The sequence below is a fragment of the Porcisia hertigi genome, chromosome 26 (genome assembly GCF_017918235.1).
Source record: "Porcisia hertigi strain C119 chromosome 26, whole genome shotgun sequence".
In the NCBI taxonomy this organism is placed as follows: Eukaryota; Euglenozoa; class Kinetoplastea; order Trypanosomatida; family Trypanosomatidae; genus Porcisia; species Porcisia hertigi.
Genome location: NC_090585.1, coordinates 792,034 through 906,626, shown reverse-complemented (window position 1 = coordinate 906,626; position 114,593 = coordinate 792,034). Strand labels below are relative to the sequence as shown.

Here is a 114,593-nt window from a genome sequence, read left to right as displayed (position 1 = left end):
CCTGATGCTCTTTGCTTCTCGCTGTTTCTGTACGAGGGCAGGCGCTCAAAAACCAAAAGATGATGGTGGCAACACGACAAGGATCATGAACATGGAAAAAAAACGTTCGAGTGGGCGTGTACGTGTGTGCGTTAAAGGGGAAGGGGGAGATCAGATAGAGAGAGCGAAAGAGGACGGCAGCGAAGTGGGGAAGGAGCGGAGGGTGCGAGCATTGTCCCAGTGAACCGCGTGCGAGGACGCGAGAAGAAGTATACATTTTGGGGTCCAGCAGAAGAGAGCGACTACAGGCTCCAGTAACATCAGTGGTGTAGACGTGGCGGTTGCTGTTTGAGATACTACTTCTGAAAGCATTAGAACGCCGAGATGACCGCATGCGTTCTCCATCGTAGGAGATCAATCTCTCTTTTTTTTTTGTAAGCCATGACTTGATGTTTTGGGCTTCATTCTTTTTCACATGTTGCTCGGCCGCAGCCCTTCTTCTTCAGACTTGTTACATAACTTTACCGAAAAAGAGCAAACAGCAATGCGAAAAAAAAAACGTAGTTGAGGCGATGCTTTGATCTGCGTGTTTGTAGGGGAGAGGCGCAGTTCTCTGGGGTGGTTGGCTGTACTGCCTTCTGATTTACTCCCTGAACCCTCTCATTTTATGGCACATCCAGAGGAGGAGGAAGAGGAGGAGGAGGAGGACAACGGTTGGGAGGAGGTCTCACTGTACATGCTTCAGCAGATTGAAAAAAAACGTTTGGACACACACGTCAAGGAATTTACCACGACCATCACCGTGAAGGTGATGAGGAAGCGAAACGGGTGAAAAGGGTGGGCGGAGGCAAAAGAATGCTTGTGCGCCCTCCCCCCCCCATCATAACATTATACATACACAGAGACTTCTCGGGGAAGCCCCCACCCCTCCACACACACACACACTCCGTTTCCACCAGCGGCGTGTGGCACACGAGCGACGGCAGCACAGGGCCTACCAAAAAAAAAAAAAAACGATCGGTGCAAAAAAATTACGGGGGAGAAAGTGTGTGTGTGTGTTGTGTTGGGGGGGGGGGGCCGACCCACTCATCCACCATCAATGTGTCTGTGTATGCAAACATATATATATATATATATGTACTAAAAAAAACGAGTACGCGCAAGGGATGGGGTGGGGAGAGCAAGTCGACACGATTTATGAAAACAGCACACACACACACACACACACAGACACACACACACTAGCTGGCACACCACAGCCACATAGCGGGCACTGGTGCAATAATTAGCGGGGAAGGAAGAAAAGAAGGAAGAAAGAGAAGGGGGAGAGAGGAGGGAAGCAGTGTAAAGTGCGAGCATATACATGTGTGTGTGTGTGCGTGCGTGTGAACCCTACAGCTGTAGAGCCACAACTGTAATGCAGGGCTGAAAAAAAAAAGTGAAGCAAATAAACAGAAGCATCGGAATATAAACGGGTTGAAAGGAAGAGGGGGACGAGTACCTCCGACCGGAAGACCTCCCCCCCCCCGCACACACACACACACACACACACACACATGCATGGATGCAGAGAGCTCGAGCGGGGTAGAGGGGACTATAAAAAGAGAAGAGCACAACACTGACAAACAAACAAAAAACACTGCTACTCCATCCATAGGAATTTGGAAGCGAGAATGGCGGGCGCGCAGACCGGCCAGCCAGGACTAAGCCAAAACTTTGCTCCGAGAGCAAGCGATTACGCACATTCCGCCCAGCGATCGGTCGTCCAGCTGCGCCTTTACCCCCCCCCTCCCCCAGGGGTATAGCGCTGCTGCGTCCAATGCCAAATCGGGAAACAGCGCATGCACACGCCGCACTCTTCCATCCGAACCAGCAACCACCTGCGGCATACCACATCGATAGTCCATAGTCAAATTTGTCGCCGCGGCAGAGCCCTCGGCCGTCCGAAACTGCACTGTCCGTTGACTGTGACGCAACGCTACCAGTATTGCACCCGGCATACCCACACTGCTCCTCACAGAGCACATCCGGTGGTGCTTCCGTCGTGCTGGCTGCACTTTACTCGTGTTCCTCACAAAACACCTTCCGCGGTCGGGCAGTGGTGCTGGGGGCATTCTCCTCAAACTGATTGCACGTAATGATCGTGTCGGAACCATGGATCTGCCGCCCATCGAAGAGCATGCGGAGACACGCACGTTGAGGGTAGACATCAGCGAGTCGCAGCTGCTTGTCGTGTGCCGCTTCCGACGCTGCGGCCGCGGCTTGCTGGCGTTTCCAGAGTTCGAGGTATTTACAGTAGCTGTTGTGTAGAGCGTGTATTGTCCCCAAAGCACGCTGAGCGTCGATGGTGATGTGTGCTCGCTGGTGCTCCTCGTGTTCAAGAAGGCTGTGGAGGCGTCTCTCTATGATGTGAGCACAGTGGCGCTGCAACCGCTTCTCACGCATGTAGGGAAGAGTACCGGTGGATCCCCCGTGAGTGCTGCTAAAGGGGCCGAGGAGGAAGCGGTGACTGCCTGAGGTGGGCGGATGGTTTTGGGGTTGCGGCTGTGAACGTGCCGTAATAGAGGGGTAGAGAATATCGTGCATGGTGGTCAGAGGTGAGTTGGCCTCACCAGACGTAGAGCGGGTTAGATTGGTGAAGGAAGACGGCCTGCATACTTGCGCAAGCGATAAGTGCGTCGGCCACGATACATGCGGCAGGGACAAACGATTAGGCAGCACATCGTGTGTGAGAGAGGACCGTCGCGATAGCTGAGCGGGCCGCTGGTGCACCAAGCCATCGGCCTTGATCATGGGAGGCGATTGCGTGGGGAAGGTCGTTGTGGCCTTCTTATACGGAAAGGCGGCGGTTGCCTCGTCAGACATTACGCTAGACGTGAGGGAGAGGTGACGGTCTGGAGTCGAGTATCCCTTCAGCAAACGGTGAAGTCGTGCATAGAGTCCAGGGATGTTGCGTCGGCGATCATCCGAGGCAGACACGCTAGGGATCACCGGTAACGACGATATGTGTTCTGGGGCTCCATGCGTCGGGGACGGTGCGTGGACGTCCACCACCGACGCGTCGAGCTCTCTTTCCCCGATGTCTGTACACGCATCGGGGCTGCAACCCCAGGTAATGGCGGATGCAGCTGAGAGACGAGAGCTGCTTTGACATTGTCTAGATCGGGGCGCATCAATGGTCACCTGTCGTGGCTGTGACTCCGTGGCGTCGAAGGACATCCGACCGACGATCCCAGCACAGGAAAGATACTTTTGGCTGGGTGTCACCCCGTCGTTGACCTGCCGTGCCTTGGCAGATAACGACAACTGAGGCAGCCCTCCTTTGCGTGGCGAGCCTCCTTCAGAGCCGGCGTGTAGAGGCGGCAGATCGCTGAGTCCAGGGGCGCACTCTTCGCCACAGCTATCCCATTCCGGTTGGATGGTCGCGAGCACAAGCCGCGCTCGCTGAGCAGCCTCGGCTTCTACAGCAGCGATGGTGAATGGGGTGTATGCTTCTGCTGCAGTCTGCCGCTGCCGCTCCAGAGAACATAAGGGGTTCAGCCAGTCATTGTTAGTGACAGAGCGCGCGGTCTGAACACAAACGGCTGCAGACACAGCGGCTAGATCACAGCGAGGCTGCAGGCTTCGGGAAGCTGTCGGCACCTGTCGTTGCTCCCTTGAAAGTTGCGGAGAGACCACCAACGCCTGGCATGTAGAGGGCGCGGCCATTTTCGGCGTCCCGGGCGCTCGCTTTTCACGTAGGAATGAGGTGCTTGGGCGTCCTGCAACCATAGTCGCAGCAGCATCACTACTGTTAGTGACGAGCGCATTCCTCTCCGGTGCCGATAACATAGGAGGTTGCATGCTTACCGGGGGAGGGGGGAGGGGAGGGGAGGGAGAGGGAGAGGGGAGGGAGAGGGGAACAGGTTTGCTGGCACTGCGGTACCCAAGACGTACGTGGTGATGTTGGTGGCAAATTACGTTTTTTTTTAATCGGAAGAGGGGGGGGGGCGGGGGATTATTGAAAGACGGGTTGAGAAATATCGATGGGCGAAGTTGGAGAACATCTGTTGGAGTAGTGTGGTATATGACAAGTACACATACATGAATACGTGTTTGTGTGTGTGTGTGCGAGGGGGGGGACTCCAAAGAGCGAAGTCCGCAGGTGAATCACTTTCCCCCTTCTCCCCCCACCTTTAGCGGCCACGCAATATGCAGGCAACCTGCAGTTAACGACACCTCCTTGTAGGCATTACAGAGCTTGAGATGAGTTGCGAGGTGTGGTGAGGCTCTCCTTCCGCAGAGACGAAGTGTGCGAATGGCACGCTGTTGTCAAGCGCTTCTCTCCTAGACTGGCACCCAATACACACACACACACACACACAGTTGCGCCGCTTTCCCGAGCCCTTTTCTTCTCCCCTCCCCCCTCCTGTGGGGCTACACAGAGAGAGCATGAAAAAAAAAATGGATGAACATCCCGAAAGACGTGAGGATGGTGAAGTTTTTTTTTTTGGGGGGGGAGGAGCGTGAAGTGAGGGAGGGAAGCAGCAGCAGCAGCTGCTGCAGCCCGCCCCCTGCCTTGGTGACATGATGCTGTGTGGCTGCTGACATCGTCGCTCAGGATGGGGGCGAGGAGTAAAGCGAGGTAAATGCAATAAGAAAAAGCAGGAAGGTGACGCAACAGCCTAGACCGCCGCAGTCCGTCTGAGAGAGTCTCACTGTATCTTCACCTTGTGCTTTACTCGTCCTTGATTACCCTCTCTTTTTTTTTGCCTGATCCCCACTCCCCCAGCCGATCCCCCTCCTCCTCCTCCTTTTCTTCCTCTCCACACTGCAGAAATAGTGGGGGTGGTGGTGGGAGGATGGCGGAGGGATGTGAAATGTGGCAGGGGAGACTCAGCCACTGAGGGCGGGGGTTTTGTCGGGTTGCATGCAAGTTCTTCTGCACCACTTCTCCATGCATGGATATCTTGCAGCGTATGATGTCACGTAGATGCGTTCTAACCACCACCACCACCCTCCCTCTTCCCATCATCACCAGCACCTTTGTATTGTGCGCACACATATTTAGATCACCACACAAAAAAAAACAAACAAACAAAAAAAGAAACACCTTGAGCATACATGATTAACATGGGGAGGGGGTGCGTGTGTGTGGGACGGAGCGGAGAGGACAGAAGTAACACCTTTGCCCAACACAAGATATACACGAGCATGGAACGAGCAGGGAGGAGGAGACGCCTGCGCGCCTCGGTCGCAGTCAAATACACTCACATGCAGAGAGTCACAAAGCCAACGAAAACATCTCTTGGCGCGCAAAGACACGCATAAAAAAAAAGATAACAACGCAAAAGATGAGACATCTCAAATGGGCTCCCCCCTCGTTGCTACCACAGTTATCATCAAGGGTTGCAATCAAGTAGTAGTAGACCCGAAACAAAGGTATACGCACCGTCATACACACACCCGCTCACATGCGTGCGTGCATCTGTGTATTCATACATATTAGTGTGGCACCTACTAACAAAGATACACCCGTATTCGCATGATACATGTGCGAGCAAGACAACACGACAACAGTTTCTACTGGGCGCCACACCTCAACACACCAGAAACAACGGCATCGTCAACGAATCCCCTCCTTCCCCCCCCCCCCTCCGGAGGCCGCATGAAAAACAATGGCACAATGACACAGGCCCAAAAGCAGGGGGAGGAGGGAGAAAAGCTTACACAGCAACAGACCCAAGACCTCCACAGGCTATGAGCCTGTCCAGCCCACCTCTTCCTGTGGCGAGAGCGCCAGCGTTGAGGGGTGTGGCTGACTCCTCCCCGACGTCTCACTCACTACACTCGTCCCTCGACTGCGCAGGAGTTGCTTCCGCTCGCGCTTCTTGGCCTCGTAGAGGGCCCAGAGGGTCGGATACGAGTAGCTGGACATCAGCTCTCGAACGGAGGCTTCGCTCAGACTCACCGGGTGGAGCACGTACAGGTCAACCATGAGACCACCCTTGCTGTAGCGAACGTCCTGAATCGCCGAGACAGGTACATTGGCTGCCACTGCGGAGTCGCTCGTGAAGGCTTCGTGCATGTGCTCATAGTAGTGGGTCATAATGAATTCCCAAGCGGAACCGGGGAAGCCGAGAAGCACCATTGTTCTCCTCATGGCTACGTCGTTGCGCGGCTGGTGGGGCGGCAACAGTGGAACATGTGGCTGCGAAGTCGGCAGTGGCGGGGCATCAGGGGCACCACACTGTGAAATCACAGTGATCAACGGTGCGTCAAGCACGGCGGCGCTGTTGTCACCACCGACGTCAGACACGTCGAGTAGTGGAGGTACGGGGTCACCCATCTCAGCTACGGCGCTGCTGGGCGGCTTGGCGTGTGGCTTTTTTTCGGCAGTGTCAATGTACCTCCCTGCTCCTACCGTTATCTTCCAGAGCGAATCGCAATCACCACCTGTACCTGCGTCGATTGGTGGTGAAGGGGCTTCCGGCAGCGCGACGGGCAGCGACGATGCCACAGACAAGCAAGTGGAGACAACCTCTGCTGCCGATGTATCGATGCAAACGCCGCCCTTATCAGTGGTGTCGGCTTCGCCTTCGGCAGCTGCAGTGATAGCCGCAGGTGACACTTCTTCGTGGTAAGTATACGAAATTACATCTGCATCGTCCGCACCGGCGTCCCCGTTAGCGGCAGGCATCCCGCGCCGCGGCGTCGGCAGCAGGCGCCTCCCAGGGTCGGTGATATCGCTGAGTACGCCGGCTCGGCCCCCTGAACCTAATGTCGCTGCAACTGAGACGTCTTCCTCCATCCTACTGCCCTTGCGGATCAACGTTGGTGTGTCCATGAGAGGGGAGGAGTTGCACGAAGTCTGCCTAGTCGTGGCGCTAGTCGCGGGCTCGGGTGCGGCACTGCGAAACTTCTCATCTCTTCCCTCTCCAGACTCGACCTCCGCGGTCGCATTGACGTGGCCGGCGCCGTCACCTGTGCCCTTCCCCCCCGTTGCGAATCTTTCCCGTTGCCTGTGAAGGGTCCTGTCCTCGACAGCGGCTGCCGCGGCCAAGTCGCGTAGCACCTGTGGCGGCGCCTCCGAAGTCACGGGTTTGGAAATGAGCTCGGCTGCCGCCGCCATCGAATGAAGAGCCGGCCCACCGCCTCCGAGACCCGCCTGCGGTGCGAGTGTGTCTGCGCCCACCCCCGCGCTTGCATTTAGCGCCATTTCCATCGTGGCGGCATTGGTCAACGTGTTCTTCTTCCCGCGGTGCAGAGAAAGCGGTGAGACCGACACATCAGTAGTCTCCGTCTGCTGCGTGGCTGCGGTTGCCGTGTCCCGAAAAGCGGTCCTCGCTTCATTTTCAGTAGCGTCTTTCAACCTCGCATAGTGACAGGGCTGTTGCGACGAAGCGGCCTCTCCTCTACCGCCACCAGAGAGAACGCGGAGTCCCCCGCCACACCCGTCCAATACCACATCGGTTTCTGGTTCCACCGCATTGAGCAGCTTCGCCTCATCACCTCCCTCTCGCTCGTCCTCTTGCGTAGCTGCCAGCTCCTCGTCGTCCCTCGCCTCCGTGACCGCATCCGTGACGAGAAAATCTACTGTAGCTCGCGCTTCCATGCCGTGATGCCCCACGCCACCTATGCTATCATCCACGGCGGCGCCGTTCGTCTCGGCAGTGTTATTTACGCCGCTGGAGCCTCCACTCGGGACGCGGGGCACTCCTCTAGGAGACTCCACATGTGGCATTGGGGCGATCCTCTCTGGCGGCACTTGCGAGTGCATCCCCGGCTCAGGCGCATTGCTCGCTTCCTTGCACGTGTAGTCAACTTTCACAAGAGCCTCGGTCTTGACGAAGGACATCTTGTTCCGGTCCTCGACCTGGGCTGAGCGCGCATCGGCAGAGGGGAAATGTTCCTGAGAATGACGGCAAGAGCGGCCGTTGCTCGCATCGTGTGTGGCAACCGACGCGCTTGCGTGTGGGACGTCGCACTCCTCCGTCTCAGCGTGTCCAGCAGCAGTCGACAGCCCTGTGCGCATGTTTGCTGGAGGCCTCCGTGCCGAATACGTCTGTCGCTGCGCACCCGCGGCAGGAACCGCATCACTCCCATCGGCTGCAGGTCCCCAGAAGGGTTCGTCGGCCCCGGAGGTCGTCGTTGCCCCTGCATCGGTCAAGTACCCAGGAATCTCACAGTCACTGCCTTTGCTACCCCTGGTCTTAAAGAAAGCTGAAAGAGCGTCCGTGACATCTCGGGGTGCTGCATCCTCTGGCATAGACGACGGCGGAGTCGTCGAGACCGAGCTGCAGAATGACGCACCGAGCGGAGGGACCGTGGAACCGACTGCAGCCATCGTTGCTGCTGGAGCAGAGTTGACATCGGCACCTGAGGTCGCATGGGACACCTCGGACCTTGTGCACATCGCCACTCCCGCAGGTGTAGCGGAGGCACCCACCCCACTGCAGTGTGCTCGCTGCCGTGCCTGGGCGGATCTCTGCAGTAGCGCAGTGAGGACGTCGTGCTGCGCTCCATGAATTCTCTTAACGAATGCCTCCGTGAAGCTCGCGCTGGATAGCGAGAGCGAGGCGCGGTCACGCGGCACCGATGTCGTCGTCGTCGCGGTGAGAGGAGGGTCGAAGTATGGATGCAACGCAGGCTCGTAGGCTCCATGCGCCAGCGATTGAGACACTGGAACCATGGGCGGTGGGGATGGCGCGTAGATGGGGTAGGGGCCGCCACCGCCACTCTCTGAGCTCCATGCAGCGCAGGGAAGAGACGATGTCGTCTGCCCGAGTGGAGTTTCAACCCGGCGCTGTAGGACAGGGTCGTCTAAGAATCGCTGTTGTTGCGGTAGAGCGGAAGCGGGGGGAGGCGGTGAGGGAGGTGTCCGCACTTCCTCAGCAACAACGCCGCGGCTATACCCTTGCGTGTGGACCGCTGATGGGGGCCTTGGTGGTGCCCTGCAACTGGTTCCCATCTGGGTGGGTAAGTCATGCGTAGATGAGCGGCTTGGCAGCTGGTTCGCCGACGGCTTCAATGGTGGGGGCGCGCTGTGAAAGAACTCGACACCGTTGGTGCTGTCGGTGTTGCTGCTACTGCCGCGGTTCGAGCGATGCCTCCGGCCTACCGCCCTGGCAGCGCGCAGAGCAGCTTTTTGGGTGACCACCTTCGCCTCCATGTGTTGGGCTATTTCGTTGTCACCAGTGCGCTTCACGCTGTCCATGTCGCCTTGGTCAGCCGTGATGTCTTGCGTTTCCATCCGTGCAGAGGAGTTATACCGAGCGTGATGATGACAGCCCGCGCGCCCTTTGCATGATGTTGACGGCGCATGTTGAGACACAACACTACGGGCAGTGTCACCGACATTGGTCCAGTTCACTGGGAAATCACTTTTCTCGTCTGCGTGAGCGCCCATCGCTCGGGGGCACGTCAAATGCTGCAACTTCTCTGCCTCCACATCCTCTCGCTGCGAGAAGCAGCCCTGATGCCTCAGAGCCACGTCGGTGGGGTCGAAGTTTGTCCACGTTTCCAGTGGCCTCGCTTCTGCTTCAAAGCCGCTACGCGAGTGCGGTCGGTAAGACAGCGTTTCTCCGACTGGATTGAAGTGGTGGCGACTGCCGGTGGTCTCGTCGAGCGCAGACGGGTGCGATGAATGGCGAGGTGCCGAGGCAGAGCAGCCGCCAGGTGAGCGGGGGGGAGCGACAGTCACACCCGGCTTCGTGCGGCCATTCCCGAGGTGCTGTGCAGTCGTGTCATCATGGCCAAGCGACTGAGAGGTGCGCGTGGACAGGCGGTGAGAGCACGCACTAGGGCCTTGACTCAAGATCAAGTTTTCGTGCGCATGATCTGCCGTCGCGTCGAACGCATCTGCGGACCACGGACAAACCTCTTTTACCTCAGCAAAGCCAACCGCTGTCGTCACCATGACGATGCGGATGAGCGTACTCGCCAGCGACAGCGTGTCTGCAGTCAGCTGCACGTACTGGTTGAAGTCCGTGTCGAAATAGAAGTAGCCCTGGGGCGCACACGGCGGTGAGTGGGTGCTGACAGATGTGAGCGCAATACTGCGCAGAAAAGACTGCGTCAGCTCCCATGCCTCAGCTGGTGAGACGTCGGCCGGCAGCACCGGTGCCCGGCACTGAGTCGACCGGAGTGCGCGCATGTCGGCTGGCAACCGCAACAGCGCCGCAGTCTCTATCGCTGAGGCCTCCCCGTAGGCAGAGCCGCTGCTGCTTGGAAGGGAGGCGATGACGATGTCTACAGTCCACCACACCGGTGCCGCTTGGTCGCTGTCTTCTGCGGGTGCGTCCGCCTCGCCGCTGAGAGGGTACGGTTCTGCGACAGTGGACAAGAGACTCTTCGACGGCATCGTTCTCGGCGACCTCACAATGCCAGTTTCCTCCCCTCTGCCCATCAGTAGACTCGCATCTGGGGACCAGCGAGGTGAGCGCGCGGGTGTGGTAGAGGTGGTCGTGTACTCTCCATTGTTTAGCTCTAAGGATGCGGCTGGGGTGCGACTGTGTGCCGCTGATGGGGACTTCGGCAAGCACAACCGTGCCCATTGCACCGCTTTTGATAATGCTGCGCCACCGGTGCTGCTTGTGGCTGGACTTCGTGCGACCACCGCTACGTCCTCCAGTGAGTCGCGAGCGGAAACATGATTTGAGGCGGCGGTGGGGGCCGAAACTCGAAACCGGCGCTTGGTTCGCCTCTGCGAAAGGGAGTCTAACATGAAAGGAGAAAGCGACACCGGGGCCGGTAGATGCAGCCCCCACCCATCACTTCTAGTGCCGTGTGTATTCGCTGTATTATACACTGCTGAAGACGCGCGATCGCGCAGGCCACTTTTCGCAGCCGACATTGCCGGGTGGGTAGAGGGCGTGGCGCTGGAAGGCCCCTGAGATAAGGCTGTGCCGGAGGCGGCTTCGACAGATTGTGGCATCGAAAGCGTTGCTGTGGCTGTCGATCCGTATCCACGAGAGCCATCAGAATTGTTGGCGTAGTAGATACCTACACTTTTGGGAGTGACGTTCCCACCGGCGCCGCGGGTGGGCGTGTGCGCAGTAGGTCTGTAGGCATTATGGATGTGTGTTACGGATGCAGCCGATGTCGCTAGAGAAGTGCGCGGGAGATAGTCGGCGCGCTCCCATGCACCGCTACCGATCCCGGACAGCGACGGATTGAGACGACGGGTTGTAGCCGGCAGGTGCAGAGCACTTCCTGCTAGAGAGGCGGGAGATGGGCTTACTGTCGTCGCCGCGTAGTGAGGGTAAGAACTGGCGGAATAGGACGACGCCACTTCTGGAACCGTGGCACCGTCTCGGTGCGTAGAGACCTGCGAAGAGGCGCGCTGCATCTGGAGCGGCTGCGACATCACCTGGTTACCGCACGAGGTGCGGCTAACCGTGTCATTGGTCACATGGGCGTAGGAGCTGTTGGGTCTATCAAGTGCATCACGGGGGTGCTGCAGGGAGCCTTGGCAGGAGGAGGTAGGGCTGTGTATATCCGAGGGGACGTCAAGGCGGGGAGGTTTGCTGTGGCGCGGGTAGCATGCGTCCGCCGCACCGGTGTTGAGGATCATGGACTCGAGTGGCGTGGCTTTTTTTTTTGCTTAGCCACACCTTGTCAAAAGGGGGAGGGGGGGGCGGTAAAAATTAAAAAAAAATAAAGAGGGGGGGAGAGAGAGAGAGAGGTCTGAGAACAGACGTAATTACCAGCGCGCGAGTGGTTGTGGTGTGGTCGATCATATGGGAAAAACGGGTTCGAGGGGGGGAGGGGAGGGGAGAGGGGGGAGGGAGGGAGCGGGGAGCGGGGGCAAAGATGGAAATATTAAGAAACAACTATTTATATACACACATACACAAATGTATATCTCTCTCTATATATAAATATCAAACCACACAAGCAGACTGTGAGCAAGGAATGTGTATGCCGGGAGCTGTAACACGCGTATGAGGAGAAAAGGAGAAAGAGGCTAAACACACTCATGTGTGTAGGTGTGTGTATGTATATATATATACTACGGACATACACGCACACACACACACATATAAGGAAGGGGGGATGAGAGGGTGGTGTGTGAAGGGGAACAGGTTGTCCGATGGCGCGGAGATCGATTCAGGGAGGCGAATCCCGAGAGAGAAAAACGGAGAACAGCCCTGAGGCCAGATTAAAACCACAAAGGAAAAATAGACAAGGCTTTCAGAAAAACAGAAAAAAAAAGAGCGTACAAACAAAAAAGGAGGGGAAAGACCGCCACGTCCTCCTCCCCAGTCGCCCGCACGTCGGTGGGGGGTGGTGGTGGTGGAAAACAAAAGGAAGAAGGACGGAATGGGGAGGGGAGGGGGGGGGGTACACTCTCCTACAGCACCACCGACTGACCTTTTTGTTACTTGAAAGTTTTGCCGTGCGCGCCGGGTACCCCTCATCCACCCACCCCAGACGTTAGAACGGCTCCACCTCTTCTCCTCCCCAGGGGGGGGGAAGCAAACAAATAGTGTCAAATGTCACACTCACGCACGTGAAGTCGCTGAGGTGGTGAAAAAAAAGGGGAGTGTTGCAACGGTGTGTGTCGTTTTTTTTTCTTTTTGCGCTCAAATGGCAGTGCTACCGTCTGACGCGTTTGGTTAAGCGTGGATCACGTGCACGGGGCTGAAACAAAAGAAGAGGATAAGCCACAACTCAGAGAGACACACACACACACACACACGATATCGATTGAACGTGAGGGGAGCCGATGGCGTATGAGAGAGTGAGGGGCTATTACACGAGAAGCTCGAACCCCCAAAATGCACACCACTATCGTCGACCAGGAAGCAGATAAGGAGTGAACTGCCACAGCAAGTAATGCAAGTACACTGTGTGAACAAAAAGAAATGAGACTGAGCTAAATGCCTAGTCCTTCTTTCCCCCTTCCCCAAGTCTATATATATATGTATATACCCCCGCCCCCTTCGCAGGACTTTCGCTTGTCAGCTCTCCCACACTCGAGCACCCACTCCTGCTTTTGGGCTGAATGTCCTCACACCAGTCACAAAGAATAGACCCTCCACCCTCCACACAACACACAACACAGCGGAAACCCGACAGGACTGAAATGACTGGCAAGACGACGGAGTGCAGTGACGGTCTTTTTGGAGTATATGGGAAGGGGTGGAGACGGGGGAGGGAGGGAGGGAGGGGAGGGGAGGAGGGAGGGAGGGAGGGAGGGAGGGAGGGATAAGGGGTAGGACGTTGATCGAGAACTGCACTGTGTGCGCCACTAAAATCGCCTTTTTTCCCTGTAGGACTGCACAAGTGTTGCGATGTGCTCCTGACTGCTATGCTGGCCGCTACTTTTCTTGTAGGTGGGGCACACACCTCGGCTGTGACAAAGGGGAAGTCACAGCGAGAGAGCGATAGTGCACGAAGAAGAACAGAGAGAGGACACAGGTGTCAGGATGGGGGGGGGGGAGAGAGAGAGCTGAGCAAAAGAAGACGGCTAGTACAAGGCGATTTTTTTTTGGGGGGGAGGAAGGGGATCGGAAGAGGGTTGCTTCCTCAAACACGTTCACGCACGCCCCCCTGTGTCGATGTCTGTGTGGGTGTCAGGATGGTGGTGTGTGTAGGTGTGTAGAGAGGTCACATGTGAAACGGGGGCCGTTGTGGCGACACTTCCTTTGCTCCTCTTGGTTTGCCGTTCCTCCCCCGTTCCAAAGACGCGGGCAAAATATACACACGCACACACAAGCACAGACACGGAGAGAAAGATGTAAGAATAATCTGAACAACCAAAATATGAGCGTAACTGAAGTAACGAAACACACACACACACAAGGGGTAGCACTTATACAGACACCTTTAACGAGGCGAGTGAGAGGTGGAAGCCACTGGGTTCGGGGAAGAGAGGGGTGAAGAAAAGGAGAGTAGGGGAGGGGGGGGGGGTGGAGAGCCACAGATGCATCAGCTCATCAAGGCAAGCACGCACGTCGTGCCCCCTGTGCGTGTGCGTATACACGTACGCAAGCGTTTTGCCTCTGTAGCGAGGTTTATACGTGAATGCGACAGGTCCCGCGCGGACAAGAGCACCCAAATCTTTGCGTGCGACCAAAAAAAATCATTTGTTAGCAAGAGAGAAGTCGAACGGTGCTCCTCTCTCTCTCTCTGCACAATTTAGAATAAAAAAAATGTGTGTGGAGAGGGGAAAAGAAAAAGGGGATTCGGTTAGCCCCGTAAAAAAAGTCTACCGGTGGTGATGCGAAGCCGCGATCAGTCTTTGAGCACGGGAGGGGTTGGTTCGCCACGAGGGAGAAAAGCGGTGAGCGGTGTGTGTGTGTGTGTGCCTTTGGTTGAGTGCAGATGCTTGTGTACCCCCCCCCCCATCCCTGCACAACTTCATCCAACTACATGGGGTACCGTGGGATGCGCTGCGGCAGAGCTGAGGCTTTCTCTGAGGTGTCCTACCGGCACAGACCGAGACAAACATGCACCACTCCCATGGGCTGTGTTGGCGTCTTCGCGGTGATAGCCACGAAGGGTCCCCCGACGACACCTCTCAACCCTCCCTCCGCACGCGCTTCGGGTTCTTTGCGGTCCCCGCACCCCAGGTACGGCGAGGACTGTTGTCACCCCGGCACACCTTGCTTTCTGCCAGCTCACGGCGCTGCCGAAGAAACGCTTCCGCACGCTCCCAGACCGCCTCGACAAGATGACCATACCGCTGGAAGCCATCCACAGACAGCTGAAACCCCTCATCGGACTCACCTAGCCACAGGCGCTGCTTCTCCAAGAGCAGTGCTTGGCTGTCACTGGTGGAAGTCCCGGCGGGCGGCGATGGCGTATTGCCACACAGCGGAGAGATGCGCGGTGAGGTTGTGCTCAGCGCCTCGAGTAAGCACTTCTGAGCATTCTCCATCGCCTGATCGTCCACCACATGAGACTCATAATTTCGCGGCAGTCGAACCCCTGTCCAAAGCACGTATACTGGGGTCTTTGTGAGGTGCATCGTTTCCAGCACGTGCACATTGCCGCGGGCCGCCGAAGTGGGTGGAGCTCCTGCCACACCCACGACCTCCTCCATACACCGCATCAATATGAAGAGGCTTGCGCAGTACGGAAAACCGTGCACCATCATCAGCGCACCACCGGCAGCAACACATGCCAATGCTGTTCTGAGCTGCGGCACGAGGAGACTAAACCATGGAAGAATGAACGCCTCGACCTGTACACGGGTTGAAAGCGAAGATCCGGAATGTGGCACGTCGTTGCAGTCAGCACCACATCGCCCGCCGACCTCCGGCGTCACACCACCGCTTGATGGCGAAGTGATTGCCACAGTTGCCTCTTCTGTTCTATCCCATCGCTGCCGCTGCCCATGATCGAGCACAGCGCCGCCGTTAACAAAGTGGAAGCGTGGCTCCCCTGCGGAGACCAACTTGAAGAGTGACGTGGAAGGTGACGAGACGCCAGTTGAAGAGGCCGTTGAAGGTGGGGCTGATAGTGCCGTCTCCTGAATGCGGGTCGCAGAGGTCTCACACTCCACAAGCGCGCACGACGCTGAACGCTTCCATGTGCTTGGCGGCTGTGTGACGTCGCCGTCGAGGAGTAAAAACGAGGCGTCACCTCGTGTGCACTCCTCCAGGAGCGCCGGATCCATATCGATGCCGCCGTCAACGCGTGCCAGCGTTACACCGACACCACGCCACCCCAAATCTTTCACCAAGTACTTGGACACGCCGCCTGGCGCGCAGCCGAGATCCAAAAAGAGCGGCGCAGACAACTCAGAGTGTCCGTCAGGACTGTTGTTGCCAGACGAGGTTCTTCTTGGTACAGCTGTGAAGAAGGAGCTTGCCGCTCTCTGGGTGATGCGCCGCGCATGCTGGCGATAGCGCTCAGCCAGAACGGAGACGTCCGCCCTCCCAAATACACTTGTGCCCTTGCCCTGTGGGGCTTCCTGCTGGGCTGTCCGATGAGATGAGGGTCGAGGGGGATCGGTGACGACGGCATCGGTTGAAGAAGTCGGTGTATTCGACTTCCGTTCTGCGTACCACTGATCCAAAGCTACCGATCTCCACCCCCGCTCACGCTCTTTCTGCAGTCGCCTGAACGCTACTGAGTGCTCAAGGAGGTATGAGCGCCACCGCTGGGCTGTCAGGTACGGGTTAGAACTCACATCTCTCTCCGCTGTCGTCGCCGCCAGGGAAAGCAATGCTTCGCGCGACTCGCTTGTCGAGGTCTCCATGATGTTTCGGCTTCACATGCAGGTTTCGAAAAGGTAGTACAGGTCAAAAAAAAAACAGGTGTTCACGTGAGGGTATTTATGTACACGCAAATCATGGCGGATCCAGATCGTGCACATTAAGGGCGGGAGGTGGTGCGGGGGAGAGGAGTGGAGGAAAAGAGGAATAGGGAATGGTGATAGTGGTGTCCCCATCTGTACAAAAGGGTGGTTTCATAAACCACTTTGTACAGTGGATGAGCCATCACCCCCCCAAAAAAAAGGATAAGAGCGATGGTGCTCACCTACAGTCAAGTCGATCACGGGGGGGGGGGGGAAGGGGCCGGCAAGGCTAGTCAAATGCAGCCGATGGCTGCATCCTTCCCCTGCGCCACATACACAGCGATAGAAAGAGTCCTATCGTCCACCCTCATCGACCTGAACAACAAAAAACACATTCAAATACGTGTTTCTGCTCCGCACGCTGCGTCGAAGTCGTTTCTTCATATCGTTGTTGTCACGTTTATTGTCGTCTCTCCGCTGTGGTACCGTCTTGGTTCTCCCTTTACGTGCGGGCAGGTAAATGAAGGTGAGAAGCTCGACGGGGAAGGGCAGCTTCGACGTTGATCGCACGTAACGCGCGAGACACTTTATGCACCCAAGTTCAAGAGGGGGGGGGGGACGATGCCCCCCTCGCGCCTGTGTCTGTGATGAATGAGCGCCACCCGAACCACAGTGCGGCGCGCCTCTACAGGCCCTCACGCACCCGGGCAGCTCAGATTTCCAAAAGAGTTTGGAAGGTGTGTGTGTGTGTGGGGGGAGGGGGGCGTCGCCAGAATCAAACTCGCTGTACACGCACACACACACACACACACACACTCTGGCTCAGCAGCCTATATCGCTCCTCTCTTTAATGTACAGCAACCCACTAGGAGTTGATACACACCTATAAAATAAAAACTTCCCTGAGGAGAGCGCATTACCAGAGAGGCGCCATGGAAAGACCCCCTCACCCCACCCCTCCCCTCCTCCTCCTCCCCCCCTCCCTCCAGGTGAAGAGGGAACAAACGCACGAGGAGGAGGGGGTGGGGTGGGAGCTGGACAAAGCGCGAAGAGCCAAAGGGTAGCCACGCTACCTTCATCTGCCCCTTCTTCGTGGCAAAAACACCACAATCAGTTCGCGTTCGGGTTTTTGTTGTTGTGCTCCAAGTTGTACACGTACATTTGTTTAAGAACGCGGTCGGTGCACTGACCGAACGCGACGTTCTCTTTAAAACAGTCCGAGGCCCATCTGTCGCCCGCAGCTCGCTGGCACGCCACACCGGCGTCATACTCGCGCTTGCAAAAAATGTGGGCTATGCCCTCGAGGTAGGCAGACTTTTGTCGCTGGCACACAAAGTTGATGTCGTCGTTGATGCGGGACTGCAGGCACTGTTCCAAGGCGATGCGCTGCTCTTTGTACTCATTCGCAAAACGGTCTGCCTGCTTGTTGAACTCCTTCGTGTTGCGCGACATGTTCAAGCAATAAGTGGACCCCCTCCCTCCCTTCCTCCCTTATGCAAGGCGCGTAGGCTTTGCGGGTACGTGCTTATGAAGGGTAGCTGTGGGACCCTGCGTGCGACATGAAGGAAGGTACTGAGTCGGGGCGGCGACGAGGAAGGACGAGGTGGTGGTGGTGGTGCTTGAGTGGAAGGGGCAGGGGCGGAGGGAGAAGGAAAGATAGGGAGGGAGGCGGCTTTGAACAAAAAAAAGACGTGTCAGAAGAGACGAGCTGGGCCGATGCAGTGAACGAAAATACACGGCGTACGAGGGAGTGAGAGAGAGGCGGGGCGGGGGGGGGCAGGTTGACACAAGAGAGGTCCCGCTAGCGTACATACGTCGCGCATCGGTATACAGGGAGCCTCCGTCGGGCGAGAGTGGCACCCAGCCAGTGCTTTGACCTTCCCAAGGTGCGGGTAAGAGAGCATTGAAGCACATACAAAGAGTGCGCCTTGTTAGTCCTACAAAGAGAAGGTGGAGGACACGTCAGCGTCATCACGACCCTCTCAGTACGGCGAGAGACTTAGCAGTTGTCTCCGCCCTCACCCGTGCACACACACATATATGCACGTACACGCATGCATGTGCACGCGGGGATGCAGCAACACGACTACAGTGAGTGCGATAGATGGGATGGACCTGCGTAGCACCCCCCCCCCACCAGTAGGGATGGTCACACATCCCCGTTTAAAACAGATGTAGAGTAGGTGCAGATTTGGCGAGACATCTGCTTCATCGATCCCCGCTCGTCTCGCAAGTGTCACACATGGACAACACAGCACATGTTCGCAGACGCACTCCGCTCAATCTCACGTATCCCTCCTCGCCCCCCACCCCCCACCCTCCAAAAAAAAACTCTCCAATGGGGGAGGACGAGGAGGGGGGACGCGATCTCACAACAGCAGTGAAGTGAGAAAAAAAAACAGAGAGTGGAGAGGAGGGGGGGGGAGAGAAAGACAGTTAAATGGGCTGCAACGATTATACGCTTTACTCATTTTCTTTATGCGATCTGACACACCACACCACACCACAAAACACAAAACAACACACCACCTCATCCAAACGACACCTGCGCTTCATTTCCCTACACGAAAGATGAGGGGGGGGGGGGAAGAGAAGCAGCGCCGTAGTACCGCGGAGTGGAGAAGATGTAAATACCCCCTCCCCCCCCCCCCCAAAAAAAAAAAAACGGCAAAGAGGAGGGTGGATGAGGAAAAGTCTGTCTGGTGCCTGCGCCTCCTGCACGCCACGTGCATTCCCATTCCAAAATCTTGACAGCGTCCCCCCCTCCCCTCTGGCCGTCTTTCTTCTCGATCTCACCGCAACGGCCGCTGCAATACCACAAAGAAACGAGCTCCCCCGCCACCACTACTACCCTCTCTTCCATCGTACTCAAACTGACTAGTGAGCTGCACCACCGCCGCGATGGCACTCAAGGAACATGCGCACGCCAGAAGTCCCTACCAGGCGCCCGGACAGCACTGCGCGCGCATGCAGTGCGCTGCCCTCGTCTGCAAACGAGACGAGAAGCTTGTGGCGCCGCTGGCCGTGGCAGTGTTCCGCCTCGCCGTCCTCACCGACATCGGCGTCGCTGTCGTTGTCGGCGTCTTGAATAGGTGACGCCTCCGACGCGACGGCCGTGGCAGTCGCCGGAAGCGGCTCATCCGGTGTGTCGATGAGTGAAAGAAATCCAGGGATGCCGCTCAGCGCGCGCTCTGCCAGAGTTTTCGATGCCGACGGCACTAGGAAGCAGTCGACGAGGCACGCTTCAGAGCTGCACTCCGTCGCCGATGTGGGGACGTACTGTAACTTCCAACGCCGACCATAGACCTTACGGTTCTGTAGCTGGCGAAAGAAGAGTTGTGCGGTGGCCTTGCTGTCCACTTCTACGCACAACGTCGCATTGCCGATCTCCTCGATCAGCCGCACGTCCTTCGCAATGTGCTGCTGCTGCGCCGATGAGAAGAAGCGTCGAAGCGTGTGGTTATACACTTTCTCGTAGTTCACTGGAAGGTTATTCAAGAGGACAGATCCGTGGTAAATAACGGGGTCTTTGCCCGACGTCGACTTCGGGGTCGATTTGGGCTGCGCTGTCACAGGCGCACTGCGCTTCACCGCTGCTGTATTTTTCTTTTGCGGCTTCTGAGGTGGCAGCGAAGCCTTCGAGAGGGGGATGGAGGGGGGCATGACTGAGACAAATGACAAGAAGGTCCGCTGTACTATGCGCAGGCGGTATCGACAGATTGTGAAGAGTCGCGAGTTTTTGTGTGCCCGCGTATTCAAGTGGAAGGCGCAGTGAGGAGAACGAGAGAGAAGGAAAGCGAAGATGAGCGGGGGGGGGGGGGGGGGAGCGGGACAACGCCCGCGCGCTGTTTCTACATGGGAAGTAATAAGAAAACCGACATGATTTCTAGACTCGGATCCGTGGCTGTCTGTCTGCAAAGCTGACGCAGCCATATATAACTGTATGTTGTTGATCTTTTTTTTTTGTGTGTGTGTGTGTGTGGCTATGCTCGTGTGCGTTATTCAGGTCGGCAGCCTCTGTCGATGCGCCCCGCTCCCCCCCCCTCTTCGGCAGGAGGGTCTGCAACCATGCGCAGAAGCTGAAGAATAAAGAAGAAACCGACATGATTTGAAAAAGGCTGGAAAAAGAAAAGATACAAGACAGGGAGGAGGGGGGAGCGGAGGCGCACTGACGTCTCCATACGACCACGCGTCTCCCCCCCCCCCAACGAGCTACGTGCATCGTGGGAGCGCCTGATGCAACGCGTAGATCCACTTCGCTACCTCGTAGTTTTGGAAGCTGCTGGGGCTCGCGTCCAGTTCCGCTGGAAGCAGGAAGGCACCAGATGCAGGGTACGACCCATTTGTGAGACCCACCGCTGCCGGAGAGAAGCTGCCGTCGCTTGCTTTGACTGCTGCTCCCTGGCCGCATTGCGCACCGCCTGCACCCAAGGCATCCGAGACGGTCGAGAGCGGTTCAAGTGAGAGCGAGGAGTCCGGTTGCTTAAGCCAGCCAGCATTTTTTTTCCGCTCGGCTGGCAGAATGCCCTCAATTTGCTGCAGGATGCGGGCCGCACTTGCAGTGGTGCGGGGGTGCCGCATCGCCTGTTGCAGCATACGGACACACCAAAAACTCACTGCTGCCGGACAGCTTCGCTGTATCGCCGATGTGCAGCGCAGCAGCTCGTCGCAGAGCACTTCAGCGCCGATGGACTGCATCTCCTCGTCCTCGCGTGGCTCCTTGCAGCCGATAGCATCACCACCCTCGGGGCAGTTTTGCTGACCAGGCGCCATGTCATAAGACCCGTGCGCCGCTGACGGATACGCTGGGACCCCACACACTGGAGACCCGGTGGCAGAGTCTGATTCGTCGCTGAAGCTGGTACTGCCATCATTGCTGCTGCTGCTGCTGGTCCCACCCCAGTGATCCTCCGAGTCGGATGGCAGGTACGCCATTCTTGACAGGCGTGCCAAAGCCGTGGCGATGGTGCCATTCAGTAAACGCCGCGTAGGAGGCGAAGAAGAAAACGGTGGCGGTGTCGCATTGTGGTCATCAACACCGTCTCCGCCAGCGCCGCTGTGAATTCGTTCGCGCCAACGACAGCGCCTCTCACTGCCCCGCGCGAGAGGCGCCGGTACGGCTGTGGAGGACGAAGCGGAGTACACGCCCTCCTTGAGGACCACGGCGCCGCCGAAGCCTGTGGTGGGATCAGAGAACATGATGTTCCCATTACCACCACCTCGCCGCCTCGCTGCACCGGCCTTGGCGACACCGCGGTCAGTTGTATCGTCGGCGGGAGGTGAGAGGGCAAAGCTGTCGCTGTCGCTGTCGCTCTGTGTCATACTGGAGGTACTGCTTCGTCCCGAGGAGCTGCCAGACACCACTTGCTCCCGGCGACCGCGCTGTGGCGTGCTGTCATCATAATGCCACTCACTTCCGCTACTAGCGCCGCCCACGTTGCCGTCGTTCCCGAGGCCACTGCGGTCCCCGTATTTCGCCGAACAACCGCCTTCACCGCGCGCGTTCAGCTGAGAGCACGGAGAGCAGGCGTTGTGCGCTGTGGAAGACGGTGTCTGCTGCGAGGGGGGCTGAGATGGCATGCCTTCCATGCCGTCCCACTGCCCCCTCACCCTCGCTGTCCAACGAGGAACCAAATCATTCGCTGCCGCCACCATCAGGTCAGCCGATGCCACACGCGGCGGGGCATACATTAGCTGAGAAGGGTTGGGCAGCACCCTCACAACTCCTCCTCCTCCTCCTCCGAAAAAATCCCGCGGTGTCAACAGCAACGGCGACGGAGAGCCGCTCGATGACGTGACAGGGATCACTGCCACTGGATCCACACGCGTGACGTGGTTACCGAGAGTCGTGCCGTGACCTCTCCACATTGGCACAAGCCTCTCTCCATGGTTGGTCTGAGAGAACAGCAGCACCGGTTGCTGCTGCTGCTGCTGTCGCCTCCGTGACATGGCACCTTGCACAGTTGACGGCTGCGCCAAATGTGGTGGTAGTACGCTGTAGGCCGCTGTCGCCTCACCAGTGCTGGTAGTGGACCGAGTGGGTATAGCGGGAAGATAGAGCTGGTTGACACCGTCTAGAGGTGCCGCCGCGGATGCGGGAGTGAAGTAGTTGTGTGTCAACAGTGACATGGCATGTCGCCCTTTCGCAACGCCACTGTAGGTGCCAGCCCCTGTGACCAAAGAAGAGACACGCTGCTGCTGTTGCAGCACCCACTGTTGCGCGATGAGCTCTGCAAAGCTCTGAGCGAGATCGACTGTGCACATTGCCGACATCATCTCACCGTCAGCAGAGGCCTTAGAAGGGGTGATGACGGAGGCAGCAGTTGGTGGTAGCGCGACGGCGGTGCGGCCACCACCGCTGGGAAGAGTTAGCGCAGAGGAATGCGCCGACACCGTGGCTGCGGCAGCGGTCTGCGACAGTAGCGTGTCGATGCTACGCTTAACCTGCCTCCCCAAAGTCGACGATGCTCCAGGTATGCTCATGACGTTCGTGGTGTCCGTTGTGTGACTATCGTGCACCACCGTGGCAGCCTCTGGCGATGATGATGTGTCTTCTAGTGCTTTATGCGTTGGCAAACCCTCTCCTCGCACGCTGGGATTGTCGCCCTGATGGTGGTGCTCTTCAACGTCGGCTACCGCGGCAGAGGCTGCTGCGGTGGCTGTCGCCAGCGGGTGGTTCAACTGTGCACGAGATGCATAGAGCAACGTGTAGTCATAGCCCTCCCACTCAGCCTTTTCCTCCGGGGTCAAGCACTCGACGCCCATGACGCCTGGCGCACACGCTGCGAGCGACGTAGAGCGCATTGGTGCAGTTCCTTCCACCATGCCACCCTGACGACTTGCCGCAAACTTAGTAGCCTCAACGGGCTCGTCGACGGTACCCCAGCCAGCGCCGCTGGTCTGGATAGTCGTTGGCAGCAAAGTTGAGGAGGCCTGCGGCAACAGGGCCACACTAAACCAGGGGTGCTGGAGTAACTCTGCTACTGTGCCACGCTTCTCCGGCGCGCGCTGCAGGCACAGTGACACAAACGAGTGGAAGTAAGAAGACCATGGATAGACACGCAAAGCCGGAACGGGTTCGCGCGTCGTCAGCGATGGGCCATCCGCAAGCTCCAGCGCCATCATGCCCAGCTGCCAAACATCGACGGCTGCGCTGACAGACGGAGAGGGGTCGAGGATGTTGCGCAACGTAGTCGCTGGAGACTCGGTCGCTTCTGCCCAAGCCAAAATCTTGCGCAACCGCGCCCCATCCTCCGTCTCTGCATCAACGGGGGACATCGTGGAACTGTGCAACATCCCAAAACATTCCCCCGATTCTCGCTCGTTCTTCACCCCAACCGCCGCCGCCGCCGCCGCCGATGCTGCATCACCACACCGCCGGTACCACAGTCGCCGTAGAGAGCGTGCTTCATCGGCAGAGAGGCGAATCAACTCGGGCGCCGGGACGTATTCGGAGTCTTCGATCGCAAAAAGGGTCGGTGGCAGAGGCGGGGGGCTGTGCACCACATCGGGTACGTACCCATACGATGCCCGCGCAGCGGACCTCGTAGAGTCGGCAGGGCGAAGGCTGCGTGCTTGAGCGGACCTGGTGTCAGTAACCGCAACAGCGTCTGGTACGCGACGGACTTTGCCTGAGCGCGACACTTTTGCCTTTGGCGCCGAATTAAGAAATGCCGCAGAAAACGACAGATGTGAACGGTGTGGGTTCGATTGACGCTGCAAAAGCACGCAGGTCATGGCCGTACGCAATGCGGTCGCGACAACGGAGGCGATGTTATCGACCAGGAGTACCTGACGCGACCACTGAAGCGGATCCGGCGCGTCCTGGCCAGCGCTGTCGTTGACGCCATGCAGCGCAGCCGGCGAACCCGTGGAAGGGTCTGTGGAACTTCTCCGACGCCTCGCCCGGTTAGCGGATGCGGTCGCATGAGCGCTCGCAGCCTCCTTGCCAGCATCGCCGAGCTGCGGATGCGGCACAGCCCCAGTCGGGCCTCGGGTTAGTACTAATTCTGCCGCGGCACCGGATGTGCGCTCCGAAGCCACACCGGTGTCCGCTGACGGCTCCGCGTGATGGATGCCGTACGGCTTTCCGCCCTTGACCCCAAATTTGTTCAAGAGGGGTGAGGGACACCACACCGCTGCCGGAGGCCCCATCTCCACCCCACGCACAAAGCGTCGCGGCACCGCGGACGCGAGCCACGCGTGAGGGTCTTCCAGCGCCGCAGACCACGAACCACTTCTCCGGCAACTTTGAAGGGGACTGTGACCTTCGCTGCGGTGCCGCGGAGGAGCTGCGGGGGAGGAATAACACGGCGTCGCACCCAGGCTGTTCTGGAACTCTGTCTGGGAACCAGTAGTGCCGACCCCAGCAGCAGCAGCAGCGGCGGCCTTCGTTGTCGTTGTGCCACGCAGCACAGCACATGGTGGTGTCAGCACCTCAGCGACTAGTGGTACAAGCATCCTGTCATCCTCGACCACGTCGTCACCGTTGGGATCATCCGCGTCGTCGTCGCCGCCGTCGCCGGTGGCAAGGCTGCCGCGTCTCAGCCGCGCTGCGGCACTGCCGCCACCGCACAGACGTGTATTACTCGAGGTCATACTCACCAGAGGCGAGAACGCCGTCGAGGTGCTGATGTTGTCCACAGAGAAGAGCGGGGTGGCGCCTGGACGCCAGGAGTCTGCCGAGGCACCGCCTCTTGATTGCAACCCTGGATGCGGCGCGGATGCCGTCGACAAGACGGCAGAAGGCGACGACGGCGTAGTAGACGGTTGTGATTGGCTGACAGTCGTGTGCAGTTTGGTGCCCGCACCGCTACCAGCACTGAGGCTGTCACTACGACACGGGTTGGCACCCATGGCGGTCGCGAGCCCGTTAGACAGAGCGTCTATAGGAGTAGCTAGAGACGTCATCTCACACAGCGTTGCTGAGGCAGGGCCATTCGTCTTATTCGGTACACCAGCAACTCCACCCGTTTCGCGAATCGCCATGTTTAGTCTTCGTGCTTGGTGATGTCTCGGTCGCATTTGTTGGTGGGGTCGAAGATGCCCTGCCCCCGCGTGCCGAGCTCGCCGCGGTTGACTTTCAGAGTCCAGGCGAGGTTTTGGAGACGAGGTGGCACCTGTCTCGACAGCCGCAGCAGCCAGTGTTCTAGAGGCAAGTCCTTTGGAGGCATACTCCTGTGGCGTACGTCCGGCTTGGCTTTGCACAGACAGTGGTGCAGCCGGCGTGCTCGCCGCCTCACCAGCGTCCTTGCCCTCAATGTCACAGTTACTTGGCCGCCGCCCATTGTCATCCACATTTGGCGTTTTTGCCTCTGCCTGCTGCCCGCGCCCGAGCCTCGTCGCACTTTCTTTACGTGCCCCAATACTCGGGGCTCGGGACTTTGCACGCCGGCGTGCGGGCGGTGGCATCACGAGCCCCGACTCTCGCGTGCTCTCCATGGCGTGCCACAGCGGAAACGCATTCGTCGACTTGACACTCCCATGCGCACGGCCAGTGGCGTGTAGATCCAACAACTGAACGAGAACGGAGTAGATGATGTTGCGGATAACGGCCTCCACCAACGCGGGGTGCGGCTGGCAGGTGTCCTTCCACTCCGCAAGAAGCTCCCGCACGTTGCCGCGCGGTAGCCGCGGGTATGCGAGATCGATCTCGAGCACAAGGCTTGAGTCTCGATAGACGCCTAGGTCGACCCCAAGTGGCGTGGGCACGCGGCTGGGCGGCGATAGCAGATCGGCATTGTGCTGGGCTTGCTCTTGCGTGTAAGAAAGGACATGGCGGCGGCGGCGGTGGCGCCTCACGTGCATACCAGACCCCAGCGCGCTGACTGGTGCGTCGGCTTTAGCTGCACCGCCACTGGGCCTTTCCACCACACTAGTCAGCCCCTGGTGGTCAGCAGGCGCCGCTGCCGCCGAAGACGCCGGGCCCTCGCCGTTGCGTTTGTCAGAGAGAGATGAGCCACACTCCCCGTCGCCGGTGCGAGAGGCTGCTGCTGTAGTCACCGCTGCTTCAGCAGGAACGCTGGTGGTGGTGTTGGTGGTGCGGCCGTCGCTGCTGCTGAGCCAATTTTGGTGAAAGATTCGCTCGATGATCCGTTTTTTGCTCACGGCATCCAGCGGTGTGCGTGGGTTCACTTGGATGCGGTGTTTCTCGCTGCTGAACGTGCCCTTGATGATGGGCGCCATCGTCGTCGCTGTCGCCGCCGCATTGGGGGACACTTGTTCATCGAGAGAACTCGCTACGGAGACGCTCGGCCTTTCCGCAGCCGTGTCCACAATGTTGTGGCGCCGACGCGGGCACCTTGATGTCTCGCGCATGTTGTGCGGCCTCCTCTGTGACTCTTTTTTGTCGTCACGCTTGTCATGGCGGTGAGAGGAAGCAGCGCTGCTCGTAAGCATCGCGGACGGCGTTAACCCGCGCGTCGCCGCGTCTTCGCGCATGCGCGGGATCGGTGGTCGGGGACGCCACCCAGATGTGCTAGAACGTTGCCGTTGCGAGCGCACACCGACGACGTGTTTGTGGCTTGCATTACCTGTGCGAGTCAATGGTCTCCCTGTTAGCCCTCGCCGCTCGCTGCCGCCAGCCGATCCCGATGGCATTGCAGTGGGCAATAGAGACTCCTCGTGCGGTAGCACACTCACCGTCAACCCACAACACGGGAGCGAGAGGCGTATCCGTGAAAGGGCGGCCGAGGAACCGTTTCCTGCCCCATCTGCACCCATGACGGCATCACTGCCCAGTGCCTCTGACAACCTTTGAGGAGACACCGGGGTCGACAGCGTGGATAGCGACGCTGGTGCTGCAGAGTTGGACAGAGGTGACGTGAGGATCTCACGCTGCTGCTCAGTGATTCCGTCTTGGTTGTCGCCAATGTTGCCGCCACCAATGCCCTCTGAACCGACCACGCCGCCACTTCTCCTCACCGCAGGACCTTTAGGATGCGGCACCGCAGACGACGACGACGACGACGACGGGGCTTTCATAGGTGACGTGGGGTTTCTGGGCGCCTTAGCTGGAGCCTCCGCTGCCTCCATCGATATAGACACCGGTGATAACTGCGAAGGGACATCGGTTGGGTGTGGAGGTTCCACCAAGGAGGCCAACGGCAAGGGGTCAGTCATATTCGTCCGTACGGATGACGTCGTTGCAAACCTTTTCTGAGTGGTGTCTGGCGGCGACGTGGGAAAGAGTGGTGGTGGCTCTCGCGTCGATGGCATCATGAGCGACTCGCATAAAGAGGTGTGCAGCGCATGCACCAGAGCGTCATCCTGGAGGAGGTCCTCAAACGCCATTACACCAGCGTCAGCGCTCAAATTATCATCGGCCTCATCGTCATCCAGGTAGGCCTCGCCGACGTCGCTGCTGGTGTCACTGCTGGTGTCGGGGATGCTCCTTGCCGGTGCTTGAGGGGGGGTATTCTGTGAAGGGCGGCAGGATGAAGGATTGCCGCCGGCTGACGTCAGCAACGAACGCTTAGGGATCACATCGTGGTGGCAACTGTGGCACACATACCATACGCCATCACCGCCATCTTGCGCCGCTACCTGGGCGTCCGTGTCACGCAAGCGCTTCCTCACCACTACATCATCCTCATCGTTCGCGCTTTCCCGAACGCTCAGCGGCGTCGGTGCCGACTTTGCCATCGTGCCGAGAAGAGTGGTGGCCCCGCTCACACTTCTAGCGTTGGGGTTACCCCTCAAGCCGCCGCGCGTGGCCTTCATGTTCGCCTTTAGAGCCGCCATGAAAGCGTTCGTGGGGGTTGTCGCCCCATTTGGCGCAGCGGTAGGCGCATCCTTCAAGAATGGAGAGTCCGTAGACGATACCTGCGTGAATTGCGCTGCAGATGTGCTGCACGTTACTCTCAGGTCGTGTGCGCCGGTGGCCATCCGAATGGGCTGCTCTGGATAGCTGGAGGCATGGGGTGGCACCAAGGCGGCGTGATCGCTTCGCCTGTCGTCGACATCACTGCTCATGTCACCAACGTAGAGGCTGTAGCGGGGGCTGGTGCTGTCCACAAGTTCTACCCGTGAAGAGAGCCCTCGCTCAGCGGCATCCTCACCCGTAGCTCCGCCGCATTCCTCCACATTTTCGAGTGTCGACACAGCTGCGACTGCCTCGTTGGTCAGCCGCGTGTCGTCTGCGCCGCGTGCCAAAGCGGTGGTGGCCGGCTGCTGCTGCCGTGATGCACGCAAGTCGTTGCTGGAAGGCGCGGTGTAACGGTCCGCTACACCCACGCTTAGATCGCGCAATGGTGAGCGCAGGCGAAAAGACTGTGACAGGTCGCCACTCACTACAGAAGAATCCAGAAGTGTCTCTGCGCGACTGCCGCTACTGTTGTTTGTTGCCGCCAGCGCCGTCCATTGCGTGCTAGAGACACGTGAGGGGGGGTGCAGCCTGGCAAGTGACAGCGATGCCACACTGGCGGTGGTGCTCGTAAGAAGTGGTTGCTGCTGCGACAGCGACGTAGGGGATAACTGCGCCAGCGCCGCCCCGCTCGTGCTCAGCTGGTGGAAACCAGACGATGAGTGGCCGGTCTGCAGCTGCGATGGGAGAACGGACTGAGCCAACGGCGGTAGTGCGCTGAACGATCCGGATGCGCTGCCGCCAGTGGCCGCCATCGGTCGGCGCGACGCCCTTAAAGCCGGTGCGGAGGCTGATGAGTGCGGCAATGCAGACACCGGCGGAGCCACTGGGACAGTGTCCACCTCGTTAACTAGCAAAGCGCGCACCGAGCTTTGACGCTCGGGCGTCTTGTCACAGATGTCTTCCACCGCAACACCGAGAGAGGAGGACGAGGTCTGCGCAAGTGGAGGCACGGCTACCCTGTCACACAACCGAAAAGAAGAAAACGACTTTGGGCCTCTGTCGGTGGCGAGACCCACAGTGCGCAGATCGTCTTGGGGCCACGAGCTTGCGAGCCGGGTTTTCTCCTTTCTGCGCAACGTCAGGGTGGCTGCTGCGTGGCCACCACTGCCTCGAGTAGGAACGCATTCCATTCCCAAATGTGAGCTCTGCTGGCGCTGCTGTAGAAGTAGGGTGCGCAACCGTTGTGGTGGATCTTCCACAGGTGGCGGTGTCGTAGTGGTAGCGGTAGCGGTGTTCGACATGAGCGAGGAAGTACGAGACGTACGGGAGTGGTCGGGGTAACGGTGACGGTGATGTCTCTCACCGTGCGGTAGATGCGGCGACTGTGCCTGGGTTTCAAATAGCGCGCTTGACTCCACCGTCGGACTGTCGCGTTTCAAGGGTGCATACCGCACCACCTGCCCAACTATACTGCAATGGGGGCAGCGCAGGCACCGCTGGGGAGCGCTCGTTAGCCCACTGGCGGCCAACTCCTTCCTGAGACGCTTTTCGTGTGTTCTGCGCCGCTGCTGGAGTTCTGCATGGCGCTTCGCTACGCACATGTACGCGACGTATTCGTAGACGCTACGCAGCATCTCTCTCGAGACAGTAAACACGTGTACCACGCATGAAGTATTCGAGGTCGCCGACACCCCCTCCGCAGTCCACGCATTATAGCGTATGTTATGTTGAAGATGGTGTGACGCCGGGTAGGACGCGAGAGAGGGGGAGTAAGATGAAACCGGCAGCGGCACATGGAGCTGCTGCGACGGCGAGGACGGCGTGGCGGTGAAGAGGCTGCTCGATACTCCAGGTGTAGAAAGCCTAATGGTGTGCTTACCAGGAGCACCAGGTCCGTGGAAGACGGGGGGCCATACACCGTACCAACCGCACGCCGCCTCATCCCTCTTCAGTGGAGCCGCGACCTCGACTCCGGCTTGGAACCCTCGGCTCCCCGAGCCAGACTCCAATACACCGTAGCGCCCACGCCACGAGAAAGAGTCAGCGCCGCCCCCAATGTCTACCTCCGCTGCAGGAGCCGCGGTCGTGATGTGGCTTTCGATTCCAGGGGTCAGACCGCTTTGTAGTCCACTCTGGGGACGTGTGCTGTCGCCAAAATTGAGCGACATTCTGCAACCGCCTCCGCTGCTTGCGGCCGTGGGCAACGTGTCGGCGGCAGCGTGCCTGTCACACGCGGCAAGGCCAGGATACACCATGTCAAAGGCAGCCGTATTGGTGCGCGTGTGGCGTACCATTGGCGAGAGGTCCGTCACCACTGTGACTTCTTTTTCCGCTGACACCACGGCGTCGCGACCTCGCAGGCCGCGCACTATTGGTGACACGGCAGAGAGAGGCCCGCCCATCCCCCGTGAACGCGGAGTGCGCGAATCAAACGTCACCTCGTCAACAGTGTCACAGCAGGGACACTGGATGGGACGGAGTTGAGAGGTAGCGTTCCATGTGGGGGAGATGGCCGGGGGCTGGGGGAATGAAGGCCTACAGTGTGCCGCAGATGCGAAGCTTGCTGCGTGGGTCGTGGGTTGCGTGAGCCGCTCTGGCAGGCATGCATATAATGGGGTTTCCTCGGGGACGGGGGAGGTGGCGGCGTGGTTAGGAGCAAACGGAGCATCAATATCACCGAGCATGTAGGCGGTGGGCAAGAGTTGGGAGGTGCTCCCTGGCAAAGCCGACGAGGCTTGTGTCAGGAGCTGTATCGCAGACGACCGAGGCGCTGTCGGGTCTCGAAAGAACTGGATTCCAGCAGCGCACGTATGCACGGCTGCGGCCGGCCCCACCGACTTTGTCACCGGCACGTACGCCGAGGCGATGGGGAGGCCCGTGTACAGATCGTGCAGCGTCACCATGCCTTGCTCAAAATGGATCGCCTTCACAGGTGCAGATTTTGTGTCACGCATCGTGCCGGGTGCACCGTTGGTGCCCGCGACCCCATTTCCATGGCTAGGGGTCGCTTCTGCAGCAACGGCAGAGGCTGGGCCTTCCCGCACATACACGGCTTCTTCCGCCGTCGCCACTGCGTGTAGTTGATGGGGAGTGCCCTTGGCGGGGGAACGAGCAGAGCGTGCTGTCGCCAGTGCAAATCCCGTCCCCGCGCCCGCTTTCCCTGCGTTCAAACCCATGATCCGATCACAGGTTTCCAGAGACACCCGCAGCAGACTAGACGGCCGGGAGAAGCGAGTCAAGTGCGAGGTGAGCGCATCGCTATTACTTGCGGCGAAGCCAGCGCCGTCGCCTGCGCGAGAATAAGCTTCTGCGTGCGAAGTGCCTGACACTGCCGGCTTCTGTGCGTCACTGTCACCCTTGGTCGCCACGCCAGTGCTTGCGGACCTTGCATCCCTGCGACGAAGCGCCGCATAACGCCTCTTCACCTCCCCCTCGCGCGCGAGGAAGTACTCGCGTGCCCGCGCGGCTTTCTTCAAACTGGAGGGTCCGACGTTGACCAGTGTACTGGCAGAAAGAATTGCGCTGAAACCGCTGGGAATGCCGGAAGCCGCAGCAGCGCTCGCGCTCGCCGCCGCCGCCGCAGCAGCAGCAGCACTCGCTCCGCCAAGGGTGTTCAGAAACGTCTTTGAGCCGAGCAGGAAGGAGTCACTGCCGGACAGACGGCTTGGCAACCCCCCAGGGCCGCGCACCTCTCTAGAGTCTCCGCGGCGTCCGCTGGATGTGTGGGGGCTGGCTGTTGAGAGGGTGCTCCTTAGCCCAAGCCGTCCGCCACTGCCAGAGCCGCCTCCTTGTGTAGGCTTGCCCCTCTTTCGCCTGGCCCCGGGGCGCTTTGCACGTGACCTTGCGTGCACGTTGGAGCCAACCCCGACGAGGCGCCGACGCCGTGACGCGACGTAGTGGTGTCTCAGAAGCGCCGCGTCGATGGGCACCGGTGCGCCATCGTCGTCGTACGCTGCCACAATGCCCGAACCACCACGGTACTGCAGCCCAGCCGGCTGCTGGTGCTCGTACCCGGCCGCCAGATCAGCTTCAATGCCGTACGGATGCCCATAGCCATACAGTTGACTACGGTGCTGCTTGGATGGGTGGTAGTACTCCTCGTGCGAGGACAAAGAGCTGGTGTACCTGTCAGACGTCAAAGTGCCATTGGAGAACGATTCGCTGTCGACATTGTGGTTGGTGCGGTACGTATTTCTGCGAGCCGGGCCGCCACGTCGACCGCCTCTCACGGAGAAATCATTCTCCTCAACAGCATCGTATCCAAAGACAAATGGGTCGTGTTGACGGTGCCCAGAGATTTTCATGACGCCGTCCTCATCCACGTAGAGTGGAAAGCCGTCGACACTGTCACCGAAGCTGACCTCCCGCACCGAGTCTGTGAAGCCATTCAAGGCTCCGAAGCTCTGGGAAGGCGGCACCACCACCCGCACCGGCTGGCGGACACCCGATATTTGATGCCGGCTTCTCAAGGAACGGCTCTTGTTGGGCTGACCATGGGGATTGCTCATGGAGCCGATTGGCACCGCTGCTTCACCATGGATCAAACCTCCTGCAGAGATGACACTTCTGCGGGCTGGTGTAGACAGATACCTTTCTGTACCCACACGCTTGATACTCTCTTCAAGGATGTTGCTGTCCCTAGTGCTCTCCACGCCATCATAGAGGTGAACCAATGTACGGTCTTGGCCCTTCGAAGACGCTGTCCACTTCGCCATGTCACCCACAGTCTCTCTTTGTGTGTATCCCTATGTAATAGTTGTATATATACGTAGATATGTGGGCTATATAAAACTTATTCAGGAAGACAAACAGAGAGAGAGAAGGTGGGGGAGGGGGAAGGGGGAGGGGAGGGGAGGGGGTTGCAAGCCTCATGTGCAGTACGCCGCCTACAAAGAGGAGGAGGAGGAGGAGGGGGGGCCCCCCAATAATGGTAGATCTGCAGCCACTTGCAGGCCCAAAGATACACACACAGACAGACACACACACAAACTAAAGATGGGGGGAGCGAGGGGAAGAGGAAGAGCACAGCACACGTTAGGATGAGGTACTCTACCACTTGCGTCTCTTCTTCCCAAGAAAGCAAAATATAGGAGCAATAGACAAAGGGAAGTAGGGCAGGGCGGGATGATGGCCTACGGTAAATATGAACAGTTTTTTTTTCTTCTGCCGCTACTGCTGCTCATGACAAATCATGTGGACTATGCGCTTTGTTTTAACGGTTTGAGGAGTACCCATCCCCGTGCGCTTGATGTTGAGATGCAAAAATTGCACATAAAAAGGTCAGTGGTGGAGTGGCAAGTAAATAGGCGATCATGTCATGTCACGTCGTGTGTGTGTGGAGGAGGAGGAGAATCACTGTTGTGGCATTTGGGGGGACCATAGGTCAGTGCATACATCACTGTTTCAAAAGACAGAGAGGAAGCGGATGCAGGGTGAGGGCGGCGCAGACGCACCACCACGCACGCAGAAAGGAGGCGGGGGTCCAGCCCCCCCCCCCCTCCCCCTCCCCCTCCCCCTCCCCCTCCCTCCTTCGCATGTTTTGTGCAGCATTCCCCCAATCTTCCAGGAGTGGAGAAAGCTCATGTAGTGAGGGGAAGGAACAGAAGCCTCATTCATTCTATTGTACAACCGTGAATATCCGTAAAGTCTGGAGGGAGGGGGGGGGGAGTGCTCGTGTGCACAAGTCGAGGAAGCCCTCTACATGACAAACAAAAAAAAGGTTGGAGGAGTCAATGGCGAATGCGTTCGTTTGCTTTTCTGACATACTTGGGTGTATGATATCCAACATTACGGACTGAGTGAACTGCCTCGGATGGGGTAATTACGGCATTCTTCGCTCGTCTTCGTGATTACGAAGAATGCGCAGTCCGTGACGAAGGAGGAGGGGGGGGGGGCGTTCCTCCACGCCTTAAAAAAAAAACTCTTCCCTACGTACATGACAATGACCCGGGGTCGATGTGGTGTAATGCAGATAAAAAAAAAAGAGTGCACAGCATTCCTCCTCCCCCTCTCTCTGCCCCCCCCCCCCTGCGACGGCTTCTGTCTGACGGATATCCATGCAGGGCTAATTATTGAGATTTGAAGGCAGCACGGCCATCAATCCCACTCCATCCCTGCATTGTGACACACGCAAGAGGGGTACACGCGGGGGTGTACAGGAGTGCCTGGCCTAGACGAGGGGGTGAAAGAGGGGGGGGGGGGGGCGGAGAAGGCTCAAAGAAGCACCGATCCAGACAAAGAAATATAGAGAGACTGTAGGTTAACTGGCGCCCGTATATATCGTGCATCGATGTCAGTCATGCTTAGGGTATGGACATGTCACCGTCACTCTTTGTACGCGCATTGCCGCATGCGGAAGAAACTCAATGGGAAACACGCACGTGCATACACATAAACAGATGCGGCACAACAGAGGAAGCGCGTTAGAAACAACCAGCAAAGTAACGAGGTGAAGCACACTCAAAAATAGTCGCGTAAACACACACACACACACACAAATGTGCACGCCTCTATACATCTCTGTATATATATATGTGTGTGTGTGTGTGGAGTTGGAGAGGTGCGTGGGGGGGGGGGGGGGGGGGGAGGTAAGTAGCAATAGCGTGGCACGCGAGAGGCCAGAAACCGAGCAGAAAAAAAAGTTGACACAAGAGTGGCAAGATGGAAAAAAAAAACAACACACACATCTAAGCCTAAAAATATAAAAAAAAGAATGCAGAGCGTACGAATACTAATCCCTGACGCAGTCTCCAGCCCCTGGCCCCTGCCCCCCCTCCGCGGCACGTACCAAACAATTCAAAGATAATACATCATAAAAACAACCCACGTGAAGGATTTCAAGAGAGCCCACACAACAAGAGCCATCAACACCCCCACCCCCCACACAAACCACATGGCAAGACAGGTGAAGAGGAGGAGGAGGAGGAAAGGCCACCCCACAGGAATGTACCAATCGTGAGAGACGAGGAGACAGCAGCAGTAGTAGTAGTAGTAGTAGCGGTGCGAGAGAGGCGTGTGGAAACGTGGAGTATGGAGATTCCATGTTCCATAGCGCACCTCTGCCTGATGCGGACATGCGAGCTTTCACCAAGAGCAGGCTAGGCCTCCGCGGTGAGTACAGACACTTAGCTCAAAAGCACGCATCACTGAAGCGACAACGCGTCCACGAAAGCACGCAAGCACACACACACACACAGTAAAGCCTCACATCAACGCGACTCGGATCAGGTAGTCAGATGATTGCCCAGCACCCTAGCGCAGTGACTCTACCAAAAGGCAAATCACAAACGCAAAGAAAAACAGGCAAAAATATAGGTGTGCCGCAGATGAAAAGAAAATATCTCCTCCCCCCCCCTCCCCTCCCCCGCCTCAATCGTTGAGCATTATATTGTTGTAGAGAGACTCGAATAAGTCGTCTCCAACACCCTCAGTAGCCTTTGCGGTGGTCGTCGGCGTTGCGGTCAAAGCGGCGACCACCTGATTCGCGGTTGCCGCATCATCACGATCAGGCAGCAACGCTGATGCTGAGTCTGTTGCAGCGGCAGCGGCTCGCTTTGGTAGCGTTGCCCTCTTCTCCCAGGCACAGTCGACGGGCGTTGAGGCGGCTTTCCGGATGGAGTGTGGCACAGAAAGTAGTGATGGCTTGATAGCTGTTGTGATTGCCGGTATTGCCACGCATTGTGCGGTCGGTGTCGGCTTGACGGCCGCCGGTGTTATCAGACGCGATTTCTCTTCGCAAGTCCGCAGTTGTGGGTGTACTCCGCCAAACACATCTCGCGCGATAGAGGAGAACATGTCTTTCTCCTCGTTCTCGTCACTGCCACGGCGCGCGAGAGTTGCATCGGACGGAGAGCATCCGCCGTTAGCATCACTTGCACTTGGAGCGGCACTGTGCAAGGCAGCGGTGTTGCGGTCGCTGTTGCTCAGCGGCGACAACTCATTGGCTGTCGCAGGCCGGTGCAAACCAGCTGCACGGCGAAGGTGATCGTCATGGGTAGCTAAATTCGAAGTAGTACTCGGGTGCGTGGGCCCCCTATCGTCTGCAGCTTCTGCGATTGTGCAGTGGGTGAGTGCTGGCGGTGGCACCGAGCGCAGAACGTTAGCCGTTGCCGTTGCCGACGTTGCATTGATGCCGGTGACCCGGGGTGACCGAGCATGCACGTTAGCTTCGTCATCCATGTGGCGACTGACACTGCAGCTGCCGTGGTGGTGGTGGTGGTGGTCAGTACAGCTGCAGTCCCGAGGATCCGCTGGATGTGGCAACTCCTCTCCTTCTCCATGCGGTACGAGCGACAGCTTCTCGGCGATCAGGCGGGCTTCTTGCAGGAACGGGTGCTCGAGAGCCTCCCTTGCAGTCATGCGCTTCAGTGGGTTCGGCTCCAGCAACCGCTGGACAAACGAGATGGCTGCGCTGCTGACGCCAGCCCAGCGAGGGCTGTTGCAGCGCGGAACCCGTTGCTGCTGCTTAAGCAACGTTGCCCGCGAAGACGCGTTGAAGGGAAAACAACCACTGAGAAGCACGTACGCGACGATGCCAATAGGGTACAGGTCCATCGCACGGGCGAGGCCCACCGTCGTTGAGCGGCGCACCCAGCCGTGCTCTAGGATCCACGAGAGCATCTCAGGCGGGAGGTACTTCTCTGTGCCGCAGGGGGTGAGCAGCAGTGTGGCGTCGGTGTCATCGGGCGCTGTGTGCCCACCAACCGCGACGATGGGAGGTGCCGTTAGCGGCTGGTGGTGGGAAGTGTTGCTGTTCATGATGGATGGGTTGCGCAGCCCTGAACCGCCCGCAGGAAGAGCGCTGGTGTTGCCGTGGCCGCCGCTGTTTGCTGCGTTGACGTGATCAGGGGTTACCGCGGTGCTATGGGACAAATGCACCAGTGTCGGAGGCGGCGGTGGCACAGAAATTGTCGCTGCTTCCGGCGCGACCTGTCGCTGCACTGTCAGTACGCTTGGAGACAGGAGTGCAGGGCGCACACCCCGCTCGTTTTCTGGTGCCGATTTGCAGTATTCCTTTTCACTCGCAGTACTTGCTTCCTCTAACTCCGCCGTGCTGTTGTCGCCCGACTCGGGGTCCGTCTCGGACGCACTCACATCCGTACTAAAGGCACCATCCCCGTCATCGCGGCACGCGGTCATGTCCTGTCGGCTTCCTCGACCGAGGCCGGCAACGTTGGCGTCCGTGTTGACGGTCGCCATGGACTCTACGGCGGGGCCAACGCCACCATTCTCATCCTCGTCCATCTCCTCCTCCCGGTCGAGGAAGCAGGTGAACATGTTCGTTGTGGACGGCATCGGCGACGGCATCCCAAGGTGCGACACACTGGAGTCGATGCCGCCGATACTTGCAGCACCCGGCCCAAGATGTGCTGCGCCAGCGCCGACAACCGCGCTGGCTGGCTGCCGAAGCAGTGGCGGTCTCGGCAGAGCCACTTTGGCAGACGTGTAGCCGTGGCTGGAGATGCTTCCGCCGTTGGTAGGTGCCACTCCACCAGCCGCACTGCCAGCGCCGGGTGACGCCAACGTCCACGAACTACCGCTGTGGGCATTGTCCGTTGGGTTCTTGTGTACGTGGTGGCTGCCGGCGACTGGTGAAGCACTGGAAGGCAGGAAAGCAGCCAAGTTCACTGGTGACGTCGTGGATGTGTTTAGGCTGCCCTGACGCACCCCTGCGCCACGGCCACGCACCACAGCAGCAGCGGCAGGCAACAGAGCACCTGTGCGGGTGCGCCGAGCGAGCCCGAAATCAATAAGGGTCACTCGCAGCAGGCGTTGCACGTTGTGGGGAAGTTTGGGGTAGCCAAGCTGCGCCGCGGTGCGAGTGCCCGCCGCGACCGCAGTTGGAGGGCGGCCTTGTCGGCCACCTCCCTCCCCGGTTTCTGCCGTCGACGCGTCGACCTTGTGCACGGCCGTGCCAAGTACGTCACGAATGCACGCGTCTGAGACGGTGCCATCGACCTCGGAGAGGATCATGTTTTCCAATTTGATGTCGCGGTGAATGAGCCCAAAGTTGGTGTGCAAGTACTGGACCGTGGAGAGAAGCTGGAAGAGCATCAGTGCCGCCCGCGCCTCCGACGGCGGTCCGTAGCGGGAAAGGTAGTGCTGTGCATCCATGCTCCCAGGGAACATGCCCATCGCGATGACAAAGGAGTCGGGGGTGCGGATCGCCTCGAAAAACTGCGAGCAACCGGTGTGGTGTAGACGGCGCAGGATCGAGACTTCGCGCTCAATCTCGACGAGTTCTCGACGCACGCTGTTGTCGTTGTGCTGCGCTCCTTGTTGCGCCTTGACAGTGACTCTTCCGGCCACGGCAGCAACAGCAGAGGGTGTGGTGGCCTGTGGGCCAGGTGTCACCCTCGAATTATCACGCGCTTTGCGCGATATGACCTTGAGCGCAACAACGGGAATAGAGCGCAGAGACGTCGCTGTTGATCGGGTGTGCAGGCTGCCCGTAGCCGCCTCATCGTCCGCCAGTGACCCTGCCGTGTCGTTGACACCGGCGCCACAGGCCGGGTTCGCATGCCCAGCTGGTGAATAAGAGCGCCGGGGGACTAGAGTCGCCCTCCTGGAAATAGGCACGGGGCTGCCCCGCCCTCGTAAGACACCGCTGCCGAGCGCCTCGCCTCCACACGCAGCCGCGTGCCCACCCAACAGAGGTGATGCAAAGCGTTGCAGTCCTTCTTTGCCTCGAAGGATGGGAACCGCCGCATACACCTTGGAGAAGGCCCCCCTTCCGATCATATCCACCATTGGATTGAACACGTAGACGTCCTGTAAGTCATCGACGCGGCAGCACATATGGCCGCCATCCTCAGGCACCATACTGGAGCGCAGCCCCGCCGGGATAATCGAACTAGTGGGATTTGAGTCCCGCGGCTGTTTCTGCGGCGGCGCTTGACAACTGCGGTGGAGGCGCGACGCGTCGGTGACCTCCTGCGGATACCCACCCTTGTACACAAGCGGCAGGATCGGCACGGAGACAGCGCGCAGCGTCGATCGCCTTCCCCCGCTCTTGTGTTTTTGACCGCCACCTAGACAACGACCACGACGCGGTGTGGCTCGCCAGGCCGCAGCAAACGGTGGTGACACACTGGTCGACGGCGAGCGCGCGGGGGCCGCCATCAGGGGCGAACCGAAGAAGAGCGCGCCGTCCCCGTCCACGAGGCAATTGCCGTCACCTGCAGTGATGTTTGTCGCTGCAGCAGGTCCTGCTTCGGCGGAGGCCCTGTCTCTTGGGGAGACGCCCGCGCCACCCACATCTGTGTCTGCTGCTGCTGCTGCTGCCGGTGACGATGATGACCGCATTCCCGGCGTGTGGCCCCGACCTCTCTCCTCCGGCCTACGGAGCTGCTGCTGATAAAAGAAGCGCTCGAACGAGCTCAGCGGCAGGTTTGTCATCGAGAACACCTCTGCGGAGCTCTCCGCTGCGGCATCGCTGAGATACTCAAGGGCATCCGACGAGATCCGGGCGGCACGCAGTGCCGCCCTCGGGCTCAACCCCTTTTCGTACACAATGAGCCGTGGCGCGTGGTGCAGGACGATGGCGGTTTTCGCTGCAGCGTGGGCATGGCGAACATCTGCCATGTCGTCAGAGGTGGACGCACAGGTTATGCTCTTGTAGGGCAGCACAGAGACGCGCGCACAGCCCTGATCACGCGGAAGAAAGGGCTCGTCACCGACTCCATCCTCGGCGACGTAAGGATCATCTGCCGTGTACCGGTGCCGACGTGATCGCAGGGGTGCCGAGGCGGCGCGTGGGCGGAACAGTGAGAGCAGTCGCTCAGCAGCACGCGCCTCTTGCTCTGACGGGGCACGCAGCGACGACGAAGGCGCGTCGGCGGCTTGCGGGAATCTCAAAGACGCTTTGCCAGGAGGGGAAACAGTTGTGTTGGAACCCGTCACCGGGACGTCGGCGCACACAGAGTGCATTGTCGCTGGGTGCCGCTGCTCCGCCGGCCGTCCAATGCACGCGGTGGCACCCCCATTGAGTGTTGGCGGAGACCGCGGGGGAGACATAATAACAGCGGACCTGCGTTTGTTGTCGACCTTCTCTGTATCCCCATCGCTCATCTCACAGAGAAGGTGGGGCTGGCGCTCTTCCTCATCTGCAACACAACCTGTGGCGCGACTCATCTCCCTTGTACTGTTCTCCAGTCGCTCACTGGAAGAGTTGTACACGGGTGCCCTGGTGGTAGAGGCCATCAGCAGACGAGAATCTTGTTGGCGTCGCAGATAAGCCTCCTGCTGCTGCCGCTGCTGCTCGCGGCGGTACTGCTGCAGTAGCGTGCGAGCCTTTTGGAGCAGTCGCGTCACGCCCGGAGCAATAGGGCGCGTGCCAAAACAAGAGTAATTGGTGTAGCTTCCACGAAGAACGACGTGATCGACCGGAATGGGATTTTGTCGAACGCGGCTGATCCGCCACCAGCGCAACCGATCCACAACTTGCACGGCAGTGGTCAACTCAACGGCGGCAGCGGCGTGACCGCCGAGCTTGGAGGGCTTGTGCTGCTTATCAGACAGGGGTTCATTACTCCCATCACAGTATGCAATGTTGTCGTTCTCCTGTATGGCGGTGCGCCCGCCATACAGGGACCTTGCAGACATGGCCGCCGCGTGATGTGAGCACGCGCACACCGACGGCGACGACCGCTGAGACGTCCGCTGAGACGTCCGAGACGCAAAAAAAAAAGCGGTTGTTGCGGCTCTGTCTCTTTATTACCTCCAATACGTACCACAGCGGAGGAGGTGAACAAGACAACACGCCGCAAGCAAATAACAGTAATAAAAGGTAACTAAGGAAAAGAGTGCGATGGAAAAGACGAGGACAAAGACGACAAATACAACAAATACAACAAAAAGGAGCGGAAGAAGTACGTCAAACTTTGTGTGTGTGTGTGTGCTATGAGCTCTGGTGTGTATTCTGGGACGACAATGATGCCAAACAAAGCGAAAAAAAAACTATACACGAGATGAGGAAAACAAAAGGGGAGGGGGAAGGGGAGGGGGAGGGCAGCAAAACAGAATTATGTGCGCGTTTGGATGTCTGTTAAAGTTTGTAAGTGCAATGGGACTTTTTTTTGTAAAGGCAGAGACATACACACACATGCACACAACGATTAGCTCAAGACTCCTAGATGAACCCCTCCCCCGCGAAAAAATCAAAAATAGATACAAGAGCGGCGGCGAAGAGGAACAAAGGGTCGAAAATACGAGACGCGGGCCAAGACAAAACACCCAATTTAAAGTAAACCTCTATCGCACGCAGACACACGCGGACAGACGTAACCAAAGTGCGATGGACGGAGGGAGAGGGGGGGGCGTGCGCGAGAGCCGCACGAAGAAAACAGCCAATTGTCTCGAACCCTCAAACCGAAAACGGACCAGCACACTAGAGGGAAATCGCAGCACCACACACGGACTCAGACACACGCACACACAACGTGCAGAGAGAGGAGGGATGTACGCTGCGACGAAAGTATGGACGACAAAGGGAAAGGAGAAAAAATTACACGCACCGTGGGGAATCAGAAAAAGAAAAAATCTGCGAAGAAATTTATAAAAAAAGAGCAGAGGGAAGAAACAACAGCTGTAAAAGCGGAAGGGAGAAGGGGGGAGAGAGGAGGGAAGGGGAAGGAGAATCAAGATCAACAGGCCAGAGATCTTCTCTGAGAAACGCAAAGCGGAGAAAACTGACAAAATAAAGAGAAGACCCTCCCCCCCCCCCCCTTGCACAGCACCCCGTCTATATCACAAGAGCAACAACGAAAGAGAAAGGAGAGAGAAAATGAGAAATGCGCACACCAGTGAGGCACCAAAATAAAAAAAAGGAGAGAGCCGTCAGAGACGCATGAAAAAAAAAATTACGATGGATGCACGCACACACACATACACCTTTTCTTCTCCCTCCTCGTACGTGGTCTAGTAGTTATAGGTGACCCAGGTGTGTGTGTGTGTGTGTGTGTGTGTGTGTGTGTGTGCGTCACTGTGCAGGGATATGTCTGGGTCCGACGCAGACGTGGGTGCTCTCCTCCAATGTCGCTGCTGGTGGCTTCCTCTCCACCTGCCACGCCAGACGTTTTTTTTTTCCTCCGTCAGTGGTATACGTGCGAGGGCGCCGCCACACCCGATGCGGCTTGCGACTTGTAAAAACGGAGCGAGAAGCCTCGAGGCAATCTTTAGCAGCGGCGTATGTAATGTAGGAAGACCAACAGAGAAAGGCCACACCTACGAGTATACCAATAAAATAGAAAAAGGGGGGAGGGAAAAAGGAGGGGGGCTTTACTGACACAACAATGCAGAGGATAAGTGCCCAGCGCTGCGTGGAGATGGTGGATGAAGAGCGACTGTGATGTGGTGCGTGTATATTCACGGGCGAAAGGAGGGGTAATAAAAAAATGTGTGTGTTGAAGGGTGGGGGAGGGGAGGGGAGGGGAGGGGAGGGGAGGGAAATACGGGTAAAAAGGTCGAGTACAGCGACGACGATGAGGGCGGTCACAATCGTTGGAAATCAGCGGATGTATGACGATGTGCTACCAAATGGGTATATATATATATATATGCGTGTGTGTGTGTGTGTGTGTGTGATTTTGCCTCAGCGCCTACACAGGCGGCAGGGGCGCGCGCACTCGATGGCTTAACGAGCAAAAAAAGATGGAAGGAGAGGAGGGGAGAGGAGGGGAGGGGGGTCGAAAGATTAGACCGCTTCCACCGTAGGAACAGCAACGGGAAAAAAGGAAAAACGCACACACGTGAATAGGCGGATCAAATGACAAAGGTTGAAAGAGATTGTAGCGTAGAAAATCAGAACAAAAAGAGGGGAGGGAGGAGGGGAGGAAGGGGGCTCAGATGCTGATTTGTAGGTACACTCACACGATGAAGCAAACAACAATCTTGTGCTCGCGTGTATGCGGAAAGGGGGGGGGACAAAACGCTGTGGAAACCGTGAGAAAACGCCCGCGGCAGGTGAGCACACACACACACACACACGTGGAGGGGGGGGGCAGGATGAAGTAACGCGCTGCCGTCCGCGTAAAGTAAAAGGAATACAAAATCGTCCCCCCTGAAAACTTGTCTGTCGAGAAAGTAAGCAGTTATGTTGAAAGGGTTGGCGAGACGCGGAGTTCGGGAAAGGAGAGAACGAACAAGTGTGTTTTGAGTGGCTGCCAGTGTGTGTGTGTGTGTCGTCTGAGTGTGAGGGGGGGGGGACTGTCAGCGTATTTTTCTGCTCGGAGATAATACTCCCCCCTTTCCTCCGTGGGATACGATGTCGAGACAATTGGTATACTTGTATGTCAAGCGATGGTTCGCTTCAGCAGCAGCAAGGTTCGAACAACACACACGAACACACATACACACACTATACATATACAGCAGTAGGCATGCAAGTGAGAAACTAAGAAAATAGAGAGGCGAAAGACGAACAATAAAAAAAAAGAAAAACGCTCGCGAATTTTCTTCGCTGCGTCTCGTCGGTTATTACAAAAAAATAAAGGCGAGTGATTTCGTTTGTATATTTTTTGTGTGCCTACGTGGCAGTACTGTGCGTGTGTGTTTGTGTTTGTGTGCGAGTGTGTATGTGTTGGGGGGTGGGAGGGGGGCTGAGGTTACCAGCGAGAAAGAGAAAAAAAAAGAGGGCGACAGAGGAGAGGGGTGAAGGTCGTGAACGCAAGGAAAAAAAGGGGGGGCAGAAACACATATTATTATATATATACATACATATATATACATACATATATATACATAATATATACATAATATATATATATATATATATATATACGTTTGTATGTATATTTCTTCGCGGTCGTTGCCCTTTTTTCACTCCTGGCGAATAGGGTATGAGCAAAGTGGGGAAAACACACGGGATACACACGTCGAGCTACTCCCACTTCTTTTTCCCTCTCGTCTTCTCGAGTGGCGCTTCCTTTCCAGGTTTTGTGTGTTTATTTGTTTGTGGATCAGTGGTGTGGCCCAGACTGTAAATCAACGCTGCAGTAGACCAGATGGTGCAAGCGAGCGAGCGAGACGAGCAAGGGAGAGGAAAGGAGGGGGAGGGGATGCGCTGTACGTGTGTGTGTGTGTGTGTGTGCATTGCACAAAAACATCGAAGAGTGGTGGTGGTTGGTGAGACGAAGAACACCCGGGGACAAAGCCTACAAAAACAGAGAAACAGATGAAGACTAGCTAAAGCAGACTTTGGGATCCATCAGCTACAGCGAGATCTCTACACCTTGAAGCATGTTGGCAGAGAGCCTGGACACAAGGGTTGAGCCAGCGGGTGTGTCCATGCAGTTGGGTGTGTAGAGGTGGGATTCACTGCAGAAAAAGATTCGCACGGGATGCGCGCCTCGTGGTCTCCGTCGCTCTTCCCTTGGTCTCTCCGAAACCACAGACACGATGACAACAGAGACAGAGCATGTTGCTCGGTGGAGGTGAGGCAGTACTTCACGGCCCTGGGAGCAGCACACAACAAAGCAGCACCCTTGCCTGCAACACATACGCACGCAAAAATCTTGCAGACTAAGCACATACTTTTCCAGCGCGCCCCTGACCGGTAATCGCCGCTTCGTTATATATTTATACAGTCCTGCCGTGTTGATCCTCATGGGTTACACAATAAAAGTTACTCGAGGCTACTTACGTGTTGCTCCAGACAAAACCCACAAACATGGATACGCCATAGATGGCTGCGCAGTGCAGAGGGCGATGTGTGCAAAGGGAGAATACGCGCTCCATTGGGGAGATGAGCGGGGAGGGGAGGAGGGGGGGGAAGGGGGAGGTGGGCGTCCTCAAAGCGAACGGAATCGAGCAGCAACACGGACAGAGGGGATAGAGCGACAACCACACTACCACTCGGGGGGTGGGGGAATACAAACAAGTCGGGCAGCACTCACTGCTATAAAAACACTCCCCCCTTCATGAGCATGCGCGTATGTATATATATATATATACATATATGTCAAGAAAAATGAAGCAAGGGAGTCTCTCGTCCCGAGAATGTTCTGCACTCCCTTTGTTCCCCCCTCGCTCTGCGCACTGCCTCAAGTGCGTAAGCACCAACGATATTTGCCATCACGATCCCCCCCTCCCCCCTCCAAAAAAAAAACCTCAAAAGGAAAATACCCCGGCATACCCTTTGTCATCAGTGCTAAAAAAAAATTTTTTTTGGAGGGGAGTGAGGCAGTAAATCAAAATATAAATATATCAAATGCGACATCCACGCAACGATAGAGATGGAGGGATGAAAGGGGAATAGGCAAAGAAAAAAAAAAGGGTGGGTCATATCACTCGGACATGAAGCGACTGGGAGTACAAAAAAGGAAACGCTAATCTCTTATTCCCCAAAACATGCTCTCCTCCATCCCTGCAGCCACCCACCTTCGCCCTTCCCCCTTCGTGCCTGTCTCCAGGCGAACTAGGACGACGGACATCAGACAGCGCCGTACACACACACACAAAAAAAAAAAAACGCAGGTGTGTATACCCTCATCGGCGTCAGCCGCACCGGAAGCCCGGATGATGGCGAGGCACTGCTCGTGTTTGACGGAAAAAGGGGGTCAGCGAAGAGTACACCGTCAGGCGGCGGCTTCTACGAAAGATGAGCAAAGAAGAAATGGGGAGGCAGAAAAAAACGGGCTACAGATAAACAACTGAACATCTATGATGCGTGGGGCACCTCAGCAAGTGCAGCCGTGCCCACATTCACCCGGAATCCAAGGAAGAGGCGCAGGTCAAGTGGAAAGGAGATGTGGAGTCCAGCTTCGCAGCAGAAGATAAAGGGGGGGGGGAGGGTGCGAGTAGTGATAATGAGCACAGCCTCCAATAGCTGTGTACACTCTACTGTCTACTATAGCACGGCAACCCCTTCTAGCGTCAAAAGAGAGAGAGCCGCACGATTCTCTGGATTAGCATGTCGCTGGATCACAAGGGGGGAACACACAATGAGATCGCTTGAAGAGGGTGATCAGCGCGCGCGGGTCTGCCAGAAAAGGGTTCTCTCCTCTAATTACATACTGTCAGACTACACCACAAGTCACATGCTCACCACTTTTTCAATCAGCTGCACCTCTCCGTTCGCGGCGACGACAACACAGCCAGCGCCATTTCGGTGGCCCATGTAATTGCTGCTGCTGAAGATGGTAAGCACCTTGTTGCTCTTACTCCACCGCAGCCCGTGAGCCTTCTCCTGATGGGCACGAAAAAGCATAGAGTAGTGGTATGCCGTGAGAAACGTGTCCACCGCCTTGGCAGAGAACGAGACAACGTTGCTGCCACGGGTGTTCACAGAGAACCCCCACTTGTTAATACGACCGTGTGGTGTCGCCAGTCGAGCGACAGCGACTGGAGAGGACGAACACGAGCGTGAATGTGCATCTCGTGGGCCGCCGGCGACGCTACAAGTCCCCTGGGCTGAGCGTGCCAGCTCCTCCTCCTCTTCATCCAGCTCCGTTGATGTTGGGTCCGACCAAAGCAAGTCAAACATGGTGTACCACCCCTTTCGCACGTCGTCCTCGGTTAGCTGAGGGACGTAGTCGCTGCTGCGGCGCAGCCCCTGAGGCGATGTTTGACGCTGCTGCTGCTGCTGCTGCTGCTCGTGCTGCCCACTCTGCAGAGCGCACCCCAACCTCACCGCAGGGGACGAAGAGGAAGCCGCCGAGCAGGACGAGGAGCGAGACAACGCCACAGGCTCTGGACGCACCACCGCCTCGGCGGCCTCCTGACCGCTCGCAGTTTTGGGGCTTGCATTCCTAGACAGCTTTGGACAGGACGAAGCATCTGAAGACGGCGATACCCCTCGGGTGCTGGTGGCGCCGTTTGTCGTTGACCCAGGCGCCGCGGCTGCTTCTGCGGCCTCTCGTCGGCAGGCTGCCGTGAAACCGGGTGGTGCCGAGGACGGGTAGCGGCGCCATAGTGCCTCCAGCTCGTGCTTCACAAAGTAGTCTGGCATGCACTCAACGTCATCCTTGACGACCGGGTTGTTTGGGAACAGTGTGAGCATGCGCGGGAAGGAAAGGCTGCGCAGGAAGGCAAGTGAATTCTCTTCCAGGGGCGGGCGGTCAAAGCGGGGTATCCCGCCGTGGACACACAAAATCCGCTCTTCGTGTGCCTCATGCCGGGATGGCTGCCCGCGTTCCAAAGAGGCGTCGGCGATGGTGTGAAGGCCGGTCAGCAGCGGGGACATCGCCGAACTGGCAGATTTGGGGGGCGGGATATCATCGACATCCTTGTCGTCGTCGGCCGCGTCAAAGCCGCGATGCGGCATATGGGCGCTCGGAGAATCGACTGCAGACATCCTCGCTGCCGTGCCGGACGCTAGCGAGGACGTCGATGCGGTCCGCTTGACCCGATTACTATCGTGAAGTAGAACCGCTGGCTGGCTCACGTACAGGTTTGGGTGCATGAAAGTCTGTTGTGACCGCAGAAACGACAAGTTCGGTGTGCTAGGAATCACCAGCTCCGCCGCCAGCGGGAGGTACTTGAAAAGTGCCGTCACCTCGTGAAACAGTTTTGTTCCCTCTGTGTAGCCAAACACCGTGTGGCACTGCGCCAGGAAGCAGCCAGCGCCGTAGGTACGCAGGTCACCACAGACGACGCGGTCCTCGTGATTACCTCGCAGCATTACAATCTTTGATGCGTTCATGATCTTCAGCGAGAAGAGGAGCATGACGCACTCCAGTGAGAAGGGCCCACGATCGACGTAGTCCCCGAGACACAAGATGTTTGCTGGGGTGAGGTTGAAGTCGTGAAATATCAGCAGCCGCCTCAAGAAAAAAGACAAGTCCTCGAAGTTGCCGTGGATGTCGCCGAAGACGAAAGCCGGGGCATTGATGCGGGGGAACAGGCCGTAATGAGGCGAGAGTGTCTCCTGCTCCAGCAGCGGCCGCACCTGAGCAACAACGCGGTGGCATAACCGCAAGAAGTAATCCTTGCTCTCCTGTGCGCTGTAGTAGAGAAAAGTGCCACCAATGTAGTTGCGCATTATGTAGTGGTACGGGCTCTCCTCTAGTCTCGCTACCGGGGCGGGGTACATCGTGCGCGGTGGTACGACGGAAGGCTGTGGCTGCTGCTGCTGCTGCTGCTGCTGGCGCACATGGAGATGGTGATGGTGTGATGAGACGTCGCTGGCATCGGCGTGCTTGTCAGGAGTGCGTTGGTCTTGCTGTCTCTCAGGAAATGTGGAGCCTCTGGAGGTGGCACAGAATACACCAGTCGATGAGTGGGGGGAAACGATGCGCTCATTCAAGTGCGACACCTGCAGTGGGGATAAATGTGAAGTCGCTGCTGAACGGGAAATCCTCGCGGACATTTGTGGTGTCTGCGCATCTTCAACGCCGTCGACAGCGCCCGCCCGCACGGCCTCCTCCGCTTTTTCACGGGTAGAGCAGGGCAGAAGTTGTGGGCCGGGTTCCTTCTGCTTCTGGATAAAGTCCACTGCGTGAGATGCGACAGCGCAGGGGCGGCTTGTGTGCAGAACACCACCCATATCCAAGCCACTGACCTCCGTCCCATCCTCGGCGTCGTCCTCGTCCTCGTCGACCTCGGCCAGGACCATCTCTATCGGCTCGCCAAATGGCATATCCTGATGCCGCCCCGAGCACCGCAAGCGCTTTGTGAGGTGAGACAAGATACGTCTTTCGTGTGTCTTGACCGTGGCAAACGTGTTTGGCGTTGCGACGCTGTCAGCTGTGAAGGTGATTTCTGGTGACGGATTCCTCGTCATCGGGGTGCCGGACAGTGCGGCGTCTGCGTAAGGCTCAAATGCCGACGACTGCCCACACGATGGCGCCCACGCCGCTGAAGGTCCGTGACTCGGTTGAAGGCATGGCGTATCGGGCTCTGCGATGTCCAGCTGGCTCTTCTGTGCAAGAAGCTCCTGGAGGGAACGTATCTTCGGCACCCCGCTGTCGCAGACGCAGCGCACGTATGGGTTCATGCGGATGGTGCTTGTGTGAGGGCCGTAGAGACAATTGTCGGCTGTCGCCCCAGCCGCGCCACGAGGGCGAGGTGGCCGTTGGTGCGGAGAGAAAAACTGCAGCCCGGCATCCTCAACGCGTACGACGTCGTCGTCGTCGTCTTTGATTTCACTGACTGACATCCGAAACGCATCCGAAGCGCGCATCGGTGCTGCTTTTCTACTGCAGCAGCAGGAGATGCAATGGACGGAGGAGGAAATCGTGAAGGCTACGGTGTGTTCACACTCCTGGGGAGGAGGGGGGGAAGTGATTAAAAACAAACGAAAAATACACCAACTGTAAAAAAATATATATTTTTTAAGCAACAAAATTAAAAACGCCTTTTTTCTTCCCTTGTTTGTTTTTTAATCGCTTTTAGAAGGTAGGGGTACCACAAAATTGAAGTGCATACAATAAAATCAAAAAAAAAAAAGATCGTTGGAGAGAGACAGAGAGAGTGTGTGTGTGGGGGGGGGGGGGGGGGGCGGGGGGAGAGTTACGCGCAAAGCACAGCACAGAAAGAGACACAAAGCTTTAGCACACTGATGCCCTGCATAAAACAATTGAGAAGAAAAAATGTCAGGGCACCCTGTCTTTCTCCTCAGCTTCTCAATCCCTGGCGTCCCTTCCCTTGTCCGACAGATACAGAGACGAAGCGTGGATACGAATGCGCACACACCTACACACCAAATTATACATAAATGTGTGTGCAGGTATACAAGGGGGCTCGGGAGATGATATTCTACGTATACCTCCAGCTGTCGAGTGAGAAAATAGAAAGACTAGTTGAAGAACCGCGTTTAACAAGAGACAAAGAGAAATAGAAACACCAACCCAAGGTAACGGAGGCGGACACCGACAGGGTTAACACTCGGAGGAGGGGGGGGGCAAAGGAAAGTGAGCAGGCTTTTCTACGTGAGTATCAACTCACAAAATGAGCACACGGACAGGGAGACAAGAGCGGGGAAAGGGCAATAAAAGAAGTGCTGAGGGATCGCTAGAAATCTTGCGCGGCCACACAAGACCGGCTAAAGCCAAGGGTTTTTTTTTGTGTAAATGAACTATATATATATATATATGAGTGTGTGCGTGTTGCGCGTATCTGCTCTTCTCCCTCGATCTTGTTAAATCGTTTCGGTAATTTCTTTTTTAGATAGAAAAAAAAGCAAGGGAGGTGGGGAGAGCTACAGAATGGTCTTACACGCTTACAATCGCCTTGAATGTCTGTGTTTTCGTGTGTGTATATATATATATTAGATTGACACTTCCCCTTCTTCTCTCTTTCCTCCCTCCCTTTGTTGCTGTTTTAAACTTCTCTGTGTGTGTGTGTGTGTATGAAAGGGGGTGGGGAGGGAGGAGGAGGTGGAGAGAGGTGGTCTTTTCAAGAATCGTTTACGTTAACAGCCCACAACAACAAAAGTCTTCGTTTCGTTTATAATTTATGAACACACAGAGAAAATCCTCTCTTTGTCCCTCCCACTTCCCCCCTTCAAATACAGCAATAAATGTAAAAGTATATAATATATAATATATATATTTGAAAAAAATAATTTGACTAACGCCCACGGCTGGAAGGGGAATGGGGGAAGAAAGGGGTGTTGTCGCGTGTGCTGCGTCTGAAGGGTTGACCCCACGTTCCACTCAGCTACTACACAATTCCTTGGGTGGTGGGGGTAGTAGGGAGGGAAGTGAGGAGAAGGGAACGGAAGGTCTCTCTCCTCCGTAGGTATGGGTCAGGAACGCTATATAGGTTGAGTGCAGGGAGGAAAGAGGCAGCAAAGAATGGAAAAAAGTTTTACACTCACTTTGTGTCTCCCTCCCTCCCTCCTCCTCCTCCCTCCTCCTCCGTCTGTTACGTTTGAATGTATATAATATATATTATATATATTATATATTCCCCTTTGCAGATGTGGTGCCTTACTAATGGATTTGGGGGAGGAGGAGGAGGGATGAAGCAGACAGGAGGGGAAAGGAAAGCAGAGACGGGGAAGAGAACTTTCTTTGTCCAGTGCTTTTGAGGTATGTCGCACACGGGCCACCTCAGTTTTTTTGTGTGTGTAGAATGTGTACGTGACACGTATAGGTGTGGGGAAAAGAGAGGGAGGGGGAGGAAGGGTTGCATCGACACTGTATACAAGCGAGGAGGCAGCAGCGTGAGAGCCTTGCCAGCCACGCCACTAAAAACTTTTCAAGATTCAAAGACAACCAGAGTAACGCGTTGTACCACTGTGTGAACGTTGCTATTGGGATGGCCTCGCCGCAACCCCAAATTCTTGCCCTTTGTCTATCCCCTCTGCTTATACTATCGGCCCGGCGCCCCCTTCCATGTTCTTACTCGCCAGCTTTTTTGGGGGGGGGAGAAAGGGGGTGCAGACATACAAGGACGCACCGGTACATAGAGATATCTTGTCTAACAATGTTCGCCTACACACACACACACACGCACGCACAGACCCTTAGTGGCTCCTTCTGCGCCCCCTCCCTTCATCCACTTTTCTTGGGGTTCTCATATTATTTTTTTTTCTGCGCCGGTGTGTTGCCATCGATGAAGAGGAGACCATGCCGCCATTACGCAAGAACCAAGTGTGCACACGCTGGGGATACACACACCATCCATTTCAAAAAAAAAACGTTCAGCCGCGGTCTACAGTAATAATAAATCAGTTTTAGAGGGAAAAAAGAAACACAAACACGTAGCGCGGGCTTTACTCCTCCTTCCCCCGCCGCCACGCGCATCTGTCTCCCGTACATCACGCTCCGCTTCCCTATCTTCCTCCTCCTCCCCACTTTTTCATCTTGTATGTGCTTCCTCCTTTTCAATACGCCCTCTCCCACCCCTCCACACACACACACACGCGCATGCACAGACAGCGAAAGATCCCCGACGCTGATAAAGTCAAGAGGGAGTAGGAGGATAGGAAAAAAAAATTGAAGAGGGGGGGAGTAAGACGGGGGGGGGGAGGGGGATCGAGAGCGAGCAAAGAGAAGTTAAAGAGTAGCGGTCGATATAGAGACACGCTAAAAAAAACCACAGCTGCACCTTTCTCAACACGAGTGGCCACATCTACAATGTGACTGCAAACCAGCAAACACACGCACATACACATGCGTATATATATGCATGCATATATATATATATATGTATATGTCGCGAAACATACATGCACACACACACACACACACAAACCCGGTGGAAGGGGATGGAAAGGGGGCGAGGGAGCAAGGGAGCAAGGATTGGGGTGGGGGAACACCCCCAGACAAAGAATTAGGCGTGCAGTTCTAGGTGAAGAAACAGCAACGGGCACAAGAGCGGCCGCATATGCACATGCGCGAGGACACACCCCACACCTCTCTCTCCTCTCTCTCCACACAGAGACCCAACGACGCTCACTTCCCCCCAGGAGGAGGTATACCTGAGAGCCTTAATTACCTCCTGGAGGGTTATCTGGTCTTGCAGGCACTGCACCCCCTTCGCGCCGCTGAACGGCATCGTACAGCCCGCTATCACGCCAGTCCATCGCAAAGTAGCTAATCATCAGCCCAAGAGGTACAGGTGGTGATAACTCCTCGTAGTCGGAGGAGCCCGAGAGCACGTCGTCAATATCACTGAGGTTCACCTCCGATTCTGAGGCGAGCGGAGGCAAACTTGGAGGCTGCTTCGGCGTCCGGGACCACGCTTTCTGCAAAGCGGTATAATAGTCGATTCCCACAGGCACGGTGCTCATCGCGCCGAGCCCCTGCTCGCTGTGATCCGACAGCGTTGTCGCGGTGCCACGCCCGTTGCCACCACTCGGCGGCAGCGCAAAGACAAGACCGCTGCTCCGGTGAAAAGGGAAGGGTGTGTGATCGCAGTGGAGGGGAACCAGCCCATTCGCACGACGGTCGTCATCTGGATCGCATTCGGATGACGAAGAGGGGCACGACGAGGTGACGCTGGTGCGATGCAGTCCAACAACTGCGACCTCTGCCAAGATTTCATCCACCGTCGTCGCCGGCCGCTTTCGCTGCGACGGCGGCGGCGGCGGCGGCTGAGCCTGGTGTACCTGCCCAGCATTTGCCCACTCCAGAACAAGGGCAGACTCAGCTTGCGCAAGCCACGAGATCGTTACGTCGCGTGCCACGCTGACATCGATGGGGGTGGGTGTGCACCCCCACGGGTCATCGGGCACGCGAACCGCCGAGGACTGAATGCCCGTCGTTGTTACTTGTCGGAATGTGAAGGGGGTGTATAGTGGGGCAAGGATACCACCAGACGAGTGTGTGTGTGTGTCTGTGGTGGCAACGCGGTGCCCAGGAGACTAGAGGAGGAGGAGATACACTCACACAGACATACACAGACAGACAAGCGCGTCTTCAATTCAGTAAGGTTTGGGGAAAGGCGTACAAACGCGGGGAGGGAGAAGGGAGGTACTTCGCTCTCGAAGGCCGGAGGGAAAGTATCGTGGTGGTCGAAGAAGACCACAACCAACTTGCCGGTGTTAGCACGAAAAGGAATATATATATATATATATAGAAATAAATATGCCGGTTACAATGCACACCAGCCGTACACGCACACGTACAAAATGAGAAAGAGAGGAGGAGGAGGATAGCGGTGGTGGTGGTGGTGGTGCTGGTGAAAGATGGAAGCATCGCAGCACCGACGCAGTGAACGCACGCAAAAGAGAAACAACCAGGAGAGACATTCCTACGATGCTGCACAAGACAAAGCGTGTGCGCGTGGCAATGATCACAGTACGTGACATTGTGTGTGCGTGTATAAAGAGGGGGGGGGAGAGGGGCGAGTTGCTCCAGACAAAACCCACAAACATGGATACGCCATAGATGGCTGCGCAGTGCAGAGGGCGATGTGTGCAAAGGGAGAATACGCGCTCCATTGGGGAAATGAGCGAGGGGGGGAGGGGGGAGGGCATGTGGACGAGCAGCACTCACTGCTATAAAAACACCCCTCCTTCGCCGCGCCTCTTTTTTTCAAAGGCGTTACTCTGGCACCCAATATAACAGATCAACGCCACACCGTGCCTGGCATGTCCACAGAGCCACCCGCTTTCCGCGGTGCGGCAGTACACACACGTTGCAGCAATGCCGACTCCATCTTCGGAGCACAGCTCCTGCATTACACTCCACCAGCTTCCGTTTCGCACGTCGCCTCACAACAGCTCCCCACTACGCCCGTCCTCACACCCCGTGCCTTTCTCGGAGCGCGTCAGCACCCCCCCCCGTCTCCGCCCCCGCGCCGAGTAGCAAGTGCAAGTCGCGTGTAACCCACCCCACCCCCTTTTCCAGCCAGGCCGACACCTCGACCTTCACACATCGCACCGACCAAACGCCATCCCGGGCCCGACCGCCAACACCCGTACCGATACATCGCTTACACCTCTCCTACAACGGGTGTGGCGATACAAGGGCGGCGGCAAGAGCAGCAGCAGTAGTTCAGCACTGGCTGCAGAGAGGGGGGGGGGAGAGGGAGAGAGGAGCGAGGAGGAATACAGAAACACACTGATGTATATATACATGTACATATATGTATATATGTGTGTCTATATTCATCTGTGACGATAAGGCTTCAAACACTGGAGAGAGAAATGGGAGTATGCAGCAGAGACGGGCTTCCGGGGTGTGGGGCAAGTGTTCTTGAATAGGGAGAACGAAATTGAGGGGAGTGCGTCAACGCGTCTCGCCAGCCTGCGCCGCGTCAAAGAGCCCTTCGGAGATCCAATGCGTTACGAAGAGATGAATCATGTGCGTTAGAGGTACCGGAGGGTTAAAGACAACCCCATCTGCCTCGGAAACCGCACTGAGGGCTACCGTGTCGTTGAGATCCTTCTCATCCGTCGCCGGGGGCAGCGACGGTGAGTGGCCTGTCGGAGCTAGCCAGCGTGATTGCAATGCATGGAAGTAGTCGATGCCAACGGGTAGAACCGATACAACCACGGAAGATGCCCCATCCGCCGTGTCGAGCTTCGTTGGTGGAGTTCCTTTATGCGATGGCTCCGAGTGGGACCACGTTGTTGGGACACGAAAGGTCACGCCGGTGCTGCGACCGGTCGTAACCGACACATACTCGCAGGTCGGGGACAATCCAGCGGAGGTCTGCGGATGCACTAGTGACGACGAATCCGAGAAGGGCGGGAATACGGAGGGCGACATCAACCCTGGCGCGATAGAGACGACTGTGCTGGCGCCGCTTTCTGTAGTTTTTACGGATGGACTTGAATTTGTCGCTGCCGCCACCGCACGTCCTCGCGGCACCGCGCGTGGGCTGAGACTAGCAGCGACAACTCCCTGCATATCACGGTTCCACTCTGTAATGATGGCCGCCTCCGTGTCGATTATCCACGTCAATGACGAGTCCGGCGCCTTTCTCGGAGAAATCGAAGACGCGACGCAGTGAACCGGCGATGGCGGGATGAAGTCCGGGATTTCTCCATGCGGAGGCCCAAACCCGGCCGTGCGCACCGTGTCAGAGCTGTGACCGGGACCCATCAGTGCATCAGACTGGGCATTACGCTTGCCCTCTCGGTTGTGGAGGTGCGCCGAGGAGTTGCAGTATTTGCTGGACTCGCCTCCCATTCCTTCAAGGGTCGAAACTCTACAGCCGCTTTTATTTGTGTGTGTGTGTGTGTGTGTGTGTGTTTACGTTTGTATAAAACCGCCTCGGCTTAGTCGAGAAGAGTCGGTTTGGTTTCAAGTCCACGCAGCCCCCCACCCCACCTCTGAACGGAACGAATTGGGGAAGAAGAAGGGGGGTTGGCAGAAAACAACGATACACAATTTCGATGGAGGAGGGGGGGGGAGTGGGGAGTGGGGCAGATGATAAATGAAGGAGTGGTTCACTTGGGCCCCACACCCCTATAAAATACACACACACACGCGCGCGCGCGCAGGCACAAGCGCACTGCAGGGACCTAGCAAGGGAAAAAAAAAACGAAGAGATGTAGAGCTATGGTCTTGTGAACCCCTCCCAGTCCCTGCTAAGCAGATACACGTGATGCGGATGCGCCGTGGTGGTGGCCACCCCTCAGCAAGGCAACGAAAGCTGCAAAGTAGACCAAAAGAGAGGTGAAAAAGTGTGGTGAGAGGGGGTTGAAGTCGGAGAAAGAAAAGATGTAAGCAGAGCTTTGTATGTTGCCGAGGGCCAAAAGAAAAAAAATGAGAGGGGAACGTGTGAACTCGAAGTCCAGAAAAGACCTGAGAAGAGCCTGTAGAATAAATGATGTAGACGCAGCTATCACGCCTGTGTCACTGAAAGACTTAATCTGGTGACTCTCTCCTCCGCTTTGCCCAAACGTATAACGGTGCCTCCTCTGACTTTGGGGCGTTCTTCCTCTCTCGTATGCTCTACCGCTGTACACTTGAGATGCCCGTTCACGCATGCACTTGAAAAAGAATGATGAATAAGCGTGAGAAGCGAGGGGGGGGGAGGGGGAGGGGCCTATCTAAACTGGAGTTCCTGCAGCCACTCCGTCGTAGTACCTCGGGGGGTAGGAGAAAAAAAAATTCAGCTGCCGCTACTCAAGATGACGTACCCGCTGGTTTGTTCTGAAATAACACCGACAAAAAAAAAAGATACTTGATATACAACAGTGTCTGGAGAGCAGAGCAGCGCAGCGCCGCTATGAAAAGTGAAACGACGCAAATGAGCGAGAAAAAGAGGAGGTGAGGGGTGAGGGATGGAGGGGGGGGGGTATTGCGAATGTATATAATAACATATATGTCCAAGTGTGTGTGTGTGTGTCATGCAATTACTTGCACGTGTCTCGATATGAGCATATAGAGAGAGTATTCCAGAAGACGAAGCAAAAAAACACAGAAGGGGGTGGCGGAGGTGTAAAAAGTGATACGCAAGAACAAAAATTGTCAGCAGAGCAAATCCCTGCAAAGAGGAGAGGGAGAGGGGCAGCAAAAGACCGCAAGAAAGAGACGCTGCTCGTCGTCAACCGTACCTCTTCCCTTCCCCCCTCCCCCCCCCCCACACACACACGCTTTTATGACCCGTTGTCTCGCATACAAGTTCGCAGGAAAGGGAAAGCTGGGAGTGTATATACATACATATATGTATTTGTGTGTATATATGGTTGCTGTTGGTGTGGCTGTAGTGCAGAACAAACTGAAAAGCTCGTCAAAGAAGGGAGTGGGCGTGAGGGAACAGAGGAGGAGGAGGGGGGGGGGGTCACGGATGAAGGCCTCTCTCGTCTGCCACTCAGGGTTTATACGTCACAATTCTCTCGTTTTCTTTTGCCTCTGGATGCCAACAACTCTTGCACACAATTCCACCGATTCAGCTTAAGCCTTGTCATTGATTCCACCACACGGTGAGTAGTGGCAGGAGGGGGGGGGGTCGCATCAACCTTGACTCGTTCATCACGCATATGTCTCCCCATCTTAGCAGGCCATTGAAGATCGACAACCCACTACTCCACGCGAGCACAAGGAGCACGCACCCCATGTCGACCACATCTTCGCGCAGTAGCCAAGAAAGAGGGGGGAGAGGGGGGGAAGAGAAAAACATGCTCCCTCCTTCACTACATCATTCTGTTGCACCGTACCTGGCATGTCCACAGAGCCACCCGCTTTCCGCGGTGCGGCAGTACACACGCGTTGCAGCAATGCCGACTCCATCTTCGGAGCACAGCTCCTGCATTACACTCCACCAGCTTCCGTTTCGCACGTCGCCTCACAACAGCTCCCCACTACGCCCGTCCTCACACCCCGTGCTTTTCTCGGAGCGCGTCAGCACCCCCCCCCCCGTCTCCGCCCCCGCGCCGAGTAGCAAGTGCAAGTCGCGTGTAACGTCCCCCCCCCTTTTCCAGCCACGCCGACACCTCGACCTTCACACATCGCACCGACCAAACGCCATCCCGGGCCCGACCGCCAACACCCGTACCGATACATCGCTTACACCTCTCCTGCAACGGGTTTGGCGATACAAGGGCGGCGGCAAGAGCAGCAGCAGTGGTTCAGCACTGGCTGCAGAGAGGGGGGGGGGAAGAGGGAGAGAGGAGCGAGGCGGAATACGGGGACTGCATGGCCTCCCCCTCCCCCTTAGGTGGTTGGGTAGTGGGTCCCTGATACGCCCACGCTGTGGCATTTCTTCATCGTCAGCGTGGATGGGGAACGAGGGAAAGGAGGTACTCGTAATCCAGAATGCGCTTCAATAAACCGCGCAGTGATTTTTCTCCTCTTCTCTGGACAGGTACGCCCCACCCACCCACCCGCCACGCTCACCACCACAACCACCCGCTGCATCGAGTGGGGCCGAACGTTCTTGTGGCTTTCTTTCTCCCCCTCTCACATCCCGTGGGACGTTGGTCAAACGCCGGCAGATGACGACGTGTTCGCCGTCGGGTATCGCCGTAGAAGCTTTTTGTTGAACAGCTCCAGTAGAATGACAGTGCGTAGCCTGGTGATGTCAGACTGACCAAAGCTTACTGCAACACCCTGGGCGATACACCACGCCACCTGACACACAAAAACACCGCAGTCGTTGCCGTTTGCCTGTTGCGGAATTCGATCGAACCCGCCAGTGAACCACTCGACCTCAGCGTCGCTCAGCTGCCCGACAGGAAGCGTTGTCGCTTGTGTCATCTGTGGAGCCATTAGTGCAGTGCCGGCACTGCACATGGAGCCAGCACCGCCGCCATCCCTGCGAGTACCGCTGACTACCTGGGGCGTCCTCTGTGAGGCTTGCTCCACAAATAACTCTTCGTGATGCCGCAGGCGCTTTGCTGCGCGGTGCAGCTCGTCAAGTGAGTTATACGGCTGCAGGGAGTCGAGAGGTGACACAACAGCATGGCCACCACCCTTTACCGTATCGGTGAAGGGCACATACGGCGAGGCTACCACACGAGCCGAGACCCACAGCGACGGTTGTGGTGCTGCAGCGGTCTGTGAATGTTGGGCAGTCATGATAGTCTGAGACGCCGCCGCCCCCGCTGCCGTGCTATCAGGGTTCAAAAGGCCAAAGTGTCGCTGGCACTCTCGCCATGCGTGCGAGAGCTGTGCCAGTATCATAGCGCCGCGCTGGCGCGCCAGGTCTGACCTGCTCATGGAGTCATACATCACCCAGCGGTTGTCTGCGCAATACAAGACAGCCAAGGCCCAGTGCTGCGCCTCAATGTTCACTGGCACCAGAACCACACGAACACTTCGCGGATCTGAAGGGATGTAAGGTTGCAGCAGATGCTTGCGGTGGCGGAGCCAGCGAAGAATGGCGCTGCTAGAGCTGAGCGGTGGTAGTTGCAGCTGGGAGGCGTTGTAACTTTTTGATTTGGTTCCAAAATCCGACTCCACCTTTGTGAAGAAGTGCGTGCCTAGCGACGCGATACGGTGACGGCGCTGAGAGATGGATAAAGGTGCAGCAGCGGACTCCTCGGCCTCCACGCACAGCAGCTGCAGGTAGTTGTTGATCACCTGGTCGTTCAACCAAGACCGAGAGCGCAAGGAGGCAAGTTGCCTGTAGCTGATGGTGTAGCCGTCAGTATCAAATTTGACAGCGATGGCATCGCTCGCGCCACGCGCATCGACGCTCTCTAATATTTGACGGTCTAAGTCGTCGAGACGCAGGTGATCGAGCGACACCGGCGTGCCACTGCGGATGTGCTGCGTCACACCTGTGTACACACGCGGCTGCCGGGCCGAGGCGGAGGGCGTGGCTGAATCACGCTCGTCCGCTCTCGTTTGCTTGAATTCTGCGCACGACTGCGTCATTTCCATCACGAGCTGCCGCTCGACCCACTGCGTGAGCGCGCGATCTGTGGCGCTGCTGCTCACATCGATGGCACCCTCAACATCGCGCTGCACAAGGGGGGTGCATACCTCATTCATGATGACCTCATAGACAGCCCGCACTTCAGCGTCGTGAAGTGTGTGTGTGGTGTCAGTCAGCAGACTGCGAAACGCACCCAGGGCACTACTGTCCTCAGTGGTGGGCACAGAGCGCCGCCTCCCGCCAGGCCCGCGCGGCCCTCTGTGGAGCGGATCCGGTGCGTCGCTGTGGAACGATCGACCGTGCCCCCCGGCTGCAATTATCGAGAAGGCGTGTGCGTGGGATGACGGCTGCGCGGGCAGAGCGCAGTCCATCGCCTTCTCGCTTGTTGAAACAAGTGACGGGACGGCTGCCGAGTTCGGCTCCTGCTCGACATTCGCCCGAGGTGCCTGCTGCGCGTCTTCCGGGCTGTTGGCTCCGTGGACATGGGTGCCACGGCCAGCGTCCGCAGATATCACTCTGTCGAATTGCGTGAGCATCGTCAGACTTTCAGTCAGGCGCGCAAGGTCGTCAGCGTGCTCACGAATTCGCTGATCATCCAGAGAAAGCTCCGGGGCCTCACAAGCCGGTGGCCGCACCGCCGAGACCGCCTCTGTCTCTACCAGCCTCCTTTTCTGTGCGTGCGACGCCGCAGTCCCTGCCGCGATGGCCGCCTTCAGCTGCTCCAGAAGTTGTGCACGTGTGATTCGTTTGGCCGACGCCGTAGTTCCATGTGACACCGCCACATCACCGAGTGCGTTATCAGTCGCATTTTCGTCTGTCCACAGCGGTGGCAGCGCCAATTCCCACGGCGACGGTGCGGCCTGAGCAGCACACCGATGCAGCTTGGAAATTGTGAAGGGCGGTAGAGAAGTGGGGGTCGCGTATTGTGCAGGCAAGGGCGCCTCAGGGTGCACGGCATCCACCCCCGCTGTTGACTTTGACCAAGCACGCAAACCGCGCAGTGAGCGCTTCGCTGACATGAGACGTCTCTGTCGACGCAGCCACCGCATGAACCCTGCACGAGACCACGCGAGCAGGCGCGATGCGCTTCGGTTTGAGTGTACAGTGTCGTCCAAAGACATCGTCTCGGCATCCTCCGACTGGTGCCTGGACTGGCTGCGAACTGCTGGGTGCGGAAAGCTGCCGTGACCCCTGTGCTGGGCTGTCCCATCCGAGGGTTGCCCTCGATTAAGATCACCTGTGTCCTTAGTGTCCTGAATCGCCTCTCTGGCCACACCACCACCCACGTGGCCATCCAGGCTCGAGTACGTTGAGGAGACGGCGGGAGTGCGCGGGTCTCCCTTATCGTCGACCGGCCCCTCACCGCCAGTCTGTGGCCAATGAGAAGCTCCGCCCCTGCCGCAAGCGGGGAACTCATGAAGTGCATTTGTGTGAGGAAGCGCCAGAGAAGCGTCGTCCTTTGCGCGGGACACCGTCGAGAGAGGTGAAACCACCCCTGCCGACACCGCCTCGGCCGTCATCTGGGCAAATTCGGTGGTCGGCCCTTGCTGGTCCTCCGCCACACTGCCATGGGCTGTCTCGCGGTGCTCATCCCTGCGCCCACCACCAACTTGAGCAGCGTCTGCTGACCGGAGCAACTCCAGCCTAATCGACACTCCCCGCTCACTTGACAGGGGTAGCGAGTGGGAGAGACGACCGAATATGGCGCGGCCAGTTCGACTCACCCCCAACAGCGACGACACAAAAGAAACAGCAGGCTCTGATGGCGGCGGCAAAATCGCCCCCCCACCGTGGTGCTGTGTCTCCGGGGCTGCAGTTGCGGCTGAAGAAACGTGAAGAGTCGATGGATGCAGTCGCCTGCTCGTCTTGTTGGTCATTCGCCGCAGCTCATTTCTGCTCCGCCACCATGCCTGCACACTCCGCAGAAGGGGGGCATCCTGTGCAGCGCTCACCAGCCCTCCTCGAAAACGTCCCTCCCCACCCCTGCGATTGGGTCTCCTCGAAACACCGTGCCTAATGTCACACAATTCTGTAGGGCTACGCTGATTTTCCTCCTGAGCGCCCTCGAGGTCACGCCATGCGTGCCCGTCACCGTGCCCGAATGCGGCAGAGGACAGGACGCGACCGCCACCCTGCCGCCATTGGTTAAGGCGTTCCTCTTCGGTGCGGTAACGGCGCACCAGCGAGTTCATTACAGGGGCATGCAGGGGAGGCGCTGACGATTGTCTTGCGACCACGTCAGACATTGGGGCTGATTCCGTAGACTCCGCTGCTGACCTCTGAAACCCCTTGGACGCAGTTTGATCAGGCACTATGATGTTCGCGCTCGAAACGAGCACACGAGTGTGTCGGTAGAGGGGATGGTCTGGTAGGACTGTGTCGGGCGGTGGCCGAACGGTGGGGCTGCGCGTAGGTCCCCAGGCGGCGTTAGGTCTCGACAACACAGGATTAGATTGCGCTGCTGGATCACAAGCTTCTGTGTCCGCCGTCGGCGACGAAGTCGAGGAGCTCAAGAATGGTGTGAGAGAGTCTTTTTCACTTTTTCTGGGACCTGGAGGTGTGTGGCGAAGCTCTACGGCCGGATCCGCTGCTGCCGTGGAGGGGGACGACGACGACGTCTCCGGGAACACCTCTCCCCCGCCCACAGTGTGATTTTGGCGACTCAGGGGCTGCGAGATCATGTGAAGCACAGCGCGCGCGCCGAGAAATCTGCAACTCTTACAAAGATGCAGGGGCTGGTTCTGAAAACAATAAATTACCTCTGTTTACTTTTATTTAGAGGGGGAGTCTATAGAATCTTCCATTGGATTCGAACGCGCGTGACATGGCGCATGTACGCGAAGACGCGTGTGTGTGTGTGTGTGTGTGTGTGTGTGTGTGCGTGTGTTCGGGTGGGGGCGGGGGGGGGGGGACGTTTCCCATGATCCCATTAATGAACACAATAGTGCCAGCGAATGAAAAGCAAACGATGGAGTAAGAAAGGGAAACACAAGAGAGTCAGGGGCGATATGAGATGAGAGAAAAAAAATGAAGCTCCGAGAGACACATATACACATACGAGCGTGTGTGTGTGTGTTTTGGGGGGAGTTTACTTGTCTTCTTGCAGCTGGCTGTGTGTTTGGGGCGTGGGTACACGCGTTCCATTGCTCATATGCAGTTTTGTTGTTCACACACACACACACACATCCACATCGCACACACACACTTGCGCCTCAGCGAATGTGCCAGCCTAATACACCAACGCCATTTCCGGATGCCGAATTCCCTACATTTCTTTCTTTATCCATGGTGTTCGGTTCCGACTTTTTTCTTTGAAGCCGTCGCAGTGCTGGTGTGCGTGAGTGTATCATCACATTGATGATGGCGGTGGTGATGGTGTTGGTTGGAATATGGTCGCTTCGCTTTTGAGAGATTGTGTTGCGCGTTTTACACGCCCCCCCCCCTCCTCCTCCACACGCACACACCTCTGATCTCATCTCTATAAGGCGAAGATGCTGGCACGAGGAGGGAGGGGGAAGAGCGCCCGCCTACACACACACCCACACACACACAATCACTCAAAACTATAACCGCAGCGCGCCGCTCTAGCCTCCGTTCAATGGTGTGCGTGTGTGTCTGTGTGCGTGTATTCTCACGTCGCGCGGAGCTTCCCTCGTCTGGCTTCTTTCACTGCTTCGTCGAAGCCGGCTGAGGGGACCCACGGCGTTTCAGGCATCCGTGCTGTGTTCCCCCTGGGTGCCACCGTCGATGGTGTCGCGATCCAGTCACCGAGCATGAAGTAGCGAGAACGCAGCAGCTCCGCGGCTGTAGGGCGCTTCGTGGGATCCGACTGCAAACACCACCGCAACATGCTCTTGCACTCATCAGAGAGGTACGGCGGAAGGCTCACAACAATCGGTCCCGGATGCGGCAATACGGACTTTGGCGGCTCTTGCTCTTTACTCATAGCCTCGTAGTTTTTGTGCAGGGCACTGATGGAGGCCTGGTACCACCTGTTGATAGTTCCTGCAAGGCAATCGTTGTAAACCTCTTTTGCACGACGGGTCACAGGCTGGGGCAAATCCTTTGGCAGGCATTCCTTCATAATGACACCGTCGTCCGTGACGAGCTCGAGAAAGGTCATGGCAAAGGCGTAGATGTCGCTCGCCGGGGAGAAAAGGCCATGTTGCAGCACCTCAGGCGCGGCATGCGTGACAGTCACGTACTTCTGCACCGGTACATCTTCTAGGGTGTCAGAGCCGGCCGAAACTAAAGCCCGGCGTATCGCTGAGCTATGGTTCAGCTTCACAAGTGGAGCACCACCGCGGCCGAGCGAGGCGATTGCATCGGGTGCTGACGTTCCGCCGCTCAGCGCTTGCGCTGTGGAGCGAGGCCCTGTAGAGGGACTCCCAACCGACGTGGGGGCACCAGAGCTCCGCAACCCACACGTGACCTGCCGCTGATGCGGTGGGTCGTCGCTGAAGAGAGCAGCACCCGGAACGAGTGATGAGAGGAGCATAGGGATGCGGCCGCGCATGTCTGAGAGCGGCGTATCAGCTGACTTCACGACATAGTGGTCTGGGGACAAGACCGCAATACCCCCGAGACTTGTACGCTGCAGCGCCACCACCCGCATCGGCGGTGGCTCACGCGGCTCCCTTGGTAACATCGTTGACGCAAGCATCTCTGCATCCTTCTGACCCCGCACACCGTCATGTGGAGAAGGGAAGGGCGCGCTTTCACCGTTGTCTGTGCGCTCAAACACAAACTCATTCATGAAACGGAGGTAGGTCCTATGGAGGTGGTGGTGGTCGGCGTCGTCGTTCCTCTCACCGCAGCTGAGCTCGGACACGCCGGCAGCGTGCAAACTCCCCCCAGAGCTTCTTGTTCTTGGCCTCCGGGAGCCAGGGCCAGTAAAATAGCTGGCTCTCCCACGCACCTTCGCCGGGCCCCCGCGTAAGTCTCCCTCACTCAGAGAAGCTGTCCGAGACGCGAGCGCGGGAAAACGGAGCTCGCTGGTGCTCCCACTTAAGGCGACGCTTCCATGGTCTGCACCAACACGCTTTCTGCCCTTGACTATGAGGTCGCGCCGGTTCCCAACGACCCCCATGGCTGCCCCACTCTTCTGGTCTGAAGTATTGTTGTTGCGACTGACCTGGGCGCGCCCTTCCGTCACCGGCTGCGCACAGAAAGCCTCCAGCATTGGCATCGATGTGTCGTGGACCAGCATGGAGGAGTTGCGTATGTGACGGGCACCGAGGGTGGCTGGGTTGTCGATGCACTGCGCCGGAAACGGATCGACGTTCCGCTGCTCACCACCACTGCCGCGGCGATGCTTCAATGGTACAGACTTGACACTATTGCTCAGCTTATTGGCCGGGCTTTCAAGCTCCTGGCTGGCACCATCGTTTGTCGGGGGCGATAAAAGCGGAGGTGGCGGTAGCAGTGGCGGTGCTCGATCTAGTAGCCTCTGTGATCTCATCAACTGCGCAGCCATCACACCCCTCAAATCACTTGCCGGCAAGTCAGAGATGTACGCAGGAAAATATGTGCGGTAGACACTTAGAATCGGCCTGGAGAGGAAAACCTCCTTGGCGCACAGATCATGTTGCACCTCGCCGCTGTCGTGCAGGTGCAGCAGCGCCAGGAGGACGTCTCGCATGTAGGCGCGCGCGGTTAGCTCGTGCAGCCGCCGTCGCCCAAAGCGTCTCGGCATCTCCCTCATTTGGTACGCCTGCAGGTTACCGTACTTTGCATATTCGAGATAGAGCCGGAGTTTCTGGGGAACCCCCTCATGCGTACGGGATGGGGAAGAGTTGGCGCTGGCGTTCGAGGGGCGGTTCGAACGGCCAGCAAAGATGTGTGAGACATCCTGCGAGGGTGCCCTCATGTGAGCTTCTGCAGGACCGGAGGCGCCTGTGGGGGAACTCTCGGTAATGAGGGACCCGCCAGCACTGCGGCCATGGGCGTCCAGTGCGGGAAAGTAGTGACAGGATGCCTTGGGGACCGGCGTGGAGATGCCCTCCACGGAGACGTACTCCAGTTGGTAACAGCGTAGGAAGCGCGTGCAGTAAGTCGAAAGCCGCGCCCATCGCCGCACCTCAAGGCACACACGCTCCAGCACAGCGCGCGTAGCGTTGCTGGGGAGCAGCGGAATCTCTTTCATTGCGATTACGTAGTGCATTGTAGTCTTGCCGGCTGGAGCCGCGTCCAGCAACGCGGTGGGGGCAACAATAGATCCTCGAGGCTGGACAGTGCCATGAGCGGCGACGGCGCCGATGGTGTCGCGACCAGAATTCGAACTGTCCGCCGAAGTCATGTCAACGGAAATGGCGACGGAGGAAACATCAGCCACCCCAGGGTCACCCGCCCGGCGGCTGATGGTGCCTCGCCGCGTCGGCGTATTCCGTGGCACCGTCGCGTTCACCGACTCCCCCGAAACCCCAGTGAAAACGGAGAGGCGCGCCAGGTGAACCTCGCTGTATCTGCCCACCGCAATCACCGTGTCACCGGTGAGTGGTTGAAGCTGATAAACCGTGATGGTCCGCACGGGCGGACTCACGCACGAGCCCCTACCGTCGGACATCACTCTGTGAATGCCGCTGGACTTCAGCGCTGAGGAACCGGAAATTTTCCCACTGGAGAAGTCGCTTTCCCTGTCGCACGTCGAATCTGCGACGGGAGGGCAGTCGCCTGCCACGGCTGGCAGAAGGCCCTGCGCCACGGCACTACGGCGCAGCGTCCTCACGTACTCCTTGTAGGCGTTGGAGGTCTCCTCATCTGGCATGTACGCCGCTATGCCACCACCACCACCGACCCTGCCATGTTTCATGGCTTGCCCAGCGCCACCGCCATTTCCATTCAAACCGTTAAACGGCCTCGTTTTTCTACGTGTCTTTCCACTTCGAAAGTGCGCAGCGCAGTTTTTGTTGGCACCGTCATCACCGCCACGGTGCAGCGCGCCATGTTGGTCCTTCGAACCACCACACCCCATTATGACGCAGCTGCCCAAGTGCGTTCCACTCTACTGTTCGCCGTGTCCAAGAGAGAGGGGACGAAGAGATGTGAATGCCTAGGATTAGTGAAAAAAAAAACACAGAGGCGATGCATATATATAAATATATATATATAATTTCAAAGGGAGAAGGTTGAGCAGGGATAAACGTATCAGCAAGAAAAATACGCTCACAGACTCACAAGACGCACTCACGCAGGGAGATGTGGAGGAGTGGGGGGCGGAGGGGCGGGGGGAGAGAAAGAGGGGCAAAGAAGCAGGAACTGGAGAGCAGCTAGCCCCCACGACACCCGCAACAGCGACAACGGCAAACCACCAAAAAAAAAGTATGCGATGGATTGTATTTCTTTTCCTCGCAAAGAAACAGAAAGAGGGAGACAAGACGCAAACGTACGACACGCGAGCACCAACGTTTGATTTTGTTTTGAATGTGTTCTTCCCCAAGTCTCTTTTCGCCCCGCGTATGCGATCGATACATCAATGAAGAGAATAGTTGGACGGGGGGAGGGAGGGGAGGGGGGGCACGGGAAATGAAGAGCGGAATAATGCGGTTGCCTGACGACGGTCTATGTACTATGAACGCTGACAGCTGTCTTATATCTGTCTCGAAGGACGACGCGTGCTGGCAACTGGTGTGTGTGTGTGTGTGTGTGCGTGTGCGTGCGTGTGCGCGCGCTTTACTCTGTGACAAATCTGTGACGTGCTTTCCCTTCACTCCTCAGTTTGTTTGTTTTCCTGTCCCCCTAAGCAAAAACAAAACTCCCGGTATGTCTTTTCGGTTGGCAGAAAAAAAAGGTGGACAGCCACGCACGAACACACGCACCACGATATCAAACGATTCCTCACACGACCAACAGCAGCTGTCAGACACACAAAGAGAAAAGGACACGCGACGCGCAAGAAGATCAAGGGGGGATGGATGAAGCCGAAAGGGGGTGAGTAAGGAGAGAGAGAGAGAGTTCCTTGCACGAGGAGTAGACGTCAAGTGTTGACGGAGGGGCGGGGGGGGGGGGGGGGGGGGGGATTCAGCGATGCCTGCCTAACAGCGGAGGATGGCTCCTGTATTGCTTTGACTACTGAGCCATGAGTTTTTTTTACAGCTTTGTTTGTGTGTGTGTATGTGCGTGTCCGGGTGAATGCGCAATGGATAGCAGCACTGACGTAGCAGGGTGGGAGAAAAAGGAGTAGGAGGATGAGGGGATCCCTACCATCACGAGAGAATGAGGGACTCAGAGGTTGAAGAGGGTATTGGCCCCCCACCCACCGCCACTCCCATATAGAAAATACAAAATAGAATGCATCAATATGACACAGTCAAAGCGGGGTGCGGAAAAAAGGGAGGGAAAATCGTACCGACGCCACCGAACAGCGCACACCCATACACACACAAATACATGCAAACATATACACATACATGTGTGTGTGTGTATGAGGCAATGATTAACAAGACAAGTGGCAACTGCGTGGGGTTTCAAGCGTCCAGATCGCACGCCTCGCCACCGTCCCCATGTGCAGCCCTTTTGAGGGCTGCAGATGCCATGGATCGGGCAACAGAAAGACGTGTCTCCATTGACTGCCACTGCTGTCGTGTCTGCAGCTCCACTTGGCGCAACGAGCTCAGTAGCGCTGACGCGCCAAGGAAAGGCGAAGAAGCTGGATTGATGAGACCCACACGGTGGGCTACAGTGGGGATCGGCTGCGTGGAGTGGAGGACACTCTGCGTCTCGACGGTGAATGAATTCGCTTGCACCGTGGTGACCGGGGTCCCTGTAGCTAGCAACAACGCCGGTGTTGAGGCGTCGGAAGCAGGCGATGGCCGCCTCTCGCCACACTCATCTGCGGGAGCGTCCGCCAAGGTGCGAAAAAGAGAGCCCACACGGAGTGCACGCACGAAGGCAAAGGGCACATTCGAGAGTGGGGCGCTTGAGGGCGAAGAATCGGTGGTTAGCAACGATAAGACAAACGACGACCACCACTGACCAAAGGCATCAACGTCACGGGCCGCATCTCCCACCGTTGCCCAGGGTGCAGCGTCAACGGCAGCATCCATCACAGCATCAGCGTCGCCGGGGTTGTGTGTCACACCATGACAGCCCCACTCTGCGGACGAAGCGCAAGGGTGTTGTCCGGTGCTTTGATGCCCTGCGGCAGCTTTCGCTTCGCTCCCTTGTCCTTGCGGCGCATCGCTGCCGACACCATGAAAGCTTATCCGCCTCTGGAATTCAAGCGTCAACTGCGTCAGCAGACGAGGAAGGGCGTGGTAGACCACCCCCAGGGAATCTGCGAACTCCCCCTCAGCTGTGTGGTGGCACAGAGAACGAATATCAGGGGCCCTTGCCAGCCCTGCGATTGGCGTGAGCCAACCGCAACGAACGACGTCCAGACCGCCGATGCCGTTATTTCCTACGACGTCTTCCTCGGCGTGACGACGCACTTTGCCGGTATAAACAAGCTGGGGGAGCGGTGGAGCATAAAATGAAGGTTGCTCGGCACGGATCGCATTGCACTGCTTGGCCAGTACGCTGAGCTGCACCAAGCAGCAGAAGAGTACACAGATCTGAAAGGGAATAGGGTCTACAGAGGGAGTCACCATGTCTGCTGACAACCCTACTTCCACAACAGCAGACCCACCACTAGGTCTATCCCCAGGAGCCCCACCGCGGAGGCCGTGAGATCCTGGCTCATGCTTTTGGTCGTCACGGTTGCACAGCGGGAGCCTTGCCTGCGAGGTAGACGGCGCGGTACGACGAGCAGAATATCGGCATGCCAGGTCGCTCAGGTGTCGCAGCAGTGCGTCAGTGGAAGAGAAAAAGCTAGTGGATCTTGTTGTCATGGTTTCGTTGGGTGCACCGGCACAGCTGCCGGTCAAGCCATTCAGGATGACATGCCACACGTGTCGGAGAGATCGAGGTGTTCGCAGCAGCGGTGCGGACAATCCTTGTACCGACAGCAGTGTGTTGTCGCTCTCTTCGCACCGCTGAGGTTGCTTGTCGGTGACAGCATCTGTCAGCGACATCATCTGGATGTACTGGTGCCAAAGAGCGCGCACGGGGTGGTGGCTTACCCCTGAACTGGCGAGGTCGGCAACAGCATTGCGGGCACGCCCGTCCCTGCTGAGCGGCATCGAGAGACACTTACCTCGTTCAGTGCAACCACGCCGTTGCACGGATTGCCTTACTTCGCAGTCATCGCTGCCTGAAGCGACCTGCTTGCTGAAGCCGCATGAATGACCGACTTGCCTCCCGCTGCATTCACTACACGTGAGAAGAGAACACGACAGTGCACACCGTCGATGGTTGTGGCCATGCTTCTCCCTGCTCTCGATCGGACCTGAAGCTTCCGTATCCATTCCTAGCTGGGCTGTGCTGGAGCAGCAACAGCAGTAGGTGGGAATGTATTGGTGTCGATCCAGCGCCAAGCGCCGGCACAGTCGTGACAGTCGTTGATCTAACGCGTCTAGCCGGGAAACCACCTGCTCAAAAAAGCCGCGATCCACAGCCTTCTCGAACCACGGTAGCACCTCTCGGACCCATGTCTGTGCAATCTGTATCTTGGCTGCACGTAACATGTGTATGCGGCGGTAGCTGGAACGCTGCTCCTCCAGCTGTTGTGTTCGTGTCGCCATAGCCGAGTAGAAGTCGGCACACGACGACGTCCCAAGAGGAGTGAGTGCTAAGAGCATGGAAGACGGTGGCTCCAGTGCAAGACGTGATGCTGCTGCTGGTGGTGCTCGCTCTCGTACAGTAGACGCAACCGCCGAGCTCATAGCGGCAGGAGCAATGATAATCGTGTCCTCCACGCCCCCAGCATGATCCTCCATGCAGTGTGGAACATCGTGGCCAGGGGAGCTGCCAACCCCAGTGAGTGTTTTGGGCGAGTCGTCACTAAGCAAAGGCGGAGAAAGCGTGCAAGCGGCGCCCCGAGAAAAATGGGAAGGGAGCTGCGACGTTGCTTTGGCAGCGTGCAGGAGCAGGAGCGGCGACATGGCACGCACCAGTTCGAGTCTAGTTTTATCAAGGGTGGAGCGATGGGTCGCTAATCGAACACGCGCGTCGTGAAGGCGCTGGTGTGAGTCTCGAATGCCGCGCCCGATGTTCTCCAGCACGTCTTCCATGGCGGCGAAGAGAAGTGGGGTAGGGGGGGGGGCGGTGTACGCTGGAAACACCCCACTTTTTGTTTCCTTTTTTGTGTGTCTTCACATAACACAACACTTTGAAAAAAAAAAATGCTCTCGACAGTGCCTCCTGTGGATGACAGGGGGTGTCCCCCGTTACATGCACACACGATAGACACCGAGAGAAAAGCTGAGAAAAAAGGGGGAGCAGAAGAGTGGCCATCTTCCAGTCGGCGCTGACGCATGTGCTCCTTGTAACGGAGCTTGTTCATGTGTGTGTGCACGTGTGTGTGTGTGTGTGTGTGTCTGTCTGCGATGTGACTGCGGATAGAGAGCCTCTGTGACGCAAGCAATGAATACGCACATGTCGAGAGGCAGACAGACGAGCACGCACGCATGAGAGAGTAGAGATCTACTCTCTCTCTCCCTCCCCGCGCAGCTGCGCACTGTTCTGTAAGTTACTCAGTACTGTGTAGGCTTCTTTTTTTCACCACAACCACTTTGCGAGATTGAGGCGTCATGGGAGAGAGGGGCCTAGGGGCAAGGGGTGCGGGATCCACAACACCCCCTGGCACAACCTCCCCCACTGTCGCCAAACTGTTGTCCCCCTCCAAGTACACGGCGGGGGGGAAGGACACATACACACACACGAGAGAGAGAAAGAGCCTATGCACACCTCCGCAAAATCCGTGAGAAAGGAGAGATGATGATCACACGAATCGGGGGGGAGAGGGGGTATGCTTCACCTCCCTCCCCCCCAACACACACAAAAAAAAGCAATAACAACTCAACGCTCAGAGTCCGAAGTGGGCTAGACGACGAGCCGACACGTGTATACGGGTGGGGTGGGGATGGGATGGGCTATCGAAACCTTTGGTGCATGAATGGCGTCACGCGGGTTGAGGGGGAAGAGAAGTGTAGACGAGGTGACCATAGAAGAGGGGTGGGAGCATGAGATACTACGGCACAACAAGTTGATGATAAAAAAACTCTCATACACTCGCACTAGTCTGCAGATAACAGCAACAAAAAAAAACGAAAATAAAGAGGCAGAGACGGGGGATGCGTGCAATCAAAAGAAAATACGTCGACCTCTATGCAAGGATACACTCCATCACCACGTAATAGGTGTCGAGGGGAGAAAGAGAGAGAGGGCGGTGGAAACGGATTCAAGTAGGATAGATGAGGTGCCCACACGTTCCCCTTGTCGTGTGCAATATCGAGCGAGGAGAAATCGTTAGCTTGCTCGCTCAATGCGCGTTCCGTCCTGTGGCCACGTGCCACAGAAACACCCCACAGCCCTACACAGCTCCCTGTCTTGTTGCAAGCTCTCCAGAGAGACCTTGGTGCGGGCGCGTTGTGGGGCTATGGCTACAGCGCCATAATTGCGGCCTCGCGGTAACGCCTGTCAGCGACGCCTTCGCCCTCCACGCACAACTCGCCATCTCGCTTTCGAATAAAGCGGTAGAATATAAACTGCGCTACTACGACAATGTCCAAAAGAATCTGGAAGCAACCACATACAATGAAGGGCAGTGACTGTTTCGCATAGATGAAGTACACAACCTTAGCCACATCGCCGCACGCCCATGTGAGAACGAGCAACACAGTGAGGCCCTTCGTGCTGCTCCGCCGAGCGTTGCGGAGAATCTGCGGGAGCACGAGCAGGGCCTCGATGGTAAGTGCCATGTAACCCACTACCACCGGTGCATCTTCCCAGAAGATACTGATGGACACGTAGTAGAGGAGAATCACCAGCAGTGAAGTGACAGCGGCTAGCAGGTAGGTGCACAGGAACTGAAGCCCCGTGTGTCGCAGGAAGCAGGCCTCGAGGCAATCCTCAATGCGGAAAAGGAAGCGCAGAAGAGGGTCGGTCACAGCAGCGATGCAGGACAGTCGAGGTTGTGACGTTGACACATTTTCTACGACTCCGATCGTGTGGTGTGCATCACTCGACGAAGCGGCCTGCTGTACCGGAATCCCTTCGGTGTGTGGTAACGGCGCTGCGTCGTCCTGGCTCTCTGCTGTTGGATCTCGTTTTGCCCCCGCACTGCCGGGAGCCGAAAAAACTTTCGCTGCCTCTGCTGACGCCTGTTCGCTTGGAGTGTCGGAGATGACGGCGTCACTCTCGTTATACACGCCCGCAGACTGGCCATGCAGCAGCTCCCACCAGTGCACCTCCAGAATCTTCCACAGCAATCCCCCGTGCACAGGGACACCAACGACCGCTTGGATAAAAAGAGCGAGTAGATAGCGATGGCCAATGTAGTAGAAGATACGCAAAGTGTTACTGGTCAGGAGAATCAGGGAAACGAGAGGGGCATAACCGTCGAACGAGCGGGTACGGTGAATGACAATACACTGCACCACATACCCAATGTGGGGTACAATGACCAGTCCAACCTGAAAGATGACCTGCAGCACCTCCATTAAGGACCAGTGCATGTGGGAGTGCGTGTGCTGGGTGTAGTGTATGTGTATGTGTGTGTGTGTGTGTGTGTGTGTGTGTGTGTGTGTGTGCACGCTTTATATGAGAGAGTGTGAGACTAGTAGAAGGAAAAGGTGGCGGAAGCACAGGATGAAGAAAACATAGCAACATCAGAAAGGGAGCAGACGAAGAGGAGATCACGCAACACGACAAGCGTGCAAAACGAGCCCCAGACGCACATAATATGAACGTGTGTGGGGGGGATGAAAGGCAGGGAAAAGGATATCATACACAGGCAGGGTCGCTCTCCTAGGGCCGCAGATCCCCCCCCCCCCTCCACACACACACACACACACACACACAGCTACATCGATAACCGCGTCCTCTTTAAATCAGGGACCTCACGACCTCTCTCTTCGTGGACATTGTGTGTGTGTGTATATATATATATATATATATGGGGAGGGGGGAAGGAAGGCTTTCCCATCTCTGTGCAGATGCGTACTCCCCTCGATAGTGAATACACACTTTGTCTTGCCCCCACCCCCCACCCCCTTCCCTTGGGTTCACGTGGATGTCCCTACACATCACAGAAACATTACACGACAAAAAAAAGAAGAGGAGCGAGACGGCATACGACAAGAACGCACCAATCACGTATTACAGAGACATTTGAAAACAAAAACAAGCCAAGAAAAAAAAGGGGGCGCGAAAGACGCACACACACCCACACACACACACACAGACAGACATACACAGACAGAGACCTCTCCCCTTTTAGTCAAGGGCACCGAGGCTGGGAGGGATGAGGAGGAGTACCTAAGTACTGTCAGCTGTCACACACACACATCACACCGCTGTGTGTTTCGCGAACTGGCAGACAGCGTCTCCATGGTGCCAACGAGCTCGTCAGACAACTTCAAAAGTCGGGTTACGGTCTCTTCTGCCGTGTTCGCCACCCATCTACTAGTATCCGACTTTGTCCCCTGATCACCAGTGGCTGTAGCCGGGGAAGCACCGAATCGCTGCTTCGCTACATCCAGTGCCGGTAGGTATGACATCCGCAGCGAAGCCTGCACCTCCTTGGCTGACTGCATCACACTCATCTGCGACACGCTCGTCACCCCATGCGCTGTGCGCAGCGTGCTCCAGAGAACCGCGTACACCTGCCCCACCAGCGCCCCTTGTTGTAGAAAAGAGAGCCGGTCTTCAGAGAGAATGACGGAGCTGTCGCGCGTCTCAGCATTGTCCTCTCGTTTCTCGGTGGGCTGGAAGAGCTCCGCCAGCTCGGCCTCGTACTTTGGTGGCAAGGACACGACGCCCTCTACCGCGTCCTGCAGGATCACCTGGAGTGCTGCGACTGCGTTGGCTGACGTTGCTGTCTCGTCGCCAGCCTCTGCCAAATTGGCGAGCACCACCAGCGACTTTGAAAGCAGAGTGAAGTCCGCAGCGGTGTACGGAGGAGGGACGCTGCGAAGACGTGTCGAATGCGCACTGTGGACTCCACAATTATTATGCTGCTGGTTCCGACTGCATCGTTCTTGGTGTCCAGTGTGAAGGCGGATGGCACATGCCAGTGCAATATTGCTTACCGCACCCTCTGTGAGCACGTCCGTCACATTTAATGCCGCCTCTGTTGGGTACACACCGGTAACATCACCCGCTGTGTTGCCCTGGTGCTCTTCCTCCACATCCTCACCAGCACAGACAGCCTTGACTGGAGCAGCAGTGGTGGCGCCCTTGCGTGCCAAGTCCTTCCGCGAGGCGGTCATTGCCTGCATGGCCCCCATTACATACAACTGAACATCTCCCTGGAGGTGCGCCAAATTATCCGCCCCGATCGCCTCCAGCCCCTCCAACTCTGTCGTCACAAACAGCGCCGCGTCGATAAGACTGGACAGCGCCGCGACGTACTGCCGCTCTGTCCGCCTCGTCACCTGCAAGACCTCCTCCGTGCTACCGTCCACCTCGTTTGAGACAACCATGCTCTCCTGATTGGCGTTTGCCGCCTCGTAGATTACGTCAAACACCATTGGCAGATTGGTCGCACAGCTACACACCGACTGCAGCGCCATCCAGCCCTTGTGCAGGAGCGGCAGCAGCACGACAACGGCCGTCTGCTGCACCTCCGTGGCATTCGCGAAATGTACTGTGCCGTAGCGACGTGACGAGAGCGAGGCTGCCTGCGCGCCATCGTTGCGCCCATCCCGAACCATCAGCGCTGACACGAGCAGCAGCGACCGCACTACAGCGTCGACGGCGACGTAGCTTGTGGCTTCGTAGTTGAACGAGATGCCGGAGGCGTTTTCTGGGGCCTCGGCCGCTAACACGCCAGTCAGTGCACCAAGGGCCGCGTCGAGAGCGATGATCGTCTCCTCCCCGATCCCGCGAATCGATGCCGCAGTGGAGGCAGTGGAGGCTGTCGACTCGACTGACAATAGAAACAGGACGAACTCCGCCAGGCGGTCGACAGCACCGGCGGCGGTGGCGCGAGCAGCGCCGTTGTGGGACATGCATGTGAGGTTGAGCATCGCCATGGCTGCCCAGGAACGGCCCTTGGGGCTGAGACGACTCGCCATTGCAAGAGTGCCGAGCACCAGCTCCACGGCGCCCTCTTCCACAAGCGCACTAGACAAATGCGGAGTGCTGCATGCGAGAGCGGCGCCAGGAGTAGAAACAGCGGTGAGCTGGGTGCTCCCAGCAGCGTCAGCGCTGAGTTGGCACATGTTGGCAATGCAGCGACAGCACCGCTCGCGGATTTCTGGTGTGTGGGGGTAGGCGCGCAGCAACTCCGTGATCAAGTGCGGTGGCGTTTTGGGCGGCGCAGCAGCAGCCTGTGGCTCTACCCCGACCTTATCAGTCAGGAGATGGTTCGACGGCGATGGTGCGGCAACACGCGCGTCTGCGATGTGCATCGTGTCCTCGTTGGATTGATCAAGCTGCACCACGTGTTGCAGGGCAGCTTTGGTAAACGCCTCAGAACCATCTCGATAGTGTTCCGTTAGGGCTGTTAGAATCTCTGATAGTGACGCTCGTGGCGTTGAGGCTCGCTGTCCTGGTGCGTCGAGCACCAAACGTTGTGCTTCCGTGAGTGATATCAGTCGAAGCCATGAACGACGGAACATCGTGAACTGAGTGGAGAGAGCTGATCGGTCTGCGTGTGTGTGTGTGTGTGGGTGTGTGGGTGCAAGCGAGCGCGCACGTGATTCCCCTCCTCCCGTCTTTTGAGAGAGAAAATTTAATGTACGCAGTATGGCAGTGAAGAATGAGAGAGAGAGAGAAAGACGGCGACGACGTAGCACACCATAGGAATGAACACTGACGGCTTTAAGCATCTGTGAGAGAGAGAAAAAAATTACTGCGCTCCTTCGTGGGCATTTTGAATCGGGAATGCCTCCTCTCCATCGATACACACACGCACACACACACATGCACACACACATGCACCGTCACATGGGGAAGTACAAGGAGGAGAAGGGAAGGAGAAGAGAGAAGAAAACGGCGGGAATGTGACGAAAGAAATTCTTTACAACAAAATAATCAAACTTTTTTTATTTAATTCCCTTTTTTTTGTCCGCGCCGTTCAACCCCCCCCCCCTCCATCCCCCCTTCATCCACACATCCCCAAGAACAGAAGGAGAACATGTTTATACACATGGGTATGTGTCTATGTGTGTAAGTGTACATGGATTTACTTTATTGAGCAGCAAGAGCTCTCCACTGATGTGCCATTATCTTATTTTGGGGGGATACTCATTTGGTCTTGCCTATACGTTTATTGGAAGAAACTTGGCCCCCTCCACACACACGCCGCTGCCCTTCTCATCAGAGGATGAGACAGGTGCGGGTAAATGCCGACCCATTGCCATCCGTTTGTCATAAATGATACACGTCATTGTACACACACAGGTCAACGTCACTGTCGGTTCACCCAAGCCCATTCTCGCGGGGGAAAAAAAACAGGCTCATCCTCCATCCTTGCAACAACAACAACCCCGGATAAACCGAAAGCCCTCAGCAACGGAGTTTTTAGCCCCCCCCTTTTCTCCCCCAAGGCAAAAAAAAGGGGGGTCAAGTGATGAGGAGCAAATAAAAACAGAAAGGAATCGACCAGTACAAGATGCACACACACACACACACCTCGCACCATCATTGACAGATGAACACTCAAAAGCAGAGAATTTTGCTGCGCTTCATTACTCCGCAGCAGCTGGGGGAGGGGGGGGAGGAGGAGGAGGGGAGGGGGGAGGAGAAGGGTGACTACTTCTTCTTCCCCTTCGCTGCGTTCATTTTTGCTCCTGCTGCCTTGCCGAATCTTCCACTGTGATTGTAGCCGCCAGATTGGAACTTGCGGTGGGTGATCTTTCCAGTTTTGGTCTGGACTTTGTCGTAGGAGAGTTTCTTGTGCAGCCGCGGGTCCTTCTTCGCCGCCATTATCTTCAAGCGGCGGTTTTCATTTCGAACTTTACTCTTCACCATTTTGGGGATGAACGGCTTCCCCATCGCCTTGCAGCTGCGTCGTCGTTGGTTGTTGCTGCGCCCCATCCTGTCGCCAAGCGCTGTGAAACACTACACAAGAGAGGGAAAAGTGAGGGCAAGGGGGAGGGGGGAGAGGGAGGAGGAGGTTAAATATTAACGATGAGGATGGTGATGAAAAGCGAGTGTCTGTGAGTGGAATGAGAGGTAATGACACACGTACCCCTTTTGGGAGAAAAAATGTGTGTGTGTGTGTACAGTCTGAACAGGAACACAAGAACGATGTGCTTCAGATACACATACACAAGGAGCAGACTGAGAGGGAGGTGGAGTTGGTTGTATGTGTGCGTGTACAGAGGGGAGTGGTGAAAGAGAAAGAAAAATGAAAGCCGTCTACAAAGTACAAACAAGAGAGAAGAAGAGTGTAGGAGCAAAGACAAAGTCGCCGTGTAGTACTGTCACGTAAGCATCAGTGAATTCAGCAAACAACCAAAAAAAAAGCGGGGTGGTTGATAACACCTCGGGCGAAAGGTCACAGAAGGCCATGGGGATAGCGCGTGTCTATCCCACAAAGTATGCATCATCTCCACGTGTGAGGGGAGGGAGGGAGGGGGGGAACAACCCCCCCCCCTCCTTGCGGCTGCTGCGGCCCCCACTCACCCCTCCCTCTCCCGAAACCGCAGAGATCTTTGTTCCCTATGCAAAGTGGTCGTGAATGACAGGCCCCTCTTTCTCCCCCTCTGGTCAAGTGAGAATGGCTATCTGCATGTGCCTGTTAAGTAAAAGTGTAGATGAGTGTCCGATAAAAGGCGCGGTGTGTGTGTGTGTGTGTGTGTGTGTGTGAAAGTATGACGCACGCTCATCGAAGAACCAGGGGCTAGTACTCGCAGGACATCCTCCACCCACCACCCCCTCGCACACACACACACACATACTCCTGAGGGTCGGGGTACCATGCACGTGCCTGTGTGGGTTGATCGTATTGGGATAACGGAGGTCGGTGCAGGCTATGCCATGCAGGGACCGACGACACTCGAGCCTCCACGATTTGGCATCACCCATCCGTTAGTCGCTGTCCTCGCTAGAGAATGAAGAGGTCCCAATGTTCATGACGCTTTTTCGACCAGCCCTTCTGTTGGCGATACCCCCTTGGCGCCGCTTGGACGACGGCGGCGATGGGTGCAGTGGAGTCGCCGACGTGGAAGATGAGGCAATGCCGAGAGCACTGAGCTCCTCCTCGTCCTCCAACATCATCAACTTACTAGCCGGCGGAGCTGATAACGGCTCTGTTCGGCAATGCTCTCTGGATGAGCCCACCGTGCCCTTTTTACTAGCAGGACTGAGCACCTCCTGCCTTGTACACTCCTGGTGTGCTGGTGATAGTGGCCCTTGCGTGCTGGACTGGTGTTGCGATGGCATGTTCCCTTTTCTTGCCTTTGACCCTTGCGTCTCCTTGGTCAGCGAAGATGACGAAGCCAAGGACGTGCTCGACGTCAAGGACGCATCGGTGGCATCCCCCCCGGAGCGCTTACGGTTGCGTCGACGTCGTCCAGCCTCCTCACCCTCGCCGCTCCGGCGACGGCGTTTCCCTCGCTTCCGCTCCCGACCTTTGCGCGGAGGCTCCATGTCCCCCACACTACCATTACCGGCGCGCCTCTTCTCGGTTGAACCGTTCCCATTCTTTTTTCCTGAACCCCCTGCGAGGGCGCGGTCAAGCGAAGCAGCGCGGCTCCAAATGCCCAATGACGAGCTCGACTCGCCCGAAGACGTCGACGCTGCGTCCGACGCTGCGGCTGTGGATGACCGCGTCTTCTTGGACTTGCCAACGTGCTGGCCCTTGCGCGGAGACAGCGACAGTGTCTTCTTTGAGCGGTGCCTGCAATGCCGCACCTCACCTCTCGCATTGCCCGCTCTCATGTCCGCATCGCTCCCGCCGCCATCATCGCCTGCGCTCTGACTGTCCTCCTCCGCCTTCTCGTCATCGCTGGTGTTCACAATAAAACCGGAGAGACTGCTGTCATCATCCTCGGTGCCAAAGTATTCGTCCAGCTCTGCCCTCTCGCTAGTCGAGGTGGAGCTGCGAAGGCTTGAAGAGCTGCTGGATAAGTTCAACTCCTTCGCACACCGCTTGCAGGCATTCACGGTGGGCATCCTCCCGTTGGCCTGGCTCACCTCTGGGGGATGCGGGCCGCCACAGGCTTCGTGGCGTATTTCCCCACACTGAGTGCATACGAGAAGATCGCCTCCAACCTCCTGGCAGCCGACGCAGCGGTTGACGACAAATAGCGCCGGCGCCGCATTAGCTTCAGCATGGCAATGAAGAGAGGTACTCGGTGTGCCTGTCACTGATGGGACCCCCACTGACATAGTCGCCGCCGCCGGCGTCTCGCGTGGGTGACCCTCATACGGAATGCCAGCTAGCACGCTTGTGAAGGTGGGGCTAGCATCACCACCCTTCACGCTACTCAGTCCGGGGACACAGTCGGACGGCTCAGGATGTGCGGCATGTGCAAAGTTGCATCGGCAGCTGGGGCACGTGGTAGCCAGCAGCGGCCATGAAGAGACCCTCTTCTGGTAGTCAAGAAAAATGAGGTTATCGCAGGTGGGGGACGCCAACGTTTCTTTCGCCCCTCGCTGGGTGGCGCGCTCGCCGCTCGGTGCCTCTGCCACGAGTGGACCGCTCGCCTCTTGCAATACCTTCACAGCCACCTGGGAGGCCGCAAGTAACTGCTGCTGATTGCTCAATACATGAGCATACTGCTCTTGCTTGCGGTGGTACAGACCGAGTAGTTGTATCTCCCGGCGTGAGAGGGGGACAACAAGCGGCGCAAAGGCCCTGAAGGCGACAGTCTTGTGCTGCTCCGTTGATACGTCCTTCGAGTGCGCAGAACCGTCAGAGTCGAAAAGGTAACGGAGCAGCGCATCCACCGCCTCTGCTGCGGTGCAAGACGACGTGGGACTGAGTCCATCGGCGTTGAGGTGGCCTTGTTGAGCGCAACAGGCGCGACCCCTTTCGTACGCCTGGAGTTCCTCAGGAAAAATCTTCGACACTCGCGGAACAACGCTCAGCACAAACTCTTCATTCGAGGAGAGCGATGGAGCCAAGAGATTGCCGTGGGTGAGATCAGCTTGGCGGCCTCGTGCCGAATCAACGGCAGCGCCGCCAACACCTGCTTCCTCAGTTAAGTAAAATGGGTAAGCCTGCGCCAGTGCCCTCCATTGCCGATTGGACAACTCCTTCATGGGAACCCAAGCAAACGTGTCTACACGTATGTAGATATTTATTTATGTGAGTGTGGGGGTGGGGGGGGTGGGGGTGGGGGATTCCCTTTTCGCTCGCTTTGCCGCTGAGAGGATCCCTCATCCAATGAGGATTTTTGGTGATGCGAGTTAACACGCGCCTGATTCGCTCTGGAGCCCCGGACACACACACACACACACCACACAAGGCGGGAGGGGGTGGGGGGGGATGAGTTCGCCCCACACACGGCGAGGAAGGCGAATAGTACGTAGTCAGTGGTCGAAAACATGAAAGGAGGAAGACGAGAGGTCATACATCGAGTAGAGTCTTGACAGCCAAGACATCAAGGCGCGCAGGAACGGCGAGGTGGGCAAAACGTAAAAAAAAAAAGAGAGGGGGCGCATGGAGCTGTTCTCGTTCCTCAATGCCGGGTACTCAACAACGCCGCGCTGGACACGCAAAGAAACGCAGCTCGACGTCATGGGCTGGGGAGTGCGGGACGGGGAGTGCGGGACGGGGACGCACGCGCCAGAAGGTGGTGTAGCACAAAGTCGCTCTTGCTTTCCGAGAGCACAGACGCCCACAGACACGAGAGCAAAGTCATTCGGGAAGGCAGGCGATCAGATGACAGGTAGCAGCTGCATCGAAGCAGCAGCAGCCTCCCGTCCTGCCTGGCAGATACAAAAAAACGAGCTGTCATTTTTACCTACTCGACTGTATGTGTGTGTGTGTGTGTGTAGCACCGAGTGATGCCCCCCTTTCCGCAACCTCGTACTCTACACTCTAGTGGTGAACCACCCCCCTCCCCCTCCCCTTCTTGCACTCAGAAGGGATGCTCTTCGCTTGGAGAGTCGACTATGCAAGCAACGCAAAATATCCATTGAGATACGAAAATCAACTGAGAGCGAAGAAAGGAGACGGGAGGCTCAAGGTTTAAACGCGTGCCTCCCTCCCCCCCCCAAAAAAAAAAAAGCTCAGCAATCATAACAGAAAGAGTTGTCGAGAAACGGGGTGGGTACACACACACACACACACACACGCAAAGCGAACAAACGAGCCAACAACTATAAAGGGGGTAGGGCGGTGGACTTGTTCGCAATTAAGTGCGAACACGCTTCTCTTCCCCCTCCTCCTCCCATTAGGGCATCGAGTAGAAAGGAGGGAGGAAGAAGGAGGGAAAGAAAACCGTCAGAGGTGAGTGTTATGCCCATGAGCGTGAGTGAGTGCGAGTGTGCACCCACAAGGCGGGGAATGACAAACGAAGAAGCACACCAGTCAAAGCCAAATAAGCCAAACAAAGCTTGCATGAAAAAAAAAGGGCGAGCTAAAAGAGAAAGATCGAGGGAGTGTGTGTGTGTGGGGGGGGACGGGGACGAAGACGAAGGTGTCACGTGTATCACGTCCCACCACCACCACTGCTCTCCACCTACTGGGTGAGCTACTGAGTGGGGGCATTTTTTTTTTCAAGAGAGGGCGTGAAGTTATCTCACAGAACAGTGAAAACATATACTTTTTTTTCCTTTAGCTACAACTGGCAGCGATGGTGACTCTCACGTTGCCTTGCATGCATGTTGGCCCTACCTCCTGCGCCATACCGTGCAGTGCGAAAAGCCCAACTGATAGTGTCGAATGTGGTCACGGATGAGGAAGGCCTCATCGGATTCGCTCAGTAGCTCGAACTTTTCCACAAGGGCTGCCTTCACCGCCTCCTCGCTGCGCACACCGTCTTCCTGGCGACCGCCTATCCAGCGTGACCTCTTCGTTGCGTCCTCCCACCACGAGTACGGGTCTGCGAGGATGAGGATGCCACCCTTCGACAGAAGCCGTGAAAAATTGTCAAGGAGGCGGTGCGGGTCCGGCACGCGATCAATCAGGTTGAGGCACAGTACGCCGTCAAAGGTTTCGCCCTTTTTTGCCTGCCAATATTTCACATCGGGGTAGAGACTCGACGTCTTGGTCGTCATCTTGTGGTCCTCTTCGAACATGTCCATGGCGTCCCCGGCGTAAAACCTACAGCGCTCCGGCAGCACGCCGCTGGGCAGCTCCAGTTCCCGCGGCTCCGTGATCCCACCCTGGACAGGGGCTGTGTAGGTCACTTTCTTGCCGGATTTCGGCTGACCGAGAACTTCATTCGCAAGGTGAATGAACACCTCTGAGAAGTCGATGCCGATGACGCCGCCATCAAACACTTTGGACATTTCGAGGACTGAGGCGCCAGTTGCGCAGCCAACGTCGAGTCCGCGCAGGTTACGCTTGTCTGACGGCATGTACGTGCGAAACATTTTGGCGACACGTGTGGGAAAGTCATAGGCGTCGCTAACGAGCTGCAAACTCTGTGTGTAGCTCTCACGCGATGGTGTGTAATGAAACTCCATGTACTGACGCGCCGAGGCCTCGCTCTCGTAGATTTCGGAGCTCTTCGAGTTGCTCTCTGATTTATCGTTGTTGCAACGAGCCGCACCACGTCCAGCGCACCACCACCGCATCAGCCTAACGCCGGCCAACGTGACCCCAGAACTGAGAACTGTGGTGAGAGCGAGAGCGCTGTACAACTTTTGTTGCTCGGGCGTCCAGCCTTTCCCCAGGACATTGCGCCCATTGGAGAGCCGGGTTTGCAGTTGATCCATTGCCTAGACTTGAACAAGTACAAACAAACAATGTACGCCTGCCCGGTAACACTTCGGGACAATGAATATGGTCAATAGTGTTTAATGTTTACAACTCGCTAATATAAATGACTAACTCCCCCCCAACTCCCTTTGCAGCAGCAGCAGCCAGAGCACACAGTAAACGAACAAAAAAAACGAAAAACTCTTGTATATACACACGCACCAAAATTGACGATAGAAGTATTTGGAATGCGGCGGCACCAAATATGTAAGAAGTTTCAGGTGTCTGTTCACCCCCTTTGTGTGTCGCTTTCTCTCTCTGTATGTGTGTATGTGTGCGTGTGTGTGCGTGTGTGTGTGTGTGCGTGTGTGTGTGTCCTTTCGCTTGCGTTTTCTTTTTTCGAATACTTCAGTCTTTTGAAGGTTGTAACGTGAGACACCTGGCGGCGTAGGGCGTTGGTGTGCGTCAGTGTACAAGTAAATCCAGGGGTCATGTCGAATACGCGTCGCGCGTCCGCATCGCCGGCCATCGCAAAGGACGCGCGAAAAGAAAGGGGAAAAGGAGAAAAGGAGAAAAGAAGAAACCTTGGAAAAGTAGACGTGAAAGAGCGAAACCCTAAGGCAAGCGAGACGCCGAGCTCCCGCCACTTAGGAAGAAAAAAAGGCGAGCTTCACTGCACCCTCGAAAGTGAAAAATCTGCTGCTGTCGCCGTGTATATCTGCCTGTGTGTGTGTGTGCGTGTGTGTGTGGGGGGGGGGGGTTGCTAGTTTCCATGCACAGGCGCGCACAGTGGTCTGTGTCGTTCCACACTCACTAAATCACAGTAATACCCCGCTACACACATGCACGCATCCAGAGTGCGACAATGGCTATCGATCTGACGAGAAGCAAGTCAGAAGGCGATGCTACAAAGGCGGCGTAGTCATTACGACTCCCTCCCCCACCACCGTCACCACCATCCTCTCACCAGCACAACACCGTGTATCTCTTCTGCCTCTCCCCCCCCCCCTTGTTTGGCCTTCTGGTCCTCTACGGCTGCATCGCTCATCTCTTTCCTGGTTTTCTTCCTTCCTTTTTTCTCTGGGCAGGTGGTGGTGTCTGTCAAACATGTTAGCTCGCCCGGCTGCATGCACACACGTGCATGTGTGACTTTCACCTTATCGGTGTATGCCAATTGGAAGGGGAAGGGGGGCCTATCAGACCAGAAGTGTCGTACAAGAGACGGCATCGACGACGATCCCACCTAATGACGTACAAGAACAAACCAAGAGGACGCAGAAACGAGGGGGGAGGGGAGGATGAAGAGGGGAGCGAGACACGCAGAGGTTCGTCTCTGGACTCTTTCAATGATCCGTGACGACACAGCCGACAAGAGTTGAAGAGCGAATTAAAGAGGCAGCAACTACAGCAAAGAAAAAGGAAAAAATATCTGTCAGAGAGAAAAAGAGACGCCGCGGCCGCCGCCGCACGCCCCCCCCCCATCCACCCACCCACCCACCCACCCCGCATCCCAATCGATCCGCTACACACACACACAATCTACATGGTGTTGGGCATGAAAACTGATGCAACAGTGGGGGGCGCAAGGGTCAATGCGGGGTGAACAAATGTGTTCGTTTTTTTTGGTTCCGTTGGGGGGAATAAGCGGGGGTAAGAGAGAGCAAGAGGAAGAACACAGGAAGCGGGACACGGGAGCGCGCATGAAAACACGAAAGGGAGCAGAAGTAGTGAAGCGGCGACCCGTGCGGCACACACCACAGCACACCAACCCATAAAGACCGAGAAAAAACACAGAGGAGGCCCACACAATACAAAAAAAAATACTGAAAAAAAAGAGTTTTTTGCGCCTCCTCCTCCTCTCTTATGTGATGGGCACCAGAGTTCCCACTCATGCGTGAGCTCTCCACTATTCGCCGGCTAGCCGCCAGTTTTGGGTGTCACGCGCTGGTGTGCAGGAAGGGGGAGGGGGGGGGGAGGGTCGCGTCAATGCGGATGCACATCGAGAAGAACTGAAGTCGGAAAAGAAAAAGAGGAATAACGAGAGAGAGATTCCCTGTGTGTGTGCTCTGTACATGTGTAGGCGAGAAAAAGAGGAGGGAGGGGAGAAAGGGGAAGGGAAGAGGCCTACGCAGATGAGACAGGGGTGAGTAAATGAGACAAAAAAAAAATACAACCCGCCCTCTTTCTCCTCCTCCTCCTCCACACACGCACACACGCATGCATGCATGCATGCAAACAGAAATGCATGTAACACCTGCATATACCAAGATAGACACGCATACAGGGAGAGTGAATAGGTGCCAGATGTTTGACACAGCCTAGAGAAGAAAAAGATAGAGTCATGCACACGAGCTATACCACCTGCAAGGAGGGTGGAGATGGATACGAAGTGTGAGGTGAGACTCACGGAAGAGGGGGGGGAATAACTTGCCTCGTCCCTACTTTTTGCCCTGCCCCGAGAAAGACAAAGAACAAAGCGACGACGACGACGACGACGAAGAGGAGGATGAGATATATATTGCACCAGTCCTTCATTCGCTTCAGGGCATACAATGCAACGACAGAAATATATAGACATATATATAGATATATATATAAGGCGCACGGGGGAGGGGAGACGGGGGGGGGGGGGCTGAGGTGAAGTGAAGTGCCGGAAAAAAAAAACGGCATGAATGATGAAAACATGTCGAGAGGAGCAGTGATGCCTGCGAAATGTAAAAAAGAAAAGCAGCGTAGACATCCGTGCGGGAAGAAGTGGATGGGCAAATGACAGAGACTAACAGACGGAGGTCGCGGCAGGGAGGAAGGGGAGGGGATCAACCATGAGCGACTTTTTCGCTCTCACGCCCTTTATCCGTCCCCCCTCCCCCGCCTCTTTTTCGATTGGGACTCCCTCTCTGTCTGTCTGTCTGTCTTTGCCCACCGCTCACCTATGCGGCAAGGCTGACAGAGATAAAGAGACCGCTCTTTGCACGATTCAACTTGGCATTCTGCTGATCTTCGTACGCTGCTGGCTCTTCACTATCGTCGTGGTGGTCCACGAACTCAGGGCCCTCGGCACCGACATTTGCACGACCAAAAAAGCTGAGGTTATGCGAAGTTGTCTGTCGGTTCAAACCGAGCAACGTCTGATCGTCACCGGCTCCACCGGGGCGAATCTTGGCGGACGCCTTCGGCCGCGGCATCTTTTGCCGGGGCTCATACAGCGCCTTCACATGCGACCATTTAGCAGAAGACAGCATCTCCTGCACCTCGTGCTTCGACTTGTAGACTTTGTGGCGCACCATCAGTTTTGCGTCCAGGTGCGTCCGCGTCACGATGAAACGAAGGTTACGAATGTTTTCCTCCGGTTCGTTTGTGGCTGCCGCGGCATCCTGTATGAAGGCCTTCGTCAGCTCATCGCGCTTCTGTGTCAAAGGGATATCCCAGTCATGGCCGTGGAAGTGTAGCCCATGAGTTGTCAGTTCGAACCCAAGCGGATCAATCTGGCGCTCCTGACGCGGGTAGCGGAGCCCGTCGATGATGCGATCACCTCCATCAGCGTTATTCACGCCCGTCCTCCTACGGTTCGTGTTATCGTCAGCGCGCACAGAAGTGGGCATGGTATGCACACTCGGGATATTATTTTTTTTGTTTGAAGACCTGTCGGGGAGGGGGAGGGGGAGGGGAGGGAAAAGAGCGAGAAAAAGGTGGTACTGATGACTGAAAATAAGGAATAGCTTCCTCGCAAAGGGGGTGAGTGTTGTGAGCTTCGGTATAAAAGCCAAAGAACAAAAAAAAACACGTGTCTGTACAAGTGTGTTTAGAAGTAAGTGTAGAAAATATGCGCAATGTGAATCGTGTGTCTTCTTCTGCTATCTGCTTCTTTTTTTTTTTGCCGCTCGTGCTATGATACTTTTTTTTGCTTTAGTTATTTGTTGCACACACGCCTGTGTGTATAGCGAGAGAAAAGAGATACATCGCGATACAGTGTGTGTGTGTGTGTGTGTGTTTGAGAGGGGAGGTGATTTAAAGAGAGAGAAAGGGGGAGGTTGAGAGTAGACTCTGATGCGAAAACAAAAATGGGAAAGAGGTGAGGAGTGCCAAAGGGGATACAACGCAGAAATGTGTTGCCTAGCCGCAGAGGACGCAACATGGCCTAATCTCATGTCATCAAGCCGGCCTTCTCCGATACGCACACACAGAAAAAGAGTGGTGATACTCAAGGACAATAACACTCACAGAGGGGGGGAGAGGGGGGGAGGCAGAAGAGACCGTTTAGAAGAACGCAGCTATGAAGTAGACACACAAACATACAGATATATATATATATATATAGATAGATAGATATGAGATGGAAACACAAAAACATGTACACGGAGAATTTTTTGTTTTTCCCCGTTGTGTGTGTGTGTGATGGGAAACTGCCTAATTCCCCTTGCGCCGAAGATCGGACAAGGGTAGGAGAGGATGAAGAGGATGAAGGGGGGGGGGAGGGGGGAGGAGGCATGAAGAGGAAACTGTGAAGACGATGGTGGTGATGGTTGCTGTGATGGCATCGGGAATATAATAAGCACCACACCCAAGGTAGGGCGAAGAAATTCATGAAGTGCAAGAGAGTGTAAACTTCGAGGAGATAAAAAAAAGAGCGAACAAACTCAACAAGACACCCGAAACACCCCCACATACAACAACAAAAAAACGGTTTTGGGGGGATAGAGAAACGGTTATTATTTTTTTTTCGAAAGTTTGCGTCAAGCACCACCCCACTACAACCACCACACTAAGAGGAAAGAAGATAAAGGCGACGAAGCATGTACGCGATATGAGAGTGACGGAGGAAAGGGAGGGGGAGGGAAGGGGGAGGACACACGACAACTATGATGAATGCGACAAGACAAAAATACACAAGCCCCCCAAATAGTCGTATATTGGGTGTATGTCTGGAAGTGGAAAGAAGAGAGAAGTGGCTGAGGCCGAATGCACGAATAGAAACTGAGCTTGACCACGCGCGCACACATCAACACACACACACACACACACATAGGCGATGCGCCGGCACATGTTTGTTTGTTTTTTTCTTCTAAACCTCGCCTCTATTGACTGCAAGTAAGAAATCATTTCACGGGCGAAAAAAAAAGAAAAGTGCGAAACCACAATGAAAAACGCATCAACTCTTGCGTGGATGTGCATAAAGGTCCCACATTGCTCTTGAACACAGACAAGAGCGACTTGAACACAGACATATATATATATATATGAAAAAAAAAAGCGAGTGAGCCCTCACACATCCACCCAGAAAACTACATATGCATTTTTCGAAGCAATGCGTTTGTGTGTAAGTTGTTGTTTGATGTTGTTTGGGGGAGCGAGTGCTTGTGTTGTGCTCGGTTCTTTTCTATTTTCCTTTCTCCGTCCCTCTTTCTGAAGCGGCAGTACATTTTTGGAGGGGAGGAAGAGGAGGGGATCGATGATAAGCACACCCGCACAGATCAAACAACAAAAAAAAACACAACACAAAGCACGTACAAACTTATATGTAAATGGAAATGATACAAAATAGTAAACACCTTTTTCATCCGTAAAATGTGGAGGTGGAGCGTCGTCGTCATGAGGATGATGGTGGTGGTGGTGGTGGTTGATGGACATCAAGAATATGTGCGTATAGGTTCTATGGATAAATATTAATGTTTTTTTTCCTTTAATGAGGGGGCGTACCCAAAACGCGGGAGACACTCTCTCTCTTCACAAGGAGCATCAAAACAAAAAAAAATGCAAGACAGCCCCGAAAGAAAAACGAGAAGAAAAAAATGAAACCATCAAAAGCGGGGAAGGGAAGAGGGGAAGAAAAAAAAAACAGAAAGAGGTGCGTCTGCCTGTGGGAACAGGTAGGTAAGCGACCGATACGATGAACTGACACGAATGCGGAGTTGTGTTGCAGTCAGCCAGATGCAAGTCTCCTCGTGAGCCCCCCTCCCCGCCCCACCCTGCCCTCCCCCCTCCCTCTTCCCTCTCTACTTGTGTGAAGGTGGCATCATCAAAGACGGAGAAAAGCAGAGAGTAGAAAACAGTATGAAGGGAGGGAGGGGAGGGGAGGGGGGGAGGGGTATGCCTCAGTGAATGTTGTTGTGCGTGTGGGAACGCGTCATTCTGCCTTCTGCCCTACGCTTCGGTGTTCAGGTACAGCCAGCACATCTTAGGGTAGGTGTATTTTTGGAGCGCAGCGTGGATCTCTTTCTGACGCAAGCCGTTGTCACTGCACACTACAAACGACACCTCCATGCAGTCGTTCATCCTGACATTAAGCCTCTTCACCTCGTCTGCCACGACGAATGCAGCCTCACGGATGTCCTCCATGAATGATACCTCGATCTCTCCGCGGCGGTTGAGCAGCAACTCAGCCCACTTTTTGCCGTGGAAACGCACTGTGTGGCGAATGCGGCCCTTGACGAGGTCGCCCGCCGCTGTCTCGACCCCGTCCCCCTCCTCGTCCGTCACCATCGTCAACACAGGATCTGCCCTCACCGAGTTCCGAGTCGTATCCGTGTGGATATCCTCTACAGCCCGCTGCAAGTGCTTGACGGTCCCCATGGTCGGCGCGGCGGCCTCCTGTGAAGTGTGCGCCACTCCCGCCGCGCCCTCACACGCACTGTCGTTGTCGCGACACGAAGTCGGTGAGGCTTCAACGTCCCAGTCCGGCTGGTGAGTACTAGAGCCCTTGCGACGGCCGGCGGCCAGCGATGCGCGGCGAGACTGGATAGAGGAGCAGCGTACCTCCTCGGGCATCGGGTGCCAAATACAATTTGCACGACGGGACATCTTGGTTCGTGACGGTGGTGAGGTGTGCGAACGAAGTTATGAGTCAGGGAGGAGGAGGAGGAGGTGTGTGTGTGTGTGTGTGTGTGTGTGTGTGTGTGTCTTTGTTGTTGTTTTCGTTTTTGGGGGGAGGGGATAAAGGTAGCACCACCTCTTATGCTATGCTATGCGTTTGGAGGTTTAGCAAGCTTATATATATATATAGATATATAGATATATAGATAGATACAGATACACACGTGTATAAAACAAAAGAAAAGCGGCTTTGGTGCTGTCAAAAGGAAGCAGAAAGAGAATGAAGGCGAGGCACGCGTATCGTGGGAAGCTAGGAGACGCCAGAAAACCTGCTCCATACACCACAAAGAGAGGACGAGCGGTTCCATGAGGAGAGATGTAGGGGGAGGGGGAGGGGGTGTAAGCATAGCACGAGGAGAGGAACCGTTCTCGCATGAACACAGACACACGCAGATACCTCACATCCGCTGCCACACTCACGCACACACAAATAATGGATATCCAGCAGCTCTTTTGTTTTTCCTCGCCCCCACCCCCCACTAACGTACAAACATGTGCAATGATGAACGATATTTCCTTTCGGTTGTAGTGGCGACGATAATTTTATTTCCTTTGGGGGTAGGGAAAGAGAGAGAGAGAGGGGAAAGGGAGGAATGTCGATCGATTACGGTTCAGTTTTTTTGTTTCTCGCGCTCTTTGCTCTGCGCCTCGCGTTGCTTCTTTTCGTGTGCAAGCCGTATCCGAAGGGCTCGTAGGTGCCTCCCTCCTGTTCTGGTGGGACACGGGGATGCCAATAGAGGGAGGGAGGAAGGTGAAGTGGGCGTCTGCCTGTGGGAACAGGTAGGTAAGCGACCGATACGATGAACTGACACGAATGCGGAGTTGTGTTGCAGTCAGCCGGATGCAAGTCTCCTCGTGAGCCCCCCTCCCCGCCCCACCCTGCCCTCCCCCCTCCCTCTTCCTTCTCTACTTGTGTGAAGGTGGCATCATCAAAGACGGAGAAAAGCAGAGAGTAGAAAACAGTATGAAGCGGGGGAGGGAGGGGGGGGAAGGGGAGGGGAGGGGAGGGGGGGAGGGGGGGGGGGAAGGGATATGCCTCAGTGAATGTTGTTGTGCGTGTGGGAACGCGTCATTCTGCCTTCTGCCCTACGCCTTGTATTTCTCGTAGAGTTGATACGTTTTAGGGTAGGTGTATTTTTGGAGCGCAGCTTGGACCTCTTTCTGACGCAAGCCGTTGTCACTGCACACTACAAACGACACCTCCATGCAGTCGTTCATCCTGACATTAAGCCTCTTCACCTCGTCTGCCACGACGAATGCAGCCTCACGGATGTCCTCCATGAATGATACCTCGATCTCTCCGCGGCGGTTGAGCAGCAACTCAGCCCACTTTTTGCCTTGGAAACGCACTGTGTGGCGAATGCGGCCCTTGACGAGGTCGCCCGCCGCTGTCTCGACCCCGTCCCCCTCCTCGTCCGTCACCATCGTCAACACAGGATCTGCCCTCACCGAGTTCCGAGTCGTATCCGTGTGGATATCCTCTACAGCCCGCTGCAAGTGCTTGACGGTCCCCATGGTCGGCGCGGCGGCCTCCTGTGAAGTGTGCGCCACTCCCGCCGCGCCCTCACACGCCCTGTCGTTGCCGCGACACGAAGTCGGTGAGGCTTCAACGTCCCAGTCCGGCTGGTGAGTACTAGAGCCCTTGCGACGGCCGGCGGCCAGCGATGCGCGGCGAGACTGGATAGAGGAGCGACGTACCTCCTCGGGCATCGGGTGCCAAATACAATTTGTACGACGGGGCATCTTGGTTCGTGACGGTGGTGAGGTGTGCGAACGAAGTTATGAGTCAGGGAGGAGGAGGAGGAGGTGTGTGTGTGTGTGTGTGTTTCTTTGGTGTTGATGTTTTCGTTGTTTGGGGGGGAAGGGGATAAAGGTAGCACCACCTCTTATGCTATGCTATGCGTTTGGAGGTTTAGCAAGCTTATATATATATATAGATATATATATATATAGATAGATACAGATACACACGTGTATAAAAAAAAAAGAAAAGCGGCTTTGGTGCTGTCAAAAGGAAGCAGAAAGAGAATGAAGGCGAGGCACGCGTATCGTGGGAAGCTAGGAGACGCCAGAAAACCTGCTCCATACACCACAAAGAGAGGACGAGCGGTTCCATGAGGAGAGATGTAGGGGGAGGGGGAGGGGGTGTAAGCATAGCACGAGGAGAGGAACCGTTCTCGCATGAACGCAGACACACACACACACAAGCATATTAGCTTTTGAAGGGACAGAGGTGTGCTATCGAACATCACAGCGCCCATGCACGCGCATGTGTAGCGAAGCGTATCTGAGCGCCTGCGCTGTGCTTCCCCGCACTGAAGTTGAGGGCACGTCATATGAGGCATGACAACACCTAAACCTCACACACGCGGCCCTGCAAGCGCACAAAAATACGCGAAAACAAATCCACGTTGATAAACCACAAAAGTTATTACGCGCGAGTAGCCTTGTCGCAAACGGTGACGCTATCCGCATCACTGTGCGGGCATCGTGCAAATTGGTGCGTGGGTCGGTTGAAGCGTCCTCCTCTGTTGTTTTTTCGTAGTTAACGGGCTCGAGGTCAGAGTGAAGACAATCCCCTTGACTGACTCTGCAGCGCCGTCTGCTGTGCCGCCTCGGCCTCCGCGTTGTCGACCATCGACGCTACATTCGCAACTTTCAAGTTAGCAGGTGCCTGACCATCTGCCAACGGCGCCTCACCACGCTGCGCCCGCCGCTGCTCCTCTGTTGACTTGTGCCGTTCGTGGTCCATCATGCGGCGCAGCAGCTTGCTGTAGCTCTCAAACCATTGGAACTCCTTCGTTGTGTAATCCGAGAATCGCCCCTCAGGATCCATGAGGTACATGATGATCGAGTGGTCCACCAGATAGTCGTCGTCAGACATGGCCTCCTCGTCTGGGATGGCAAAGTAGACACGGTACTGCCGGGCCGCCTCCTCGACTTCTTCCTGCGTCCCCACCAGACCCATGATGCGTGGCGAGAAGTCACTCAAGTACTCGCGTACCTTCGTCGGCGTGTCCCGCTTGGGGTCGAGGGAGATGAAGATAGGCTGCCAATAGTCCTTGCCTACCTTCTTGTCGAGGTGGCGGATAACACGGGCCATCTTCGCCATCTCCTCCGGACACACATCAGGGCAGTTTGTGAACCCAAAGTAGATGTAGAGCCACTTGCCCCTCAGGTCCGCATCGGTGACACGCTTTCCAGAATTGACATCAACCAAGCTGAACGGCCCACCAATGCTGGGCCCCTCAGGACTATCGAAGGACTTCACTGCGCGGAGTTTGGGGTCAAAGCGTAGCTGCTCCCGGCGGATTCGAATGGACACAACAACCGTCATTACACCAAGTGTCAGGAACCCGAGTGCCCATAGCATCCACGCCGGGTTGTCGCGCATCTCATCCACAGCCTCGCTCATCGTCCGCCCTGCTCGCTCCTCCATCTCGTGCTTCTCGACGTACTCACTGTACGTATATATTTGGCTGTCCTTCTGCTCCGCTACGCGAATGTGAACAGGCTTCTCCTGGTCCACAATGTCAATGTCTTTCCCGCCGCTGCGGGCGGCATTGGAGGCGTACCGAGAGCAGCCAGACAAGGCACACCTGGACATGGCACTCGATTTTGACGAGAAAGGGGAGCAGACGGAGACATGAAGCACATCGCAGCGGCGCGCGACACAGAAATTGGTCGGGGCTGATAACCGACCTGGTTTGTCGAACGCGGTGCGAAGACTGAGCCTAGTGCTGTACCATCGTGACGAGCTACACCAGACTACAGGTGCGCTGGGAGACGCAATAAATCCCACAGAGCACCCCTTGTCATGAAAGCGTTGCGCAGCAAGTCCTCGAGTTCGCATGTAGCCTTGTCCGCCCTTTCAGGGAAGTCTTGTGGAGTGACCTAATTTGTGTTTCTCTCTCTCTGTTTTTTTTTTTACACCGCTCTCTCCAATGTAGTGGACCGCAAAAGTATTGACGACGACCGGAGTTTTATCAATGCGTGTGAGCAATTGTGGGCTTAGTTCAATTAATTTCTTGTCAATCGTCAGTCGCGCCTGGGATGAGGAGGAGGGACGACGACGTGGAAGAGAATGATGTGCGGCGATGATGTTGATGATGTTCGTGGCGGGATAAAGAAATCACCAGCAGCGCAACCAATGCAGCAGCGATGGGAATCCGAGAAAGGCGGCAGCTGTGTCCCAAGTCGCGTTTCCCACACCACTACCAGCCACAGCCAGCCGTTACTTCTTTGATGCTGCGATCCAGCGTGCACCAAAGGCGAATAACGCGCGCACACGCACACACACACAGACAAGCAGCACGACACCAACCAGAGCCAACGAAGGAAGCGAAAAAAAAAAAGATGAAGTGCAGAAGGTTAGAATGTTTATAAAAGAAAAAACATGAGGTTTGGCTGTCCCTATCGCTCACGGGGGGGGGGGGGGGCATTGGCACCAACAAAACCGTTGTCGTCGCCTTGTATCGTGCCTGTGTGTGGAGGGAGGCAGGTTGGGAGTACGTGCACGTCCGCTTGTGTCCTTGCTTGCTTGCGTGGATTGGGGGGGAACGGAGCCTCGGCCCCCCCCCCCTCCCCTCCCTCCTCTTGGCAGGCACTTCAGGCCACAAACCATCACTTTATTGCGTCTAACTCTCTTTTCCGCTAGTGTCGTTTAACACGGATCAGAGAGGAGGTGCTGCCTCCCCACCCCCCCCATCCGTCTCCTACAACCTTCGGCGAGCAACATGAACCACTAAAAGCAGAAGAAGTGTATGCGTGAAAATTTTCTACCCATCTACAACTCCCCTTGTGAAGGAGAAAAAGAGTAAGTGTCTCTGTGTGTGTGTGTGTGTGTCTACTCTTCGCAGTTGATAATGAGCAGAGGAAGAGGAAGAAATATGTGAATGCGAATGGGATCACACACGCAGAGATTACCGCATGGAGGTGCGCGCCTGCAATCTGATCGGTAGGGTGAAAGTGAAGGAGAAAGAAAAGGAGGAAAGGAGGAGGGAGAAGCTGTGTCTCTAGTTAGCCTAGTTGGAAGTATATAGGCGTGCATAACACCCTTGGTTCAACATATTTGCGCTAGGAGGAAAAAAAGGAGGGAGAGAGAGAGCTCTTCGCTGCGGTAGGCTATGATGTTTGGGGTACAACCTGTGGTTTTCTGTAGCTCACTAGACAACCACACGACAATACGAAGGATCCATCAATGACGACATGGAAAAAAAAGAAGGAAAAAGAATAAACGACATGAAGAAAACACGACTGAACTCCGCCTCGCCCCTCCCTCCCTCTCCCCCTCTACTCGATGGGAACAAAGGACAAGGAAGAGGGGGAGGAAGGGAGGGGCGAGGCGGAGTCACCACAGGCCCATTCACATCAACAACAACGACGCAAGCAACCCCATCTGTCCATGACATATATCTTCGCACCCCGCTGGGTGTTGAGGGGCAGCAGGCAGGCAGTACACCGGGGTAGAGGAGAGACACAGGACGAGGAGCCAAGGATAGGCGCAGACGCACATCCATAGACCCACAGAGAGAGGGGGAGACGCATCCGCACGCAAAAAAAATGTAGAAGAAACGGAAATCAGAAAACGTCACGTAAACGGAGAAAGAGGTACAGGGATAGAAAAACAAATGAAGACACTGGAGCTTCGCAAATATAAACAAACACACACGCACACAAGCGGCCTTATCTCCTCATACATCACAAACACCTAGCATACACATTGACACACATACATTTAACAGCTGAAGAAACAAAATGCTGTCGGGGGGAGAGAGAGCGGGGGGGGGGGTGGCAACTGAGGGCCTTCGGTTTTTTTCCATCGCTTTTTTCCCCTTTGTCTCGTGTTGCGCACGATATACAAACATACAAGAGGTGCGTACACACAAATATAAAACACGTACAAACTAGTCTACGGATGTGTGTCTGTAGACCTATGAAGAACATAAAGAGATGATCCTATCAGACGAAAGTTTTGTGTATAGCCGACGGCAAGGGCAGGGGGGGGGGGGAGATACAGCAACCGTTCATAACATACATATAGAGGGAGAAGGGGAAGAGAAACATGGATACGCTCCAAAAAAAAAAATGGGGGAGAAGAGAAGGCGACGTCACAAATACGAGAAGGGGAGAAAAAAGCGACAGAGAGCGCCCCCTTCCAGCCCAGCATTCGCACACAGGCACACGCACAACACTTTTCCATAGATCGCTTCACAACACACAACACTCCGACCATCCTATATATAAATATATATATATAGGAAAAAATTCAAAAAGAAGACATCAGCGATGAAGCATGCTAGTCGACCCTACCCTTGCGCACACGGGTCATTCGTACACGTCGCTGTATTTGCTTCAGTGCGCCTTTTCTTGTTTGTCATGTAATGACGTCTGTGTTTGATAACTTGATGTTCATACGCTACGCGATCGATGGACGTCCATTTCTCTGACAAAGCTTCGAAAGACTTCTTCGACAAGAGCGCCTTCGGTTACGGCCCCGCCCCCCCCCCACCCACCCCCGTGGTAGACGAGGTCTCGGCAGACTACGCCATGTTGCTGGAAATGGCGTGCGCCTTCTGCTCTTCGGCAGCCGCGGCGACCTCGCTCGAGGTGCCTTCCATGTCAGTTGCAGCACCGGCAAGGGCGGCCTCCTCGGGCTTATCCATGTTGTGACCATAAGTCTCCGTGACTGGCGTGGTCTCCGTAACACCCTCACTCTCCTGCACTGCGCCGAGCATCTCACCTCCCGCGTTTTCCTTTTGAACCTCCTTCGCTGGCAATATGGCGCTCGCCGCTATCGCCGCGTCCGGCTCCTCGCCATCATCCTCAACAGACTGCTCAACAGCGCCACGCACAATCACAATGTCGTAGTCCTCGCGGAGAGGCGGGATTGTGATGATGGCCTTGCGGTAGTCCGGGTGCGCCTTCACCTCCTCACTGAACTCTTCATCCAGTGTGCCATCGGCGTTGTAGTAGTCTGCCAGAGTCTGCTTCAAGCCCATGCCGGAGATAGACATCGGCGCAGAGAGGCGTTGCTCTAGATCGTACGCCTCCTGCTGCTGGCTTGTGTTGAGCGGCGACGTCTTTTTGAATGTGACCTTCTCATAAAACATGCAAAGGGCGGAGAAGTCACCCTTGTTGATGAGGTCCTGCAGCTGTTCATCGTCCATGTCGCCGGCGTGCTTTACAGTAAAGTCGATTAGCAAAGATCCGGAGGAAGCGTCAATGTCAAGCACGTAGGTGGCAGGAATGTTCAGAAGGGTCGACACGTCATCGCAAAACGCAGAGACCATCCCGTTGTAGCGATCCGTGTCGTTGAGGATCATCCCCCAGTCACCGGACATCTTGCAATGCAGGCGGGTGTAGCAGAACCCTGGGCGCTTAATTGCCAGCGTGATCTCGCGCGCACCCCGACCGCAGGCGTACAAGTCGGCAATGCGGGATAGCGTCGCAAGGTGGCGGCGCTCGGCATCGGCGTAGAGCTTCTCCAGCTGCGCCAGCTCCTCCTCCTCCTCCGCCGTAAGCGAGTGCTTACTGCGCAGAAACTGGATGCGGGCCTTGAGATCAGCCATCTCCTGTTCCTCACGCTCCTTGCGCTCCAGCAACTCCTCCATCTCCAGCGCATCGTGGCGCACGTTGGCGCTGATTATGGCGTTGCGCAGGATATCCGCTTGGGTGGCGTCCAGACGGATGTAGCCATCCTCGTCCTCCTCAAGCGTAGAGCCAAAGTTGACGATGATGGCATCGCGTAGAATGATCTCAGCCATAAAGCGACCATCAGGGCCTGGGTGCGTGCGCTTGTAGAAAACGGTGTCGGTGGGATACGACTCGAGCGGCATGATGGGCTTTGGTGAGTCGTCGATACCCAAAATACTGTTCTTCATCTCCAGCATCTGGACTTGAATAGAAGAGATGCCCACACGCATATCGTTGATCTCGCGCAGCAGCACGCGCTGTTCTTGTTGATCAGCGAAACACTGGTTGATCGCAATCTCCTGCTCGCGTGCAGCCTCAGAGCAGGCCATCTGCGCGTTGATCCAGGCGCGCATGCACTGGTCGAGGGTGGGGAAGCTGCTCGATCCAGAGCTCTGCGCCGCCACGAGGAGTGGGCCGGCCGAAGCCCGGCTTTTAGTTTTGGAGCGAGCGCGCTTCTTTCCTGAAGTGGTGCCCTCTACATCCTGGCCGGCACATAGCGCAGCAACCCTCCTGCGGCGTGCCAGGGACATTGGGGTAACAGTACAATCCCAGCTCATCACACGTTCAATGAAATCCGGTCGGCTCATAACATTCTGGATGTCCTCCCAGAGAGAAGCGCTGTCCTCATAGAGAATGAGCATCACGGAGCGCATCATTCCCAGCACCTCAGTGTTCGGAGGGCAGGGGTTGCGCAAAGCGCGCCACTCCTTTGATGGGATCGTGCGGAGACCACCACGGACTTTGTCGAGGTCCTCAAGCGATCTTTTCACCCCATCACCGGTAGTCAATTGGCGCGACACCGTCTTCTCGCGCATGTCGAAGAGGCGCTCCGTCGCGATCTTCTCCTTGGCGGACGCTTGGGCGAGATCCTCCCGGAGGGCCTCGCGGTTGCGCCAAATGACCATCTTATTTTCTTTCTCAGCCCTTCGGCGAACCTCCTCTTCGGAGATGGGATCCTGCGTCACTGTTGCCTCATTGAGAGGGTCAAAGCAGGCGACCTTTACGGTAAGTGGCGACGGGAAGCCAATCACCTTGCCGAGAGACACCCTCCAATCCTTGTTCGGCGAGATGCGTTGGAAGCCGACGTAGTCGCCAATGTGCAAATCCGTGGTGTTTTTCACGGCCACGGAGCCGGTTGGAGTCGGGGTCGGAGTCGGCTCCGCCACGGGCGGCATCTCCTCAAAGCACAACTCGCTAGATTGCTCAGACATCTTGTGATTTGACGGTATGTGTGTGTGTGTGTCCCGTACGCGTGTATAGAGAAGAAGATATTGATGTGACCGGACGAACACAAACAAGTGGAGCCGAGATGATAAAATATCGAATAAATCGAGCACTCAGAAAAGAGATGGAGAGTGATACCCCTATGGAAATCAAAAAAAAAATCGAGGACAGATACAGACTGGCTACAATTGATGGACCACCGTGCAGAATGAAGAAATTTTACTCTCACACGACGACGAGTAAGGAAAGTAGGGGGGGGGTTGACACCGAGTAAGAGATATTTGAGAAGAAGAGCGTGGGTGGGATAGAGGACGAGAGAGCCGGCTGGGTGGGGAACTCCGGCATCGGAAGATAAAAAATGAGAAGGGGCAGCATAACTGCACCGGGTCACATGACAAAGTGGGAGTCGTATACCAGAGCACAACGCTCTCTCTGAAGAAGCTGAAGATATTTTTTTTTTGCCAGACAGACAATGAAATAGGAGACATCAAGTGTTTTTGAGTTTAACGACGGTTGTAAAGTATCAAATGATGGGATGCCCCAAAAATATACAATCAAGACTAGAAACAATTTTTTTTTCGAAGAGAAAGCGTTACGCATCTGTACCAAGTGCACACACACACAGAAACTGGTCACCTAAACGATATTCTCAATATATCATCCTCGAATGGTGCATGTCGTAGTCCGTTCACATCATCGACTTCGGGGTATTTGTATTGCTCACGTACTTTGTATATATATATATATATATGTGTGTGTGTGTGTGTGTGTGTTTTAGAGGAGCGAAGAGCGAGTGGAATACAGTTTTTCTTTCGATTTTTTTTGTTGAGAGAGGGAAGGAGACTCACAAACGACAAGGACACCTGTGCGGTGAAAAAAAAGAAAGCGCACGCACAACAATGGGGAGGGGGGGGAATCAAGAAAAAAAAAGATGACACAATGCGTCAAGCCCACCAACACTCACGGATGGACAAATTCGTCATGCGAGAGACGAATTTGAAAAGAAAACATCGTACACACCCATGCACACATGCACACATGCACACACACTCCTCCATAGCTGCTGTCGCCGTTGCGTACCACTAAAACCAGTGCGGAGTACTTCGAGTGAAAGGCACATCACGAGTTACCACAGAGAGACGAAAACATTCCCAAGGCGGAAGGAAAAGAGAAACAACAGCAGCAATAGTAGAATCGGGGGGGAAGGGGAGGGGGGAGGGAGGGGAGGGGGGAGGAGAAAGAAAGGGAGAGACACACATCATATGTGTGGTTCAAGACCAGCCTCATTGGAGTTCACTTTAGAGAGGCAAGTCTAACAAATAGGAGAGGAGAGGAGAGGACAGGGCCCCAGTCCTTGAGAAACAGCCGAGCTGTTCAGCTGACTGAAGAAAATGCGTGCACTTGATGCAAAATGTGTCACATGGTGTGGTGTAGAGGCCCGGTCGACTCCCGGCTGTGGCTCCGTACCTTCTCGGCTTGGTCTTCCTCTGTTGTGCACCTGACATGCCCAAGGCGCGCCTCAGTGAGAGCCCTGTGCCGGTGTGTGTGTGTGCCTGAGAACTGGGGACCCAGGCTCTCCTCCAGAACGAGTTGCTCAGCTCGTCGAGCCGAGATATGGCTGCTGCTTCTATTGGTAGAGCCGTTTGCATCATGGTTTGCCAAAGCGCGGATGTCTGCCCCACCACAAGCAATGTACAGCGCCTACACCTCCCCCGGTGGGCATCGTTGTCCATGAGCTGCACAGCGTTCGTCTCCGATATGGTCAACCCCTGAACACGAGAGCGCATAATGAGAATGCCCAGAGCGGTTTCCTCCACGACTACCTTTGCCGTATCGATCTGGAGCGCCTCCGTCGTGTCCTTCCGTGAAGGCCTTTTTGACGCCCCGGGTGTGTCTTCATCGCGGTGTCCCTGTGAACGCCGCCAAGTTGCTTGACCATAACACCAGGAACGGTGCCTGCGAGGGCCACCTCCGCCTCTTCGTGGAGGGCCCACACATCCTTGTAGGGATGCTCATCGATTTTGACGGACAGCGTCGACACAGAGACACTCTTGTGGTGGCGAGCGCTGAAGTGCACCAGGAGCATGTGCGCGCTTACGACGCACTCGACAACATGAATGTCGTCTAGTACAGTGCCGAGACAATTGGCTGTTTCAATGCGGAAGGCATCCACCAACTTATCGGTGCACATCCTCACTATCCGCTCCCAGAGAGCCCCTTCAAAGCCCACACTGAACCTTACAACCCCGTACCCCTGCGAGACCTCCGCTTGGTCACCGTTGTCGGCAACAGAGACATCCTCACCTTCTGGGACTTGACGGCTCGCCGCGCCGCGCAGTCGCGCGCGGTACATCTCCATCAGCTCAGGGAATTCATGCGCAGCGACGTTCTCGTTGATCTCTTTGTCCTCCATATTCGAGTGGGAAACCCTGTAGTCAACGATCAAGCGTCCGACGTCCGCTTGGAGGACCACCACGTCCGATTTCGGGACTCGCACAGAATCTGCCACGCCCTTGCAGAATGCGTCCTTAACGACCTCTGCGGAACCCTCCAGCACAACACCCCAGTCGTCCCCTGAAAATACGCGCTGCAGCCTTCCAGACTCGCGCTCACCGGTGCCGCCGGAGCCAGTCGTATCCTCTTGCCTGCGCCTCGCACTCAGCGCGTCTGCGTACAGCGCCCAAACACGCTCATACTCGCACTTGCACAGCCGCTCATTGATCAGCCCATCGTCCTGCAGTGCTGAATGGCTCACCATCACGCTGGCGGTCAGCTCAGCAGGCTCCACACTCGTCTGCACGACCACTACGTCGTCTTCCAGAACGTCCAGCGCGCTCGCCGTATCTTCACGGATCGCGGCCACCACCTCCTCGCCCTTGCTCTCCAGCACAGTGCCCCACTCGTCACCCTCGAAGGAAATGATGTGCTCCGTGCGCACGACTCTGTTCGGGTCGTACGGGCGAGTCTCGTACAGCGCCCACAACTCCTCGAACGCATGGTCCTTCAGCGCCTGCTGAATCGTCTCGTAGTCCTGCGTCAACGGATGCGTCACGTTCGCCCCGAGCACAATGCCATCCTCCACCTTCTCCATGTTAATGTCCTGGATGTCCGTTGGCTCAATCTGCAGCGCACTCGCGACGCCGTCCGCGAAGGCCTTGCACATCGCATCCTGCCGAATCGACCACACGTAATCCCAGTCCACGCCCTCGAACCTGCAGTCCTGGAGCGTAGTTACCGTTTCCTCCTCGACAAAGTAGTGATCCCAAACCTTCGGGTACGGGTACATCTGCAGCGTTTGCCTCACCTCCTCGCTCGCGCTCGTGGTCTGCACTGTGTACTCCACCTCCATGCGCTCGTCGGATGTGCGGATGTCGCCCACCTCCACGTCCTCCGGACGCACGTTCATCGCAGCGGCTGTGTCCTCGCGAAACGCCTGCGCAACACCGTCCCTGTCTCTCTCGATCGTGCGCGCCCAGTTCACACCGTTGAAGTATTTCGTGCCCTCTGCCAGCTTACCCTCAGGACAGTACAGCGCCCAAACACGCTCGTACTCGCACTTGGACAGCCGCTCATTGATCAGCCCATCGTCCTGCAGTGCTGAATGGCTCACCATCACGCTGGCGGTCAGCTCAGCAGGCTCCACACTCGTCTGCACGACCACTACGTCGTCTTCCAGAACGTCCAGCGCGCTCGCCGTATCTTCACGGATCGCGGCCACCACCTCCTCGCCCTTGCTCTCCAGCACAGTGCCCCACTCGTCACCCTCGAAGGAAATGATGTGCTCCGTGCGCACGACTCTGTTCGGGTCGTACGGGCGAGTCTCGTACAGCGCCCACAACTCCTCGAACGCATGGTCCTTCAACGCCTGCTGAATCGTCTCGTAGTCCTGCGTCAACGGATGCGTCACGTTCGCCCCGAGCACAATGCCATCCTCCACCTTCTCCATGTTAATGTCCTGGATGTCCGTTGGCTCAATCTGCAGCGCACTCGCGACGCCGTCCGCGAAGGCCTTGCACATCGCATCCTGCCGAATCGACCACACGTAATCCCAGTCCACGCCCTCGAACCTGCAGTCCTGGTGCGTAGTTACCGTTACCTCCTCGACAAAGTAGTGATCCCAAACCTTCGGGTACGGGTACATCTGCAGCGTTTGCCTCACCTCCTCGCTCGCGCTCGTGGTCTGCACTGTGTACTCCACCTCCATGCGCTCGTCGGATGTGCGGATGTCGCCCACCTCCACGTCCTCCGGACGCACGTTCATCGCAGCGGCTGTGTCCTCGCGAAACGCCTGCGCAACACCGTCCCTGTCTCTCTCGATCGTGCGCGCCCAGTTCACACCGTTGAAGTATTTCGTGCCCTCTGCCAGCTTACCTTCAGGACAGTACAGCGCCCAAACACGCTCGTACTCGCACTTGGACAGCCGCTCATTGATCAGCTCATCGTCCTGCAGTGCCGAATGGCTCACCATCACGGTGGCGGTCAGCTCAGCAGGCTCCACACTCGTCTGCACGACCACTACGTCGTCTTCCAGAACGTCCAGCGCGCTCGCCGTATCTTCACGGATTGCGGCCACCACCTCCTCGCCCTTGCTCTCCAGCACAGTGCCCCACTCGTCACCCTCGAAGGAAATGATGTGCTCCGTGCGCACGACTCTGTTCGGGTCGTACGGGCGAGTCTCGTACAGCGCCCACAACTCCTCGAACGCATGGTCCTTCAGCGCCTGCTGGATCGTCTCGTAGTCCTGCGTCAACGGATGCGTCACGTTCGCCCCGAGCACAATGCCATCCTCCACCTTCTCCATGTTAATGTCCTGGATGTCCGTTGGCTCAATCTGCAGCGCACTCGCGACGCCGTCCGCGAAGGCCTTGCACATCGCATCCTGCCGAATCGACCACACGTAATCCCAGTCCACGCCCTCGAACCTGCAGTCCTGGTGCGTAGTCACCGTCGTCTCGTCAGGCATCCCGCGGTCATTCGCGGCGGCACCTCTCTCACCTTCGTCGCTGGCGCGCATGCGGCTACGATACAGTCTGAGCATCTCAGGGAACTCATCCTCCTCTATGCGCTGGTTTATCTCGCTGTCCTCGTATGGTGGATTCACGATTCGGTACCTCACGATCAGGCTGCCGATCTCTGTGCCGATGACCACCACGCTCTGCTTTGACACCCCTAGCACACGCGCCGCGCCGACACAGAATGCGTCATTGAGCTCCTCCGGACAGCCCTCGACAACGATGTCCCAGTCGTCACCCTCAAAACGGCGTTGGAGGGCGCCAGACTCGCGCTCACCGGTGCCGCCGAAGCCAGTCGTATCCTCTTGCCTGCGCCTCGCACTCAGCGCGTCTGCGTACAGCGCCCAAACACGCTCGTACTCGCACTTGGACAGCTGCTCATTGATCAGCTCATCGTCCTGCAGTGCTGAATGGCTCACCATCACGCTGGTGGTCAGCTCAGCAGGCTCCACACTCGTCTGCACGACCACTACGTCGTCTTCCAGAACGTCCAGCGCGCTCGCCGTATCTTCACGGATCGCGGCCACCACCTCCTCGCCCTTGCTCTCCAGCACAGTGCCCCACTCGTCACCCTCGAAGGAAATGATGTGCTCCGTGCGCACGACTCTGTTCGGGTCGTACGGGCGAGTCTCGTACAGCGCCCACAACTCCTCGAACGCATGGTCCTTCAGCGCCTGCTGAATCGTCTCGTAGTCCTGCGTCAACGGATGCGTCACGTTCGCCCCGAGCACAATGCCATCCTCCACCTTCTCCATGTTAATGTCCTGGATGTCCGTTGGCTCAATCTGCAGCGCACTCGCGACGCCGTCCGCGAAGGCCTTGCACATCGCATCCTGCCGAATCGACCACACGTAATCCCAGTCCTCGCCCTCGAACCCGCAGTCCTGGAGCGTAGTTACCGTTTCCTCCTCGACAAAGTAGTGATCCCAAACCTTCGGGTACGGGTACATCTGCAGCGTTTGCCTCACCTCCTCGCTCGCGCTCGTGGTCTGCACTGTGTACTCCACCTCCATGCGCTCGTCGGATGTGCGGATGTCGCCCACCTCCACGTCCTCCGGACGCACGTTCATCGCAGCGGCTGTGTCCTCGCGAAACGCCTGCGCAACACCGTCCCTGTCTCTCTCGATCGTGCGCGCCCAGTTCACACCGTTGAAGTATTTCGTGCCCTCTGCCAGCTTACCCTCAGGACAGTACAGCGCCCAAACACGCTCGTACGGGTAGCGGCCCAGCTGCTCCTTGATCAGCTCCTCGTCTTGGAGCACCGGGTGAAGGATTTGGAGCTGCACGATGAGGAGGTTCTGGTTCTCAAAAGTTGTTTTGACCAATGTGATATTGTCCTCTGCTACTTCGACAGCCTCAGCTGTGTCGAGCAGCATGGCATTCTCGAGCTGCTTTCCTTGCGCTTCTAGGACCTTGCCCCACCCCTCCCCCTCGAAGCCGATTTCGTGCGAGGTCATCTTCTGCTCATCTGGATGGTAAGGGTGATCAATATACAGATCCCACACCGGCATGTAGTCACAGTTGGCGAGCTTGTCGTTAATCTCGTCCTCTGACTGCTGCTTCGGGTGCTTGAGATCAAAGGTAATCAACAGCGCATCCTCGCTGGTCTCGAGGAGGGCGTCGCTGATGTTCTCTTCCGCTACGTCTAGGGACTTTCTAGTGCACGCGCGGAAGGCCTGTGCCAACTCGTCGTGCTTGGCAGCCAGAACGTACACCCAATCGTCGCCATCAAAGCCCACCTGATGCGACGTGGTTACCCAGGCACCCTCTCCTTCTGCCTTGTGAAGCGCCCACACATTTGGGTAGGCGTACTCTTGAATTCCCGCAGCCTGCTTCTTGCACCACGGCCCATTCACCACATTGAAGCGCACCGTCAGTCCCTCTGCGTTGGTGTGGAGGGACTTGATAACAACATTGTGCTCGTTTGTCTTCAGGGCATCAGCCACGTCCTTTACGAGAGCTCCTCTCACGGCCTCCTCACGAGACGCGACAATACGCTCCCAGGCCGCGCCGTCGAAAGACTTCCCGTATTTGCCTAGATCCTCGTCGTTGGTGGGGTACATCTTCCACACAAACGGGTACATGTAGTCCTCCAAAGTTGCCCGCGTCGCTGTCTCATCTGAGGGGCAGCTAAGCACGCTGTACTGCACTTGCAACGCGCACTCGTCTGCCACGATAATCTCCACGACTACTTGCTCCGCGCGCACTTTGAGGGCGTCGGAAGTGTCCCTCACAAACGCCTGATGGAGACTCGGTCGCCGGTTGGCCACGACGAAGCTCCACGCGCCCCCATCAAACACCCTCGGCTGCATCTTCTTGAGATCGTGTAGCTTCGGCATCCCGCGGTCATTTGCGGCGGCGCCTCTCTCACCTTCGTCGCTGGCGCGCATGCGGCTACGATACAATCTGAGCATCTCAGGGAACTCATCCTCCTCTATGCGCTGGTTTATCTCGTTGTCCTCGTATGGTGGATTCACGATTCGGTACCTCACGATCAGGCTGCCGATCTCTGTGCCAATGACCACCACGCTCTGCTTTGACACCCCTAGCACACGCGCCGCGCCGACACAGAAGGCGTCATTGAGCTCCTCCGGACAGCCCTCGACAAGAATGTCCCAGTCGTCACCCTCAAAACGGCGTTGGAGGGCGCCAGACTCGCGCTCACCGGTGCCGCCGAAGCTGATCGCCTGCGCGCTCTTCTTGTGGGCCTCGTACAGACTCCACGTGACCGGATAGTCGAATTCCCTCGCCGCCTTGCGCATCGCGTACGAGGGCTGCCTCTCTTTTCGATTGATGCCGTAAACAACAGTCATACCTTTCTTGCTCGTCTTGACGTTGTGAATCATCACGCAAGCCAAATCGACACGAGTGGCGGTAGCCACATCGTTTATGAAGGCCTCACAAACCTGCCTCGGCATCTCCGAGTGGATTGCCTCCCACTCCGCCCCGTCAAACGACTGCGAGAGGTTTTCAGTTCCCTCAGCTTCCTCCGCAACCACCAGGTAGTACAGCGCCCACACGCTTGGGTAGAGGTGCGCCCCGGTCACCTTCCACACCTTGTCAGAGGGTAGACGCGTGTCAGCGATGTTGTAAGATACAAGCAGGCGGTCCTGGTCGGTGTCGACAGAGAGAAGAAGGACGTCGCTAGGCGAAGACTTGACGGCCTTCGCCGTATCTAAGCAAAACGCCTCTGACACTTCGGGACGCGCCACGTGCAGCACCATCTCCCAATGTTCGCCCTCGAAACTCTTCTGATATGTGGCGCCGACGGCCTGCGCAACGAGACGGTCGTACAGCGCCCATGTACGGGGATAGTGATAATCCTCTGCCCTCGCATCAACCTCGTCACCGTTCAACAAGCACCCGGACACGGTATACGGTACAGTCAGCCCGTTTTCATAGCTAATCTCGTCGGGGATCACCTGATCCAGCGCGATTTTGAGCGCGTCTGCTGTGTCCTCAGCGAACGCTCGCTTGATAGCCTCCTCGGCGCCGAGCATAATGTCGGCCCACCGCTCCCCGCGGAAGCGCACCTGGTGGTTTGACCCCGCCACCTCCAGCCCTGCCAGCCGCTGGTATACGGCCCAGACCGCAGGGTACGCATAGGCGTCTACCTGTTCCTGCACCTCCTCTGGATCACGGCTCTTGTCCAGCATCGAGTAGTCTACAGTGAGACCCTCGCCAGCATCCGCCCGGATATCGTGAACGGCAATCTCGTCCTCTCGCGCGCCGGTCGCGGCACTCGTGTCAACCAGAAAAGCGGCTTTGATGTCATCACGATGCTCGGGGGTGATGTCGATCCAGCGGCCGCCACCGAACTTCATCTGATGCTCCAGGCCACCCTCATCCGACTCGCTCTGCACGTCGTCCTCCTCGTAGAGGGACATCACCTTCAAGTAGCCGAACGCATCCACAAGGCCTTGCAGCTCAACATCGGAGCGCTGCCCATCGTGCTGAGCAGAGAAGTCAACAATGAGGCTCCCAAGAGTGAGGTCATCAATGGAGATGTAGTAGGCCGGTACCTCCAGGCACTCAGCGGAGTCCTCTGTGAACGCAGCCTCGATGGCGTCGCGCTTGCGGTGGAGAACGCGCTGCCAGTTCTTGCCATCAAATTTGCGCTGCAATTTCGATGTCGCCTCGCTGTCACTCACGCTGACCTTAGTCGTGTCGTCCGCCTCCGGCACCGACTGGCCCTCGGTAGTGCCGTTGTACTGGTGCTCCTTCGGAAGGCCTTCGTCGTGGAGCAGTTCGCCGTATCTATCCTCGTCGTTCTGCTTGAATATGTCTTCCTCCAGGGCCTCGTTTTCAATCTCCTCGTCGCCGTCGCCCATCGCCTCGAGGGCCCGCTGGTGGCGCATGAGAGCGGCGTCCAGGATGTGAATTTGCATGTCGCTCATGTTGTAGCCCTCTTCCTTCTCTTGCAGGGTGATGGCGCCGAAGTTACACACGATATTTTTGCGAAGTACAATGATGATGCGGTCTGTCGGCTTCCATGTGTAGAAAGCTGGACGAAGGTACTCCTTCCCTTCGCGAGCGGCGAAGCTCTCGGCGTAGCGGTGGCCAACAGAAACGCGACAGCGCGAGCGTGAACGGGGCACACTCTGTCTCCCCGAGCGTGTTCCGGCGGTGTGGCTGTCGCTGTTGCTCTGATTGCACATGTGCAGCTGATCATCCAGATCGTCCATGAGCTCCTGATATTCCGCGATACGTTTCTGTTGTTCACTAATTTGCCTCAGCACACCGCGCAACTCCTTCTGGTGGGTGATTTTCTCCTCATCGACGAGGTTCTTCTGCGACAGGGCCTCGCCGCTGTCGAGCTGAGCCAAAACCCAGTAGTAGATGGGGCCCACTGCCATGCTACCCTGTAAGGCGCGGTCGTATCGAAAACTCCTCTTGCTCACGCATTCCTGCAGAATGTAGTCTCGGCGCGAAGAAGACAGTTGTATATAGGGGTCGTATCCCGTGATGCGGCGCTTGAAGTTGGATTCGCGCAACACGCGCTGCATCTGCGACCACGACCGGGCGTCATCCTCAGAAAGAAGTAACATGACCGCGCGTATGACCAGCGATACCATCCTGGGTGGCAAACGATACGACTTGAGCTCTTGCCAATAACAATCCGATATGTTCTCGACATCGACGCACGCAGCATCGCGGAGGGCCTTGGTTTCAGCCATGTAGTCGTCAGCCTCACTGATCTTCTGCATGATTGCAGCACGGCGGTCGCGCAGCCTTTGCGTAAGGTCTTCAGCCTGGAGAATGCTATTCTGGAGATCCTGCTTCACTTGAGAGATGCGCTTCATTAGCTCAGCAGTCTCTGGATTCGTTGGGGTGTCGTCCTCGTCGTAGTACTCAGCCCGTTGCCTCTCCCATAGGCAGATCTCGACATCTCGCAGGTACGGTGGCGTCTCAACGGAGCCTAAGGTCCAGTGCAGTTTGCCATCACTCATATGATGAGTGAAAATGGCAACGAAGTCACCCACGCGAAGGTGCATCAACGCATCTTCGCTGAACATGCCGGTGTCCATTTTTTTCATCACTCTAGGCAGCGCCGGCGGACTCAACACGGTGTGTGTGTGTGTGTGTGTGTGTGTGTGTGTGTGTGTGTGTGGCGGAAAAAAGGCAGACGCTATAAGAGATAGAAAGAGGAAGCGTGTATTTGTGTATGTCAGAGCGAGCGTGAAGTTGGAGTGGTGGGGAAGACCATGAACAAAAAAAAAGCTGAAGAAAAAAAAGAAAGGGGGATGCACGACAGATACAGAAACAAGGGGGGGGGGTAGCTACTAAGAAAAGAGGATACGCACGCACGCACACACACGCACACACACTAGATGAGTTCAACAAGAACCAGAGGAAGAAAAAGAAGAAGCAATATAGAAAGAAATGTATTTCTGTAGAGATATAGAGGAGCACGTAGAGAGACGTACAGAAGTGAAAAAAAAAGAAGGAAGACAAGATGAGCTCAAGAAGACTTCAGAGATGTAAAATGTCACGGCCACACACACACGCGCAGAGAGAGAGAGGGGGGGGAGGGGGACGGGGGGAAAGGAGAAGCGCTGAAAACGTCCAAATAAAAAAAAATCCGATCCAGGCCAGAAGGGGGGCACGGGCAGTAAAAAAAAAGAAAAAGACTGAAAAATGTAGACTGATGACAAAAAGTAAAGTAGGGCCGTGATGAACACTTTTGGACGCGAGCGGCTCTTCGAAATACACACACACACACGCACACACACACACACAAAAACCTACGTGCGCGCTTGTGTGTGTGTGTGTGTGTGTGGATGTGTGTGTGGGTGGGTGGGTGGGTGGGGGGTTCCTCCTCGCTTGGGTGCTAATACCCGATGTGCATAGGGGATGGGGTTGTCCAGCCAATTAGCTTGTTTTGGCTATTTTCTGGAATGATGTCTCGACTTGTCGTGTAGTCTCCCCTTCTTTTATACCCCAGCGTTCACCCAAACGCACGAGAAACCCACCAAAAACAAGAATGTCTGGCTGAAAGAAAATGCAGTTCGGTGTCACGTCACGTCACGTCCGCAGACGGAAGTAAGGCTCGGTGTTCGATACGCAGAGCGTGACAGCGTCGGTGGCTATGCGCCTGGATATCAATAAGACGTGGTTGCGTGCGTGCGCAGGGGGGGTTGTCCCTTGCTGGGCAGCAGTTGAGCGTCCGTACACACTTCACTGCCCAAAACGAGTCAATGAACACCGCGAAAAAGAAAATGGGATGCGAGGACAGAGCTGCACATGCATGAAGTATTTTTTACCCACACACAGACGCACACACGCAATACTTTTTTTTCGTGTGTGTGTGTGTGTGTGCGCGCGTATGGTTGGATGAATGTCAGATGGAAAAGTAAAAATAGAGAGAGAAGTGATAAGAGAGTAAAGTAAAGGCGTGATCGTACGATGAAAAAAAACTACGAAAACGTACAAAAAAGTTTTTAAAAGTAAAAAAAAACGTGTGTTCTTGCTTGATGTGTCGGTCTTCTATTCTTCTCCTCCTCGCTTCCCTCCAACAGTTGTAACTCACCACCCAACAGGGCTATGCTCTCGAAGGCGCAATACAGAGCCTTGCGTGGGTGTCTACTATCATGAATCGGAGTAAAAAAAAAAGCAGGGAAGGGAGGAGAGAAGTAAGCAAGGAGAAACAGTCTTAGATAAAAACGCGTAGTGCACAGATACAGCGAAAATAGCTTTTTAAAATGTTCGGATGGGTGACACACACACACACACACACACACAAACGCAGCAGAAACAATAGCAATAGCAAGATTGAGATATATACACACCCACAGATGCAATCCCTCCACGCTGCAGACGATATGAAGATGGTGTGGAGCCACAAGACGGCTGACGGCGAGTCACTAGTCAGGTGTATATATGAAAAGAGAAAAGAGCCCAAGAACAATGAAGCGAGGCGGTTTGGATACGAAGAGAGCCTGTGATGCCTCCCCCCCTCCCTCCAAAAAAAATTCTCTGCTTTCCTCTAATTGCGTGTTTCTTGAGTGGTAGTGTGTTGTGTATTGTGTTCTCCTCCTTTTTTTTTCTCTCCCCCTCTGAGATTCTGGGTAAGAATGAGGAGAAGAGAGAGAAAAAACTCTGTTATTCTGGCGAGCGTGTGCTCTGCATTGCGGCGATGCCCCAGAGTGTGTGTGGGTGGGTGTGGGTGTGGGTGTTTCAGGAGTTGTTAAGCAGCGGGGCAGAAAGGGGGGGTGGGGTATTAGAAAAGTTGTAAGTAGTGACAGCACACCAGGGAGGAGAGAGAAGAGAATTCCTCGAATACACACGAAAAAAAGAGAGAGCAAGAGAGAGAGGGGGGGGGGCGCACAGCAGGACGCGCGCGCCGTCCACTTGAGGGAGGGGCCGCTACGAGATGTGCAGTGAGCTCAAGAAAGCAAGCGCACAGGCGTAGTGATACACGATTTGTATGAGGAAAAAAAAGGTGTGCTGAGGTGACTTGCCTCCTTTTTTTCGTGTCTCCCACTTCAAAGAGACAGTCGTGGAGAGCTACTCGTGTCGGTGCGCAGATATGGAAATGTCCCGCGTCCTTGGAAGGTGAGCTGACAGTGGTGACTCCCCTCCTTTGACGACTTCAACGTGTACCTCGAAAAAAAAAAGTGTTGAAAACAGCAGCCGAAAAAAAAAATGCACCAAACTCAAAACGGCGTCGACTGCCTTCGAAACCGCTGGACCTCTTCGGGTGCATAAACAAGGCGAATGAGATGCAGCGCCAAACAGCTCTCGGCACCAGAGACCTGAGAAATCCACGCGCCAATTCGGTCACTCGAAGAACACGCAAAGATTCCTCTTGATTCATGAACAGGCGCAGTGACAAGCCATCCAACGCTACACAGGGGAACTGAAGTCCTCCTACGGGCCGCTCGACTCATCATCCGGCATGCAGCGTGTCGGATAAGCACACAACTCTACATACCCCCTACCTCCTCCCCCTCCCCCCCCCCCACACATTGACAGTGCTCACCGAGTAAAGTGGCGCGTTGGGATTGTCACGCCCCACAGATGGGTACCGCTTACCTCTAAAAGAATTACTCGGTCAGGGGGGGGGGCGGGGGGAGCAGATGGGGTCGTGGAAGAGAAAGAAAGGCAAACGACGGACCACATGCACACAAGTCTATAAATATGTGTAACACATATATATACACATATATATGTGTGGGTGTTTGTTTATGCGAATGTGATTGCAAACATAATGGCTGTTGTTCCCTCACCTAAATTCTCTTTTATTTCCTGCCCGCACGTCATCTACACCACAATCATTACAGCTTGGAGTCCGTCTTGGTGTTGGGCGCGTTGGAGGACGTTGATGGCGGAGTTGGAGGCGAAGCGAGTGTCTTATGTCGCATTCGATTGCGCAATGTGCGCCAGATTTGGGCGAGTCTTGTGATGTGCTCCTGCCGCCCCGCGCTGTCTTGGTCGGGCGCCACGGCTTCCTCGGCTGCGGCAGCAGCGGCAGCAGCGGCAGAGTCGCCGACATCCGAAACGCGCCTTTTTGGATGCTCGACCGAGTCGAACAGCCTGCGCAGCTCTTCCACGGATGAAAGCCCCAAGATGTCCGCCAAGCAGTGCTCGCAGTTCAACGCCGTACGCGGACGGACAGGAGTGCGTTCGGGCGAGTGTGTTGCCGCCGCCGATGCTGGCGGATCGTAGCGCTGCGTCAACTCCTGGTGGTACTCTGTAGGGCCCATGATTGCGGCAGCAAAGGTCAGCGCAGCGTGCAGCCTACGTCCATCCCTGCTCCAAATCTCCTGCTCAACGAAAATGCGTCTTTGATCCGACAGTGAGGCCTCCTCCAATGAAGACGACGACGACGGACCATCCATCGTACTTCGGGGTGGCGCAAGAAGAATTCGCGTCACGACACAGACCGTGCACCGCGGTCCGATTTCCCGCTGATAAGTTATGGAAACGTCCGAGACAATGAATGCTAAACGGCGCCGCACCGCACCGAGGCCCAAGCCGAGGAACGATAACTGATGCCACCGAGCCAGCTCGCAGATTTCAAGGTACTTGGCGTTGTTCACGTGGCCTAACCCGTCAATCATGCGAAAGCCGCAGTACACAGGAATGGTGATCGGCTGGGCAATAAAATGACCAAAAGAACGACTGCGTGGCAGATGGCGAATCCACGGCCACTCAAGTCGTGCGAAGAGCGGCCGAGACGGACGTCGAAGTGCAGAACCCACAGATGTGACTGCCGCCTCCTCCGAGGCGGCGGCGCGAATTATGTGGACCGGCAGAACCGACAGCAGTGCATCCTTAACAGGGATTGGCGAGGCACCACTTATCATCTTACTCACACGGACACGGTCGCACAAGCCGCGCAACACAAAACGCTGGCAACGAAGCAGATGTAGAAACAGCATTTGTGAGCTGTCAAGTGAAGCTGTGAGGGAGAAGAACAAGGACAAATAAAGGAAGAGGGAAGGGGGAAGAAGAAAATGTCAAGTGCTGCTACGTGTGTGCCACTTGACGTTTGGTCTCGGTTAAAACATCAACAGATAGAAGGGGCGAGGTGTATACAAACATATATAGCGAGAGAATGATATTTATAGATGAATATATAAATATATATACAACGAGAGATGTCCCTCCGCGCTTTAGCGGGTGTGAGATCAGAGGAATAAGAATAAAAAAAGGAAGGAGTTCTTCGGTTAAAAGAATAGCATACCCATTGCTCAACCCCGTTATGAACGATGCTACACAGCATCATGCACATCGGCGAGGAGAGGG

At 56.3% G+C, this 114,593-nt stretch overlaps 22 protein-coding genes across 22 annotated transcripts; all 22 read right to left on the bottom strand.

Annotated features, from left to right (window-relative positions):
• Nucleotides 1-5,716: 5,716 nt before the first annotated feature.
• JKF63_04267 (uncharacterized protein) lies at nucleotides 5,717-10,321 on the bottom strand (the record flags this gene model as incomplete). Its single annotated transcript, XM_067900259.1, has 1 exon — nucleotides 5,717-10,321. One exon carries the CDS (start codon nucleotides 10,319-10,321, stop codon nucleotides 5,717-5,719), a length of 4,605 nt encoding a protein of 1,534 aa, XP_067756443.1.
• Nucleotides 10,322-14,485: 4,164 nt separating this feature from the next.
• On the bottom strand, nucleotides 14,486-16,171 carry JKF63_04266 (uncharacterized protein; the record flags this gene model as incomplete). Its single annotated transcript, XM_067900258.1, has 1 exon — nucleotides 14,486-16,171. The coding sequence occupies one exon, from the start codon at nucleotides 16,169-16,171 to the stop codon at nucleotides 14,486-14,488; it is 1,686 nt and encodes a 561-aa protein (XP_067756442.1).
• Nucleotides 16,172-17,320: 1,149 nt separating this feature from the next.
• JKF63_04265 (uncharacterized protein) lies at nucleotides 17,321-17,662 on the bottom strand (the record flags this gene model as incomplete). Its single annotated transcript, XM_067900257.1, has 1 exon — nucleotides 17,321-17,662. The coding sequence occupies one exon, from the start codon at nucleotides 17,660-17,662 to the stop codon at nucleotides 17,321-17,323; it is 342 nt and encodes a 113-aa protein (XP_067756441.1).
• A 1,425-nt stretch (nucleotides 17,663-19,087) lies between these two features.
• JKF63_04264 (uncharacterized protein) lies at nucleotides 19,088-19,873 on the bottom strand (the record flags this gene model as incomplete). Its single annotated transcript, XM_067900256.1, has 1 exon — nucleotides 19,088-19,873. The coding sequence occupies one exon, from the start codon at nucleotides 19,871-19,873 to the stop codon at nucleotides 19,088-19,090; it is 786 nt and encodes a 261-aa protein (XP_067756440.1).
• A 549-nt stretch (nucleotides 19,874-20,422) lies between these two features.
• JKF63_04263 (uncharacterized protein) lies at nucleotides 20,423-32,524 on the bottom strand (the record flags this gene model as incomplete). The annotated part of the gene is made up of 1 exon (XM_067900255.1): nucleotides 20,423-32,524. One exon carries the CDS (start codon nucleotides 32,522-32,524, stop codon nucleotides 20,423-20,425), a length of 12,102 nt encoding a protein of 4,033 aa, XP_067756439.1.
• Nucleotides 32,525-35,384: 2,860 nt separating this feature from the next.
• JKF63_04262 (uncharacterized protein) lies at nucleotides 35,385-40,619 on the bottom strand (the record flags this gene model as incomplete). The annotated part of the gene is made up of 1 exon (XM_067900254.1): nucleotides 35,385-40,619. One exon carries the CDS (start codon nucleotides 40,617-40,619, stop codon nucleotides 35,385-35,387), a length of 5,235 nt encoding a protein of 1,744 aa, XP_067756438.1.
• A 5,428-nt stretch (nucleotides 40,620-46,047) lies between these two features.
• On the bottom strand, nucleotides 46,048-49,134 carry JKF63_04261 (uncharacterized protein; the record flags this gene model as incomplete). The annotated part of the gene is made up of 1 exon (XM_067900253.1): nucleotides 46,048-49,134. The coding sequence occupies one exon, from the start codon at nucleotides 49,132-49,134 to the stop codon at nucleotides 46,048-46,050; it is 3,087 nt and encodes a 1,028-aa protein (XP_067756437.1).
• A 3,255-nt stretch (nucleotides 49,135-52,389) lies between these two features.
• On the bottom strand, nucleotides 52,390-55,540 carry JKF63_04260 (uncharacterized protein; the record flags this gene model as incomplete). Its single annotated transcript, XM_067900252.1, has 2 exons — nucleotides 52,390-52,711; nucleotides 54,870-55,540. 2 exons carry the CDS (start codon nucleotides 55,538-55,540, stop codon nucleotides 52,390-52,392), a joined length of 993 nt encoding a protein of 330 aa, XP_067756436.1.
• A 2,739-nt stretch (nucleotides 55,541-58,279) lies between these two features.
• JKF63_04259 (uncharacterized protein) lies at nucleotides 58,280-62,600 on the bottom strand (the record flags this gene model as incomplete). Its single annotated transcript, XM_067900251.1, has 2 exons — nucleotides 58,280-62,419; nucleotides 62,526-62,600. The coding sequence occupies 2 exons, from the start codon at nucleotides 62,598-62,600 to the stop codon at nucleotides 58,280-58,282; spliced, it is 4,215 nt and encodes a 1,404-aa protein (XP_067756435.1).
• Nucleotides 62,601-63,309: 709 nt separating this feature from the next.
• JKF63_04258 (uncharacterized protein) lies at nucleotides 63,310-66,651 on the bottom strand (the record flags this gene model as incomplete). The annotated part of the gene is made up of 1 exon (XM_067900250.1): nucleotides 63,310-66,651. One exon carries the CDS (start codon nucleotides 66,649-66,651, stop codon nucleotides 63,310-63,312), a length of 3,342 nt encoding a protein of 1,113 aa, XP_067756434.1.
• A 5,506-nt stretch (nucleotides 66,652-72,157) lies between these two features.
• Nucleotides 72,158-73,231, bottom strand: JKF63_04257 (uncharacterized protein; the record flags this gene model as incomplete). Its single annotated transcript, XM_067900249.1, has 1 exon — nucleotides 72,158-73,231. One exon carries the CDS (start codon nucleotides 73,229-73,231, stop codon nucleotides 72,158-72,160), a length of 1,074 nt encoding a protein of 357 aa, XP_067756433.1.
• An 819-nt stretch (nucleotides 73,232-74,050) lies between these two features.
• On the bottom strand, nucleotides 74,051-76,339 carry JKF63_04256 (uncharacterized protein; the record flags this gene model as incomplete). Its single annotated transcript, XM_067900248.1, has 1 exon — nucleotides 74,051-76,339. The coding sequence occupies one exon, from the start codon at nucleotides 76,337-76,339 to the stop codon at nucleotides 74,051-74,053; it is 2,289 nt and encodes a 762-aa protein (XP_067756432.1).
• Nucleotides 76,340-77,474: 1,135 nt separating this feature from the next.
• On the bottom strand, nucleotides 77,475-77,759 carry JKF63_04255 (uncharacterized protein; the record flags this gene model as incomplete). The annotated part of the gene is made up of 1 exon (XM_067900247.1): nucleotides 77,475-77,759. The coding sequence occupies one exon, from the start codon at nucleotides 77,757-77,759 to the stop codon at nucleotides 77,475-77,477; it is 285 nt and encodes a 94-aa protein (XP_067756431.1).
• A 996-nt stretch (nucleotides 77,760-78,755) lies between these two features.
• On the bottom strand, nucleotides 78,756-80,933 carry JKF63_04254 (uncharacterized protein; the record flags this gene model as incomplete). Its single annotated transcript, XM_067900246.1, has 1 exon — nucleotides 78,756-80,933. One exon carries the CDS (start codon nucleotides 80,931-80,933, stop codon nucleotides 78,756-78,758), a length of 2,178 nt encoding a protein of 725 aa, XP_067756430.1.
• Nucleotides 80,934-82,508: 1,575 nt separating this feature from the next.
• Nucleotides 82,509-83,558, bottom strand: JKF63_04253 (uncharacterized protein; the record flags this gene model as incomplete). Its single annotated transcript, XM_067900245.1, has 1 exon — nucleotides 82,509-83,558. One exon carries the CDS (start codon nucleotides 83,556-83,558, stop codon nucleotides 82,509-82,511), a length of 1,050 nt encoding a protein of 349 aa, XP_067756429.1.
• A 2,913-nt stretch (nucleotides 83,559-86,471) lies between these two features.
• JKF63_04252 (uncharacterized protein) lies at nucleotides 86,472-87,143 on the bottom strand (the record flags this gene model as incomplete). Its single annotated transcript, XM_067900244.1, has 1 exon — nucleotides 86,472-87,143. One exon carries the CDS (start codon nucleotides 87,141-87,143, stop codon nucleotides 86,472-86,474), a length of 672 nt encoding a protein of 223 aa, XP_067756428.1.
• Nucleotides 87,144-89,682: 2,539 nt separating this feature from the next.
• Nucleotides 89,683-90,339, bottom strand: JKF63_04251 (uncharacterized protein; the record flags this gene model as incomplete). Its single annotated transcript, XM_067900243.1, has 1 exon — nucleotides 89,683-90,339. One exon carries the CDS (start codon nucleotides 90,337-90,339, stop codon nucleotides 89,683-89,685), a length of 657 nt encoding a protein of 218 aa, XP_067756427.1.
• A 1,158-nt stretch (nucleotides 90,340-91,497) lies between these two features.
• Nucleotides 91,498-92,154, bottom strand: JKF63_04250 (uncharacterized protein; the record flags this gene model as incomplete). The annotated part of the gene is made up of 1 exon (XM_067900242.1): nucleotides 91,498-92,154. One exon carries the CDS (start codon nucleotides 92,152-92,154, stop codon nucleotides 91,498-91,500), a length of 657 nt encoding a protein of 218 aa, XP_067756426.1.
• Nucleotides 92,155-92,971: 817 nt separating this feature from the next.
• Nucleotides 92,972-94,018, bottom strand: JKF63_04249 (uncharacterized protein; the record flags this gene model as incomplete). The annotated part of the gene is made up of 1 exon (XM_067900241.1): nucleotides 92,972-94,018. One exon carries the CDS (start codon nucleotides 94,016-94,018, stop codon nucleotides 92,972-92,974), a length of 1,047 nt encoding a protein of 348 aa, XP_067756425.1.
• A 2,935-nt stretch (nucleotides 94,019-96,953) lies between these two features.
• Nucleotides 96,954-99,281, bottom strand: JKF63_04248 (uncharacterized protein; the record flags this gene model as incomplete). Its single annotated transcript, XM_067900240.1, has 1 exon — nucleotides 96,954-99,281. The coding sequence occupies one exon, from the start codon at nucleotides 99,279-99,281 to the stop codon at nucleotides 96,954-96,956; it is 2,328 nt and encodes a 775-aa protein (XP_067756424.1).
• Nucleotides 99,282-101,149: 1,868 nt separating this feature from the next.
• Nucleotides 101,150-109,837, bottom strand: JKF63_04247 (uncharacterized protein; the record flags this gene model as incomplete). Its single annotated transcript, XM_067900239.1, has 1 exon — nucleotides 101,150-109,837. One exon carries the CDS (start codon nucleotides 109,835-109,837, stop codon nucleotides 101,150-101,152), a length of 8,688 nt encoding a protein of 2,895 aa, XP_067756423.1.
• A 3,282-nt stretch (nucleotides 109,838-113,119) lies between these two features.
• Nucleotides 113,120-114,226, bottom strand: JKF63_04246 (uncharacterized protein; the record flags this gene model as incomplete). The annotated part of the gene is made up of 2 exons (XM_067900238.1): nucleotides 113,120-114,064; nucleotides 114,095-114,226. 2 exons carry the CDS (start codon nucleotides 114,224-114,226, stop codon nucleotides 113,120-113,122), a joined length of 1,077 nt encoding a protein of 358 aa, XP_067756422.1.
• Nucleotides 114,227-114,593: the final 367 nt, after the last annotated feature.